This window comes from Ochotona curzoniae, unplaced genomic scaffold (assembly GCF_017591425.1).
Source record: "Ochotona curzoniae isolate NIBS_2020 unplaced genomic scaffold, NIBS_Ocur_1.0 contig_2210, whole genome shotgun sequence".
In the NCBI taxonomy this organism is placed as follows: Eukaryota; Metazoa; Chordata; class Mammalia; order Lagomorpha; family Ochotonidae; genus Ochotona; species Ochotona curzoniae.
This window is the reverse complement of record NW_024465369.1, coordinates 28,250,238-28,385,559: the sequence shown is the minus strand read 5'-3', so window position 1 is coordinate 28,385,559 and position 135,322 is coordinate 28,250,238. Positions and strand designations below refer to the sequence as shown.

Sequence of the window (135,322 nt, the reverse complement as noted above, 5' to 3'; positions counted from 1 at the left end):
ATAGAAATCTAACATAAGAACCATGCTAGAAATCTAACATAAGAACCAAGACCTGGAACTTGCTGGAAGGAGTGGCATCTCTACTTCCAGACAAAGGTGGACTCCCAATGAAACTGCTTAGTGCATCCTGACAACAGGATGCTGGACTCTCTGCCATTGTCCATGCCTGCAATGATGCACATATGATTGTGTATGAAGAACTGTACTATAGTAATGATATAGGGGAACTCAGTAAGGAGGAATGGAATTGGGGAGAGGATAAGGGAAATTTATGGAATTGTATCATAAAATGATAATAATAAAAACAGTTTTTAAAAAGTAGTAAATAGGATTTATGAAGGATGGTGAAAGTAATGGAAAATATAGCTCTCCAAAAAGATGAAAATGAAGAATGATATAACTCAAATACAACAGGCTGTCTTACTTGCCATATGTTATGATTTGCTAGAATATATGTAACTAAGTATTCATTGCATGAGATCTGAAAAAAAGGCTAGCTGGAGAATGAAAATGAAGTCAGATTCAAATTGAAGAGTCATGGTAGTAATGTTGGGCTATTAGAATATCAGAGGTGGGGTGTCTTATACACAACAGAAATTTATTTTTTACAGTCCTGAAGGGTGAAATTCTAAGATTAAGGATCCAAAAATATTCAGTATATGCTGAGTGGCTACTTATATTCAGTTATAAATTCAAATTCTTCTTAAATGCTTAATATATTCATCTCCCGCCAATAGCCTCAAGTATCTTAATTTATTCCAATATCAACTTTAAAGACTAAATCCAGTCTCACCTTAAATATCACTAAAAATTCACTAGCAGAGTAAGATATATTTGAGGTGAATTCTCCAGTTGTGAATCTGTGAAATGAAATTGTGTGCTTTCAAAATATAGTAATGGTGACATATATGACAGGCATACTCATTTCACAAGGAAGAAATAGGAAAGCAGGTAGTGAAAGGTCCAAAACAGGGACAAAAATCTAGCAAAGCAAATAATGTTAGACCTTAAGGCTTGAGAATAATGGTCTGGAATCTGATGCTCTGCCTTCTACACCTGGAGGGCAGATCCTGTTTCTCAGACCCACTCATCAGAGTTCCTGGCCACTTGCCTTCAAGTGTGGTGACTTTGCTTGTTGGGAACAAGATAATAGTTCCCCTCTAGAGGCAGTGATGATGATCTTTGAATTGTCTCCAGGGTCATTCTCCATGTTCTTAGTCACACACATTCACAGCCATGGAGTTCTACAGCTCATCCTGTAAAATGCAACAGTCTCACATCTTTCTTTCACTCCTTCCCTTTTCTCCCTCTTCAGCACAAATTAGTAATTCTCCAAGTGGCGTGAATAATGAGAAAAACACCTCCCAACTAGGTTAATTTCCTCATTAAGCAATTGAAAGAGAGAAAGAAAGGGTTAATGCTTTCATGGCTTCTATATGTGCTTGGCAAGATGAGATAAGAGACAAGAAGAAGGCAGTACCAGGCCCGGGCTGTAGGAAGGGGGTCTGGGTTTCGGTTTCTGCTTCCTGACAAGTGAATTCCTTATCCTGAGAAATGGGCCCAGATAATCCTGGGTCGGCTTCAGAACAGGGCCATAAAACTGTAACAGGCCCAGGCTCCAGGAAAGGGGTCTGGGTAGACAATAGAATGGGCCATAAAACTTAAGGCCTGCCACAAAAGTATGTTAAGCTTGTAGTGTGTGCCTATAAAATACCTGTACCCCCGGAATTCAGGGCTTCTCTCCCTGTTGGAGTAGGGGCCCGTACGCGAACGTCAATAAAATCCTCTTGCTTCTTGCAGCCTCTGACCTGGTTCTTGAGCTCTCGGGCGGCGACTCTTGGGGTCCGTAACCGTTAGACTCTCCCAGGGTTTAACATAATCATATGATTGCATTGTTTTCTACACAAACTGGTAATTTTTGAAAACATTGAGCTTTGATTTCTTTCTGTTTAAAAATATGCACATTAACATCATTTCTCTCTGCTCAGACTATATATAAGCATTTGGGAAAATCCAGGGTGCAGTCTATGGACTGACTTCAGCATGTTAACTACCTGCTGAGAAAGAACACTAGAAAAGACCATGCATTTCTCTCTCTCCATCTCTCTCACCTCTTTTACCTTTTTGCATTTCTTATCACTAGAGAAAGAACAAATTTCATGTCTCTTATAAAGTCAATTCTAAGACAATAATCATACCTTCTTTCAAACTTAATCATCCTTCCTTTTCTGATTTACTCCTTTAAATTTTATAATAGCCTACTTCCAACTTACTTCATGGTAACAGGCTTAATGCACCATTAAACACAATGTTCAATTAATGAAGAGTGGCAGCACTGCTGTTTCACAGAAATATAAGGCAGAATTACGAATAATAAAAGCATAAGAAGTCAGCTTCACTCTTACAATTTTCCTTTTTCTGCCTCCTATATATACTGCTGCATCAGAAAAAACACATTGTGTCTGTCTTTTTGGAACTAGTTTCGCTAGGCATAACTATCTCCATTTGCATATATGTTGTTGTAAAGGACAAATTTCATATTTTTAATATATGAGTACTATTCCACTGTGTGTATATATGTGTGTTATGTATATATATGTATATTTTGTGTGTACATATATGTGTGTCTATACATGTGTGTACATGTTATATGTATGTATGTATATGGGTTATATATACACACATATAGGCATATATGTTAACCAGTCATCAGCTGATGGATATCCAGGTTGATTCCATATCTTAGCTATTGTGAATTGAATTGTTATAAATGTAGATGCCTAAGCAACTTTCATATTCATTTCTTAGGAATCTATGTAAAATGGTGATTTTCCCACTCTTCCCTGCAAGGCTGAATGTTATCAAGAAGCTCACATGTCAATCTCTAACTCAACTCTTTTACCCTAAATATAATTACCAGATACTCTGAATCATAAAATTTGGAAATTAAGTACTATATTTTAAAAGCAGTCAAATATTATATAGGAGGCCTTTCCTATATCAACACTGGGGGTGGGGAGAATTAGGCTCTGTTTTAACCTTAACTAATTTAGTCTCATAAATTGTTAATTTTTTAATTTTAAACTTCATTGCTGTGCCCCATTCACTGCACACCATCTTTTATTACACACTGTGACTGTCTATAAAGTTTTTACTACTTACAGATATTAAAATAGGATACAATAACATACAACCTTCATAGATTGCTTCTGTACATTATAAAATCCTTATCATAAAGAACATTGAGATCAACAAGGAGTCATAAAAAGTGTTAAATTTTTTACGTAAAAAGTGACTCTTTGAGTATGGTCCACAGATGGTTAATATAAGCATCACTTTGGACTTGCTAAATATTCACATATTTGCCTCCTCCTGCTGTCACTGATTTAGAATCTGTGCAGGAGGAGCCCTGGTGATAAGTGTTTTAACAAGTACTCTGGGCAGACATTTAGTGCACCTGTTAAGATGCCACTTCGGATGAGCATCTCCCATATGGAAGTGTTCTAACCTTGTCTCCATTTCTGATTCCAGGTTCCTGCTAATGAATGCCCTGGAAGCACCAACTCAAGTTGGTTTCCTGCAAACTACCCAGGAGATCTGAATTGAATTTGGGGGTCCTGGCCTCAGTCTGGCCAAGCCACACAGTTGCAGGCATTTGGAGAGTGAACCAGCAGATAGGAGAATTCTGCTTCTCTAGTTTTGTTTATTTAATTCCCCTCCCTTCCCTAACAAACAAAAATTCTTTTAAAACCCTCAAAGTAATACTGATGCATGTTCTAGTTTAAGAACCACCACCATATATGTCCCCCAGTGGGCAAAAACATGAGCATTCTAAGTAAATGTATACTATATTTTAAGATATCATGGCTTTCACTTTTACTGAAACTCAGTCCCAAACTTCATGTGTTCAAGAAAATTTTCTTTCTTCTTCTTTGTTTCAATGTGATTAAATCAAGGCTAAGCATTACTCCATTAGGTTGGCAGGAAACAATTTCTTAGTACCTACAACACCTGTCTCTGCTAGAACTTGACAGAAAACCAAGAGGCTTAGAAGGTATCATAAAGTGGGAGACATATCTTGTGTTTCCAGTCTATCATAGTCTCTGGTGCCCCCCTGTTGTTTAAGGTGGCTCCTTAAAGTCTGTGTACCCCACTCAGCTCTGCTGGATGTGTCATGTAACTTGTTTTTTTGAGGTTCGGCCTCTTTCTGAAGCACTGCTCCAGATCAGGAGTTGGAACTCAAAAAAAAAAAAATATCATGGGACCTTATTGGGTTTGGTTCATGGCCTAATTTCTAGAGCCCTCTCCTCCTTTTCTTTTGTCCAAGACATTTCTTGAGCTCTTCTAACACTCCAAGGAACTCACATTCATTTTGTCAACAAGCTTAGTGTTTTATAAAATATCTTATAAAGCTTTTTACATGCTCCAATGCACTTTCTGACACAATGAAATTACTCTGTATTTCTGCTGTCCAGTGCAGTACTCACTAGCCAAGTGTGACAACTGAGCCATTAAATACCGCTGCTGCAACTGGCTACTTATTACTTTTATGTAATGTACTTAATTTTGCTCTACATTTAAACAGCCTCATGTGATTAACAAGTTCCTAAAGGCCTTTGCTTCTACCCTGCTTTAAGATACTAATAAGGCAGCTATCAACTTGAAACAAGGAGAATGAAGTAAAGAACAAAACAGAATGCATTAAAGATGTAGGTGCACTCTGGTGATGAGTAAAATGGCCTCTATTGCACTCTTATCCCATTTTTCTATGTCTTCAGAAATTCTAAAACATTTTGGGGAAATGCACATACTGTCACAAATTAAACTTCAGTTATCAACTGACTAATGAACAGAGTTCCCGAAGTGGGAGCCCTATCAGTTTTTATTCAACCAACTTAAACAAATCCAAGGGCCAGAAAGGGAGATTCAGTAGTTCACAAGAAACCAGAAACTGGATATTAAGAGAATGCCTGGGGCCTGGCGTGGTGGCACAGTGGTTAAGGTCCTCGCCTTGCATGCCCGGAATCCCATATGGGCGCCAGTTCTAATCCCAGCAGCCCCGCTTCCCATCCAGCTCCCTGCTTGTGGCCTGGGAAAGCAGTTGAGGACGGCCCAAAGCTTTGGGACCCTGCACCCATATGGGAGACCCAGAAGAAGTTCCTGGATCCTGGCTTCGGATAGGCAGAGCATCGACCGTTGCGCTCACTTGGGGAGTGAATCATTGGACGGAAGATCTTCCTCTCTGTCTCTCCTCTCTGTATATCCGCCTTTCCAATAAAAATAAAAAAATAAATCTTTTTTTTTTAAAAAAAGAGAATGCCTGGGCATTCTGGGATGATAACACGAACACCTCAGGTGTTAGAGTAACAACCTTTGCCTCCATGCACAGCTGTGGGTAGGAAATACTCTTCCTGAGACAGAGTCTGGGCACCACTGAAAGAATGGTGCATATGCATCAGTGTGAAGTGATTCTCTGATGTGCTTCTGGCCTAGTTTCTTACAGCTAAAGGAATCAAACTGGCATAACAGGCTATTTAGGGCACGTAAGTTGGAACAACCAGCTGAGAAAAAGCATGAAAGCTCACAGGACATCGGACGGCAAAATATCACACTTTGATATAAGAAATATTTTGACCTAAAAGCACATGAAAACCAGTAGATCCCAAAAGGGTATTCCAATGTCCTTCCTTTTTAACAACAGATTAAAACCTCTAATGTAAAAGATGTACTCCCAAGTCCTAAAGAAAAGAATCACTCTCCAATGTATAATCATAGCCAATCATATTTTTGCAGATAGATCTTGTTAAAATAATTCTTAGCTGGGCCCAGCATGATGGGATCCCATATGGGCACTGGTTCATGTCCCAGCTGCTCCACTTCCCATCCAGCTCCCTGCTTGTGGCCTGGGTAAGCAATAGAGGACAGCTCAAAGGTTTAAGACCCTGCACCCATGTGGGAGACCCAGAAGAAGCTCCTGGCTCCTTGCTTCAGATCAGCTCACTTCAGCTCTAGCATTTGTGGCCATATGGGGAGTGAACTAGTAGACGGAAGATCTTTCTGTCTCTCCTTCTCACTGTTAATCTGCCTTTCCAATAAAAATAAATAGGCAAAGTAATAATTCGTAGTTAATACTCCATATGAAAGTGCATGCATTGAAGTCCCAGGTCCTCCCCCAATCCCAGAATGCTCTAATGTGCACCATGGAAGACAGTGGGTGATGTCTCAAGTACTTGGTCCTACTATCTCTGTGGAGTGCCTGAAGTGAGTTCTTAGCTCCTATCTTCAGCCTGTCTGGCTCTCCCTGGTTGCTACAGTCCTTGTGGAGTAAATCTGCAGATAGAAGATCTGAATGTATCTGCTTTTCTAATAAAAACAATTAAAATAAATAGCTCTTATCATTCTTCAGCCTCCACATATTTCTTTTCTATAATTGCTTCTCTTTGTCCAACTAGCGTAAAAGCTTAAGTTTTTGCAACTTCGTTAGATTTTCATTTGCATATGAATGCTCCTGATGTAAATGAAATTTATATTAAAACATCCATGTGTTTTTTTCCTGTTACCGTTTTATGCCAGATTATTTCTCAGGCCTCAACAAAGCACTTATGAAGATACTAAGATTCACTTCCCTTATGGTTAATTTGTTATGAAAGTGGCTATATGATTAGCCAATACTGATGGATTCAGGGAAGGGAGAAATTTGGTATTGAGTCTATGGAGTGATTAGGACTGCCAGGAAGCACTGCTTTAAACCATGTTAATAAGATACAACACCGTGAAAGTTAAGGCTTGCTTTTCTCAGAGTGAAAACCAAACTAAGAAAAGATCTGTGGTTACCTCCCATTTGAAAGTAGCAGAGAATAGAGGAATATAAGCAGCATGAATTTGTATAAGATTTTTTAGATATGAACTTGGGGCTATAGGAGGAAAATCTAAAGTCATGAGTTACCTGAGGCAGGGGATCTGGATTAATGATTAAGACTCCACTTGGGACACCTGGAGTCCAGACCTTGCTCCAGCTCCCATTTTTACCTTCACACCATCATGCATTCTGAGAGGCAGTAGGTGATGGTTCAAGTACATGGGTTTCTGAAACCCAAAAGGGAGGGGTGTGCTGACTTCTGTATAGGTATGTGTCATCAGCTTAGCCTAAACTCAGCTGTTGCCGTCATCTGTGGAGTGAATCAGCAGATGGGAGTTATCTGTCTCCTCTCTGTGAATCCCTTAATCTCTCTCCCTCATCCTCTTCCGTTTTCAAATAAAATAAATAAAATTTCTAAAAAGCCTAAACTACATTAGTCTATTTGACTGTCCTACCAGGCAGAAGTGGAGTTACCATTGTTCTTTATTCCTGCTGTATCAACCAGAACCAGATTCTTTAAAGAAGACAGTGTCTTGTCAGCAGAGTTTCTATCCAGCATGGCTCTATAAATATTTAAGTATTTCATTCTAATTCACAAGACAACAATTATAAATCAGGCAAACAGTAAATAAACAGTATTGGTAGAAGTTCTTAGTTATCAGTTACATGAGCTGCTGGAGTACTTTTTTCTTAAAGAAAAACAGAAATATCTGCCTGGGCAAGTATTACACTGTTGGGAGAAAAGCAGTCAGTAGCTGGCAGGCATTTTGGGTCTGGTTAATGCCACATTTGTGTTAACTATACCAGTGTCAGTAAAGTTTCTTTTTCTTTCTTTTCTTTCTTTAGTTTTTTTTCCTTTTTTTTCTTTCTTTCTTTCCTTTTTCTTCCTTCCTTCCTTACTCCCTCCCTCTCTTTTCTTTTCTCTCCTCTCCTTTCCTTTCCTCTCTTTCCTTTCCTTTCTTTCTGATATGTGGGGAAGGCAGGGAAGGTTTTGTCAGGCTGTGTTGCAGCACCCACAAGAATTCTAAAGAACCAAATCTGGGGGCAGAGTCTGTAGAGAACTTGTGGACTCACCTCTGTAGGATTGTAGCACCTGCTGGTTTACCTGGATTGCTGGGGGTGGTGACTGGTCCAACCAGGCTACAGACTACAGGGACCCACCTGACACAGGAGCTAAGGCCAGGAGTAAGCTGGACTGGGCCAGGCTGCAGCACCTATGGCCACTTGTAATGGCTGGAACTGAGGGCAGATCATACCAAGCAGTGGACCGTAGCACCCAATGTTATACATCATACCTGGGGCTGGGAGTTGGTTTGGTAGGTAACTTGGGAAACTCCCCTACTAAGCCTCAGTTCTCACTGGGTAGCACAATTGCTGGGGCTGGAGGTGGCCCAGGCCAGCAAAATCTGCAGCACTCATTAGCATTCGTGTGGTCCAAGTCTGGGGACAGACAAGGCCGTAACACCCATTGGCACACATGACAGCCAGGGCAGGGTGTGGGCCACACTCGGCTGGTCTATGCTGCAACACTTACCAGGCAACAGCTGAGAATGTAGTCAGTCCATGCAAAGCTGGGTCGAAGTACCTGCCAGCACATGCAACATCTGGAGCTGGGAACAAGCCTGGTAGTGGAACTCTAGGGACAAACCTGCTGAGCTGTAGCTGGTGAGCATGAGAGCTGGGGCTGTGACCAGACCCAACTGGGCAAGGTTGCAGCACCCGCTGTCATCTATGTGGGTTGGGTCTGGGGGTTGGCCAAACTAGACTAGGCTCCAGTACCCATTGGTAAACACAAAGACCAGAATGGTGAAGGACAGGTCAGGGTCCTGTCAGGTCAGGCACCTGCTGGGTCACCTGAGAGCCAATTCTTGGGGGTGGACTAGGCTGTAGCACATACCAATGAGAGCCAGAATGGGTATGGGAGTATTGGGCTAGACTGCAGTAACCACGAGTGAGTGCTAGGACTAGGGGTTGGCCATATCAGTCTGGGCAGCAGCAACTGCTGGCACACATGAGATTCATTCGTTGAGAAACTCCTCTGCTAGGCCACAGCTCCTGCTGGTGAGCATGTGAGCTGGGGCAGATCAAACCAAGATGGGCTACAGCAGCTATTGGCATATGTGTATACTGCGTCTGAGGGCAGGGCGAGCTGGTCCAGTCAATAGCACAACTGGCACAAGAGCCAGGACGGGGTGCAGGGTGTACCTGGCTGGACTGCAACACAAACCAGTTCACATGAAGGCTGGTACTGGTGCTGGTGCTAGGAGTGGGCCAGGCTGTTGCACCTGTTAGTGAGAGCTGGACCAGGAGTGAACTTGGCTGAGCTGGCCTGCAGCACCTGTTGCCTAATGCTGAAGCTGGAGGCAGACCATCTCAGACTGGTTTGCAGCACCTACTGGCACATGCAAGACCCAGGGCTGGGAACAGGCCTAGTAGGAGAATCTCCAGGAATCCCCTGATGGGCTGCTGCTTCCACACGGGAGTGTGACAGCTTGGAAAGAGGGTGGGCCAGGCTGGGTTAGGCTGCGGAACCCACTGGCATGTACATGAGCCAGATTGCTTTGGATCAGCAGGGTTAGAATTAAGATGCAAGCCATATAAAGCTTGACTGCAGTACCCTCTAGTAAGCACAAGATCCAGGGCCAGAAGCATGCCTGGTAGGGGAACAGTGAGACTCCCCTGCTAGGCTATACCTACTGCTGGTGAGTGTAAGAACCCAGATTTGGGAGTGGGCCATACTCAACAAAGCTGTGGCACCTGTTGGCATACATGAGAGTTGGGTCTGGGGGTTAGGCAGGCTGAGCTAAGCTGCAGCACCAATGGGTGTGCACAAGAGCTGGATGGGATTAGAGTTGGGTCAGGTTAGACTGCAGCAGAGCTGGCAAGTGCTAAAATGGGCTATGGGCTGCCCTGACTAGGCTGTGGCACCCATTGGGCTGTGGCATGAGCAATGAGCTTGCGGTGGATTGGCTGGGCTGGGCTGTAGCACCTGGCAGTTCACATGAGTTATGCAGCTGGGGTAGAACAGATCAGGCAGCTGCATTCGCCTGTATGTGTGTTGAATGGTGCAGGTGACAGAAAGAACCTGACCTTGCAGCACTGGCTGCTACACACTAGAGTCAATTTCGAGGTCACCCAAGCAAGGTTTCTTGTGGTACTCCCTAACTGGACTGCTGGACTCAGACCCTGATCACAGGGAAAAATCACAGTATGTGCTATCTGACCCTGGAAAGCATGTATCAGGATTGGGTCTCCTCAGTGGCTGATGCTTGTGCAGTGGACAACATGCCCAGAGGGCACATGGTGGGACATGACAGTCAGCTCATCTAGGCCAATAGGGGACATCAACTGTGTCAGAGGATGGAAAGAACAGGTTGTATAATTGTCCTTCTTAGCTTTGCCACATACCCCTGGGTCTGTGAATGCACTAAGATAGACTTGGTCAGCCAACAGACCTTGGAAAGATTTTCTCAACCCTGGTGAGATGAATTTGACAATATCTCAGAACCATCAAACCCACCCGAAGTCACACACTCAAAACACGCTTTCCCACGTTGAAGTCTCTGGGACATCACCAAGTGACTATCCCACCGGGGCTACTGTACTTTGAGGTAAGTAACAGTCCTTTCCCCTTCTTTTCCTGATGCCGGAATTAAGGGGGAAAAAAAAGAAACACTTGTCACATGCACCTTCCCCCATACCTGATTCTCACACCCTAATCAAAGGTTCATAGAGGCATGCAATCCTCTCAATTGTATTAGCACCATTAAAAAGAAAATTTAAAAAAATTTTAAAAACTAGAAATATCATACTGTGGTCTAAAATGAATCACCTGTATAAATTAGGTCAAAGGACATCCTTAGGTTATAACAAGTTAAATGAATTTAACTTCATTAATCTTTAAAGTGGGCAGAGACTATGCCATTTGCAGCTATTACATTTGTCAAATTTATAATTTATGGTACTCTATTTCTTTTATCCTTTGACTATCTACATAACTGGGCTTTCACGGGGAAACAGACCCTTTACTGAAATTCAGCAATTATGCCTTCAACTAACTTCCTCCTAACTGCTCTACAAGGTCCCACCTGAGACTGAATTTTGTTCTGGTCTATGTGGATAGAACTTTAAGACATCTTTTTCATCCTGTACCGACTTTATAGTAATAGTCTTGAGAAGAAAAGAAGAAGAAATAATTTGTCATCTTATGCTTACAACTGACTGGCAGGTTAGATTGTGGAACATAAAGTTGTGGAATCTTGGGCAGATTCTTTCGCAGCTTTGAGCTTCATGCTTCATGCTACTACTTTGTAAACTAGAGAACACACAGTCATCTCCAGAGATCCTTATAGCTTTGAACCTCAGTGGAAGATACCTGTTTTATTTTTAGCCTATTTGCTTTTACTTTTGTCTCCACCAGAACTACTTAGTTTTGCTCAGCATTTTCCTTTCATTTGCATACATGATGAAAAGACTACTGATACAAGTAGATGAGCATAAAATTTGGAGAAAAGGACATCACACAGTGCCCTAAAATTTACTGCTTACTTGTGAGCTCAACCTGATACACTGTGCTGGGAATAAGTGAGTGTGCAATTAACTCTAGGCAATTGTTTCCATGCTTGGCATGCACTTAATATTGCTTTGTGTTTCAGACACTAATCCATTCAATCTTCTAAACAATTTTCTGTATTGCTCTAATTTTACAACTGAAGTACAGGGGGTAAGCAGCCTTTAAAATGAATAGCTAGTAAGCAGTAATATCAAGGTTTGAAGGCAGGTGACTGCCTCCATGGACAAAGCTTTTACCCACTAACTATACCACCTGGCTCTCAAGTGTTCATCATCTAGTAGAGAAGATTCAAGTATACTAAGATTATACCAGAACTATAATAAGAGGAATATGCAAAAGCGGCAAGCCAGCACTGTTTAACAGAAATTATGAATCAGAGAAGCCTACCATGTACCACAACTTCCCAGAGGTTAACGAGGCATTTACTTCTTCTATAGAACTACGAGGTTCAGGGAAATTATTATTCAAGTCACACAAGCAAATGACATCAAACAGAAAAACTCTGAAGAAAAAGTAGACAGAACTGGACAGACCCCAAAGGAGAGTAAGAGAAAGTGCTCCCAGAAGGGGTGGTGGCCCTGCTTCAATGGAAGAGCAGGAGACAAGCCTTGGAAAGACACGCGGCTCAAAGTCCTGCATGCCACAATCAAGGTATGGAGGTAATATCAGGTAGTAAAAAATGTTCAATGTACCAATTGCTCTTTTTTACTTCTTCTTTTTTTTCGGGGTAGGGAGTGGCGCAGGATGAGGGGGGAAAGACAGGGTTTTCCATGACCTGAGATCCAAAAGAAATTGGTAACATGAATGATTCAGGGAACATTACCAGGGACAAAACAAATTCCCCAAAAGTTGTAACCTAAACAACCACTCCTGGAGGGCCTGGCACAGTTGTAGCAGTAAATATTGTAACCCGGCAACAAAATTGAACACCAGAACTTCTACACTAGGCTAAATGAGTAGGGACCCATAGGCAGCCCAAGTTGAGTTGCTGAAGACCTCAGTCAGGTAGGTTGATCTGCTCCTTCTGATCACGATCCCTAGGTGCTTCCAGATATGTCTACCTGGGAAGCCAGAGTTTACGGTTTAGGATAACACCCTTCAGGCATCTGAAGTGTCAGATCAATCCACAGCTTTGCAAACCAGACTAGCTGGTGCTCCACACTGCCTATGACTACATCTACTTAGACTAAGCGTGTTGGAAACAAAAAGTCTCATGAAAAAAATACATGTCGTATTGGGTGTAATGCACTTTCCAGGGAAAGTAACAAAAACTACAGTCTTGGTCTAAAGCCTGGGATGTTAGCTATTTTTTCTTTTCAACAGTGTCATTATATAACCTACCGGCATTGGGAAAAAAATGTTAATGTTCACAAACTCCCTAAGAGACTTAAAATCTGACAAGGGAAACTGCATAACGAGTATGTTAGGTAAACTGAATCCCTGTAAAGGATGCAGTATAAAGTCACTTAAACCTTACACACTATTTACAATATCTTTAAGGAGAAATTAAAAAAAAAACAAAACCTTTAGTCTACTGTATTTAATCTAATTCTCTGAGGAAATTTTTACCTGACAGTCGCCTAAGGGATACAAAAACAAATATTTGCACAAGGATTAATTTTATTCTGTCTAAAATCAGAAGTCAAGTAGTTAACATATAAACAAATGCTGAAAAACAAAAAAAAAAGTTTACCTCCTTTGCCTTTCTCATCACTAGGACTGGTAAGAATGAAGTGATTTAACATGCATTTCAGTAACACAGCATAGCAACAATGCCTGCAAAGAAAAATAGGCCCATGAATCGTAAACCCGTTTCTGCTGAGGACTGGTGATTTAACTGCGCCACCTCGCGGACAAAGCTCACGGCCCGAGAGAGCGCGAGGCTCCTCAGAGCGCCGGGCAGCCGGGCAGCTCCCGCATTGCGGATACCGGCCCCTGTCCACGCGCAGGAAATGGAGTCTGCAGCCAGGGAGAGGCCGACTCGCCCTCCTCCCTCCTGCTCCGCCCCGCTGGCTTTATTCCTGAATCCTGTCTCCTCAGCCCACCCGGTGTTCTCCGAGGTCCCTTTCCGGCTCTGGGTTCCTTCTGGAAGCCTACCAACCATCCGCACCACTTTCTCTAACCTTGACCCTCCCGAGGTCGCCCTCGCAGCACCCTCGCCGAGCCCCCTAACGCGCCTGCTCCGCGCCCGTCGCCTCCCCGGCCTCTAGGGCCCGCCCCCTCTGCCCGCGGCCAATGGGAACGCGGCCCCGCCGCTGCCGGCCCCGCCCTCGCGTCTCGCGGCCGCGGCGGAGTTGGAGCCCGGCGGGCGGCTGGGCCACGCCGAGCGGTCACCCGGGAACCCGTGGCCGCCCCGGAACCCCTCGGCCGCCCCGGAGCCCCTCGGCCGCCCCGGAGCCCCGCGGTCGGGGCCCGGGGGGGCAGCCATGGACTCGCAGGGGCTGAAGGTGAGCGGAGGGGCGGACGGAGGCCACACCGGGGCCTGGGGGTGGCGATGGGCTCGGGGTCGTGGAGGGAGCTCGGCGGGTTTGGCGAGGCCCCGAGCGCCCTGCTGTGCCTGCCCAGCCGGTGGACGTGAGGGGCGCGAAGCCCACCTCCCGGCCCGGGCCTCCGGCACCCCGCGGGCTCACCGGCCGTCCTTGCCCGCGCTTTGTGTTGGCGAGGAGAGCTTGGCCAACGTGTGATCCCGCGTCCGCAGGTGTGATTGTTCTGGTCGGCTGCGGCTCTGGACAGGCCAAAATGCAGAAAACAAACAGCAAAAGAAACGGGAAGCAGAGGATTTGACTGTTGAGGGCGTCGGTCCCTGTGGGTCGGTGTTGCACCCCCTCAGCGAATATGTAGTGAAGAAATGAGGATAGGAAGACGTTAAAGACACAAAACTTGAGACGTTTCCCTTGGAGATAATGACCTTGATTATTTACTTGTTTTAACAGCCCTTTAAGCCAGCATTTGTGGAAGTCTGTATCCACTAAAAGTAGCCAGAGCAGACCAGGACAGTCTGTCTTCACAACTTTGCAGTCTGAGGTTGGAGGAAAACCTGGACGCGATGCATTGTGTTGATTGCCGTGTGTGTGTGTGTGTGTGTGTGTGTGTGTGTGTGTGTGTGTGTGTCGTAAACTCCACAGGGTAACAGGGTCACTGAGAAAAGTCTTGTCCATCTGTAGAACTTATACTGGAGTAAGAGTCAGACAATAACTGGGTAAACAAATGGGTACCCCATGAAATCCTTGTTGAGTCAAGAGAGGACCATTTGACCCTAAGGAAGTTGGCAGTGCTTAAGTGGCTAACAGATTTTCTGGTTTTGTTGTTGTTGTTGTTGTTTTAATACCTGCAAATGTATGTTTCACACTGCCACCTGGATGAATTTTTAAATAAAGCAATAAAGCTTCTCAATGCTTTAAAAAAAAAAAAACACTGTCGTGGGATTCTTATGACCCAGCTTGGAGAATCAAGACCAAGAACTGAATACCAACCCTAAATATAACCTGACCCTACTCCTCTCCAGCCCCATCATCCAGTCACGCCCAACCTAAAAGCTCCAGAAACAATAGCAAACTTCTCTCTACAAAGGATGAGGCACCAGGGTGCTTCAAAAACTTTATGACAAGTGGCTATAATTGGAAACACTATTTCTGAATTGCAAAGTGCTTGCAATAAATACAACATTAATACCCCATCCCACTTCCTTCCCTCCAGCCCCCAGAAGCTTTTTGTAGGTACCTTGTGGTACATGTTATAGGTTTTGTGAACAATCAGGTCTGTTTCTCCTTCGCTCTGTTACTGTGGCCTGTCAATACATCCAGCAGCACAGCTGGGACAGCAGAGGCCTGTGGGATCCAGGAAAGAGGAGGCAGAGGGCCTCTCACCCAGGGTGCGCTCTTCCCCCAGTGAGTCCTGGGATGTGCTTTCATGCTTCCCTGATGTATGGCAAACATCTGTGCTTGGTTAGCCAATTATCCTAAATCAAAGCAGTGCTCCTTATCAATATCTGACACCAGTGGTGCTGTGGTCCAGGTGCCTTGTTAGCTCTTCTGGAACTCCCCGCTTACACACATGTGACAAGAGTTGTATATCAAACCTGATCATTGTAACTGATATCTGAGCTCAACTATGTTTCACGTGTTGCTTTGCTGAAATGTATATAAACTGAAACCCTGAAAACAAACTTGGTTAGTTGCCCAAGAGAGCTCTGTACCCCGTTTCTTTTTTGTTGCATCTCCTCCCCAGGAACCTGCAAGGCAAACCTGCAGTGGCCTCGAAGCAACCATACGGTGCATAAGTGAATGGGCGTGGTGACTGACTTTCCTGCAGCTTTCAGCTATAAAGAACTAGTTTTATTCTTGCTTTTTTCCCACTATTAGAAAATATAAAAGCCATGCTTAGCTCACAGACCATGTGGAAGCAGGCAGTAAGCTCTCCATGGTCTGCGGGATACATTTTGCTTGTTTTTTAGTCCTCCTGGCGGCCCCTGTTGCCCATGTACTCTTGCTGTTTGATACCTGTGTGTTACTGCAGCTCCTCTGCCTAGCCATACCTACACCTCCCTCAAGAATCCAGTGAAGGGGAGTTGAGGAGTTTGCAGTTCAACAGTCACTCCTGAAGTCTTCCCAGGAATTTTACCGCTAATTTTAATCTTCCTTTCTCACCTCACAGCATTCTCTGTTATGAAAGCTGTTTTAACATTATCCTGTCTTCCCACAACAATGTATAATATAAGTTCATTTCTTAAATTTATGTAAGATGTAGTTCACTTAGACTTCAGATTAAAGTCTCATCTGAAGACTATAAATTTTACCAAGGCAAAGACTGTGTCTTAATTCCTTTTTATGTTCTCTATTTAGCACAGGGCCTGGCACCTGTAGGCAGGCATTTGTTGTACCAGAGGAACTAGTCAGAACCACAGCAGTTAGCAACAAGTATAGAGAGGAGGAAATGGATTAAACACAAAGAACCTAGGGGATCCTGGACAGATGAGGAAGGACCAGTAGGAGGTAAACCACAGTATCAATTTGCAGCTTGGGTGAGCATAATCATTCTTAGTGTGAGCACCAAATGGGCTTCCGAAATTTTTTTTTCCAGAAAAATACCACTGGTAAATTTGCCTTACTTGTGAGATTTTATGACTGAACAAACTGAGGCAGTGTCAGTTGGGTCCAAAGATTTGAAACCAAGAGTTTCACCTTTAAAACCATGTTCTTTTTGCAACACCATGCTGCCTTTCAGGAACATTGTAGATGCTGAGTGATACTAACTGCTGTGCCAATCAAGTTAGATAATAGCAGTATTTCTTAGATGAGACAGACAAACTTTGTGACAGCCTTGTGGGGTTGGTAGAGTTTACTGAAATGTGTGGCCAGGTTCTAAAAGTTGGGAGTGTAGATCACGCTCTCAAGAAAAGTGGCTAAGAAGGAGAGTAACCACAGAGTGATGCAGACTGACACGTGGAGCACTTCCCTGGCGCTCTGCTCGAGAGGACAGGAGCTGACCCTGCAGGAGCGCTAGACTACAGACAGAGCAGTGTGCATGCTCTGCTGTTTGAGTCCTGTCTGGTTGGCGCTTCAGTGCCATAGGTAGGCATGGGCTGCAGGTGTATCAGCTATTTCCCAGTGATGCTGAAATCCTGACATAGCTCTTTGACTAGAGCAACGCCTAAGCTTTAGATAAAGAATAGTCACAGTTACAGAGAATTCATTGTTTCATGGTTAATGAGGGTTTAATTTTCTGTGTGTAAATCAAAATAATACAGTATTTTAAAAAATTCCAGAAGTAGCAATCTCAGATGGGCGCTGTGGCTCAGTTCTTTGAGCTTTCATCCTGTGATACTGGTGTCCCCCACGGACCTTGCTTGGATTCCCGACTGCTCCGCTTGCAACCCAGCTAGCTCCGTGCTAAAGTGCCTGGGAAACCAGAGGAAGAAGGCACAAATGCTTGTGTCCTGCACCCACCACGGGAGAGACCCAGATGGGGTTTCAGGTTTCTGATTTTCTTGTAGCCATTTAGGGAGTAAACCAGTAGATGGAAGATCTCCTTCTCTCTCTTTCCCAATGTCTGTGCCTCTACATTTCACAAAAATACCTTTTTTATGTGAAATTACATTTGATCACAGACTTTTTAAAAATCTATGCTGATGGTAGTCTCTTTTTCTCTGCTCTTTGTTTTCCTGTTTTCTAAAATCTTTAGGAAAATGTGGGCAAGGGGAAAAAGGAAAAAGCAGTTTAAGGTTAGTATTGTTATAATTTTAGGAATGAAGCTTGAAATTATTAGGAAAGATTAAATTGTTTCATTCAGTATATGTGTGTGTTTTTTTTTTAAATATTCTGCAGTTCTTTAAGGATCTTAGAAGAAAATGTTTTAGGCTTTTCCAAATTGTTATCTCCCTTTTGAAGTATTTTCAAGCTTCAGAATATCTTACTGTATCATCATTGTTTCCTTTTAGGCTTTGATTAATTACTATTGTCAAGAGAGATATTTCCATCATGTGGTACTTTTTGCCAGTGAAGGAATTAAGAGGTATAGCAATGACCCAATCTTCAGATTTTATCATGCTTATGGTATATTAATGGAAGGTATGTACTATTAAATAGATTTCATAGTTTTAAATGCTTGTGTTTTTTTTTTTATCATGAATAAGTGCTCATATCATGATCTTGATTTTACAGGCAAAACTCAAGAAGCTCTTCGAGAATTTGAGACTACTAAAAATAAACAGGATGTATCACTTTGTTCTCATATTGCACTAATATACACTCACAAAATGAGTCCAAATCCAGGTATGTGTTTAAGTACATCATTTAGGACAATAGTTCGTATTCAGATAATTTTTTCTCAAGTCCTTTAGCATTCAGTATGATTCTACTATATTTTGTCTATTGGTACAGTTTATATATGCTTTGTATTTCTGACAAGACTAAAAGTCTTCAAGTACAAGAAACATGTTTTATTTTGTCTTCATGTTTCTTGTATTCTGTGGCACAGGCTTTGGTTGCACATAGGTATTATTTGAGTTAACCTAAAGGTGAATGTGTATTAGTTATACTTGTGCAATGAAAGAACAATGAGAAGACAAGTTTATGTAAATTGCTCTGCAGAAGATGACTTTACAACTTTTTATCTCTAAATTTTAGCTAAATATAAGTATAGTTTTTCTTTTCTATATGTCAGATTTCTTATGGTCTTTATCCCTTACATAAGTGCTGTTCCTTAAAAAAATACTCAGTCGTTCCCCATAATAGATTGGGAAATGTGATCAGATAATAGAAGGAACTATGTGTGTGTTAATGTTGTGCTAATTGTCTTGAAATGTGGCTAGTTTGGGGAACTGAGTTTTTAATTTATTTTTAAAATTCAGAACTGGTGCTTATTAAAAATCCTGTGTGTGGACTAACTGGAATCTATGAATCTACATTTGATTTACAAGATTTATGAAGTCTAACACAAACCAAATATTTCTAAAGACAGTTTAGCATCTTAATTAAGATATGTTATAAATGTAATATACCCACAAGGTTTTAAAGATTTAGTAAGACAATAGAATGCAAACTATCTCATTAGTGTTTATCAATTATTTATTAAGATGATCATTTTAATTATTAAAATTGATTTTGTAAAGTTTGAATTACTTAATTGGCTTGTAATTATTCTGGTTATCCAGTACTGCTAAAGAGACTGAGTAATCTTCCTGCTAATCTTCCAAACTATTATAAGGACTTGGCCTACAATTTAACTTTCATTTAGTGTTGTTTTCCCTTTTCAGATAAAGAAGCTATTCTGGAGTTAGATTCTAAAATGAAGGAGCTCCGTAAAGGATCTGGACAGAAAGCTTTATACTATGCAGGCCTGTTTCTTTGGCACATTGGTCGGCATGACAAGGCGAGAGACTACATTGACAGAATGATCAAAATGTCAAATAGCAGCAAAGAGGTAGCTGCCCTTGTATTTTGGAATAGTATTAAAAGAGACTTTATCATCATATTACTTTGTCATCTATTCTAGTATCACTTTGTAAATACTGGCTTTGTTTTCATGTTTGCTTACATTGTAAGACAAATTTTCTAAGGGTGTTTATTCTGGTTGCCATTAACCCTTGAAAAGATATTTCTTCTGTTTTTTTTCTTTTTCTCTCTTCACCTCTCATTACTTCCCTCCCTCTCTTTTGTTAAGCAGCCAATACAAAACATCATTGTTTATACTGTTATATACTTATACAAAGATTAGGCATATATAAACTTTACTTTTATGAACAAATCACCTATGTTTGAGTACATACTCAGCTTATATTGTGAGAAAAACTACAAACAGTATGATAAAACTGCAAATAGTATGATGCAAATGATTGAATTTTACCAAAAAGAATAGCGAGTATCTGATATCTGAGGCCTCCTTCATGTGAGACAGTCTTTTACATTAAGGAGAGATCACTTCCATGAATTTTAGGCAAATGAGGAAGAATGTCTTGCAGTGTCGTTTGAGCTGAATCCTAACAGATGAGTGTAGTTTCAACAAAGATTATGGAAAATGAAGTAGAAATGAGACAGATTCATCTTGAGTGCAGTGAGATCATTATTTAGTGAGGACACAGGACACAAAATGAAAAAAGTTGGAACAGCAGGTTGTAACAAATTCATGGGGCTTGACCACAGTTTACAGATATTTTTTATCTAATTGAATAGACATGAGAGGCTGATGAACATTTTTCGTCATTGAGTATTTTTGATCATCATTAACTATGATGTCATTAGAGCATAAATTCAAAGATTAATATTAACAATGGCTCCTAGGAATGCTATCCTGGAGAGAAACTAGATTGTGACTGCCCTGCACACACAAAGTGAGAACTTTCTAGCAGAAGGCTTTGAGAACTATGCTAAAATATTGTATAGTACATACATACAACCTTGAGAATTTGAGAAATTTTAAAGCCAAAGAATGTATCAAATGATAATAGGAAAAGGATAATGAAGTATTAAGTGCTGGCAGAACAGAGAGCTGGCATAAATTTCTAGAAGAGATTGTGATGCATCAGGTTCAGTTGCTGCCTTGGATGCCAGCATCCTGCATGGGCTCTAGTTTGAGTTCCAGCTTCTCTGGTTTCTGATAAAGTGCCAGGGAACCAGCAAAAGATGACTGCATCCGTGTGGGAGGCCCTTATGAAGCCGGCCCAGCACCAGCTATGGTGTCATCTGGGGAGTGAGTAACCTGATCAGTGATCTCTTTCTACTGTTTACTGTCTGTCCCTCTTTGTCTATAACTCTGTTTTTCAAATAAGTGAGATAAAACAAATCTTTAAATATATGTATATATTTAAATGAAATCATCACTAAAATACAGCAGATGAAACTGTTCAATAATGACACTGAGACTGCTTCAGTTTTTCATTTTCCCACTATTTGTGTTTCTTTTGATTTGAAATTAGCTGGAGTAGTCAAAAAAGCTTACAGAGGTAGTTGCCAGATTACCAGGATCTTTAAAACATGTGAAAAAGACATTTGTTTTTCCTTCTTAGTTCATTTGGGCTTTTTAGCCAAAAAGAGACAAAAAGTTATAATTTCTATATTGAATACCATACTTATCAATTATTATTAACAATTAACTATCAAACCTCTCACAGAAGAATACTGCTTTTAACATTGGTGAACTATTTGACAAACTTCTGGCTATTGTAACTGAACTGAGAAGTAAGCATAAAGGGTCAATCTCATAATGTAGTTCCCAGCACTATAGGCTGTTAAGGGTTCAAATATTATTTTAGTGAACAAGATTTTACTGTTTAGAACATTGGTCCATAAAGACCTTTTTCTTATTAATGATCAAAAAATGACATGGGGTTGACTTCTCATCAACATACAATTCTTCCAAACCCACTGTCTTAGAAATATGATTGGGGTTACTTATTTTTCAGGGACTAATTTTAAGAGGATGGCTTGATATTACAAGAGGAAAAGAACCTTATACTAAAAAAGCACTAAGATATTTTGAAGAGGGATTGCAAGATGGATACGATATTTTTGCTTTGCTGGGTAAGGTGAGTCGAATTTAGAGTAATGTTTCTAAAATCTCCTCAGTTTTATATTATGCTTGGGAACATCCTGGAAATATTTTATTCCAGAAATGTGATGTTTCTATTTCTTTTTTTTTTCCTATCATTTCTTTTTCTTTTTTCTTTTAATTTTATTATTTCTTTTTTTATTATTATGATTTTAATTTTATTTTTGATGATCTTTACATAGTTGAGAGGATGCATACCCATGTGGATTACACTGATTAGAATGGGAGTCGAGGATTAGGGAAAAGTGAATGAGACCTCTGTTTCCAAATTTTCTTCTTCTTTTTCTTCTTCCTGTATCTGGGAAAGAAGAGAGAATAGGAGAGAAGCCACACCCAGCATTCCAGCTGCCTCAGTACCTGGGGATGGGGAATGGCCACCCACAGTGTCATCCCAGGGTCCCCAATGTGTAGCATGCTCCAAGGGTTCTGCTTAAAAGGTTTCAGTAGTTCTGAAATGCTGTCAATCTTGCCAATCCAAGGATGAGGAAATCCTTCCAAGGTCCATTTGCTGACATAGTCCACTTTAGAATCTCAGTTTGCCCAAATATTTGCTGTCATCGTTTGGCTGGGGTAGTTGTCCAGTTTGTTCTGCCCTCTTTCCTTTGTTATGGTATTAGATGTCCTCTGCAGGCAGGTCCCAATGGACTGCCATATCCTCCATATGCATCTGGGTATGCTGTCCACTGCTCTGTTTAAACCACAGAAGAGGCCCAGTTCTGACACACACGTTAGTTAAAATACAGATTCTCCCAATGGTTGGAGTTCTGGGTCCAGTAATTCAGTTGAGACGATCACCAAAGAAACCTCATCTAAGGTGATCTCAGACCCGACTTGTGTATGCTTGCCAGTGTGGGGTCTGGCTCATTCCATCACCCACATTAGCCTACGCTACACTGATAGTTGCAGTTCTTGGTTCAGTCCTGTCTCCAGCCCCATCTCTTCCTCAAACCAATGGATGCTGTGGCTCAGCCCAACTCTGCCCACCACAGTTGTTCCTCATGTATACCAGCAGGATCTGCAGCCTAGACAGAGTGACTCTCTGTAACCCCCACTAGGTCCCTCTCCAGCCCTGGTTCCTGTGCATGCTGGTGTGTGAAGCATGGTCCATATCCCATTCAGCTCTCGTACACATCAATAGGCGTTAAAGCCTAATTCAACCCAGTTGACCCCACTATCCAGCCCACACTCATGTTGGCAGGTGCCCATCACCTGTCTAGTCAGGCCTGCCCCAGCTCTGTTCCTCATGCTCACCAGTGGGAGTTTCAACCCATCACGAAGTGTCTACTGTTTCCCTACTGGGCCCACTCACAGTCCCAGATCTTGCACTTTTCAAAAAGTTCTGCAATCTAGCTTGACAGGGCTTGCTCCCCAGTCCCAGCCCTTGCCAGTTGATGCTGCAACAAAGCCCAACCAACCTGGCTCTGGCATGCGAATATGGTTATTTAGCCCAGCTTGGCTCTCTGCTTAACTCAGTTCACATGCAGGTCAGCAGGTGTTGTAACCAACCTGCCCAATCTGGTATTGTCCTTAGTTCCAGTTCTCATGCTCACCAGTGGGAGTAGTGGGCAAGCATTGGAGCCCAGGCTACCTTCCTACCATGCTTGCAGCCCTCCCTTCCTGGAGCTCACATGTGCTGGTGGGTGGTTTGGTCCAGTCTGGCATGGTCTGCCTCACCTAAGCATTTGCCAGCAGGTATTGTAGCCTGCCTGGCCCAGTCTGTCCCCATTCCCAGCCTTGATGTGAACTGGCTGGTGCTATGGCTCAACATGGCCTATCCTGCACCCCATCCTGGTTCTCAAATCTGCCAGTGCATGGCATGAGCTAGTTCAGCCTGTGTGTCCCCAGACCTGCCCCTCATGTGTGCTGGCGGGTGTCACAACCTGGCCTGATCTGGGATGCTCCCAGCCTTTATTCTTGTACTCACCTGCAGGAAGTGCTTCCAGACAGAGGAGTTGATGTTTCTGCTTTAAAATGAAACATTATTTTCATTGGTGTTTTTTTTAAAAGACGTTAATTTGATTAAAACTTATTTTGCTTTTTGTAATAAAAGCAGTAAATGCTCTTTAATGAAAAAGTGATGGAACATAAAACTATTACACTCTGTATGAACCTTGAGCTGTAAGATTAGTTTTGATGGAACCTTCTGTTTCCTCCTATTAGGCGCAGTGTCTTGAGATGCGCCAGAATTATTCAGGTGCTCTGGAGACTGTGAACCAGATCATTGTGAACTCTCCAAGCTTCCTTCCCGCTTTCATAAAGAAAATGAAACTACAATTAGCATTGCAGGATTGGGACCTGACAGTTGAAACTGCTCAAAGGTTAAGTAAAAATAATAATATAAATTTAAAAATGGCAGATCACCTTAACCTCATTATTAACTTTGTTAGAAAATTTAAAAAGAATCAACATAAGACTGATTTTTTCCAGTAGCCTATAATTCAGGAAGCAATCTTATATTGCTTTTAAATACTAACTTTACTAGTTCATGTAAGTGTCAGTACCTATTCTGAGACTTTTTTTTAAAGATTTGTTTATTTTTATTTGAAAGGTAGGTTTTACAGAGAGCAGGAGAGACAGAGAGAAGATCTTCCATCCACTGGTTTACTTCCCAAATGGCCACAATGACCAGAGCTGAGCTGATCCTATGCTGGGAGCCAGGAGCTCCTTCCACCCATGTCACTACAGGGCCCAAGGCTTTGGCCATCTTCCACTGCTTTCCCAGGTTATAAACAAGGAGCTGGATGGGAAGTGGAGACATACTGGTGTCCATATGGGATGCTGGTGCTGCAGGTGGAAGATTAACGTGCTCCACTGTCATACCAGCCAAAGACAGATATCCTTATAGGCAAATAACCACCTGCCGTAAAGATGATAGTTTTTTGTTTTTTCCTGAGGTGAGATCATTGGAGATTTTAACCAAACGAATGTCATGGTCTGAAGAAATCTTCTTTTGCTTACTTTTACATGTAGAGAACTGACTGGGGAAGGAGAACCAATGGCAGATACCTAAATGGTTGTGGTAGAAGTACTTTGATAAGTGTGTGGAATGTCTGTATGTTTTGACTAGGAAGGTGGAAGAAAAAAATAGTTTAATTCCAAAGTTTTTGAACAACTCAGTAACAACAATCGTGAAATGTAGCAGTTCTTTTGAGTGGAACAGCAGTAAAACAATGGAAGGAGAGGTCCAGGGAGAAACACAAGAGTTTAGTTCTGGATGCAATAATTTGGAGATGCCCCATAGAAACCCATATACAGATGGATATGTGAGTCAGTAGTTGGGTGACTGATTCTAATTCTGAAGACGAGTATTTTGTAGTCACGCAGAGATGCCATTTAAAACCTTGGAGCTAACTGAGAATTTGTTAAGAGTCACCAATCAAAATTTTTTGAGTAACAGATGAATTCACTTAAGGAGTATTAAAATACCAAGAAGCAGATTTCCTAGACAAAATAAGCTTTAAAACTTATATAAACTGCATAGGAAATCAGCTTTGTCTAAATTGGAATTAAGTTTTCTAATCATCACATCTGGATAAATGATGACTTGCATGCCTGCTCAGCTTTATCTGTATCTGACAAAATATTAATTGCCATCTTTGGGCCCAACATCTTGGCAACATGTTTGTTCATTTCTTCTATCATTTCTGTTCAGATTTTTCATTAACAACTGTTCACTTTTATAGTTTATACATTTGCAGAGGGGAAAAAAAATAGATTATGGCTTCAGCTTCTCCTTCTAGCATCCCAGGATAACTTTTGCGTTGTGAGAATTTCAGGCAAATATAAAAGTGGACAAGATAGAATTATAAAACATCCTTTGCCCATTCCCTGCTTCCGGTTGTCAAGTAGACAAATGTCTATTTGCTTCTTCTCTTTGAATTTTAAGATTCCATCTTTTATCATAGAAATATTAACAAATATTAGGAGATACAGGCAAAGGTAGAACATTTCTTTTTGAAATATAATGGGAATATTATCACATTTAAAAATTTAAGAGTGTTTGCATCCCATATGGGTAATGGTTTGAGTCCTGGCTGCTCCACTTTCAATCATGCTTCTCTAGTGGCCTGGGAAAGCAGTGGAGAATGATACAAGGGTGTTAGACCCCTGTACTCACAAAGTTCCTGACTCTCAGGTTTGGATTAGCCCAGCTCTGACCTGCTGGACTTGGGACTACTGGAGAGTGAACCAGTGGTTGGAAGATCTCTTTCTCCATCTCTAGCTGCAGCTCTGGACTTTCAAGTAAAACAAATAAATCTTTTATTTTTTTTTAAGATTTATTTTTATTACAAAGTCAGATATACAGAGAGGAGGAGAGACAGAGAGGAAGATCTTCTGTCCGATGATTGACTCCCCAAGAGACCGCAACGGCTGGAGCTGAACCAATCCAAAGCCAGGAGCCAGGAACCTCTTCCAGGTATCCCACACTGGTGCAGGGTCCCAAAGCTTTGGGCCGTCCTCGACTGCTTTCCCAGGCCACAGGCAGGGAGCTGGATGGGAAGTGGAGCTGCCGGGATAGAACTGACGCTGGTATGGGATCCTGGTGAGTTCAAGGTGAGGACTTTAGCCTCTAGGCCACTGCGCTAGGCCCTCAAGTAAAACAAATAAATCTTAAGCAAACAAACAAACAAAAGGAATCAGTGTTTGTCCCACTGGTTAAGAAGCTGGTTAAGATACCCACATTCCACATGCAGATCTTTGTGGGTATTGTTGATGGCTCAAGGGATTGGGCTCCCAGCACCAACACGGAAGATATGGGCTCCCACGCATGGCCTGGCTTAGTCCTGGCTATTGTAGACATTTGTGGAATGAACCAGTAATAAAAATGCACACTCACTGCTTGCTCTCTCATACACTCTCTCTTGCTACTTCTCAAATAAATCAAAGCAGTTTTACAAAGCTTAAAGCTAGTTTCTTGATACTGTCAAATAGTTAGTCAGTGGCTAAATTTCTAATCGTTTTTAATGTCCTCTGTTATCTTAAATATTAAGTTAGGATTCAAATAAGATTTGCATCTTATGGCTAGTTTATATTTTTTATGTTGTCTCTTTCCTACCCATATGTCTCATTTTCCTTCTCTTTCTACTTCCATCTTCCTTCCTGCCTCACTTTGTTTTCTATTGTACTCTTTCTTATTCCTCATCTTCTCATTTTTGCATGTTTTTTCATTAAACCAGTATTTTGTCAATAGAGTTTTCATGATTTGTATTTTGTTGATTGCTATGTTGTAGTAGAGCTTGTTTCTGTGTTACATTGTCTTTCTTTTAAATTGACAATCACATCTAGAATCTTGCTTAACTTCATGTGTAGTTTTTTTTTTTTAAATTTTTTGGCCATTGCTTTATTAAGTATTAGAATTTTCTCCCATTACAGAGATATAATATCTGCTTGTCTCTGTTTCTTTGTGTGATATTAACAGAAATCTCTGTTTTCTCTGTGTGATATTAGCAATAGTTCATACTTGATTCCTTGGAGATTATGGTGTGGATATATTTGAATTTTATCACCTTTTTTAAAATTAGAAAGAAAGGTTTATTTTTATTTTATTTGAAAGATAAGATATAGATGGAGATATAAGATATATAGATGGATAAGATATAAGATATAGATGGAGAGAGATCTGCCATCTACTGGTTCTCTGTCTAAATTGCTGTAACAACCAATGCCAGGCCAGATTGAAGCTAAGGAGCCAGGACATCCATCTAGGTCTTCTAGGAGGGTAGTAGCAACTCAGGTACCTGAGATATTACCTGCTAGCTCTTGGAAAACACATTAACAGGAAGATGGTTGAAAGGTAGAATAGTTGAATGCCGGCTCATTGAAATGGGATGTGAGCAGCTGAGTGATAACTGAATCACCATTCTAAGTTCCTCCCACTGTTTTTTCTCATTCTTCCTGTGTTTCTTCACTAAAATATTGTAAAATTACCTACTGATTTCCTAGTGCTATAAATCATAGTAGAAAATTAGGATAAAAAGCTTGGGTCTGGTTTTGGGGGATGTTTCAGACAACCAAAAAGAGTTCCTTAACACCCTCCAGTGGTGTTGATGATGTGTTTCTTTACTTCAAGGATCTAATCAAAACTTCCATTTCAGTCATTACAGTTGCTCAAATTGTCTTGTCTTCAGTCATTAGAATTTCTTTGTGTTAGTTCTGAAATCCTTTTGACATTGTAGTCTTTGATAGTTGTCTTTCTGTTTGTTGTGACAAGCCATACCTAGCTCATTTTGGATTTGTACTGCTCCTAGCAGGTATCAGCCATTTATTCAGGGTGATCTGATCACATGTTGTAAGAAATGATGTTTTGAGGTCATAATGTGATCCCTAGTAACTTTCTGATATTTCTGACTTTCTAGATTTCTTTTTCTAGGCCGTGTGTGTGGTATCTATATAATACATAAAAATATGTGACTATATTTATATTTTGAGTTAATATGTGTATATGTTTATATTTTGAGGGGATTAAAATTAAAAATAGAGTTTAAATTTTTTATTTAAAAGTATTCATTAATAGTGTTTTATATCTGTTTACACAGATCTGCTTATTTATTGTTTTTTAATTATTTTTTTATCTGAGTTATATACTCAGACACACACACGTACATACACAGAAATCTATCACAGTGTCCGGGTCTGGGCCAGGTGTCTGGAGTTTGTTCATGATCTCCGAAGGGGGTGTTGGAGCCGAAACCCTTGGGCCATCCTTTGCTGCCATCCTAGACATATTAGTAGAGAACTGGATGAGAAGAGAATCAGCTGGATCTCAAACTGCTGCTCATATAGAATGCTGGCATTGCCCTCTACACTGTAGCACTGCCCCAGGAGGCTTTGTTTTTGAAGCAGTTTTAGAATCATAGGAAAATCAAGGAAACTGTGCAGAAATTTGTCAGACTCCTCACTGCCATGCATGGTAGCCTCCGCACATTATCAGTATCCTGGACCAGAAGAGTACACTCATTTCACTGTTCTGAGTGAGTGTTGCAAATGGGTCAGAAGCCTTCCTCCACACAGTTATTGAAGAACATAAGCTATTTTCATCTTGCAGTTTTGCTATCTCCTAAAACCTCAGATCTTCGATATTTAGCTACAGAAGGGGAAAAAATTTATGGAAGAGTGATTCCACTCTTCTTAAAAGCCTCAGGATGGGCATATATCACTTTATCTCACATTGGCTATATCTAACAGCAGAGCTGACTGTGAAACATGGGTTAGTTGTGTGAGAAGGAAATAAGGGGAGAATGGATTTGATGAGGCAGTTTCTGACTTTGATGAAGCATTTCTGACCTTATATACAAAATTGTGATAGATAATGGAAGTGCAAATTTGCTCTTAAAAATTATACTGATTTTTGGCCTTGCCCAGTGGACTAATGGCTAAAGTCCTTGTCTTGAACATGTCAGGATCCCATATGGGCGCTGGTTTTAATCCCGGCAGCCCATTTCCCATCCAGTTCCCTGCTTGTGGCCTGGGAAAGCAGTCAAGGACAGCCCAGAGCCTTGGGACCCTGAACCCACTAGGGAGTCCTGGAAGAAGCCCGTGGCTCCTGGCTTTGGATTGGTGCAGCTCGGGCTGTTGCAGTCACCTGGGGAGTGAATCAGTGGGTGGAAGATCATCTTCTCTGTCTCTCCTCCTGTGTGTACATCTGACTTTCTAATAAAAATAAATAAGTCTTTAAAAAAATATACTAATTTCCACTACCACCAATCATCTATTGAATTCATGATCATTTCTTGTTATTTTCCATACGCTTTTTTATTTTGTAAGCAATTAGAAAATAACTTTATTTTTTTATAAAAACTTGGTTTCAGCTGCAACAAAGAGATTTTTTGGGGAAAAGTTTTTATTCAAAACTGAGCATTATCATATCAACTATTGGTATGAACCATGTATCTTTCCACTCTTTCTGCCTTTTTTTCTTTTTTTACTTTTTTTAAAGTTTTTTTTTTTTGAAAGGCAATTTACAGAAATGTAGAAAGGGACAGGGATAGATCTTCCGTCTGCTGTTTTTCACTCCCCAAATGGCCGCAATGGCCAGAGCTGGGCCAGTCAAAAGCCAAGAGCGTAGAGTTTCTTCTGGGTTTCCCTCATGGGGGCAGGGTCCTAAGGACTTGGGCCATCTTCCACTGCTTTCTGAGGCACAGTAACAGGGAGGTGGATCAAAAGAGGTATGAGTGGACTAGGACCAGTGTCCATACAGGATGCTGGTGTCATAGGCAGAGGCTTAGCCTGTTATGCCATGATGCTGACACCCATTTAGTGATTCTTATACTAAATCAGGACTGTCATACATTTTAAATGGATTTTTACATTTTTATTTATTTATTTTGATTGACAGAGATAGGTGGACACAAAAGTCAAGCTCCCATGCTCTGGTTCATTATCCACCATGCTGAATTCCCGAGCTAAAAACTCCATCCAGCTCTCATATAAGTAGCAGAAGTGCAATCACCTGAACCATCACTGCTGCCTCCTCAGTCTGTATTAGCACGAAGCTGGAGTCAGGATTCAGAGCCACTTGTCTAATGCAGGCACACTGAAATGAGACACAACTAAATCAGCATCTTTACCACTTGGCCAAAAGTCCATCCCATTAAAAAAGAATTCTGATTCCATAAATTCTTAAGCAAAACAATCAGGAAATTGAGTCTAACCAGTTTTCATATCTCCCTTTTGATCAGTGGTAGCTGAGGTATCTTCTCAGTTTTGCTTTCTTGATTTGCCTGATGTAATGCCTTTTAGTTGCATTCCTTCTTACCATTCAGGAGTATCTGTAAAGGCATGTGGTTTGTCGTATTCTCTGGAAAAAAAAAATTCCCATTGCAACCTGTGACTGGAGAGTTCACCAAAACACAAGAATCTGATGAAGTTGTAAATAGTGCTTTCCTGAAATCTAGAAAGTCACTTTAAAGTAGTTTCCAAAACGTGGAACCCCCATTCTAAGTTCTAAGGTCTTCCAAACAGCCAGAGTGGAGGCTAGCCCTTGAAACAACCAAGTAGTTGTATTTTGACTGGAAGAAGATAATTTTGAAAGATTTTTCTGGGGTCATTTGCAAACTTGAATGCATAGAGATTTCTTGTAAATTGAAAAAGTACAATACTTTGGAAGAGTTCCTAGAAGTTAAGAACATGTTTAAAAAATTTTAAGTGCCAAAAAAACCCACAACAAACAACAACAACAAAAAACAAAATATGAGAAATATCTGAGTACTTACTTTCCAGTTTTCCCGAATGCATCCCGAGCTGATAAGCATCTTAGAACTGACCAAGCGCTGTCAAGGAGCTTCCCTGGCAAATGCAGCTCAGATGTACTCAAGATTTCTGGGAGAAAAAGGAGTCTTAGGAAAAACTGCCCTGTGTGGTAAAGAGCACCCTGTCACCAGGAGGATGGAATTGCAGCACAAACAGAATATTGAGAAATTTGGAAGAAGTGAACAGTATTCTAGGAAACTATGGCTTGCTCAAGAGGATGCAATTCCATGGAAGCTCAAGAAGCCGCCCAGCAGTGACAGTCACGAGCTGTACTAGAATTTGTATCCAGTGGAGTTGTAATATTTGCTCCTGGGGCAGTACGTTTTTTTAAAGATTTATTTTTATTGTTTTTTTTTTCATTGGAAAGGCAGATATACAGAGAGGAGAGACAGAGAGGAAGTTCTTCTGTCCAATGATTCACTCCCCAAGTGAGCGCAACGGCCAATGCTATGCCGATCCGACCACGCGGGTGCAGGGTCCCAAAGCTTTGGGCGGTCCTCAACTGCTTTCCCGGGCCACAGGCAGGGAGCTGGAAGGGAAGTGGGGCTGCTGGGATAGAACCGGCACCCATATGGGATCCCAGGCGTGCAAGGCGAGGACTTAACCACTTGTGCCACCGCGCCGGGCCCGGCAGTACGTTTTTATTCATAGTAGAAGCTGTCTGCTGCTTCAACATTCCCTCCTGCAGAGCTTAAAGGGACATCCTAAGAGCCAGGCTAATGAGCTGCAGAAACAGTACAAGGGAGTGCTGGATCTCTGGTTCAGGAGTTTGCTTTCTGAAGGGTGTGCTGTTCACAAGAATCTACTTCTGAACAGCATAATATGAGTATGACAGGAAGCCTGACTTCCGGTTCTAATGGACAGGGCTGTAGTCCCACTGGGCAAAGAAGTCTCTAAATGGGCTACAAGAGCAGCGGTTACAGGCTCCAGGGACAGATGCATCAGAGTGTGTTCAGGTTAGCTCTGCCCCTCCCAGTATTAAAAGGTAATGTGAAGAAACAGGATGGAGTGATTAGCTCCTGAGACTTGAGCAGTGGAGGTGAAAGTGGTTATATCTGAGGGCCTTGTCTGTAACTCCTTTTTCTCAGGGGATACCTCTGACTTTGACCTCACCTGACCCCTGCTCACACCCTAAAGGACTGGAAAGAGAAGCTCCGAGCAAGGATGCTGGCCATCACTGCCAGAGGGAATTCACCCTGCGCATTTTGGTTTCCTTCGTTTTTTTTTTTTTTTTCTCCCTTCCCTCTTTTTCTCAATCCAAAGTAAGATAGGTTTTGGAAGAAAGAAACTTGGAATAGAACTGTCTGTGTCAGGTCTATAAACCTGGGCAGAGGAGGCCTCCTTGACATTATTATTCAGTATTGCCCTCTCCCACCTCTCTTTGCTACCACCAACACCTCACACCCGCCCCCCCACCCCGCAGATACCTTGCGATTTAGGGAATAGACAAATAGACAGGATACTTCTGATGTAAGATGCATTGTTCTGGGCCCGGCGCGGTGGCGCAGTGGTTAAGGCCCTCACCTTGCACGCCCAGGATCCCATATGGGCACCGGTTCTAATCCCGGCAGCCCCGCTTCCCATCCAGCTCCCTGCCTGTGGCCCGGGAAAGCAGTTGAGGACGGCCCAAAGCTTTGGGACACTGCACCCACTTGGGAGACCCGGAAGAGGCTCCTGGCTTCGGATCAGCATAGTATCGGCCGTTGCGCTCACTTGGGGAGTGAATCATCGGATGGAAGATCTTCCTCTCTGTCTCTCCTCTCTGTATATCCACCTTTCCAATAAAAATAAAAATAAATCTTAAAAAACACTATGCATCGTTCTCTCTTGCTCTCTTTTTCTTACCAACATTAATAAGCTTGTGATAATTTCATTCTGGAACTGTTGCACTGGATCCAGGGGGCAGTGTTTGATAGGCAGTAGGATAGGTGCGTTATGGAAGCCATCAGGTTCTGATATCTCTTCCCCACTCCCAGAATGGGAGCTGCCAGTTCCCACACCTGGGGAGTGCACGGAGCCATGTAGGCAGCAGCAGGGTGTTATGTGTATTTGCTAACTCTGTGAATGTAAATTTAGTTCTAGAAAAAGAGCTCTTCCTATTTCAAAGAAATAAAAATTAAAAATACTGATTTCATTTGAATGAGCTTCTCTGTATAATCATGGCCTTGAGGCTGATCACTGCCTCTCTGTGTGGTGGTGCCACTTGTTCTACATCCTTCCTACTGCTCTGGGTACAAGTGAATCTGTCTTCAGGTTTCAGTACAAACAGATTTACTGGAAAATATACACACCGTTAAATTATTGTTTTGCTGATCTGTCTGAATTCACCAGGGCCGTATTGCTTTGCTTACTGTTTACTTTTTTTTTGTTTACTGTTAACTTTTTTATAGAAGTATTTAAGCTTACTACCCATTCCACATTTTCTTGTTTTCTTGTTTTTGTTCACATGAGTATTTGCCTCACAGAAGCAGTTGTGTTTTTTGTCTGTGAACACCATTGTTTTGAGTGTTTATTTTGTTCCTAGGCATTTCAGTGGAATATTGCTTATGAACACATTTTTATATTGCTGGCATTCCTGTAATAAGACAGCTTGATCCCAGAGAATTACTCTTTTAATATACTATTTTATGTTAGTTAATTATATGTAGAAGTGACACAAGATGTAATGAGACTGCCACAATCTATTAATATCTGTTTAAAAATGAAATTGCTACACTGTGTTTCAGCAGGCTAATGCCACCATTTGTGGTACAGCCGTCCAAATAGGAGTGTCAGTTCAAGTCCTGGCTACTCTGCTTCAGCTCTCACTTCCAGGCAATGCTCCTGAGGTGGCAGTGGAAGATGGTCCCTCCCACCCGTGTGGAAGATCAGGATGGTGTTTCTGGCTCCTGGCTTTAGCCTGGCCCAGACCTGGCTGTTGCAACCATTTGGGGAGTGAATCAGTAGGAAGAAGATCTTTCTCTCCTCTCTCATTTTTTGTATTTCTCTCTCTTTATGGCTCTGCCCTTTATATGAGTAAAGCCTTAGAAAATTAAATTCCTGGGACTTTATAAATTTAAATAAAAAGGTTTTCAGTTTTTATAATGCAAGTGTCATTTTTACTAATTAAAATTACTTAGTTGAACAGTAGAATAGTTGGACTAGAAAACCAACTTTTCAAGTTTTTGGAGAAAATATGTAAATCTATTTCTACATTAAACTGAAATGTTTTCCTACAGGCTACTGGTCCAAGATAATCAAAATGTGGATGCATTAAGAATGCTGGCTCTTTACTATTTGTGTAGGGAAGGGGATATAGAAAAGGTAAGTTGTATTCTTTAGGTTGCCTCTACAGCTGGTACTCAAGTGTGTGCATTCTTACAGTCATGCAGTAGAGCTTTGGAGTTCTCTTGCAGCATATATGTCAAGAGTAGTTTTTACTTGACTAAAGAGACTACATCTTAACAAACTTTGTACCTAGTAAGGCATCATTAAAATCACCCTTGAAAATCTCTGAACTCATGGATGATAATATGTGTAGTTTCCTGTATAAAGCTTGTGCAGTAGTACATAAGATTAATGTAACCTGTGGTACTGTGCATGGAAAATTTTATAGGTAAAATACCACTCATGCTGTTTTTACAATGTGATTGAATTTGTGTAAAATATATGAACCTAGAGTAAAAATACCATTGAGCTTTATAATAAGGTACATCTATTTCAGTGGTAGTGAAAAATCTTAGCTATATACAAGATTATGAGTGCCAGAATTTAACCTGTAACAAATAGCATTGTAACAAGTAGCTGATTTACATTTTGCTTAGTGTTTAAATTTTTGTGATAGTGTCTAATAAGAACTTAAGCAAATATTAAAAGAATCCCAGTTGGGACAAATTCTCAGTATATTTTTCATATATTTAATTACTTACACTAAGCAACAAAATGATTTTTTGATTAATTTCAAATGTAAATCAATCTATATAGTCAGTTCAGTGGCTAATATCATATAATATCTGTATGTTTCTATTAATATCACTTGGAAGGAGTCTTCCAAATAAGTAAATGACATATACATCCATATGAATATTGTAGGTATTTTTGTTCTAAAAGATTTTTATTCAATAACATGCATGAAACATTCTGAAATGTAGAATATTTTTAGTTTTTGAACTTCTTAAAGGAACTTCTAATATCGCTTACAAAGTAAGATTCCACTTCCTGAGGAACAATTTGTCTTTTAAATATTAACATACTTTATTGACATTTATGTGTGTATTATGCTCTTTTTGAGGGTATGAATTAAAATTACTTCTGGTTACTTTGTTTTAGGCTGCCAGCAAACTGGAAAGCTTAGGAAATGCACTGGAGTCCATGGAACCACAGAATGCGCAACTTTTTTATAGAATTACCATAGCCTTCAGCAGAACCGTAAGTCAGCTTACTCTGAACCAGAGGTAACACCTAGAGTAGGGAATTTGTAATAAGGCAGAAGTTTGAGGCATTGAACAGCATAAGCCTAGAGTGAAAATGTGATATGCATCTACATACGCGGTACAGTACTAAGAAAGGCATTTCAGAGGTGATATGGCTTATAGCTGTCAGCTGACATTGGGGAGACTTCAAGGAGGAAGTGGCATCTGTTAAACTTTCAAGGGTAAGAAGATGTTTGCAAGGAAAAAGAAATAGAAAACAATGTATTTTAATTAGAGCATGGGATTTATGCCTGAAATTGTTCTTTGCTTTTGTTTTAAGAAACCATTTCCCCCCAAAAAACAAACTTTAAAGTAAGTAATAAAGGGCCTGGCGTGATGGAATAGTGGTTAAAGTCCTCACCTTGCATGCACTGGGATCCCAAATGGTCGCCGGTTCTAATTCCGGTGGCCCTGCTTCCCATCCAGCTCCCTGCTTATGTCCTGGGAAAGCAGTTGAGGATGGCCCAATGCCTTGGGACCCTGCACCTGTGTGGGAGAGTTGGCTTCGGATTGGCACAGCTCCAGGCGTTGTAGTCACTTGGGGAGTGAACCATTGGACAGAAGATCTTCCTCTCTGTCTCTCCTCTCTGTATATCCACCTTTCCAATAAAAATGAATAAATCTTTTTTCTTAGAAAGTAAGTAATAGAATACTTGGGTGAGGGAAATGGTTAATATCAAACTTTTACTGTAAGCTTCCAGGGATGGAATAGAAAAATACAACAGAATTTCTGAAAAGGCTGGTGGTGGATAAAGCCAATGACTGCAGCACCAGCATTCTATGTGGGAACTGGTTCTAGTCCTGGCCTCTCTACTTCCCATTGAGCTCCCTGCTTATGGCCATGGAAAAAGCAGCAGAATATAGCCCCTGTACTTATGTGGGAGACTTGGGGATGCTCCTGGCTTCAGATCTGCTCAGCTTCAACCATTGCAACCATTTGGGGAGTGTACCAACAGATGGAAGATCTTCTCTGTAAAATTGCCTTCCCTGTAAAAAAAAAATTTAGAACTTAAAGTTAAAACTGATTCAAACATTTAATGAGGTATTTTCCTCTGAAAAGTTGTTCTCTTTAAAAATTAAATATTTATTCTGACAGCATGGCCATTTCTTGAAATTTTTGAAGTTCTTTCTGAGAAGATTTAAAGGATCTTTTAAAATACTCTTATAGGTGACAAAAATCTTAAGGAGGAAAGCAAACCATACCCCTAGTTTTTATAATTGTTTCTAAAGATTTATTGTATTTATTTAAAAGGCAAAGTTGTTCCATCCTCTGGTTTACTCATGAAATGGCTACAATAGCCATATGTGGCCCAGCATAGAAACAAGAGCCAAGAACCTCATCCTAGTCTCCCACATGGGGAGCAGGGTCTCAGGCAGTTGGACCATTTCTGTTGCTTTCTCAGGTACATCACTAGTAGGAAGTTGGATCTGAAGCAGAGTGCCTTGAACTCCAAAAGCGGCGCTCCAATATGGTATGCTGTCATTGCAAGTAGTAGCTTAACCCACAGTACCAATACACTAACCCCAGCCAATGTTTTTGAAATTAAAATATATGTGTATGGGCCCAGCGCAGTAGTCTAGTGGCTAAAGTCCTCGCCTTGCATGCACCGAGAACCCATATGGGTGCCGGTTCTAGTCCTGGCGGCCCCACTTCGCATCCAGCTCCCTGCTTGTGGCCAGGGAAAGCAGTAGAAGACGATTCAAAGCCTTGAGACCCTGCATCCGTGTGGGTCATTGTAATTGCTTGGGCAGTGAATCATTGGACAGAGAATCTTCCTCGCTGTGTCTCCTCCTCTCTGTATGTCTGACTTTCCAATAAAAATAAATCTTTAAAAATATATATATATGTATGGATATAATCATGATTTTCTTGTCTAATGTATAAAACAGTTAAGACCTGAGCCAGGCAACTTAAGCCCCACTGGATCTCCCAACCCCAAGGTTCATGATACCAACACCCACCTAGAAAGTGGGCCACAGGATCTGGGCCCATCAACCCAAAATCTACCAGTTCCTCCCTCTCTGGGTCGCAGGAACCCAGCACCCACCACACAGATGGGCCCTAGGACCTAAACCAGTCACCCAGCCCTGGGATTCATGTACTTGGCCCCTGCTGGTCCCAGGCTGGCATGACCTACCTCACCTCAGTGTCCACAATCTTATCACACAGTGTGGCTTAGTCTAGTCAGCCCCCTGTTCCAGCTCCTGCTGGTGGGTGCTGCAGCTTATCCCAGCCCAGCCTGATTGCTGTCCTGGTCCTAATGTGAACTGGCTAGTGTTGCAGCCCGATCTGGCTCCTCCTGCCCCTGCCCTGGTTCTCAGATCTGCCAATAGGTATTATGTGCTGGCCCAAACAGGTTTGTCCCCAGACCAGAGCCTCATGTGTACCAGCAAGTACTATAACCTGGCATGGTCTGGACTGCTCACCTGCAGGGACTGCATGCCAATGAAGGAGTTTTCCAAGCTTCTCCATTGAGTCTCCTCCCAGTGGCAGTTCTTGTGCACACCAGTGAGTCATTGGCCCAATTTGACTTTGTCCACCACCTGTCCTGACAAAAACAATGGCCTTGTTCAACTGGACATACCCATTCTGGTTCTTGTTGTTGGATGTTGCAGCCCAATGATACTTGATCCACCCCTTGCCCAGACACAACTTTCACACAGTTCAGCGAGAGTCAAGATCTGGCTTGGCTTGTTCTATACCCAAACTGGCTCTCAAGAGTAGTGGGTGCCAGATTTGTGAGCCCCAGGGGAGAGGAACCCAGTGATGCTTGGAATACCTAGCTCGGTTACTTGGATTCTCCTGCAACAACATGCCCTACTTATTGAAAAAGGTGGAGCAGTGGACACAGACCCTGTTGTAAAACGAGAATATGACAGCACATTTGATGCTATAGCAGAAGAAGGAGAACAGAACAAATTGGACAACAAATTGGACAATACCCCAAATGAATGATGACAGCAAAAAATCTCAGTAATGGAGCCAATGGACAATGGGAGGGTGACATCATTCTTGGATCAGTGCGGCAACATTTCAGAGAACTGTCCAAACCACTTGGACAGAACCTTAGGAATATGTACACATTGAGATTCTGGATTGATATATATATTCCTGGGTACTGGGATGTGGGGAAAGTCATGAGTTATTTCCCCCTTTGTCTCTCCCCTTCCTCCAGGAGCAAGAAGTAGCAGCAAATTTGGAAGTAATGAGTTCACCCAATTTTCCGTAAACCTTGATCCTTCCCACTCTAATCAACTATGCAATCATTTTTTAAAAAATAGTCAAGAAACAGTTTTAAAAAGGAGTACATAGAATACATTTGTGTAACATCTTTCGAAAAAGTCTAGTTTTCAAGACACTTGTTTGATAAAAGCACTGCGTTTTAGGCTGCGTTAATTGGGATACATGATAAATTCTAATAGATGAGTTGTCCAGTTAACATTCTACTTTTCTTTGATTATTTCATAATTGTATTCCTTATTTTTATTTCATTCTTCTGAAATATACAATATATTTAAGAAAAAGTAGAAGTGTTTGCCCTCTACTTTAATCCTTTTTTCCTTTTAGTGTGGACGTAGTCAACCCATGCTTCAGAAAATTCAGACATTATTAGAAAAGGCTTTTAGTTTAAGCCCTCAACAATCAAAGTTTGCTACAGAACTTGGATATCAGATGATTTTACAAGGCAAAGTTAAAGAGGCATCGAAGTGGTATAAGACAGCCATTACACTGGATGAGACTAGCGTCCCTGCGCTGACTGGTAGGCCAACTGCTTTTTCAAATGCCCCTAATACACATTCAAGTCATAATTACTTAAGTGCCTGCCATTAAAGAAGACAAATGTGTTTCATGGTGTTGAAAACTTCAGTCACTCTTCACCATGCACAACAGGAAAGAGACTTACCTTTAAGACATTCTGTTACATACATCACATCTTGAGGTAATACAATAGCTTTTATAAATTTCAAATTCTAGAGCAGTTTCTATATGGTTCCAAGGCAATCTGTTTTATTTTCTTTCGTTTGGTCTTTGTTCTTTTTTATATATTATTTTCAATTCTGAAACTTTAAAGTTTCATAATGGGGAAAATGTCTTACTGATGTGATTTGTGTTAGTTTGTAGTGCATATGACCAAATTCCTGTAAGCTTTAACTGTTTTTGTCCTATTTGATTTTAGGATGTATCCGATGTCAATTAATAGAAGGAGAATTAGAAGATGCAGATCAGCAGCTAGAATTCTTGAATGAAATTCAGCAGTCCATTGAAAAATCTGCGGTATAGTATTTTATTTTTTATCTGGTTGTAGATACCAGGTATTATAAAATATGACTGTTTGAATTGATTCTCTTACTTTGTAATGATACTGAAAGACAAATGTATGCCAGTTTTAATGTGTGGACTGCATTATAAATTAACCTCCATACAAAATTAGACTTTACACATATTCTGTACAGACCTGTGCAGCCTAATATTTAAGTTTGTATGAACAGTTGCAGGAAATAGCATTTGAAATGTATTTGAGGTCTAAATAGAAATACATGGCATCAAATTGAATGGAAAAAATTTAACAAAACGGTTTATTTTCCAGGAGTTAACCTATTTGCATGCAGTTCTTGCTATGAAGAAAAATAAACAACAAGAAGAAGTTACGAATTTGTTAAATGATGTCTTGGACACTCATTTGTCACATTTAGAAGATTTACCTCTTGGCATACAGTATTTTGAGAAGCTAAATCCTGATTTCTTACTAGAAATTATTACAGAATATCTAAGTTTCTGTCCAATGCAGGTAAGCAGTTATAGGACTTGTTTTCAAGGAGACAGTTATTTAAGTTTTAGCAGAAAGTGCTGTTACATGTTAAACTGCATTGACATCTTAAAATAGTATTTTTAAATCTCTATTTGCTAAAATGGTTTTTAATCAGAATACCATATAGATTGCTGTTATAATGCAACCATTGGATTACAAAGATTTATAAATATTAAAATCTTTAATTCAGAATGGCTGTTACTATTAATTTTTGAATCCACTGAAACTTCATCACAAAGTATCCATCCAGTCTTTGAACATAGTCAGAAATTAAGTTATTATATATAACTATAATTATTGGGTTGGATTTTGGATTCCTATGTGAAGTCAAGTATTGTGTTGGAAAAAAAAAAGGTTCTTTTCCCATCTTGCTGGTACTCCTCCTACTTCCTGGAATGATACCATGTTCAGTGTCTTGGTCAAAACAAGGAACATTTCACATTTCTAAAACAGATACTCAGATTTTGAAAATTAATTTTTGTATTTTCCTAATTCCAAGTTTTTAACCATGAATTTGAAAGGTGGAATGATAGAAAAAAAAATAGGGAGAAATATTGATCTTACTTCCCATTACTGGTTCACTCCCCGAGTGTCTACAACAACCAAGGCTTGGCCAGACCAAGGCAGAGAACCAGGAATTCTGTCTTGGTCTTTCCACAGGGGTGGTAGAGGCCCAGATCCTTGGGCCACGTTCCTCTGCTTTCTGAGGCACATCAGAAGAGGACTGAATTGGAATCAGGGTACTAGAACATCAACCAGCTGATAGGCTGATATGGGATGCTGGCATTGCAAGCAGTGACTTGACTCACTGTGCCGCAGGGCTCACCCAGTTAGCTCACTTTTCAAAACAGAGGAGTCAAGAGGAACGCAGTGAGACCATTCATCACCAAAACCAAAGTTCTTGGCATTCTTCTGATCAACGGCCTCAGTGACTGTTAACAGGGAAGTGACCTCTCAGAAAACTCAATGCTTTTTATTATCAGGTGTTTTTCCAGGCTTTCATGACTTTTTAAACTCCTCCAAGAATCATACCTGGGAATGATCTCAGTCTCCCAGTCATGATCTATTTTCATTTATTTGGAAGCTAGCATGCATTTTTTCAATATTCAATAGTAGAGAGCTGTTAGGTTTTTATTATTTTATTAGGGGAACATAGGTTTTTAAAGTATCCTGCACTTTGCTACAAGCTGGGAAAATAACTTGTGGAAAGTAAACAGCAACCCTTGCCTCAAGGCACATATTCTGGCACGAGGAAACAGATGAAGTAATTGGATTAATTATGCCATACTTACAAAGAAGGGAAAATAATGAGCAAGAAGAGGCAGGTAATTTTAGATATAGTGGTCAGAATGGCCCTTATTAAAAGTGTAACATCTGAAGGAAGACTTGAAGGGGATATCTGAAAATAGCATGTTTCAACTTCTGCACATTTGGGGCATGAAGAAGGGAATGTGGCCCAGACAGAGGTAGAGGGAGGAGCATAGTCAGAGAAGACCAGACCCAACAGGGCCATGGCCATTGTTATTAACCTCTGGCTTTACAGTTGAGTATCCAGCCTGATCCAGCATTTCAAAGAGTTTCTCTGGCAGCTGGGCTGAAAATAAGTTTTAGGTGGACTGAAAAAATAGTGTATTAAGTGGTAGGTGAGTCTCTAGTTCAGCTAGACACCATATTTTTTCCTAAAATGATTAGAAGCTACCCAGCATTTCCACTGCTGTTTTCATGAGGAAGTACCAGAAGGGCAGAGTTGTCTCACAGCTTCATTGGCCCTTTTAGATAGAGGTCTGTTTTGAATATTAATCCAGAGAGTGTTGTATACTTCTGTTTTTTTTTCTGGGATTGCAGCTGAAATTGCATTCAAAATCATGGCTGGTCTCAAGAATTCTCAGAGGACAGCTAAGAACAATCTCAGTGCATCACTTGTACTTTTCATGGTTTTTCCTTTATGTGGAAAAAGAATTTCTTGTGACACTATGCAAAGAAACAAACTCTGATTTTTTAAAATCACATTAAAACTCTCAGTTCTATAAAAGAAACAATACTTACCATGACAAAGAGATATTATATAATGCTAAATTTAATTATATGGATTTTAAGTGCCATAAGGATTGAATAAAGCTGAAATATTCTAAGAAATGATAGTCATGTTTTGAATGCCTTTTGGGAAACACATTTTTTTGGTTGTTTGTCTCAAAATGGAAAGATGTTGCACTTTTTTTTAACATTGATAATGGCTCATTACAGAAGTGATTTTTCTCCCATGTGGGAGACCTGGAGGAAGTTCCTGGCTCCTGGCTTCAGATCGGCACAGCATCGGCCGTTGTGCTCACTTGGGGAGTGAATCATCGGACGGAAGATCTTCCTCTCTGTCTCTCCTCCTCTCTGTATATCTGACTTTCCAATAAATAAATAAATCTTTAAAAAAAAAAAAAGAATCTATATGTGCTGGCAGACAGTGTGGTGCATAAGGTTAAGACCCTGCCTTGGACTCCTGCACCTCACCTTGGAATGCCAGTCCAAGGCCTGGCCTCCCCTGTTCTGATCCACCTTACTGCTCTGTTCCTAGGAAATAGTGGATGATGTCCCAGTAATTGAATTTCTACCGACCATGTAGGAGATTCAAATGGAATTCCAAATTCCCAGCCTCAGTCTGACCCGGCCCTGGCTTTTGCTGGCATTTTGAGACTGAACCAACAATCAGATTAAAGCAGATAGAAAATCAGTCTCTCTCAATCTTTCTCCTCCTCTTCCCCCTCTCTCATCACTGTGTGTTTTCAAGTAAATTTTAAAAATAAAAGAAGATATAATAACATTTAAAAATAATCTATGTGTCAGGTAAAATTGGGGGAAGGGGATAAAGAAGATAATTTTTCATATAAATAATACAATGTCCATAAGGCTAAGCAAGAAGAACAAACATGTGGTATTTAAATCCTAATATCTATTTCTAAACAGAGATTAGAGAACCTTTGGAGAAAAAAGTTGGTTAGGTAAAAAGTAATTATAAAGATAAGAAAAATTGAAAAGCTGAGCAATATTCTAGTACTGCTTTAATTAGATAGAGAAACCTTTCAGGGTATATGACAGGCCAGACATAAAAGGGGGAGAATAAAACTAAGAGACGTTTCATGTAGTACATGTTTGTGTTCTACCTTCCGATTTCTACCAGAAAACCTAACATCTTTAAACCTGACTATAGGTACTCTGGGGGGTAGTGAAAATAACCGAATTCAGTAAATCACAAGGGAAGCCTAGAACTGGAACACTCATTACTTTGTCAGTTCTAGCAAGAAATTCCACTTCCCAGTTCCTTCAGATACATTACTTTGATGACGCTTCCAAAGAGCAAAGCTCCTTTCATCATCAAGCCAGTAATTGTGCAACAATTTCATTATGATGCTGCTAAAAAAAATGTACACGTTCTGTCTGTACATAACAGGGAAATAACGTAATATTGGCCCAGCCATAGTAAAAGCATTGCGAAATAAATATGATAGGGAAAAATTCAGAAAAAAATTAGTTAATTTTGATAGTCACAGTAAAATTAACAGTTATTAATTTTTACCCAAATACCGTGTTCAACGTGTAAAACGATCTGCTGATTTGTTTTCTCCAGCCTGCAAGCCCTGGGCAGCCTGTGTCTCCACTTCTCAGACGTTGTACCTCAATCCTGGAAACTATTGTAAGAACTGTTCCAGGTCTTCTGCAGGCTGTCTTCCTAATAGCGAAAGTAAAGTACTTTTCAGGTACAGTATCCCTTAGAAGCGTAAAATCACCTTTTTATTCTGATGCTGGTTAAAAACAGGTGTTAAACAAGTAGTTTGAGCCTTTGGGAATTAAGATGCCTTGCTGACTATTTTGTCTGTCATGGAAGCAGGTAAAATTGAGGAACATAACTGAACAAAACGTAATTTATAATCTCTTCTTCCCCTACTCTCCAACACGCTTGAATGGGAGCTGGTCTACCATTCTGTATTTCAGACCAGTCTGTCTGAAATATGACAGTGTCTTGTTTGCCTCATCTTAGGTGATATTGAAGCAGCTTACAGTAACCTGCAGCATTGCCTGGAACACAGTCCCTCTTACGCAGATGCTCATCTCCTGATGGCACAGGTTTATTTGTCTCAAGAAAAGTTCAAGTTGTGTTCTCAGTCTCTTGAACTTTGTCTGAGCTATGATTTCAAGGTAAGTGTTCCAGACTCAAATGTAGAAGACTTAATACCCTCCTTCTTGAATCTTTAATGAATGTTGAAATATTTGGCTGTTTTGTATTCTATAGCTTGTGCCATATTTCGTGTGTGTGTGTGTGTGTGTGTGTGTGTGTGTGTGTGTGTGTTAGTGACAAAAGAACTGAAACTAATGTTTGATCTTTCTGCTTTCTAAGAACTTTGGCTTTATTTTCCATGAAACTCCATATTGTAATAATCTGTTCTATGCGACAATGAATGTAAAAATAATTGCTCATATTTTCTCTTTTGCTATAGAAGAAAGTTGTGATCACCACTGTGTCATCCAAGAGCATTCCTGTTAGCAATAACTGATTTCCCTGATCTAAGTAGCTCTTATCAGTAATCAGAAGGTCAAAAAGGGAACAGAAATAGGTCTCAAGTGCATATCACAAATGCGTTCTCCCTAGTCCTGTTATGTTGTATTTGATGGATGGCAAATTGTAGTTAATATTGTAAACTTTTCACAAAAATACTATTTTGTATTTTTTTTAAGGTGAGAGAATACCCTTTATATCATTTGATAAAAGCTCAATCACAAAAGAAAATGGGAGAAATAGCAGAAGCAATTAAAACTCTGCATATGGCAATGAGTTTACCAGGAATGAGAAGAACCGGTACTTCCTCAGAATCAAAATACAGGAAAACTGAAGTTGATACAAGCCATCGTTTATCAGTTTTCCTTGAACTGGTAGAGGTTCATCGCTTAAATGGAGAGCAGGTAGGTCAAGCTTTAATTTATTGTTCAGACCTAAACCTTGTTTCACTAGGATGAGTGGTAAAGTTTAGAAAAAAACTATTGTTATTATTATTCTGCACCAGAACACGTTCTTTCTACAACCTCCCGAAAGTTAAGCAAAATTAACTTCTAGAGGGCTTTATAGGTCAGTATGCTTATGCTGACTATCAGAAACTGCAGTGGTATGATTTATAATTGTATTGACCACTGGGAGAGGTCATTATGTAACACAGTTTTAATGAATCCCAAACAGGATTTACTCACACAGACACATAAGGTGTACACTACTGTAATAAAATGAAAGTATCAACTTTAAATTTCCATAATTAAAAGAACAAAAGAAATACTGAATATGACTTTGTGAAGATTAACTAAGTATTCAATATCCAATATTGAATATTCAATAGCATACAGATACCTTAAAATAATCATATATATAGATAGATTTATATACAGATAGATAGAATGTAATTCTGAGAGAATTAAAATCTTATATGAAACAAAGAATATCATTTACATAAGTTTTATTTGGGGACACAGAAGTTGCTAATTAGTTATTTTCAAATTATAGTGGAAATTAAGAAGGCTGTGTTTCTAGACACTATTCCAAACACAAAGAATTTCTATGTTCTTTAATAAGTTAAAATACATTTGGCAAGCAGGACCTTTTCAAGCATATTTAGCTAATTCTAAGTATTTTTATTTCACATTTAAACATTTCTAAGAATGTCATGGCATCTACAAAGCTGAGATGAGTGTTAAAATCGGTGACACTTTTGACTTACTAAAGAACTCATTTGAAAAAGGTAAATTATTCACCTGCGTAACAACAAAAAATGTTGTTCCAGAAGGATTAAAATAGTCTGCTGCCTAGGAGAAAGCCGTTGTGAACAGTAGGTGAGCATGGATTCAGGAACCCAGCCTTCCTAAGGAGGCAGCAATGAACACAGAAGTTAGGCTACCTGAGTTTGAATTGTGAATTAGCTTTTTACCTCTCACATCGCCATTTCTCTGTGAAAGGTGGGGATAAAGATAGTAACTGTCTGAGAGTAGGTTTGTGTAAATTAAATGATCAGAATCTAATTCTGGGTTTACATAGGTTCTCATTGAATTGTAAAATGACTTTGCTTAGCAACTAGTGTTGGTTTAGATGTCAAAACATTTGTCTAGCTAGAAAATATCTATGGTCACATTTCATTTTATTCTCTGAATTTAACTTTCAGATTTTGTGCCTTTCAGAAACTTCAGTACTTTTTGTCATGAATATCATACCTATATCAGTATTCACTATTCATTCTGTCTTACTAGAAAATTTCTCTTTCTAGTGTAATTTGACAAATATCTTGAAAGACTTTTAATTTCATCCTGACAGCATGAGGCAGCAAAAGTTTTGCAAGATGCCATCCATGAGTTTTCTGGAACATCTGAAGAATTACGTGTTACAATTGCCAATGCAGACCTGGCTCTGGCTCAGGGAGATGTTGAGCGGGCTCTAACCATGCTTCGAAATGTTACGGTAGAACAGCCTTATTTTATAGAGGTCAAAGAAAAAATGGCAGATATTTATCTGAAGCACAGAAAAGAGAAGATGTTGTATATCACATGTTACAGGTAAACAGTTATTTGAGTTCACTAGATCTGACACATCTACCTCCTGAAATTAATTTATAATTTACCTGTAGTCTTCCTTTCTACCATTTACAGATACTTTATAATTATAGATTCTTTCACAACTGAGGTTTTGTTACCTTCTGTCACCAACCACAGTCAGTATAACGAAGTAATCTGCTGCCCAAAAATGTCAGTATGGCTATTTTGAACTATGGATTCTTTAGTTTCTCAGCTCTTCTCAAAAAATGCTATTTCTAGTCCCAGATTCTTCCTGTTTGAAAAACTGCATAGATTCTAATAACTTATGAACATTATGTCATGTGACACCAGTCAGGCACATATAGTACTCAGTGTAGCAGTTGTCACAAAAGAAAGTTATGGCTTTGGGCCCGGCGCGGTGGCGCAAGTGGTTAAAGGTCCTCGCCTTGCACGCCCGGGATCCCATATGGACGCCGGTTCTAATCCCGGCAGCCCCGCTTCCCTTCCAGCTCCCTGCCTGTGGCCTGGGAAAGCAGTCGAGGACGGCCCAAAGCTTTGGGAACCTGCACCCGCGTGGGAGACCTGGAAGAGGCTCCTGGCTTCGGATTGGCATAGTATCGACCCGTTGCGCTCACTTGGGGAGTGAACCATCAGATGGAAGATCTTCCTCTCTGTCTCTCCTCTCTGTATATCCGCCTTTCCAATGAAAAAAAATAATAAAAATAAATCTTTAAAAAAAAGAAAGTTATGGCTTTGTATACAACATACCAAGGTATGGATTACAGAATTTGCTTGGTGAAAGGACAGGAAATTAAAAATTTTAAAGTTTTGTTTAGAATTCACATAAATGTACATAAACTCAAGTTGCTGTTCCTCTTAAACAGAAGGGTAAGTATAAAACACACACTGAAGCTAAGAAAAAATTATCTCTTAAGAACATAGTAAAACTGATGCATTAATTTAAGACTGTTTCAGCTATAATATATAAACACCAAAGCTTTAAAAACTATTCATATTTTTTGTGTGTGTGTGGGCTGAGAGATTGAGAGAAACTAAGGAGCACTCTATGCGGTTTTTTAATTTTATTTTTAAGATTTATTTATTTTTATTGGAAAGTCAGACATACAGAGAGGAGAGACAGGAAGATCTTCTGTCCACTGATTCACTCCCCAAGTGGCTGCAATGGCCAGAACTGAGCCAATCTGAAGCCAGGAGGCAGGAGCTTCTTCTGGGTCTCCCACTCAGGTGCAGGGTCCCAAGGCTTTGGGCCGTCCTTGATTGCCTTCCCAGGCCACAAGCAGGGGGCTGGATGGAAAGCAGGGCCACCGGGACACAAACTGGCTTCCACATAGGATCTTGGCTCCATATGAGATCCCAGTGCGTGTAAGGCAAGAACTTTAGCCACTAGGCTACCACACCAGGCTCACACTCTGTATTTTGATAGCTGAATTGGAGTTCCTAAGTCATATATTTTATGATCAGCAATATCTTTAATGAAAATAAATTATGTTTAAAATAGGGATGATTGGTTTTAGATGAACAATTATAGTATGAAGCTATAGATTTTTGCTTTATTTCTGGCATTAATTAGAATGCTTGTCCTTTATAAAATTGGGATAAGAATTACCTTTCTCAGAGTTATTGTGCCAATTATATAAATATTGTATGATAGAAACTTAGCACAATAATTTTTGAATAATTTTATGTTTTGACCAAATTAAACCTATATTTTGTGGACAAAAAAGTAAGCAGCAGTAATACAAGTAATGTGATTACTTTATTACTTGTATTTTTAGAAGTAACACTTCAAAATAAAATTGTTCTGTGACTTTCAGAGCTCAGGATGTGTAACAGATCATTTTCAGAATCTTCATTCCCGTATCATTTCATAATAAAGATACCAAAATATGAGTTGAAAATTAAGTTTAATGAAGAGTTACAGTTGCTGTCAATGCTTTGTTACTTACATTTCAAAAGATTTACCTGGAATAAACAATTTGGGTATTGGTATGTGTGGTAGTTTTTTTTAATTACACTGTTGGATATTTAGGAAGTAATTTTAAATTTAATAAATATTAATAAATATTTAATAAATATTATTGTTCGTTGTATTAGTTTAGAAAATGTATTGATTAAATATTAGTGTTTTAATAGTTATTAAATAACCAGTAAATAATTAATGTATTAAACTAGTTAACCATAAATAATTAATGTATTAAACTAGTTACTAAATAATTAGTAAACAATTCATGCATTAATCACATACACTAAGTTGGTCTGTGTTGCAGGGAAATTGCTGAAAGGATGCCCAGCTCTCGATCTTTTCTTCTCCTTGGTGACGCATACATGAATATTCAAGAGGTAAACTTAAATTTGCTTTTGAAACACTCTAATGATCAATATAACTTTCTTTTAAAAGGACTTTCTTTTATATGTATAAAAAATTTTTTCGTTATTACATTTAACTTGGCAAAATTCAAGTATCACAATAAAAGAACGCTTCTATTGTAATTTTTTTAATTTTAATTTTTTTTCAAGTTGAAATCCAGTAATTGAGCACCCTCATTATTGGAAACAGATATCATTGCCAGAAATGTGTCTTAATGTGAAGAGGAGGGCAACAGTTTAAGATAGTGTTCTTTACAAGGAAACAATCCTCCAGCTCTCTGTAACTTGTGATTCTGCCAGAAATGAAAAATAGGATGTCATCTCTTAATTCTCATGATGTTGCTTATGTGGATTAGAGTGATTAGCGTGGATAAGATTACATTTGATCTTAGCTAAAATGCCAAGAAGTGAACACATTGGTAAGATTATACCACTAAGTTGTACTTACCCTACTCATCACATTTTTGGAATTGCTAAAGTTCCTGGAATTTAATATATATTTAGTCTTGGAAAATATTTCAAATGTTAGAGCACAGTTACAGAAATGGTGCCATTTAGTAGGATCTCCTTAAGCTGTTTTAATTGCTTTTCTGTGTGTCTTATAATATTAGCCTGAAGAAGCCATAATTGCATATGAGCAAGCATTGAATCAGAACCCAAAAGATGGAACACTGGCAAGCAAAATTGGTAAAGCCCTTGTCAAAACTCACAATTACTCAAAGGCAAGTACTTTATAGTGTGAAATGCACCTTCTGGATGAAACTTAACCTGTTTTAGAGAATTCTTCAAAAAGTACCATTTACATCTTTGATAGTTGCAAATTCCAGATTTGTATCATGAACTGAGATTTACATTGAAGACTTTTTCAGTGTCTGAAATTCTTTATTGCTCCATCTGTAGAGATTGTTTACAGGCTAAAATTTCCTTCAGGCTTCATGTTACATGCATATCCTTGCAGCCGAACCAGTTGCATGAAGCTGCTCTTCTTACATCTTACATTATATGACAAAGCTTGATAAGTGTACTTTCTGTTGTGAGAATATTAGAAAATTGCATGATTTCAGGGTGGTTTTTTTTTTCTATTAGGAATAACAGGTTTTCCTTTAACTTGTTTTCTTGCCCTATTCCTAAGTCAATGTTAAGTGTATATCATTCAGTAAAATTTATCTAGGATAAAATCAGTAAAACTTTCTTTGACATGCACAACTCTTCAGCCATTTATGATAACAAGTGTTAGTTACTTTAGGTGGCATTGGATTTTCTGGAAAAAAAAAAAGCACTAATCCTTAATAATAGCATAGTTGTGTGCCTAACACTCTTCCTAACTTATTTCCAACTGCATTTATGCTTTCAATCCCTATGCTTTGCTTAAAATACCTGTGATTGAATATCATTCTCACTGCCTTGTTTTCCTAACTGAAATGGATTTTGTTTAGGCAATTACTTACTATGAAGCTGCTCTGAAAAGCGGACAGCAGAATTACCTTTGCTATGATCTTGCTGAGCTCTTATTAAAGTTGAAATGGTATGACAAAGCAGAGAAAGTTCTTCAGCATGCTCTTACTCATGATCCAGGTATGAAAGTCTTTCTGATTTAAAGAAATTATACCTTATAAATCCAGTTTGTTTTATATGTATTATACATAAATATGTATTTTTGTTTGCAGTATTTCCTACATGTATTTGGTTACATGGAAAAACATTTAAATATTTTATTATTTTCCTAAATAGTGTTTAACATGGGAATTATTTTCTTCTTTGACATGAATTGAATCTGAAGACCGATTTTTAAGCTGATTTTAAATTTTCATATGAATGCAGAAATGTGCCAGAGAAGGTGATAACTTTAAATTGGGGAGGTGGAGATGTCAATGATGAGGAAAATGAATTGAATGTCCATTGGATCATTATACTTTATTTTTTAATTCTTATTTTCTGTTTTACAATTTTGCAGACATAGGACCTCCTCTCTTCCCACCCCCATCCCATTCTCTCCCCTCTATTATCCCCTTTGTTTTGTAGTAAAATACTCTGTCAGATGTAGTCATGACTCCAGCTTTCTGCTCTTTATGTGGGTCATGACACTGTTAGTATAGGCAATGGCAGAAATTGTAATATTTGTTGTCTACATATATTTAGAAGTTTCATTGAAAGCCTGCTTTTATTCAGTACTAGAGATGTATTCTGTTGATTTTGTTTGATTCCTGGTACTCTGATCTCCGATATACCTTCGTTTGTGAGATTACAATTGTATTTTTATTTACCTTTAATTTCTGTTATTTTTCTATGGAGATTGTCTTAGAGCAAACATGTTATATTTGTCACTTTGGGATTGGCTCATTTCACTGAGTGCAATGGTTCCAACTGAGACCATTTGGTTGCGCAATGGTCTCCAATTGAGACCAAATGGTAAAATTTGATTCTTTTTAATAGCTGAGTAGTATTCCATAAAATCATTGTACCATAGTATCTTTATCTAGTCCTTCAGTGGCATCTAGCTTGTTTCCATGTTTTTGCAGTTGTTGATTGTGCTGCAGTGAATACAGGGGTGGAGGTTGCTTTCTCATGTATATGTATCAGTCCTTTTGTTTATACTCCCAGGAGGGGGATTGCTGGTTCATATGGTAAGTGAATTTTCAGTTGCCTGAGTATTCTCCATACTAGCTGCACCAGCCTGCATTTCCAGCACTATTGTAGGCCATTCTCACCGTGGTTAAGTGAAACTTCAGTGTGGTTTTTATTTGAATTTCCATCATTGCTAAGAAGCTTGAGCATTTTTTCATGTCAGTCATTTGGATTAGTTCCTTTGAAAAATGCTCATTTTCTTTGCCTATTTCTTAACTGGCTTGTTTTGTTTTCTTGTTATTGTTTCTCTGGAATTCTTTGTTTATTCTGGACATTAGCCATCTGTTATGGGGTGTGCAAAGATTTTCTCTCACTTTGTTGGTTGCTTCTTTACTTTGTTGATTATTTCCTTTATTGTGGAGAAGCTATAGTTTGATATAGTCCCATTTGTTTATTTTGGTCTTGACCACCTGTGCTTTTGGTGATTTTTTCTATGCAATCTTTGCATATGCCTATATTTTATAGAATAATTCCTATCCTATGTTTTCTTCTAATAATTTAATGGTTTCTGAGTGTAGGTTTAGATACTTTATTTAGATTTGGTCTTTATGTATGATGAAAGGTGAGGGTCTTGTTTCTCACTTCTGCAGGCTGCTATCCACTTGTTCCAGTAACATTTGTTGAAGAGACCAACTTTTTCCCCTGGGTTGTTTTCTGTTCTCTTGTCAAAGATCAATTAGCTGTACATGTGTGAGCCCTCTTCTGGTGTTTTTATTCTGCTCCATTTATCTCCCTCTCTGTTTCTTTACCAGTGCCAGGTTGTTTTGATCACCTCTGCCCTGTAATATGTCCTAAAGTGTGGAATTGTAATCCTTCCAGCTAGATTCTTATTCTTCAAGATAGTTTTGGCTGTTCGTGGTGTTTTGCATTTACAGATGAATATTTGTATCATTTTTTCTCACTCTTGTGAAGGATGTTTTGGGGTTTTGATTGGGACGCATTGAATCTCCTCATTGCTTTCAGTAATATGGATGTTTTGATGATGATGTTGATCCAGAAATATGATATAATACTTCATCGTTTAAATTCTTTTTCTATTTCTCTATTTCTATTTACTATTATAGAGGTCTTCCACATCTATAGTTAGATTATTCCAAGGTATTTAAGAGTCTTCTCTGTTATTGTAAAAGGGACCATACTGACTAATACTTTTTCAGCCCTGGAGTTTGTGTATACTGGAACCATTGATTTGTGTTCATTTATTTTGTACCCTGCCACCTTACCAAACTCTCTTATAAGTTCTACCCATCTCTTTATTGAGTTTTTTTATTTCTTTTATGTATAGAATCATGTTGCTTGCAAACAGAGACAGTTTGACTTCCTCTTATCCAGTTTTAATTTCTTTTCTTTGCCTGAAGCTCTAGAGAGCACTTCCAGTACTGTGGAGAGTAACAGTGGTGATAACAGACATCCTTGTCTGTTTCCAGGTCTTAGTGGGAAAGCATCCAATATTCCCCTATTCAGTATGATGCTGGCATTGGGTTTTTCATAAATTGCTTAGACTATGTTGTAGAATACAACCTTGCTTAGGGTTTTTAGCCTGAAGTGGTGTCTGTCTGCATCTATTGAGACAATCATATCATGTTTGTTCTTCAGTTTCTTGATGTGGTGAATCACATTTATACGTTCGAGTGTGTTAAACCACCCGTGCATGGCAGGGGTAAATCCCACCTTGTCTAGATGAATGCTCTGTCTGATGTAGTATGCATTCTACTGGCTAGTATTTTGTTAAAGATTTTAGCATCTGTTTTTTTCAGAGGTATCAGTCTGTAGTTTTCTTTTTCTTTTGTGTCTCTGGTTTCAGTATTAAGGTGATGTTGGCCTCATAGAAAGAGTTTGGAAGGACTGCCTCCCTTCCTATTGTTTTGAATAGTTTATGAAGAATTTGGGTCAGTTTTACTTGGAATGCTTTGTGGAATTCAGCAGTGAAACCATCTGGGCCTAGGCTTTTCTTTTTGGGAAGGGATTTAATTACTGATTCCATCTCTGCCTAGGTTATAGGTTTATTTAGATTCTTTGTTGTCTCATGACTCAGTTTTGGTAGATGATATGTGTCCAGGATTCTGTCTATTTCTTGAAAGCCTTCTGACTTACTGGCAGATAGTTGCCTGTAGAAAAATCTGATTATTCTCTGTATGGCCATGGTAGCTATTATTATGTTGCCTTTTTGTCTTTGATTCTAATAATTGTTGTCTTCTCCCACTTTTTATTTTATCAGTTGGGTGAATGAGATGTGTAGTCTCTATTTTCTTGAAGAGCCAACAATTTGTTTTATTGATTTTGTGTGTTTTTCTTTTGGTCTTTTTTTGGTTTGTTTCCTCTCATTTTGATTATTTTTTTCTGTTGGTCTTGAGATTATTTTGCTGCTGTTTTTCTGGCTCCTTTGGGTATGTGCTTTTCTTGTTTGCTAATATAGGCACTAATTGTGATAAATTTGCCTCTTAACACTGCCTTGAGAGCATCCCACAGGTGTGTTGTATTTGAGTCTTCATTGGTTTCAAGAAATTTTTAAATTTCTTGTCTAATCCATTGTTTGTTCAGTACCATGTTGTTCAGCTTCCAAGAATTTACAAATTTTCTGGGGTAGTTTAACTTACTGATACCTAGTTTGGATTCCATCATGATCTGACAATATGCATGATAGCTTTCAAACAAATTTTATCCTTATGTTGTATCTGTTGCTTCCAAATTTGTGAGTAGAGAGGCTTCAGCTTCAGTCTGTAAACAGTGTCGCCCTGGTTGTGTCCTTTAGCCCTGAGCATTCCTAGGTCATGGCTGGGCTTTCTTTTGCATAGTCTCTCTCTCACTGTTTTTTTCTGTGGCATCTGGGGTCAGAGGGGTTACTGTAGCACAGGGCCACACAGTTGCACATCTGTTTGGACAGTGTCCCACCCACTGCTCGTGAGGCTGTGAAGTGGAACAGACTAGTAGGTCTTCACTCTCTTCTGCTGGTTTACTGCTGTTTTCTGTGGCTTCTGGGGTGAGGAAGGTTTCTATAGTGCAGGGTGTTTTGCTGCTGTTTTCTGTGGAGTCTGGAGTCAGAAAGAGGCACTGCCCAAGGGGCACTCAGCATGTGGTCTTGTGTTTCTGATTCTCCCTGCCCACAGTCTGTGGAACTTTGAAATGAAGCAGGTGGTTTTATTGCCAGCACCTCTGTCAAGACTGCTTCAAATGTTAGCTCACTGTTTGGCTAAGTTTCCTGATTTCTGGGGCTGCTCAAGCAACCACCTGCCACTAATGTTCATGTACCTTTGTGTCTTTACCTTGCTTACCTGTTTGGCTCTTGACCCTCCAGGTGTTGCCGACTGAGCCTCCGGGTCTTATCTGTAGCCAAGGGAATGCATCTGGGCTTTCATTGTTGTTTACTCTGGGGTTCATGCAGCTGATTGAGATCTAGTTTCTGACCCACAGTGATCTAGCATCTCCCTCTTGGCTGGTTCTGGTATCTCTCCAGAGGGTTTGGAGTGAACTCTGATTTCCTTCCCTGAGTCCCTCACTTGACTGGTTCACTCCCCAGAGATTCACTCCACCGTAAATGGCTCGCTTCCCAGTGGCATGACTGCCCCAATCTAGGGGCATCCAATTGGGAACTTCAATTTGTCTCCCTTTGCTGGTGTTTTATCCTATAGCTTTTTACCTCATACTGTCCCTTTGGGGAGACTGCCACTGGGAGTCTGCCTGCTCCTGTTACTTTTGTGTTGGCTTTGAATTTACTAGGCTTTTGTTTGTGGGTAGGGGTGCCTTTCCTTAGCTCGCCTTGTGCGCACCTTCCTCTTAGGGTGTTGGCTATAACCTCAGTCATTTTCATCAGATTTTTTTTTTTTGGTCTGTTCAGTTCTGCTTCTCTCTGGTGGCCTCCAGGAAACTTTGCTCACCCTGTCTGGTGATTTTCCTTTTCCGGCTCTGTGCTCCACCTATTTTCTCACAGCTCTATCTGCACTCTTGGCTACATGTTCCTACCCTGATCGGCCATCTTTGCACTGCCCATATTGTTCTTTTTAAAGTAGTTTGTGATTTAATGCATGTTCTGCTTGCATATATATAAACACAATAACTGTACCTTTCAGAAATTGACTGTTCTATTTTCCATTTTGTTTCACACCCATCATGCACCATCATGCAGATATAGTTTTATTTCAATGCATTCTTATTATTCTGCATAATGGCATCGTAACATTCAACAACTCACAAAATTGCTTAATTTTCCCTGAACTATTGAGATTTTAATTTATTTCTCATAGTTTTTTTTTCTTAAGATTTATTTATTTATTTGAAAGGAAGAATTGCAGAAAAGAGACAAGAAAGATCTTCCATGCACTGGCTCATTCTCCAAATGGCCATGACAGCCAGGGTTGGGCCAGGACAAAGCCCTAAGTCTTTTCATCTGAGTCTCCCATATGGGCAGTCAAGGCCCAAGCATTTGGGCCATCTTTGGCTGTCTTCCCAGGTTCATTAGCAATGAGCTGGATCGGATGCGGTATAGCTATGTCTCAAACTGTTGCTCATATGGGGTGCCTTCCTTTTTACAGCACCCTAGCCAGCTCCACTGCAGGATTGGCCCCTCATTGCCAGAATCTTAAAATTACTGAGATAAATCAGAGCTGCAGCCACTCGTATTCTCCATAAAAAGCTACATTTATCAACTTGGGTGTTGTCCTAATTCGTCTAGCCACCAGGGCCCTTTGTGTCTCTCTTGTACACAAAATTATAATCAGCCCTCCTTTCTTAATCTGTGGATTCAATCAACCATGGATTAAAAAATATTCAGAAAAAAAATCTATGCTGAACAGGTTCACAGTTTTTTGGTTTTTTTTTTTTAAAGATTTATTTATTTTTATTGGAAAGTCAAATATACAGAGAGGAGGAGAGACAGAGAGGAAGATCTTCCATCCAATGATTCACTCCCCGAGTGGGCACAACAGCAGGTACTGCACTGATCCAAAGCCAGGATCCAGGAACTTCTTCCAGGTATCCCACATGGGTGCAGGATCCCAAAGCTTTGGGCCATCCTCCACTGCTTTCCCAGGCCACAAGCAGGGAGCTGGATGGGAAGTGGAGCTACCGGGATTAGAACCGGTGCCCATATGGGATCCCAGGTGCATTCAAGGAGAGGACTTTAGCCTCTAGGCCCCATCGCCGGGCCCAGGTTCAGAGTTTTTAAAGTCACTATTTCCCAAATAATAACATGCTAAAATTATTTACACTGCACCTACATTTTATTTGGCATTTTAAATAATTTGGAAATGATTTTAAATATACAAAAGGACTTGTTTTCACTGTCAGCTAACACTGTGCCATTTTATGGAGGGAATCTAAGAATGTTTCTTTGGAAACTTAGAGATGACTGTATGCACCACTTTTCCCATCTAAATACATTGTACCTGTAATTTTGCCATATGCACGTTACCTCTGATAATTTCTTTCTGTACTGGAAAATATTGCTCTTTATTTTTGGCAAATGTAGTATATTCTGCTGTGTGTTTAATGTCGTATTTGATGAGTCCCCTATTGATGGATGCTTAGATTGGAGAAAACTTAGAAATAATATTAAGACAAAAATCATTGTTATATAAAACTTCCTAAGAAGTTACTTCCTAAGATTGACTTTGGCCTTTAATAATCTTTCCTGGAAAAGCTCCTTCATATTTTATTTGAAAGAGTTGAGAGAGAGAGACAGAGAGAGCATTCACTGATTCATCCCCCACATGACCACTGGGGCTGGGCCAGACAAAAGCCAAGCCCTAAGAGCCAGGAGCTGCATCCTTGTCTGCCATATGGATGCAGGGCCCTATGTCTGAGCCATCCCTCTGCTACTTTTCCCTGTGCAGTAGCAGAGGGCTGCGTAAGAAGTGGAGTAGTCAAGACTAGAACAATTGCTCATATAGGATGCCTGCACTACAGGCGGTGGCTTAACCACAGCACTGACCCCAGTTTCCCTACTTTTTTTTTTTTTTAATTTGTGCATTTTATTACAAAGTCAGATATACAGACAGGAGGAAGATCTTCTGTCTGATGATTCACTGCCCAAGTGACCACAATGGACAGAGCTGAGCCGATTTGAAGCCAGGGGCCGGGAATTTTCTCTGGATCTCACACATGGTTGCAGGGTCCCAAGGCTTTGGGCCATCCTCGGCTGCTGTCCCAGTCCACAAGCATGGAGCTGGATGGGAAGTAGGACTGTCAGGATTAGAACTGGTGCCCATATGGGATCTTGGCACTTTCAAGGCAAGGACTTTAGCCGCTAGTTTCCCTAATCTGATGTTACAAAAACGCCTTCTTGTATTTGGCTTTTTTTTTCTTTTTAAAAACAACGAATTTTCATTTAAAGAAATTCTACTTTTATTATAAACTCTTTCAGTTATGTGACTCTGGTTATGGGAATCCTTGTTGTGCTCCACGGAGATTTCTCTCTCTCTCTCTCTTTTTTTTTTTTGCTAATACCATGTGATCTAAAATCAGATTTTTGCCTTCAAACTTGATTTTTAAGTTTATATTTTATCAAGTATGTTTATCTAATACAGCATTTAAATTCTTAACCTAGCAAGTTTTTATCTTTTTATAGACTTGGACAAAGTTTATACACTTAAGAATGAAAATTGAAATTCATATTCTATATTTAGGTTGTTACCTATACAATTCTTTAACCTTACTTCTGTTTCCATCCTAATTTTTAAAAGTTTGATCATCAGTTAACTGAAAATTTTTGAACTTTACTATTTCTCAAGATCATTTTATCTAAAGACCAGTTTTAAGAGTTATAGAAAAATTAAGTACTTGTTTAAAATGAATTTTTTCTATTATCTTCTACTCTTTTATAGTAAATGAACTATCAGCCCTCATGGAAGATGGACGTTCTCAAGTTCTTCTAGCAAAAATTTACAGTAAAATGGAAAGACCTGATGATGCATTCACTTCACTGCAGCAGGTAAACATGTGCTTGTAGTTGTCCAACTTTATACTTGCAGAACTCTGTTTCAAAGAGCATCAACCCTGTGATTATAAAGTAAATTCAAAGTATGTTATCATTTAAAAAAAGGGAAGAAGGAAGGGAGGGAAAGTATCATTATAATCTTAGAATTATATCTGTGATGTACATGTACTCTGTTCTATGTCAATAAAAAAATGTCTACTTCAGTATCAATACCAAATAAAGGAATTGAAAAAAAAAAGCTAACAAAATGGATGTTAAGTCTTTTCACTAAGAAAACAATGTCATATAGATAGTTCATGTGAATTAACTAGATTTTGCTTTCAGCAGTGTATATATACTTTGGACATCCTAAATATGCACTGTTTTATTTGTCAATGAAACATTTAAATCAAAAAGAAGAAAAAAATTTTTTTGGTTCAGACTTTGTTAGATCAAGGACCAATAATGCTAGAATAATTCTTCCATGAAATTAGAGTGTGCATTGTCTAATGTCCTTTTTTGAAAATTTGTTTATATTCTTATCTTTTGCTAGGCTCGAGAATTACAGGCTCGGGTACTAAAACGTGTTCAGATGGAACAGCCAGATGCAGTTCCCGCACAGAAGCAGTTAGCTGCTGAAATTTGTGCCGAGATTGCAAAACATTCTGTTGCTCAGCATGACTATGAAAAAGCAATTAAATTTTATAGAGAGGCTCTGGTTCATTGTGAGACGGACAATAAGGTCAGTACTTTGATGAAACTTTAAGCACCTTTCATTCCTGATGCTGCTTAACTCTCAAATATGAAGTTCTTACTGGCTTATTTATGAAGATTTGAAAAGCATCATAGCAGAAGCACATTAAAAATTAATATTGTTTCTAAAGATTGCTCAAAATATTTATATGATGCCTTAACTTCAGAACATTCGCATCTAAAAACAATAATGGAAATAAACAGGATAAGGCAAACCTACAATATATTTCTTTTTAATACTCTCCAATATTTTAATATTTTCAAACAGTTTCTCAGGATGGTCTGGATCCTAATGATTTAATTCACTTTGCTAATAGCTTTTATACACGTCTGTGTTTCAGTTGTATTTGGTGCTGAGGAAGAAGTGTCTGTACTGATCCTGCAATCTCACATAGCAAAGATGATTTTTGTGTAACATCCTCATGTTCACAGCTGGTTGTATGAACCAAAATGCCATTGTTTTGTCAAGGTTTGAGAAATCCTGGGTAGAAAAACAATTTTTTCTTAAAAACCTTTCTGGTCAATGGCTAATAGTTAAGTGATGCAGAATAAAAGACAGCCATAGTCTAGAATTATGGACAAAAACTGAACCTAATTTTAATATAACTCTCAGATATAGGGCGAAGCTGCCTGTATATAACCAAAAGGATACTTTTACAGTAATGGCTAAAATAGTCAAAATTATCATTATAAATCTGCAGCATACCTTAGAAATTATCTATATGAGCCCTTTTTTAAGAGAAAAGGAATTTGGTATGAACCCATCATTGAAAAATGGAACAGAATCCAATCTCCTGCTTTTAAGACCTAAGACCTGTGTTCTTTTCATAAGGCTTTGCATGTCTGCCTTTTAATTGTGTTTCCACCTGCTTTCTTGTTTCTTTTACCAATGAAAGTGAAAACTGACTGGCAAGCACAGAGTATTCCTTATCTGTTGTGTTTGGAATTTTTATTGTTATAACTTTTGGCCAACTAAAGTTCATTTTATGTTCATATGTTTTTTCATATGGTCTTAGTTTCCAACTAATCCTAACTTTTCCTGTATAGATTATGTTGGAATTAGCCCGATTGTACCTGCTGCAGGATGACCCTGAAGCCTGCCTGAGGCACTGTGCTCTACTTCTCCAGAGTGACCAGGATAATGAAGCAGCCACCATGGTTAGTCCGAGAGCCTCAGCACTTACACAGAGGCAGTTGTGTTTAATACTCCAGCCAAGATCCAACCTTTACACCACATGGCTAACACTAGATAAGCATGATTCATGTTGACTGTTGGAAGAAATCAGAAATTACTCACATTAGCACATTTAACAACAACAGCAAAAAGACCAAGGATCATTTGCATTTTATTTACAGGAATAAGTATATAGCATAAAATAAGGTCAGGCAGTTACTTGCCATGCACCTAGCTAATTTTTCATTATACCCAAGGAAATTCTTGGTCAGGCAGAGTTCATGTGACCAAGCTATAACTTAGTAAATATTATGTTTTAAAAACTTACTTATACATGCTGAACTAACTTAAGAGTTCCAGTGGAACTTCTGGAGCTAGAGAAAATTAAAACTAAGAATTCTTCTGTAACAGACTATTTTTAGTAGAATATTTTCCTTTTTTTTCCTCATCTTTACTTGGCTTGAAGTGTTTGTTGGCTTTTCAAACAGCTGCCTGGCTGACATTTCTTTAGGTTTTGTTAGTTTTATTCAAAGTTGTTTCAACTAAAGAAAAATGTAAGAAGCCATGATTTAAAATGCATAATTTAAGAACCAGTAGGTTTTCCTTGCTTTAAATGCCTTTGAAAAATCTGACTTAAAATTTGTATTGTTTTTAGTGTTCTCATTATTATTATAACCAAATCCAGTGAGACATCTTTTGTATAGTGTCATGGAGAGTGTTGAACTTTCTACTGCAAACATATTTTTTGCTAAAAATATAGTTTCAAGAGCAAACTTCCTCACATTCTTGATTATCTTCTTTACACTGATCTCTAAGCCATTCTGCTCAAGGTGCTTGAACTTGAAATGGCTCCTTTTTACAAATGTCTGTCATTTGTATTTTCATATATGACACTTCATTAGAAGAATATGCTTTGTGAAATATTTGGCAATGTTTTTAGAGCCAACTTTTATCTTCATAGATGATGGCTGATCTCATGTTCAGAAAACAAGACTATGAACAAGCAGCATTTCACTTACAACAGCTTTTAGAACGCAAACCAGGTAAATACACAGCGATCATATACAGTTAATGCAATCATCTCCCTTAAGCCTCCTTTTTGTTTTCTTTCTTTTCTTTTTTGTTTTTGGAAAAACCTCTGCCATGGCTGAATCTGACTCTGTTTTTTCCCACATCAACTTCAGTAACTTGAATGGCTATAAAGAAAACACAGCACTGTTGACTCTTTATGTTATAACAACCCTTCAGTTGGTTCCTAGGACTACTAAATCTACTCTATGTCTCTCATATCGCTACACCAGTTACTTTTACACATTCTGCTTCCTCTTCACGCCCTGACATGATTTCCACCTTGCTTGTCCTCAGCTGACATCCTTGCCTTCTAAATGTCACTGAGAAAATGTGAATTCAGTGACATTAGAAAATGTGTTCTCCATCCTTTATCTCCAAATCTTGCTCTGTTGGTTTTTTTTAGTTTCTTCCCATCCATGGCTAGCTTTTCTTTGCCCTAAATACAACCTCTCAGCTCCTCAAGAACTGTTCTCCTGCAGTTCTCTGTCTCCTGCATTATCAAGTTTATTTTTCTAATCAGTGTACAGCCATGCTATGACATATCCCTACTTTCAATAAACTCATTAAATAAAAGCCAGCTCTTAACTTTCATCCCTCTCTGATGACTGCTGTCTGCCTGTGTATTCCTTTACAGCAAGTTTCTTCTAAAAGGATATGAAATGTGATGTTTTCACTTTGGTTCCTGTCTTTCTACTAGACTCCACCAAGTAACTTAGACAGTGTGGCTAGTGACTTCCATGCTTCTGTGTCCAACACTGTATTCTCAGTTGTTACTTACTTCAGGTTTCCTCATGCATGATTCAGCTTATCACGCCTCCATCTTGAAAAACTTTGTCCTTTGGGACTCAGTTGACATGTCCCAATAGAATGTTTCATTTTTTTCCTTCTCTGTAACTTTATGCCATTTCTCAGCTCAGGCATAGCGTCACTGTTCTTCACAGCCACAGAATCACAAATTCCACAGCCACTTGTGTTTTGTCTTCTCTTACACATCACACTCAGGCTATCAGCAAATCTTTGTGAGCTCCACTGTCACTATCACTGCCTCCTCATCTAAGCTTTCAGTACCATTAACATAGATGTTTTAGGACTCATAATTCACCAGAGTCTTTGCTGCTCAATAATTTAGCTTAGAAATCGTTTCAGAGGGGCCAAGATGGTGACCTGTCAGGTTAATCTTCCTCCTGTGGCATCAGCATCCCATATGATTGTGGCCGAGGAAAGCAGCAGAGAGTGGCTCAATTCCTTGGAACCCTGCACCCAATGGGAAAACTAGAAGAAATTGCTGGCTGTTGGCTTCGGATCAGCCTAACTCAACTTTTCAGCCATTTGGGAACTGAACCACTTGGATTGAAGATCTCTCTCGCTCTCTCTCTCTTTCTCTGTCTCTCTTGCTCTGTAAATTTGCCTTCCAAATGAAAATTAATACATTTTTTACAAAGATGCTTTCAGATGAGATTAGCCAAGTCCCTGCTCCATCTCACACACATACACAAAATCCTAACAAAAGGATTTGACCATTATGTTCCCTAATACAACAAAAGCAAAGTGGACTATGCAGTATATTGCATGAAGGCTCCAAAGGATTTGTATCCTCTGTCTTTGTTCTGCCATCAGCACTCTAACTTCAGTTCTGAACAAATCATGCTCCCAAGTGACCACTGGAGTTCTAGGTATTGATATTTCAGAGCCTCACTAGTGACTGTGCTTGTAGTATTGAGCTAAGAAGGGCACATGTCCCCAGTGAATCATATTCCTGTCCTTTAAAATCTCTCTTGTAGAGTCACCTTTATAGCTGCAAAAGAGAGGTGGAACACAATATCTTGTACCATATCACATGCTAAGCCACGGATTTATGATGTCAGAATTAACCTAAAAACATGCATCTACCTTATGTGTTGTCATCATCATCATCGTCATCATCATCATTATCACTGGATATTCTCAATAGCACATCTTAAACCTTGGCTTAAAGCTCTGTGTTAGCTTACTCCGGAAATATATTGTCCAGTTAGATTTAGCTTAGATAAAGATCTAATTGCTGCTGTCTTGGCTGATTATATCTTTTTGCTCTTGAACTATCCAAATCAATGGGATAGTTTTCCCCCTAACTTCACCTTGTTAAATACTCCCAGCACTCCTGTCTTTTTGAAAGCTATCACATTGAGTCTGTCTTCTCCTAACCCACTGTTATAATTAGAACATTTACTCCTCTAACCTGAACTAGTGCAGTTGCCGAGCTAATCTTCAGCCTCTAAGCTCTTCCTGCTCCCAGCTGTCATAGGGTCATATCAGTTCTAATAAATCAAAAGCTATTCCTTTGTTCTAAATTTGGGATGGCACTTTGGAGTAAAGTTTAACATTATATAATTATTTTAATAATGATATAACCCCAAATTTTCCTTCCATTCGTATTTCTTACCCATCTTCATTCATCTTATTATCTAATAACATCAAAGTTCACACCACCCCTACGTCCTCCCTACTTTCCCTGCTCTCCTCTTCCTGCTCCAGATGCCTTTGTCCATTGAGATTGCTCAGTAATAGACTTCTACCTGAAATCTCTCAAGTCCCTCAGCCAAAATTAGAGATTCTGTACTGTAATTCTATATCACTGCCTTCATGTCTTAACACATCCTACTATTTGTTATCTTCTTACCATCTGTCAATAATTATGGACAAGCTAAATTTCTCAAAGCATGATACATTTTAGTTTATGACTGGATTTCTTACGTGAAGGAATATTTTTATAGAGAAATTCATGAAGAGCTAAAAGATAAGTAAATGGTATTTGATCCTTCAATAGTTAATTAAAACTCAAATAATACAATTCAGTTATTGTAGGAGAAAATTATTGCAGAACCCATCCTCTGAGTGTTGACTTTAGATAGTAGTAGCTTACATCACAATATGTTAGCAATATTGCAGCAAACATATTGGCCAAGGGCAGTGTTGTGGTGCCGCCAGTTATGCTACCACTTGGACACAAGCATCCCATGTCAGAGTGCTGGTTGAGTCTGGACGCTGTGTCTGATCTTCCATCTTGCTAATGCACTTCAGAAGGTGATGGCCCAAGGGCTTGAGATCCCGCCATGCACATGGGAGAAAAGGATGGAGTTCCTGGCTCATGGCTTTATCCTAGGATAGACCTGACTGTTGCAGCCATTTGGGGGTGGGCTGTGTATGTGTGAGCTCTGCCTGTCAAAGGAAAAACAAAATATTTCAAAATATTGGCCAGAAATGTTAATTATTAGTTCCTGCTTCATCATTACAATATCTGTGACTATTATGAGGCAGTCATCCTATTTCCTTTTAATACTTTTAGATATTAATAATGACTTTTAGGCTTTTACTTGATTTCCCTATCAAATTTCAGTCAATTATAATCCTATTTTTCTTTGATTATTTGCAAGAACTGTATTTGTAGCTAGTGTACAAGCCTAATATCTAAATCTTATTTTTCTTAAACTGTATTTTTGTTGTACTCTGTTTTAGCAATCCCAAAAAACAAGAACAAAATCTTTAGATTCAAGATTATGTGTCGGAAAGAGCAAATGATAATATTATCAACCTGGATTATTTTGGCCTTGTGTGATAAAGTAGATGAAAATCTTTCAGAGGTCTCTTTATAAAATAATTTTTTAAAAGATTGATTTCTTTTTATTGGAAAATCAGATACACAGAGAGGAGGAGAGACAGACAGGAAGATCTTCCGACCGATGATTCACTCCCCAAGTGACTGTGACAGCCAGAGCTGATCCAATCCAAAGCCAAGAACCAGGAACCTCTTCCAGGTCTCCCACGCAGGTGCAGGGTCCCAAGGCTTTGGACCGTCCTTGACTACTTTTCCAGGCCACAGGCAGGGAGCTGGATGGGAAGCGGGGCTGTTGGGATTAGAACCGGTGCATGCAAGGCTAGGACTTTAGCTGCTAGGCTACTGCTCTGGGCCCAACATAATTTTTATGGTGAAACATAATATAAAACATATCCTTTATTCATTTTTAAGTGTGTGTTTCAGTGGTATCAAGTATTCCCTCACTTATCCTGTGTAGTCAGAACAGTCTTCCTGAATTTCTGTAATTGGATTATAGATTATGAAGATAGATACTGTTTGTAGAAGGTTTTGATTCCAGGAGTATTTGGAACCAAGTTGTAAACATTGTATTTCTACATTCACCCATTCAAGCTTTCTCACCCTGTGAGTAGCCCTTCCTAACCTTATCATTTCACAGAACAGCCATGTGATTTGTTAGGGACCGTTATAACCTCCAAAGAACTCCTTTTCTTATATTTAAATTGTACTTCATTTGAAATATATCATACTTTAACGATGTAGGAATATAACCATCAAAATGAAAAGTCATCTTTATTGTCCATAATTGAAATATTATTTATTTCTAGATAATTACATGACATTATCTCGTTTGATTTATATTCTAAGAAGATGTGGAAAACTTGAGGATGTTCCACGATTTTTCTTAATGGCTGAGAAACACAACTCCAGAGCGAAATTGGAGCCAGGATATCAATACTGTAAAGGATTGTATCTTTGGTAAATCCATTGACCAAGTAAATCTTACATAATAGTTTTGTCTTATTGTAGGTGAAGTGAAATAAATTTTTCTTTATAGTAAAAAATGTATTTTAAATGTCAATAATTTTATGAACTAGAGTATAACATACTACAAGTTTTGTGGTCAGCGATTGAAATAATTTTTTTAATGTTTAACAAGGTATACAGGAGAACCAAATGATGCCCTTCGCAATTTTAATAAAGCTCGTAAAGATAGTGACTGGGGCCAAAATGCCCTTTATAATATGGTAGAAATCTGCTTGAATCCAGATAACGAAACTATTGGAGGTGAAGTATTTGAGAACTTGGATGAAAATTTGGGGTGAGTAGTGTTTGACATATAGCTTGATACTTGTTTGGGGAAAATAGGCTGGGATACTTTATAAAAGAAACTAAATAATTAGATAACATAATGAAAATTAAGGTGAGTAAGTCATACCTAATAGAACTGTTCTCTACAACTGGCATCAAATGCTTTTAGGATGTTTCTTAAATCAAAATGGACACATTATGAAGACATTCCCTTAATGTAGAAGGGAAAATAAGATAATGTAGAAAATAAGATAAATGGTAGAATTTGACAGCTGTGCCAAAAATCATCCACACAGTAATAGTAACCACTAAATGGTGATTACATACCAAATTCTGTGCTCAATAGGGAGCATATATATTATAAAAATGAATGATCTGATTTATTCCTTGCAACAGTTACATGGAATAGGCTTGACTTGTATATTGTGATCATAATGATAGACTACATTCCAGCTGGTCTCAAAATTCCCACTCTAGTGCCTGGGGCTTGCTGCTGTGAAATGGTTACCTGTCAAACTGTGTGTGCCTTCTCTCAAAATTGGGCAAAGCACGATTGGGAAATGCAAATGGAATAAAGAGAATGTAGGAGGAATGTGAAATTTACATAGGAGGCAAGAAAACTATTGCATCTTCAGCCCCTCAAATAATAAATGAGTTGGAGTATTAGAGAAGTTCACAGAAGTCGTAGCAGTGCATGGTGTCAGGAGAGGAGGCATGGAGGAACACGAGGAAGCGTTAGGTTGCTGAGACCTCCAGAGACAATGTCGAAAGCGAAATTTACATGGAACATTTTAAAGCAAAGGAGAAACTTTTGTATTTTTCATTTGTTTTAGAAGATTTGAGATAAAATACTGTGCAGAACAGTAAGCCTTCCAAATGGAGATTTTGAACAAGCATTTGAAAATATAAAATGATGCACACCCTGGGCAGCAGCAGTGACGCTTCAAATGCTGGAGCCCTTGCCACTCAGCTTAGCTTTTGTTCCTGTTCTGGGTTCAGCCTGGCTCAGTCCCAGCTGTAGTTGTTACTTAGGCAGTGAACCAGTGGATGAAGGATCACTTTCTCTCCCTCTTCCTCTCTCTCTCTTAAAAATTGGAATCTAGAAAGGAAGTCACAACTGGCAAGACGGATTTTGGTAGGTAACTCCCAAGCAAACAGAATTCCAAGAACAACCTCTTCACGAGCAGCGTATGGAAGTCTGAGAACTCAGTTGGGGCTTGCCGACATTGATGGGATTTGAGAGGAGTAAAGGAGACTGGCAAAGGGTAACTGCTGTTGTGGAAAGAGAACAAAGCTGCTCAGTGTTATAGAAGCTTGAGACCAGTTTTGAAGACAATAACCAGATGTGTGTGAGGTTCGAATAAGAACAAAAGACTCAATATCTATGAAAACAACCAACAGCTTTAGAGATTAGACTGTGGGAATTTGGTTGCCTTTATTGACTTCTATCTATATATGCCTATCTGTGTATGAAAAAAACTTGCCAGTACACATTAAAATTTAGTTATACTTGAAATGTAGAACATTTTGACACATGATTTCTTTTATGAAAGACTTATGAGCAACATGGTGAGAAAATAGTATATATTTTGTTGAAAGTCAAGAGTTTCAGAGAGAGGAAGAAAAATTTTCCATTCACCTGTTCACTCCCCAGATGGTTGCAGTGGCAAGGGCTGGGCCAGGCAGAAGCCAGGGGCAAAGAGCTTCATCCAAGACTTCCATATGAATGACAGTGTCCCAAACATTTGGGCCATCCTTCTCTGCTTTTCCCAGGCTATTAGAAAGACGCTGAATCAAAAATAGAGAAACCAGGATATGAACTAGTGCCCATATGAAATGCCAGTGTCACATTTAAAGGCTTTATTCACTATGGCACAACAATAATAAGTTACTTTATCTTTTGGAGCCTCAGTTTGCCAAGTTGAAAAATGGATTCAACCATATGTTGAATGAGGCAATCAGGTACTTGGCCCCTTTCCATTCTTTCCTTTGCTTTCACTTTCAAAATAGATACAGCATTTGAAAATTTAATAGTTCTACTCTATTTCTAGCTTTATATTAGCTGAAATGAACCTACATATCAAATAATGAAGTTATCTTCATTGATTTCTGTCTTTATCCTAGAATGAGATATGGTTTAATAATACTTTTGAGGGCTATGTTAATTTTGCTTAAAAAATACCATGTAACTATATTATTTTGTATTATAAAACTACAAGTGTTGTTTGTGATTACTTTTAAATGAGTAATAAAATGTGAAACTAGCGTAACCAGAACTTCTAATCTCAATGAATTTTGTCTCATGAATAATAAACATAAATGATTTATTTTTAATTGCATACAGTAATTCAACTGAAAAGCAAGAATGTATGCAGTTAGCAGTGAGAACAGCAGAAAAACTCCTTAAAGAACTAAAACCTCAAACAATTCAGGGGCATGTACAACTTCACATAATGGAAAATTACTGCCTGATGGCTACCAAACAGAAAGCCAATGTTGAACAAGCACTGAATGCCTTCACTGAAATAGCAACATCTGAGGTTAGTCATTTCTTTTTTCAACTTGGTATGCTATATTTATGCAAATATATTATCATTAATTTTTTAATTTTCTGAAGATCTGTTTTAAATTATTGACAGTAAAATTGTATGAGCTCCATATATAGCTCCATATATTAGTATATAAAATACACATGCACATACGTTAGCCCTGATTTTTATAATGTACTTTTTTAAAAAATATATTTTATTTTTATTGGAAAGTCAGATATACAGAGAGGAGGAGAGATAGAGAGAAAGATCTTCCGTCTGTTGATTCACTCCTCAAGCAGCCACAACGGCCAGAGCTGAGCCAATCTGAAGCCAAGAGCCAAAACCAGGAACCTCTTCCGAATCTCCCTTATGGGTGCAGGACCCCAAGGCTTTGAGCCATACTCAGTTGCTTTCCCAGGCCACAAGCAGGGAGCTGAATGGGAAATGGAGGAGCCAGAATATGAACCAGCACCCATATGGGATCCTGGTGCATGCCAGGGGAGGATTTTAGTTGCTAGGTACCACTGCTGGCCCTGTGAAGCTACTTTTGTTTCCAGAATAGACACATTTAATTTTTTTATATGTTTCTTTTGTATTTATCTCTATTGGAATGCTGAATTTTACAGAGATGGAATTACATAAAAGGTTATAAATTCACAAGGGAGCAACTTATTTTTCCTCTGGAGAATTTTTGTGGTGTAAATGTAGCCTAGGTTTACTTGCCAAGTGAGAGTCATACCTGGCTACCTTGATATCTTACCTTATCAACTTGTAAACTTGGAATTTTTCTAATGTAGAGCTGAGATCAATACTGACAATTGGTATTTTATCAATGCAAATTATGTTGATGTTCTTTGGCAACATTGAGATAACCTCCTGCGATTTATTATGATTTAGTAGTATTTCCACAAGACGCAAGACATGCCTCTTTTCTCACTTTACTCAAACTCAGTCCTTTCTCACTCTATAGGTGTTCTGAGTTTCCTTCCCCTTACCCATTAAATCACTTGATATAAAGGAAGGCAATGTAGATGTCTACTCCATCAGCAGATAGTAACAGCTCTAAGCATGATCCTCAGGCTTTAGGTTTGCTCTGCCACTCAGCAATTCTATAGACCACTGTCTGTTTAAGTTCATAAGTTTGTATCTCTCAGAAAGTTTACAGTATTTTTTGGCATTTTCTTGTTCTGAGGTCTCACTGGCAGGAATAAGCTATGGAAAAATCTTAACTGGGTCCCTCTCTGCCGTTCTCCCTCTTCCTAATTGAAGGGTCAGGAGACCTACAGCTCTTCCTGTTGGTTGGATGTCATTAACATGGTTAGCACCTTAATTGCCTCTAAGTCTCCCTTCAAACAGTGAGGTTGTGTCAGCAGCAGTTACTCTTTGGACAGAGCACTTTGGGAGATGTTGGAGTAATACTCTCAAAGTCTCTGTGCTATTCAAGGGTTTTGTGAAGTGGCTGGAGACAGCCACTGAGTTAAAGAACAACAGAAAATCTGGGAGGACATGATGAAGTAGTTTCAAGTAAGGTTGCTGAATGGTATGTGGAAGAGTTCTACCATATTAACAGTGAGTTTATTTTCAATGAACTTGTTATTCTTAATGTGCTGGTTAAAAGAAAAAGAAGTAAAAGCAGTGAATGGCATTGCAGCTATTTCCTTCCAAGAAGGACTGCCAGATGAGACTGTTTTTTTTCGAGCCCTTAGTCAATTGTCCATCTCTGTTCCCAAGTTATTTTAACTTCCAGCAATGATCAGTGTTGTACATTGAACATCTTACTGTGCTCTTCTACTTTTGCAATTTTCCTTAAGAGTTACTCAAATTTTATCTCTTACCCTACAACTTTGTTATAGACATGGTGTTGCAATTTCCAAGTTGCCATTCCCTTTAATTGTATTTGAAACTGAGAAGTCCCTTTTTTTTTTAATAAAAGCACCATAATTCCTTTGTTGAAATTTAAGAAATACCATATTTTAAATCGTGGCATACAGTTTATTGTTCATGTAAGTTAGTTTTCTGAATGGATTGCTGCTGGCCTCCGTATCAATCTTAAGAACTAGTTGGTTCTGGGCCCGGCGCGGTGGCACAAGTGGTTGAGGTCCTCGCCTTGCACGCCCGGGATCCCATATGGGCGCCGGTTCTATCCCGGCTGCCCCGCTTCCCATCCGGCTCCCTGCCTGTGGCCTGGGAAAGCAGTTGAGGACGGCCCAAATCTTTGGGACCCTGCACCCGCGTGGGAGACCTGGAAGAGGCTCCTGGCTTCGGATCGGCATAGCACCGGCCGTTGTGCTCACTTGGGGAGTGAATCATGGGACGGAAGATCTTCCTCTCTGTCTCTCCTCTCTGTATATCTGCCTTTCCAATAAAAAAAATAATAAAAATAAATCTTTAAAAAAAAAAAGAACTAGTTGGTTCCAGAGTGATATTTTCTGACTTTGAATTCTATTTAAAAGAATACTGTCCCTATCAGATCCCATAAAGAAGCTGAAGACTCTAAATCTAAAAGTATAAAGAATGAGTTCATTTCCTATAATTCCTAGGTAATTAGCTGCATGCATATCTTATTTATAACATTAATACTAAATTCCTTTTCGCAGTATGGACATTTTGATGATAGTTACTCTACCAATCCACGAATGTAGCAGATTTTTTTTCATATTTTAGTATAATATCTCCCTAATGCTTTATGATTTTCATCATAGAGATCATCCTCAGTTAAAATTATCCCAAGATATTTAAAACTTTTTGCAGCTATTGTGAATGGGATGAACTTACATGTTCTTTCTAGGCCGTGTAACTTTGTGTGTACAAAGACTATTGATTGTTGTGTATTGCTTTTACAGCCTGCAACTTAACAAAACTTTTATATGAGTTCCATCAGTCTCTTAGTGGAGTCTTGGTTCCTGTCATCTGCTAACAGAAATAGCTTGACTTCATTATTTCCAATTTGTATCCCTTTGATTTTATTTTCTTGACTGTGGGCTCTGACTAAAACTTTCATGATTATATTGAACAGCAGTGGTGAGAGTAGGCATTCTTGTCTGCTTCTGGATCTTAGGGAAGTGCTTCCGGCTTTTCCCCATGCAATGTGATGCTGGCTGTAGGTTTCTCATATGTTGTCTTGATTGTGTTGAGGAATGTTCCACTTGTATCCATTTACTTAAGCTTTTTATTATGAAAGGATATTGTATTTTCTCAAATATTTTCTCTGTATCTGTTGAGATAATTATGTGGCCTTTATTCTTTAGTTTGTTAATGTGATATATCTCTTGATTGATTTGTGTATGTTCAACCATCCCTGCATACCAAGAGTAAATCCCTCTTGGTCCAGGTGAATAATCTTTTTGATGTGTTGTTGGATTCAGTTACCTAATATTATCCTGAGTATTTTTGCTTCTATGTTGCTCAGAGATCTTGTTCTATCATTTTCTTTCTTGCATCTTCTTCTTGTATTGGATTTAAGGTGATGCTGGCCTGATAGAAGGGGCTTTGGAAAGATTACCTTCCTATCCATTGTTCTCAATAGCTTGACAAGAATTGGAATTCATTCTTTGGACATGTGGTAGAATTCAGCACTGAAACCATAAGGTCCTGGATTTTTCTTTATTGTGAGGGTCTTTATTACTGATTCAGTATAAGTCTTATTTGTTGGTCTGTTTAGGCTTTCTTTGTCATCATGATTCAGTTTAGTTAGATTGTGTGCATCCAGAAATCTATCAATTTCTTCTAGATTTTTTATTTTCTTGACAGAGGTTCTTTGTATACTGTGGTATCAAATGTCATATTTCCCCCATTTATGCCTAGTCTATTGATTTAAGCCAGTCGTGTTTCAATTTTGTTTATTAAAAGAATAACAACAGCTATTAAGGCCTGGTGCCTGTGTAGTAGGCTAAGCCTGCTCCTGCAGTGCCAGCACCTCATATAGACTCATATGTCCTGCCTGCTCTGCTTCTGCTCTAGCTCCCTGCTGTGTTTGGGAAAGCAGCGGAGGATGGTTCAAGTCCTTCAGAATCTGCACCCACATCAGAAGCCCAGAAGAAGCTCCTGGTTTTTGGTCAGCACAGGTGCAGTGTTTGTAGCCATTTGCAGAGTGAAGCAGCAGATAGAATTTCCTCCCCCTCTCTCCTTCTCTTTGTAATTCTACTTTTCAAATAAAAGTAAAGTAAGTCTTAAAAAACAACAAGCAAAAACAAAAACAAAACCAGTTCTTCAATTCGCCGATCTTACAAAACCCCAAACAGCAAGGTGTTGAAATTGTGTTTGTGGCATCTGCATATTTGCTGAATTGCTCTGGGTTCAGTGCCTGGCTAGGTTTTCATGACAACTTAGTTACTTGATACAAAAAATGATGACCATGGCAGTGATCTAGGTGGAATTAGAAAAATTGTTATCCTCACACCAATTCCATCACATAGCATTTGCTGCTTTGTGTTTTCCTTTCAGCAGAGTACCTTTATTTTGCTTGTTGTAGTGGTCTAAAACTTTGTTTTATTACAGAAGGATCATATCCCAGCACTCCTGGGGATGGCAACAGCTTACATGATCTTGAAACAGACACCAAAAGCCAGGAACCAGCTGAAACGGATTGCAAAAATGAACTGGAACCCCATTGATGCTGAGGAGTTTGAGAAGAGTTGGCTACTGCTTGCTGATATTTATATTCAGTCAGCGAAGTATGACATGGGAGAAGAATTATTAAAACGATGTCTGCGTCATAATAAAGTAGGTGGCTGAAGGGTCAGCATCTCTGTTAACCTTTCTTGCAATAGCACAATTCTAATAAACTTTAAAGATAGCTATCTCCAAGTATTCCAGTGTGCATTTTGAAAATGAAATGTTTATACATACCACAATCAGGAAATAAGTATTAATAAGAAACCATTTGCCTTTGAAAATAAGGGAAAAGGAGATTTATGCAGTTTCGGTTTCTGCTATAGTGATACCCTGCTTACAGGAAATGCTTTGGAATGTCAGACGTTTGCCTGTGATTATCCAGCTCATCCCAGAACTAATGAAAATTACAGATTAGTTGCTGACGCCTGTCCTTCCTATTAAGAAATCCTCATAATGAATTTACTACAGCTGCATGTCATTTCCAAATTATTAGAATGCATTGTGCATAATAGATTTTGTGGGGTAAAGTCTTCAGCTTTTAATGTGATTTGTTTAATAAAAGTTCATGAATTATACATGCAAATGTAAATCTTTTAAGTCCTTTGAATTTAAGCTTCTACTAATATTTCAGTGTTTAACGGGAAAAAGAATGTTTTATTAACAGATTTGTGAAAATTAAAATATATATACTATTATTTGAAAAAAATCACTAAGCTGGGCATGGCACATAGCCTAACAGATAAAGTCCTAACAGATAAAGTCCTTGCCTTGCATGCACTGGGATCCCATATGGGCACCTGTTCATATCTCTGCGGCCCCACTTTCCATCCTGCTCCCTAAAGCAATAGAGGATGACCCAAAGCCTTGGGACCTGCACCTACATGGGATACCTGAAAGAAGCTCCTGGCTCCTGGCTCCAGATCAGCTCAGCTCCGGTCATTGCGACCACTTGTGGAGTGAATCAGCGGACAGATGATCTTTGTCTCTCCTCCTCTCTGTATATCTATCTGGCTTTCTAATAAAAATAAATACATCTTTAAGATCACTAAACTTAGGAGTTGAACTAATATATGCTATATATGCTTCACAAATCCATACTAATTACTAAAAAATACGTTTTAAAAGATATTTTATTTATTTGAAAGAACCATATATATAGAGAGAGATCCTCCATCTGCTGGTTCATTCCCCAGATGGTCACAACAATGAGGACTGAGCTAAGCCAAAATCAGGAGCCAGAAGCTTCTTCTAGGTCTCCATCTTGGGTGCAGGGGCCCAGATACTTGAGCCATCCTGCACTGCTTTTCCTAGGTACTTAAACAGGGAGCTGAATTGGAAATGGAGAAGCAGGTCTGTAGCTGGTACCCTGTATGGGATGCTGGTATTGATTGCAACTTTACCAGTATGAAGCAAGGCCAACCCCTTACTTCAGGATCCATCCTAATCATACTAAATCTGTTTTCTCTTTGATCAAATAGAATACAAAATGGATAGTTTGATTTTTAAAGAAAATTTAAAATTATCTAGTTTGTCAAGGTAAATTTCTTAGGAATTTAGAAACACAAGGCACCAACCATTTATCAGTTTATTAGACAATAATAAATTGTAAAAGATTAATTCTAAGTTAAATTAATCTTGAAAAGCATTCATCAGTAAACTTTGAAAATCTCAACTGCTAACCTGTTGACTCTTAAATGCCTAGTCTAGGATTAAGAAGTATATGGAACAGAGGTGAGAAGGTATTGATCATGTAATAATTGTTGAAGATAAGTTCTGTATTTGTATTACTAAAATACTATACCTCTATATGTATAAAATACACATGCCTTTGCGTGTATTTCTGATTCTGTAAAAAAAAATGGCGATTCTGTAGGTTTGGGGAAGGAGCTTGGAATGGTATCAGGATTATTTACATTGGATAGTATCAAAATTTATTAAGTTTTATGAATTATCAGATTACATACTCAAAGTTTAAAATATTGTGTTTTTGCATTATTTAATGTAATTGACCTCTATAATCAGAAACATCCCATGGAGTTTGGGGTGTGACTTAGTCTATTGATCATCTTTCATTTTTCTTTAGTCCTGCTGCAAGGCTTATGAATATATGGGATACATCATGGAAAAAGAGCAAGCATATACAGATGCTGCATTCAACTACGAGATGGCATGGAAGCACAGTAGTCAGACAAATCCAGCAGTAGGTAAGTCTAGAAAATTGGACCTTGTATTTTTCACAAGAAGCCTGTGTTTTATTCATACGCTTCATTGAAATGCAGTTGATCAATTTTTCAGAACAAAATATATGTTAACAACCGATTTTCATATTCAGCCTTTCTGAAAGCACTTTCATATTCACAATAAATTATAAGCCACCAATACCTATGAATAATGTCTTGAGGTGCAAACTTATCTTCCATCACCATAGAAGCTATCTAGTCTATTTCTGCCACTTTGTTCCTATTCACTCTGTTTTAACTGAACCCTGCTCATTGTTAATTCAGCCTGTGATGGCATCCATCGTCAGCGGCCATGGCACAGTGTCGACCCAGAACAGTCATCTTCACACTAACAGCCATCAACCGAGGTCCCCGCCCCTTGTATATTTCTGAGCTGCTTTATTTTACTGGTTTTATACAAGGTACAGGAACTTACCATTGTTACAATATTTCTTATTCTCAGATATTATACAAGAGTACTTCAAGAAGTTTGTGGAATTATGAGTTAAAAGAAGTTTATTTGGTATAAGAAAAAATCAAAATCCATGTACAGTTCTGTAATACCCATTTTTTGTGAGCTTTTTGAAGACTCCTGATTTTTCTCCTGTAATTTGAAAGGCAGAGTTACAGAGAGAAGGAGACAGGGAGAGAAGAGGAGAAAGAAAGAATATCTTTCATCTACTGATTCACTCCCCAAGAGGACAAGATAGCCAGAGCTGGGGAAAGCTGGAGCTGTGTGATCCGAGAGTTTCTTCAGGCCTCACATGGGAATCAGGGCCCCAAGCACTCAGGCCATCTTTTGCTGCTTTTCCCAGGCCACTGTGAGATGCCAGCATCGTAGACAGCAGCTTAAAGCATTTCCCCACCAGCCACCCCCATTCTTATCTATCTTTCAAAATAAAGTTAGCTTATAAAGTAAAAACTTCTTAAATAACCATAAAGTAATGTTGACAGTTTATTCCACAGAAACAATGGATATAAAAATAATTTATAATTTCTGTTCCTTAGAAAACTTCAGCAACTAGGTTTCAGCTCAATGGCTGTTTCCTTGTGTCATCATCATTCTTTATGGATGATTTAATTGGCTACTCCAACTTCACTTTAGTAAGCACTTCTTAAGATTGACATTGTAGGGCCCAGCGTGATGGCACAGTGGTTAAGGTCCTCACCTTGCATGCCCGGGATCCCATATGGGTGCTGGTTCTAATCCTGGCAGCCCTGCTTCCCATCCAGCTCCCTGCTTGTGGCTTTGGAAAACAGTCCAGGACAGCCCAAATCTTTGGGACCCTGCACCCGCATGGGAGACCTGGAAGAGGCTCCTGGCTTCGGATGGCATAGCATTGGCCGTTGCGCTCACTTGGGGAGTGAATCATGGGACGGAAGATCTTCCTCTCTGTCTCCTCTCTGTATATCCGCCTTTCCAATAAAAATAAAATAAATCTTTAAAAAAAAAAAAGATTGACATTGCATCCAGTGCTCCCAATCTGACTAGCCAAATTAACAAAACATTTCACTTTCTCAGTTTTCAAGAAACCATTAAAATCATGCCCATGCTCTTTCTGTAGATTTCAGACTTGAATATTGCCGCTAGAAAGCTACCAGGATGGATTGAATAATTTACATGACCATGTAATCTTGTCAGCTTCTCCATGTTATTATATATAATGATGTATACTTTAAATATATATAAAACAAGACCTTAAAAAAAAGATAGGAGGAATCAGGAACTGTGAGCCAATGAGACAACAGAGATCAAAGCATTGTTGCTTCTCCTTTCACACCATTCTCAGGTTACATGACAGCCATTGTACCATTTACGCTGTCTTTTCTCTCTTTTGGAAAAGAGAGAATACAGCCTATAGTTGAGTTTTATTAAGTCTGACAGCTGTAATTCAGTTGCCATGTTCAAGTTCCATGCCCTTTCTTGCCCCTTATTTCCACCCTAAATTTCTTTGTGCTGATCATCTATCAAGATTCTTCTAAATCTATAGCTTTGTGATTCTAATGTAGTGTTAGTTTACACAGAAAAATATTTCTAACATTGTTTGGTGCATTTGTTTTGGAAAGCATGTTATAAGTACAAATGGGGATATTTAAAAAGTAGAATTGAAAGGTGCTTATTTGAATGGAAAAAACTATGGAATCTTTATTAATAGCACTAATAATAATGGCAATAGCAGTAGTATGGATGCAAGCATTGTGTCACAGAGAGTTCAGCCACAGCCTGTGACTCTGACATCCCATTTCTGAGCACCAGTTCATCATGGTGCTGCACTTCAGATCCAACTCCCTGCTAGTGCTCCCAGGAAGGCCAGCCGAAAATAGCATACATCATAGGGCCTCTACTGTCAGCATGGGAGAACCAGATGAAATTTTAGGCTCTTGGCTTTGCTTGACCCAGCCATAGATATTACGGAACCAGCTGACTGAAGATTCTCTTAATATTTCCCTCTCTCTCTATTACTCTACCTTAGACGTAAAATAAAATACATCTTTTTTTTTAATTTATTTATTTTTATTGGAAAGGCAGATATACAAACAGGATAAGAGACGGAGAGGAAGATCTTCCGTCCGGTGGTTCACTCCCCAAGTGACCGCAATGGCTGGAGCCAAGCCAATCTGAAGCCAGGAGCCTGGAGCTCTTCCGGGTTTCCCATGCAGGTGCAGGGTCCCAAGGCTTTGGGCCATCCTCGACTGCTTTCCCAGGCCACAGGCAGGGAGCTCGATGGGAAACAGGGCTGCCGGGATTAGAACCAGTACCCATATGCAATCCTGGCGCATGCAAGGCAAGGACTTTAACCACTACACTATTGCGCCGAGCCAAAAATACATCTTTTTAAAGCAATTTTTATAGTATGAACTCTATCCAGAGTTTTTCATGCCTATGCCTTTTTGTTGAACATTTTTAAAACCCTTATATTCCACTTGACAATCTGAAATTTTACCAGATGTTTTGGTACAGTGAGTTAAATTGCCACTTGGAATACCCACATCCTGGCTTGAATCTTGATTTACATCATTCTTTCATTCTTTCACAGTATTTATCTCAGTTCTAATATTATTCATTTACCCATGCAGTTACCTGAGTAATGAACTTTCTGTCCTAAGTGAATATAGACCTCATTACCAAAGGAATCAGGTACCTTGATGTGTTAAGGCAAATAAAACTTTACTAAGTGAATAGTTGTTAAATAACCTGGAATAAATAAGATTTCTGTAGTAGGGAACAGAAAGCACCCTCATGGGGTGGCAGTCTTCTAAGCTAACAGGAAGTTCACTGGAGCCTTTGTCCTCACCAGTCTTTTCTTTGCACTCTTCTTCAATGACACTCTGCTTGCTGTAGTCACACCGCTCTCCTCTGTGACAGTTTTGTCACCAACTTCTGTAATGAACTTTCTAGTGACTGACTAAATAATAATAAGGAATTCTAGCAGTAGACTCTATGAAAAATACTCATATTTTTTTGTTCTTAACAGGATACAAACTGGCATTTAATTACTTAAAAGCAAAAAGATACGTGGATGCAATTGACATATGTCATCAGGTAAACATTCAAGTTTAGATTTCTTAAAATTCTTCATCTGTATAATTTTGTGCTATTAGATAATCTTAAAATCTACATTTTGAGTAGTTAAGTTACATGAAGTATATCTGGAGAGATTATCATGTTCAAAACTGAGAAAATAATAGCTTATACAATCAAATGCATTTTTTAAAAATTTGGAATCAAAAGTAAGATATTCGTGACTTTACAAAGAGGCTAGTGGACAAATGTTAAAACTTAATTTTTTTTAGAAGATTTATTTTATTTTTATTGGAAAGGAAAATATACAGAGAGGAGGAGAGACAGAGAGGAAGATCTGTCCAATGGCTTACTCTGCAAGTGACCGCAACGGCCAGAGCTGAGCCAATCTGAAGCCGGGAGTTTCCTCTGGGTCTCCCATGTGGGTGCAGGTCCCAACACCTTGAGCGATACTCGACTGCTTTCCCAGGCCACAAGCAGGGCGCCAGATGGGAATCATGCCTGCCGGGGTTAGAACCTGCTCCCACATGGGATCCTGGTACATTCAAGGTGAGGACCTCAGCCAATAGGCTATCATGCTGGGCCCAAAACTTAATTTTTAAATTAGAAGATATTTGGGTGTAGTACATTCTCCAGATCATTATTCCAAACATAAACTTTTGTGAATGTGTCATCAATGAACTTTGATTTATAAATAGAGAAAAAAATGTGTTTTTCTGAAAATTAGAAGTTATTCAGTTACAAATGACAAATACTTTAATTTTTGAATTTCTAGGATTTCCTTAAATGCATTGTCTCATTGATGCTCTGTATCAACCATTACATTAAACACTGTGAGGAGTTCCAAGAAAAGCTCCCTAAAAAGAATTCTGTGATGTCCCTCATCCCAGATGTTTGTCAGTATCATTATAGCAGATAGTTGGCCTCAGTGGTAGCAGCTGAGGAATGAGTCTCTGCACATTACAATTGTGGTTTTACATTAATTTAAGGCTGTACATTAGAATCATTTGTGAATTTTTTTAAAGTAAATATCTATTTAGATCAGTGAATGTGGAAATTCTTGTTTTGAAATTTCTCCAGGCATAACTATCCTAATTTTAAAATTCGCTTTATAAGGATTTACCAATATCAGGAAGAAATAGGTTCATGAAATATCATTGACATATAATTTTTCCTTCAATTCTTTGTTAAGGAAACTACTATATTTGTTGTATTTTCCACACGTGGTAATCATATTCCACTGCTGTCATTTAGGAATGTAAATGAGTCGTGTCACCTTGCAAACATGCTGTTGGCGCTGTAGCATTGCTGTGGTGGCATTTTAGCCACAGTGCTTGTTACTACTAGTTTTTGAGGCACCCTAGTTCTTGATCATTAATTTCAGGTTCCTTTTGGGATTCTTTGTTTTTCTGCAGGTTCTTGAAGCACATCCAACTTATCCAAAAATCAGAAAGGATATCCTCGATAAGGCACGCATGTCTTTAAGACCTTGAACATGAGAATTTTAACTTTTGTTGATTACCAACTTTGAGTTCTTCAGTTCAGTTCAGTTCTTCAGTTTTGAGCCAGCATTTTGTGATGGAAACATTGTTTCTTCAGCAGAGGCTGCTGCTGCATATAAAAAAAGCCTATGTCAAACCTGTGCTTCCTGATGTAGAAGCTGAATGAGAGCTGGACCATCTGACTCTCCTGACTGAATGTAGGTTTGGTAGCTCTGTGGTAAAGACTGTAAGCCATTCCTACAAAGAATATTTTGTTAACATCTGGATAATTAAGCGTTCTATACATTTTCTAAGCAAAGTTTATTGCTTATTATAGGGAAAATAATAGAATGCATTGTTCTTAGGTTTTTTTTTTTTTGGTTATATTCTGTTTCAAAAATCCAAGTATGCCTCCTTGTAAATTTATGAAAAAGACAATATATATTTTAAATATATATTTTAATAAAGATCTTATGACTGTATTTTTATGTTCTTTTTAGAACTAACAAGGCTCACAAGTTTTGCAAGATCAGGTTTCTCACGAAGTCTTCAATGTTACGGAGCAGTATTGCAGAAAATGTGACTTTCTTAGGCAAAGCTTTTCTGGAAAAATATAAAGAGTGTCAGTTTCCCTTTCCTTTGTTGAGATCATTCTTGTGCTTGTCAATGTCAGTGTGATTTGACAAATGAGCTCATAAAGTTCACCATGTGAAAACCACTTGTTAAGCCAACTGTGCCTAACAGCACCCTGGCAGAGCAGTTCTTTCAAATTATATTTAACCGGTTCTTAAAGAACTCAGCTTTTATTGTTATTTTAAGTTCCTTATCTACATATTTCTCATTTGTTTGAAAAGCACAATCTTCGATTTTCCTGCATTTGCGGTGAATACAGGATGTTTTTATAGATTTCTTGCTGTTTTTATTTCCACATCCTTTACCTGGGGGCGGCATTTAGCATCACAGACAGGATGCCACCTGCTCCATCCTCATCCTATCTCAGAGGGCCTGGGTTTGAGTCCAGCTCTGCTTCCAGTTCCAGCTCCCTATTAACGCACTAGTGAGTCAGTGGCTCTGGTAGCTGGATCCCTGACACCTCCATGGAAGGTCAGGGTTGAGTTTCCAGCCTTTAGCTCTGCCTGACCCAGCACAAGCTGTTTCTAGCATTTGGGATAACAGCAGATGTCTCCATCTCTCTTTTTCTTCATCTTTCAAATACAGAATAATTTTAAAATAATAATAATAATCCTGTTTCTTTTGAGTTACATTCTTTTGTGACTGATCATTTTTCCAAGTTTTCAGAGCACTTTCTAATTTTGTATTTAAAATTTGAATCACTCCACATTTTCACCTACTTTTTGATTTCATAAAAACATTTAATAATAAAAAGCATAAATGAAGTATTGCTTGTTAGAACATTTTTACATGTATTACTGTTTTTGCTCTTCACTGTGCTATAGTATAGGCATTATTTCTTTTTCAGAACTGAAATTGTGAAAAAATTATTTCTTTATCATCAGTTCAGGGGGGTGGGGTTGGGGAAATCTTGCAGCACGAATGGGCATTGTTGAGGACATGACCATAGACTGTACCCCCAAATCCTTGTGTTGATATCCTAATCCCACAAGTGGTACAAGTGGTAGTATTCAGGAGTGGAGCGTCCGGGGGGAAGTGGTAAGGATGGGGTTCTGATGAATGTGGTAAGTACCTTTAGAGAAAAAAATGGAAAGATCTGAGAGTGTTCTCTGGCTCTCTTTGCCAACATCTGAAGCTATAACAAGAAGTCAAACTCAGAAAGCTACACTTTTGGGCAGGCGTTGTCGTTAGCACCCCAGATTAAACCATCACTTGAGATGCCTGCATCCCTTATCAGAATGCCAATTCAAGTCCTAGTTACTCTGTAGCTACATTCAGCTTTCTGGCAACGCTCCTTGAAGATAGCATTGGAAATACAAATGGCCCATGTGCTTGGATTCCTATCCCTTCATGAGAGACCCAAATGGAATTTCTGGCTGCTGGCTTCGACCTGACCCAATCCTGGATTTTGAGGAAATTGGGGAATATACCAGTGGATGCGCACTCTCTCTCTTGCAGCTTATCTGTATCACTCAGATAAATGAGCAAATAAATCTTTTATTTAAAAGTCAATCATCTGAGGCTGGCACAGTGGCTTACAGATTAATTTGCCAGTAAAGTCCCTGATGTTCCACTTCTGATCCAGTTCCCTGCCTACATCTTGGGAAAGCAGTAGATGATAAGTCAGGTCCTTAGGCTCCTGTACCCACATGGATGCCAAGAAGTTCAAGGCTCCCAGCTTCAGATTGGCTAAACCATTGGCCACTGCAGCCATTTGGAGAGTGATCAGCAGGTGGAGAATTCTCATTCATTCTCTCTCTCTCTCTCTCCTTTTCTCTATAAATCTGCCTCAAACAAAATGAATAAATCTTAGGGGGGAAAAAGCCATCTGTTAACCTAGACACAGGCCTTCACCAGGACCTTGTCATGCTTGAACCAAGAATTAAGACTTCAGCCTCCAGGTCCTTGAAAAGTAAATCATGTTGATCCAACTGGTTTGTGATACTTGTTATGGCAGTGGTAGCTAACTGAGGCAGAAACTGTAAGATACAGAATGATTTTGTAATCAGTGAACATGGATGATAGGATACCTCAGTCATGAAAATTGGATAAAGTAAACCATCTGTTCTCCCAGCAAGACATTTGCAAACTAACGTTCTTATCTGTAAAATCAGGACTTTGTTTTTGTTCCCAAAATGGGCTTTTTAAATTTTTTTAAACTTGTGCCATTTGTTACATACTATTCCAGGGGCTTTCCTCACTTTATAACTTCCTGATTCTCAACTTCTTACAAATAATATTCTGGGACCGAAATGGTTTGTCCCGGGTCATGGGAAATATACCAGAATCTAATTTCATCCTGTCCCACCCATCTTCGAAGCCATTATCTATTTACTATTTGAACTGCCTTTCATATTTAAGAGACTATCTAGAAGAAAACGTTTTGTCTACATCTGTCTACCTAATGAAACTAAATATTGTCTCAGATATAGCTAAGGAGGAACAAGATGAGCAAAGTAGACTGAGCAAATTTTTAAAAAGATTTTTTTATTTTTATTGGAAAGATAACACAGAAGGAGAGACAGAGAGGAAGATCTTCCATTCGATGGTTCACTTCCCAAGCTGCCAGAATGGCTGGAGTTGAGACAATCTGAAGCCAGGAGCCTGGAGCTCTTCCAGGTCTCCCACAAGGGTACAGGGTCCCAAGGCCTTGGGCCGTCCTAGACTGCTTTCCCAGGCTAAAAGCAGGGAGCTGGATGGGAAGTGGGGCCACAAGGACATGATCCTAGTGCCCATATGGGATCCTGGTGTGTGCAAGGCAAGGACTTTAACCACTAGGCTACTGTGCTGGGACCAGAATGAACAATTCTTTTTTTTTTTTTAAAGATTTATTTTATTTTTATTGGAAAGGCAGATATACAGAAAGGAGAGACAGAGAGGAAGATCTTCCGTCCAATGATTCACTCCCCAAATGAGCGCAATGGTCGATACTATGCCAATCCAAAGGGTCTCCCGCGTGGGTGCAGGGTCCCAAAGTCTTGGGCCGTCCTCAACTGCTTTCCCAGGCCACAAGCAGGGAGCTGGATGGGAAGAGGGGCCGCCAGGATTAGAACCGGTGCCCATATGGGATCCCAGGGCGTGCAAGGCGAGGACCTTAACCACTGCACCACTGCGCCGGGCCCAGAACGAACAATTCTTACAGGTACATTATTAAGAAGTGGATTAAGGGTGAAGTGGATAATAACCTGCCTCAGGGTGGAAGGACTAGATGAGGGAACATATATATATGCCTTTTAATGAGTGACTCAGGCTGTTAATAAATAGTAGCTCTACTTGGTTATAATACTCCACTGGAAATGGAGAACCAAAGCAAAAAGGATGAGAAAATTACCATAGAAGGCTCAACCATTCAAGACTCAGGATTCTCTTTGATTCTGTTCCTTCCTTCTTTCTCCCCACCACCCATTATTCTAGACTCTTGACATGCAGCATCTCATTTCATGTACTTCAAGGACACTTTCGCCCTACCCTCTTCCATATGAAATTTGCTCCTGTTCTCTGCCCTGCCTCCAGGCTCCAGGTTGTCCTCTTCAGGCTTACTTTAGGTGTGAATTTATCATCGAGTCCATGTCAAGTCCTGCAATCCTGTGATTCTATATTATACCATCATTTTTAAACTCTGAAACAAGACCCCCTGATTTTTCAGTTTTAAAAAAGTGCCAACCAAGTTTTTTGTGTATTTTTAGCATCTACCCTACCCTAAAACATCTAATATATAGGATGTGGCCATATTCATATTTTTCCAATAATACAGTGCTATGCTGTCCTTAAACATTTTTTAAATATTTGTTTACACTTTTTAAAAAGTTATTTATTTGTAGAGAAAGAGATCTTCCACCTGATAATCACTCCCCAAATACCTAAAGCAACAAAGGGTTGGGTCAACCTGATCTGAGGAACTAAGATTTCACTTAGGTCACCCAGATAAATCCATCATCTGTTGTTTTCCAGGTGCATATCAGGAACTCAAGGAGAACTTAAGCTTGGGATATATCAAAAGTGGCAGCTTAGAACTCTACACCAAGATGCCTGTCTCCCAGGTTTTTAAATTGATGTTTCTCTGAAAAGCAAAGAAGCAGGGGGAGAGAGAGAGATGAAGAGAAAGAGAACTTCATTTCACTGGTTTACTTCCCAAATGTATGCAATAGCCAAAGCTAGGCCATAACAACAAGGAGCCAGGAATTCCATCCAGGTTTCCTATAAGGGTGGCAGGAATCCCAGTTCCTGCATTATCTTTTGTTTCTCAGAGTGTGCATTAGAAAGAAACTCAGGAGCAGGCAGAACTTTATCCCAGCACTTACCTGGGCATCCCAAGCGGCAACCCACTGTGCCACAATGGCCATCCCTTCAAGATTTTTAACTGTTAACTCTCACAAAGTAAGTTAAAAAGCATAAAATTGTTCAGACAATATGTTAATCTGTTTTTTAAAATGTTAGATGCATGTGTATTACACAGGGAATACTCAATGAAACCAACTCGATTATTAACATGACTGTATCTGAAAAAATGAAGTGCCAGAGAATTTCTATTTCTATGTTACTGTAGAAGTTCATTGCAATGACTATATATATCGTAGACTAAAAGTAAATTTTTTTGGACAACCAGCCTCAAATTTGCTTTTTATTATCCTTTTAAGCTATTTTACTGAGCAGAGATAAGTGGGAGGAAACCTAAATAAAAGCTGACATTCTTTCAACACTCCACTTTTAATTTTTCACACAAACTGTAATATAATTTACTTCAGTTGCCAGGGAGAAAAATTCAGGAAGTGGAAGATGGAAAAAGACTGCCAGAAAACAGTAACGAGTCTGAGGGCAGTGGCGGTGACAGAAGAAGAGGAGTTCCCAAGGAAATTTACAAAGGCACTCTTGCCAAAAGGGTCAAGTATACAATCCTGCAGCTACAGAAAGAAATGAGGGCAGAACAGTTTCTCCGTACTTTTAGCCCATTAACCGAGTTTTAGTAACAGTCATTGCAAATGTAAGAAATTTAAAGTCAGTGGGAATCACTGACAAGCTACAGCAGTAGACTGTTCTGTTGTGTCACACATGTACTGCTGGAGGGATCCAGCAGAGGGGGCACTCGATGAAGCTAAAAACCTCCGAATTTCCCACCCTCAACTGCAGCTCCTAGTAGCAAAAGGACTCTGTTTTCTCATTTGAGCAAAGCTGTCTCATGTATTGGGAGTAGCCCTGTGAATGGAACTACAGATAGTACAGGAAAAAAAAATGTGTTTATTAAATGCTGAGGTGAGGGAGTGAAGACTGCAGCGCTGTAGAAGACTTGATTAGTTTTAAGAGAGGAGCTACTTGAACATCTTAAAATGCTCATGTGAAAAAAAAATAAATGTTGAACTGTATGGGAGAGAAGAGTAAGTCTGAGTAGGAAACGAGTAGAGGTAAGGGCAAATGTATGTGTATGATTTTAGCTAAAAAGAAGAAAGAAACAAAATAACTGCAGAGAAAGGTGCTGCATATAAAGCTGGCCTCGGGAGTCCTTATGCTAATTGGCTCCAACAGTTTTATAAGAAATAAAATAGACTTTGACCTAAGGGCACTACTGTTGCTTCACATGCATGGAATTTAGGCCTCTGTTTTCCTTGGACTCTGAGATATTTTTCATTTGTTTCCAGGTTCCGGTTGTGGTTGCTGGAAGTCAGCCTGCCAGATTAGAAGAGGGTTACTGTAACATAATAAATCATCGCAAAGAGCAAAAGACGCACCTACCTTCTAATGCTCTCCCTTAGACCCAGATGTTTTCTAGAAAAAAAAAAATGCCTCCCTGTACAATCTGCCTCACAGTGCACATCAATGAATCTGGTGTGGTGCCCATAAAAGCAATTTGATCCCATAAATGAGGAAAGCTGAGTAATAAGCAGGTTCTAAATGTCATCCTTTCCAAGTAGCATAACCTTAGAATCAATGGCAATCTTTAAATTAGGCTGTTTTCAAGTAGTATGCATGTTATTTTTATCTTTCTTCAAACAAATCATTTGGGCACTGTAAAAGAAAACTTTCTTTTTTAAAAATATAGGAATATTTTAAGAAAGTAATTACTATTTCTGTTTCCGCTAAAGGCAGCCTAGTTTTATTTTTAACAGGTAAAATGATGTAAGAGCTTTAAGAAACACTTGAGGCATGCAGAACAGAGCTGTGAAATACTTGGTCGTATCCTCACTTATAATTGAGCAGAGTTAGTTAGAGAAGGGTCTTCGTAGCTAGAGATTAAACTGAAAGCACATGAGGCCTACAACTCCTAAGGCAGTGCACTAAAGTGCAAAAAATGCTGCTTTTGTAAATTTTGTTACATATTCGAAGTTGCTTCAGTCAATAAAAGAAAAATCTCTCCTGACACAGTTTCTTGAAAATCTTCCAGCCTAATTTTTCATGTAGACCGAAGTCACAGATTGCAGGGGGTATCACCTCATACAGAGTGTAGGTGGAAAGTTCAGGATACTGAGAAAACCCAGCAGCAAAGTAACAATGAGTGAATGCATAGCACCTGAAGAGGCAAGGGATCGAAATGGAGCAAACCAGGTGTTACCTGGATCTTGATACCACTTCTCTGGGTCGGCCAGATAAACCTGCCTCTTTAAAGTGTGTTGTACTGTATTGGGGGTTGTTTTGTATATTTCTTAAGATGTCAAATAAAAATGATCCCAGTTTCAGTTAAAGTCATTTTGTCATCATGAAAGGAGAACATTATCTAAAAATTGTTTAAACTTTTAATTTCGAGAGGTGACACTGGCATGGTGGCATTGTGGCATGGCATTGCCACGTGCAATGCTGGAATCATTCCAAATGTACAAGAAGTTGGATGAAAAAAATGCAAACAGCAGCTACATTCCAGGATATGTATTTACCCACTACATACATATTTTATAGAATGCATAATAGTAAAACCATGCTGATGTTTTGCCCTTTTTGCTTTATTAGCAGTGCCTTCTGTGTGTACTTACAAACTTCTATATATAAACTGACCCACACATATGTACACATGTAAAATGCTTTTCTGAGAGTAAGCTGCATACATTAATGCTTCAGTGATGCATATTTACAAAGAATAGGGATACCTCATGTGTAATCAAAGTGAAGCTTCAGTAAATTTAGCATGGACACAATCATCAACACTATTGATCCAATAACCCTTTCCCTTCAGTCAGGACCTGACTACCCTACCCAGCCCCACCCCAGGGATCAGGTCAGGCATTTATTCTTGAGTCTCCAGTATCTTTATTCAGGGCATTCTCCCAGCCTTTTTCTAACAGAGACTTTTGGACCTTCTCTCTTCCTTCCTTTTTTTTTTAAGAACACAGTTCCTTATTTTGAATTTTTCTGATCTTTCCTTGAGATTCACTGTGAATTAAGCATTCCTGGCCCTACTGTTCTATAAATGATGTTGTCTCCTCAGGGTATGACATCTGGAAGCCCGTATGTCCATCTGCTCTTATTGGTGAATTGATTTTGATTACTTGGTCAAATTTCTCCACTATGTAGCTATTATTTTCCCCTTGTGATTAAACAATCTGTAAGAAGACAATTTCAGATCACACACATATCCTGATGCTCCTCAAAAATGTCACACTAGGTTTATCAAGATTCTTGCCTGATCCTGTCACTAATACGGCAGTTATAAGGGACACTATTCTCACATCAGTATTTCCTCCCAAGTACCCAACATTCGGAACCCAGCATTGTATTTTGAGCAAGTGCCTGTCCTTTGCTTATTTTTACTTTACCTTCTAAATTTATTCTTATTTAATATAATGTATATTGCTAAAATGCTATCTTTCAAAAATGCATAATTTATTAATGACCTTGATAATTCAGGTGCAAAAATAGCTTCTGATTTGGCCAGTAGGCTCCCCTTCAAGCTGGCTCCTGTGACCCCCAATTATTTTCACTTTCTAGCATATCAAAATGTTCCAGGCTCAGCTCCTAATTATCCTGCGACTACCGGAGAATCTGTAATTCGTCCCAACAACTCTGGTTTCCATTACTGGGGCCGCCATCGTGGTATAGCAGGTAAAGCTGCTGCATACAGCACTGGCATGCCAGATGGGCACAGGTACAAGTACTACCACTCCACTTCCAATCCAACTCCCAGCCAGTATGCCCGGAAAGAAGCAGCAGAGGATGGCCCAAGGACTTGGGTTTATGTACCCCCATGGGAGACCTAGAAGAAAATCCAGGCTCCCTGGCTTCAACCTGGCCCAGTGCTGGTCACTGGTGGGGCAAACCAACAGGTGAAGATCTCTCTGCCGCTCTCCTCCCCTGCCCCCCGTCTGTCTCTCCCTCACACTATAGATTTTCCTTCAAACAAAATAAATAAATCTTTTTTAAAAAGGGTTGGGGTGGGCAGAAAGACATCTGCTCATTATTATTAGGATGTATAACTGCTTTCAGGCCCTTTCACAGACAGAAAACACATGTGTGTATGTGGACACATACACATGTGTATGTTTTCATACACACATTTGTACATGTACAGGCACATGCACACATATTTTTGAATCGTAAAGTTTCATCAATTCCTGCAATTCCAACACATCACCAAGAACTCCTCCTTGACTTCCCCAGTTCTGTTTGACATTTCTTGCACAGTGCAACTTTGAATCCCAACAACCTCAACATATTTGCTCATTTCTTGACTCTTGTAATCCAGCTGTTTCCTGAAGTGCTTTACCTAAGCACCCATAATAAAAAACAAATCCTACTAAAAGAAAATTCAGTGTGTGTTTGCTGTCTCCAACCTCCCACAACACTACCCACCTCGGTCGATCTGTAATGTTGATAAAGTTAACAACCTATCTTGAAATGTCACTATTACCATTTCTCAGTCTTGTGAGGTATGTTAAAAATCAAACTCAATAATTGATTGCTGATAAGAGTGTATGTTCTGCTTCATAGACTAGCTTTGTAATTTCCTTCCAATATTCATCTGCTTGAAAAATAAATGCCATCCCTTTCCACACCCACCAGTGTGAGATTAATGAGGTAGTGACAGGAAAGAGAGGAGGGGTTGCAGATTAAACAAACTGTCATGTGGCGAGGATTGAGATCTGAGGATTTTTTTAATGCATTTAATAGAACTGCAAGATTATAAGCTGATTCATTTACATTTTGACCTTCTGTGTTTTCAGACCCTTTGCTGTAACTACTTACAGAACAGTTGCAAACATCTCAAAAAGAATTGTGAGGGAAATTTTCCTCCTGTTTTTTTCTGGTTTATACTCACTAACCCTATGTGTTTCCCTCCACCTATCCTTTCCAACTGCTGCGTTTTTGTTGTTGAATGAATCCTGGTCTTGGCTTGAAAAAAGTTAGATTTATTTCCCTATGCTTTTGTTTTGCACTTACATTTTGTATCTGTTTTCTTGAGTCCAGTAGCCTCATAGAATGGTTTTGAATAGCAGCACTGCAGAGATGATGGGGAGGTCAGCTATGTTAATTTCAAAGCTCCCCAGTCTTCGGTGTAAGGTTGCCTAGCAACCCATCTCAGGCTCCTTTGTAGATGAGGAAAGGAAAGCAATTCTTCTACACTCTCAAGCCGAGATGGTTTTATAAAGTGAAAAACCTTTCGCAAGTGTCCAACACAAGCCCTGTTTCTCTTCTTTGGCCCACTCTGTGCACTTCACACATGATGAGAGAAATATTCAGCCTTTGATGACTTTGATCTGATACGGAGGCAAAACAGGACTAAACATGATATCATCAAACACTAGAAATGACCTGTATCCTTATATAAAACGGAGAAACACTAATTAAACCGCTCATCTTCCCCTTCTCTTTTGTGAAAGCATACTGTCCCCTCAAGTTCTAAAAGCCAGTTATGTTAAATGGAACTGCAACTGCCTGCTGAGCATCAGTTACCATAGCGACACGAGCCAGGAGAGCTGTTTTTCTCCTTAGGCACAGGATGGCTGAAATGTGTTCAACCAGGGGACTCAAGCAGCATGCTGACTAGAAATCAGTTATCCGGGAAGAACCTGCTCAATTCATTCTGCTCCATATGAAGTTGAAAAATTAAACAACCCCTCTGCTATTTCCTCAAAACTGTTACCATTTTAAAAATGAACCTCAGCAGTGAGAGAAGTGACCTACCTTATGTAGATACTAGAAAGGAAGCCAGTGATACCTAACAGGTAAGAGCCCTGTGAACAGATGACAGAGGAGTACTACAGAAGTCATGCTGCCCTTTTAGACATCTCTGAAAACACTAAGAGAAGGAAAGAGCTAGGAGTTGGTGCTGTCAAAATATGGAAGTATGATTTTAAGGACCACTTACAATGCTCTCACTCTATTCAGGGAGCTTCAAAATGTTTGTACAAAATTTACATTACCTATAAATGTAGACATACATTTACAGACAAGCCAGAGAGGCAGCATAGCCTAGTGAGCTTTGAAGTCAATGAACATGGGTTTGATTTCTCTGCCTATTATTGTCCATATGGTTCAGGACAAATACTCAATGTTTTCTAAGTCTCAGTTTCCTAATGTGTAAAATGGGACTAAAGGGGGGGCTTGTCGACAGTGTGAAATGGCAAAGTTTATTTTGAAGCAGTTTGCCATGAGTTGAATGCATCCTACAAACACTCATGTTGAAAGCTTCACCCTCCCAGCTGGTGATAAGCTGATGAAATAACTGAGAATTGAATGTAGAGGAAGGTGGTTATGTATTGGGTGCGACGGCTTAATATAGCTTTTATAGGACCTCCATTTTTTCCTTTGAAAGTAGGCTTTGAAAAAAAGAAAAAGGAGACAACATGATGGCTTAACTGGCTAATCCTCCATTTTCAAGTGCTGGCATCCCATATGAGAACCAGTTCATGTCCGAGCTGCTCCACTTCCCATCCAGCTCCCTGTTTGTGGCCTGGGAAAGCAGTGGAGGGTGGACCAAAGCCATGGGACCCTGCACCTTCATGGGAGACCTGGAAGAAGCTCTTGGCTTTGGATTGCCTCAGCTTCAGCCACTGAGACCACTTAGGGAGTGAACCAGCAGATGGAAGATCTTTCTCTGTCTTTCCTACCTATAAATCTGCATTTTCAATAGAAATAAGTAAATAACAAGAGAGAAAACAATGTGCCTAGTTCCTGAATCAATCTGGCTTCTTGTCTCAGTGTTAATACTCCTCTCATAGATATTCCAACCACGATGCCATCTCTCATTTAGTGATGGAGTCAAGACAGTCCTCGGGAGAGATCAAAACGATGGCCTGGAACTTAAACCCCCAAAACCATGAGCCATGTAAACTTGTTGTTTTTATTTTTTTTAAGATGTATTTTATTTATTTGAAAGGCATAAAGAGAGAAACAGTCTTAAGACTTAATATTACCTTCCATCTGCTGGTTCACTTCCCAAATGGCTGGCCCAACCAACTGGTGTTGGGCCAAGCCCAAGCCAGGAGCTTCTTCCATATTTCCCACATGAGTGCAGAGACCCAAGGACTTGGCCTTCTACCACTGCTTTTCAAGACACATTAGCAGGGAGCTGAATCAGAAGTGGATGCCAGCATTGCAACAGACTGCTCAATTCTTTAAACCACATCACCAACCACAAACCTGTCTTCTTTATAAGTACTCAGCTTCAAGCATTTTATGATACAAGGGAATACAAGCAAATACACATTTGATTCAAATATTTAATAAATGGTATTATGAATTTCACTAAATCAACTACCCAATTACTCAATGAGTAATTTATGCTTGTCACTGGAGGGATTTTGTGATCCATCCAAAAACAGGGCAGCTAAGTGTAGGGCCCTTGTCTGCTGGTTATACACCCTTCTGAGACTTCCAGTTGTGTGTTATTCTCACCAGTGTCTGGTGTATGCTAAATTGGTACTCCTTATAGGTCTGTATCCAAGGCAGGGTCCCAGGAAAAACTCACTGATTCTTTATGGTCACATTTGGCCTTTCCAACCAAAAGAGTGTTACCAGAACCCTCAATCATCATATTCATCAGACTTGACATCAATCTCTATGGAGGGAGTTGAAATAAATTCATATCTCAGAGGAACAGCCCAACTGTTGTCAGCAGTGCTGTAACATGAAACATATATGAACTCCTAAAACATGTTCTCTTGGCACTCTTTCCTGCAAATATTCTATTTGCTAGTGATTCAATAATAACTCATTGATATAATTCCTGAAAAGTCTATACCTCTTTACATTTCAGATCACTAAATCTAACCTCTTCAATTGAGGGTAAAAAATGAAGCTCAGGAACCAAGATTAATGTGCCCAGTTCATTTGCGTGTACGAACTTGTCTATATATATGTACATACACATAGGTGATATCATATAATTATGCAATTAGACCCCCTGCAACCACACACAAAAATACACACATATAAATGCACAAATGTAAAAAGAGAATCAGGGCTGGGTGATGGCTCAAGTACCTAATCCTGCACCTACAGCTCTCGCATCCTATATGGGCACCAATTTGCTTCCTGGCTGTTCCACTTCCAATCCAGCCCTGTTTATAGCCTGTGAAGGCCAGTAGAGGATGGCCCAAGTCCTTTAGATCTGCACCAATGTCAAAGACCTGCACGAAACTGTTGGCTTCTAGCTCAGCTCCAGCCATTGTGTCCATCTGGGGAGTGACCCAGCAGATGGGAGATCTTCATCTCTCTTTCTCTCTGTAAGTCTGCTTTTCCAATAAAAATAAATGCATATACTTTAAAGATGACTGAGAATCAGTTCCACAGATACTTGATTTTGTCTTAAAGACTCCTCCAAGCTCTTGTCATAATTTGTAAATAACAGAAACTTGCTTGGGGTGGTCAATTAAACATAATTTTTTAAGACTGTAATGGAGCCTACTACTCAGCACTGCAGCTCAACCATGGGAAGGAGCTGAAATCAGAGACTAGAACTTGGGCAGGACCCTCTGCCTTTCCTCTGTGCTTTTCTGCACATTATTCACTCAACTACCCATTCATTCATAATATTCAAATTGTGCAACTCACATTGAGGGAAGGCCTCTCTTACGGATTGAGCAGGACTTGGCTTCGCAAACTCATGCAGGTGCTTAAACTTTGAAGATTTACGTTAAGGGTTGATAAATTAAGGGTGGAGATTTAATGTAATTATGGTGTCTGAGAGGTGGGTCTCAAGGGAGAGTTGTGTCTATGCTAAAGCGAGCCCACTTTCTCTACTTCCTGGCTCACCATGTGATTATTGCACACCTGTTCTGCCATGGCCAGGCTATACCAGGCACCAGACTAGTTGGACAGCCTGGTCTTGGTCTATAAAACCCAGACCACAAGCTGAAATAAGCATTTCATCCCTGAAAGAATGCCTCTCAGGTATATTAATGAAACTAATTTTTTAAATGAACAAATACAATCCTCTCTACACTTTGCAATGTGCCAGGTAGAGACAGACTCTCAGACCAGCCAAGTTTGCACCTCTCCAGTTCCCTCAGATATTTTACTGCTCCTGGCTTGTGAGTTTAGCTATATATAAAGCCTAAAATTCAGTCCCCTTTGTCCTAATCCCCTCTACTCTAGGCACATCAAAAATGGAACATGTTTATACAAGGATATCTCTATGGATCAAAATGTTGCTGGACAAACAATTCCAAATGAATTACCCCCAAAAGGCTTTCTGATCATTTGCACCACTCCCTCCATAATGTTTAACCCAACATTTTTTAAAAGGTCATGGTTGGGGGTGGGAAGAGGGTTTACTCAGATACTACCACAGATGGCCCACCACATTTTAAAAGCACAGGGACAGGCATTTCACCTATCACTGGAGATGCAGTTCGGATGCCCACATCTTCTTTTTTTTTTTTTTTAAGATTTATTTTTATTTTTATTGGAAAGGCGGATATACAGAGAGAGGAGAGACAGAGAGGAAGATCTTCCGTCCCATGATTCACTCCCCAAGTGAGTGTAACGGTCGATGCTATGCCATCCGAAGCCAGGAGCCTCTTCTGGGTCTCCCCGCGCGGGTGCAGGGTCCCAAAGCTTTGGGCCGTCCTGCTTTCCCAGGCCACAGGCAGGGAGCTGGATGGGAAGCGGGGCCGCTGGGATTAGAACCGGCGCCCATATGGGATCCCGGGCGTGCAAGGCAAGGACCTTAACCACTGCGCCACTGCGCCACCGCGCCAGGCCCCCACATCTTCTATCAGAGTGCCTGGGTTCAATATGTGGCTCCACTATTAATTCAAGATTCTTTTTAAGGAGCACCAAGGAAGGCAGCAGACTGGATCGAGTTCCTGCAGTTCAGCTTTAGCTTGGCCTGGTCTGACCCACCGTGCGTATTTGGGAGCAAACCAAGGGATGAGAACTCTTTCCTGATTCTCCCTACCTCTCCCTTTCTGTTTGTTGATTCACTCCCCAAGTGGCTGCAATTGCCAGAGCTAAACCAATCCAAAGCCAGGAGACAGGAGCCTCCTCCTGGTCTCCCGTGCAGGTGCAGGGTCCCAAGGTCCTAGACCGTACTCTACTGCTTTCCCAGGTCAAAACAGAGAGCTGAATAGCAAGTGGAGCTGCCAGGACATGAACTGGTGCCTATATGAGACCCAAGCACATCCAAGACAAGGATTTTAGCCATTAGGCTATTGTACTGGGCCCTAAATAAATACTTTTAAAAATAAAATTGTGAAACTTAAAAAACATTTTAAAGTGGAGTCTTTATCTTCTGTTCCAGTTCATGTGAAAGGTGAAGAGATGCTAGGAAGATAATTTCCCAGGAGTCCTGGTTATGCCAAGTTAGTAAAATGCTAAGGACACTGTCCATGACTTCTTGGGCTCAAAAATGTCCTAAAGCATTGATAGGCAAGAGTAAATGATACTGGAACCAAGCAAAATTTGATTTTGGACAGATGCCACTGCTCCTGTGGCATCAGCAAACAATATTTTACCTGACAAGAAGACCCATTGGGAGGCATAGGTGAGTGTCATAGTGAGTGCCCAGAAACAGGAGATAGCCATATCAAAAAAGGCTAGGATTCTCCCCAGCAGTGACTGCCTGAGATCTATGGCAATAGAGCACTATATTGCTGATTTTCACTTGGATGCAAGAATATAACTTCCAGGCTGCTCAAGGTCCCATCCACTCAGCAATAACCATATCACCTCATTGACCTCTCTCCTTCACCCAACTACTCCTATCCACAGGATACTTTGCTGTTTTATCTTCTCTCCCAACCTCAGAGGAGAATCCCTTCCTTGCCTGGAGATAAGCCATGCTTTCCTAATTCTGTTCAATATATTCTATCAGTGCTTCCCAAATTTCATTATGGCTTCTAGCCACGGCATTTTGTCCTCATCCTTATAACTAATGTTTTTTTTTAAAAAAAAAAAATCTAGCATTCAGTTCTTGCATAATAAACCTTGAGGGCCCATTAGACCAAAATGTCTAATCAACAAGAGAACCTCCTCCCAGAAAAAAATGTCTATTTTTGCTCAAATGCAAGAAGAGCTTAAATTCTAAGCATTTCCAGTGCCACAAAGACAAAGACAAACAGAACAGCTGGCTCCATATTAAAGTAATGGGAACGTTCGTCTCCTGCCACAATTCAAAAAATATTACTGAAGATTCAGAAAAGTAAAAGCTGTGCTCATATAACGAATTCCTGAATCATGCCGGCCTTCCTGTAACAATTGTTTCTCTCCTGCTTTTGCATAGACGGCCCCACCCACCCTAGACTTCCATCTGTCAACAGGGGAACATGACCATCTGGAGTCAGTACTGATCATCAATCTTGCCACACATCCAACTTTAAAAAAAATCGTTTGTAACAAATATAACACAACTGAGAAGTCTTTGTTCAGTTCTGGTGGTGATTCTGCCTGATTACTGCTAGGGTTCCATGAGGTTGTGGACTGGCATGACTGGCATACTGCCCTAACCACCTGTGCTAGCCTGCTATTGCAGCAAACTGCCAAACCTTAGCGGATGCAAAGAGCATACATTTATCTCCATACATTTCTGCAGGTCAGAAGTCCAAAATAGGTCTTCTAACACTAACATCAAAGATGCCACACAGCTTTGGAGGCTCTGGGAGAATTTCATTCTTAACTTTTTTAGCTTGCAGGACCTGTCTGCATCCTCAGCTCAGAGTTGCATCATTGGCACCTGTTTCTCATATCACACCTGCTTCTCTAACTACCCTGATTCCTTCTTTCTTTACTAAGGCTTTTTTCATCACTGTGTATCACCTAGATAGTGGAGGATACTTCCAAGCCCTTTACCATATCTGCAAAACATCTTGCCATCTAAGTCAATACATTTATAATTATAGGGATTAAGGTGTGGACAGAGTCGGGGGTCACACAATCCAAAACAACCAAAGGTCTATTTTCTGGAAATCCTAGAACCAGCTTTCAATACACAATTAAGAATTTCAATCACGACAGGGCACTGAATTCTTAGCATCTAGGTTTTATCTTTGATGTACTTGACAGTAGTCCCTTATTCTGGTCCTGTTCTATAGGCTGACATGATGCAGAATCTTGGCTTTAAATTAACATAAAACGAAACCACATTCAGCACATCTAAGAGTTTGGGCAAGTCACTCAGACTCAGCCTCAGTTTCCACTTCTCTTCTATAGGAGAGAGACTCAGACTGAGGCTTGCCTTTGGGGACCTCCTGCAAATAACAATGACAAGGAAGTAGGAGAACAAGAACTGGATATCAGTGAGGTCACAAGAGAAACTCCAGCTGATGCCGCAGGGACTCTGCACACCCCTCCAGCACTGCCATCCTAAGTCAAAAGAGTCAGGCACTTGGTTCCCTTTGAATCAGCCAATCAGGGGTGAAAATAGGGCAAGATGAGAGAAGCCTTTGCCACAAAGGCAACATTTAATGTCCAACAAAACTTAATAACTAAGTCAAGCAATATTTTAGTGCATTAGTGTTAAAAGCCTACAGCAATGCAAAATCCACAAAAAACAAACCGATATTTTATGTTTTAATGCACTTAAAATTTTTTATTTGTGAGAAAGAGAGACACACAATGAAGCCTCTCATCCACTGGTTGACTCCCCAAATGCCCAAACCAAGAAATGAGAACTGAACACAGGTCTCCCATGTGGGTGGCAGGAATGCAATTACCTGAACCGAACCATCATTGCTAGACATCCTGGTCTGCATTAGTAGAAACCTGCCATCAGCTAAAGACAAGAATTGAGCCCAGAATCTCCAATGTGGGAGACGAGTTTCTTGACCACCAGGCTGAACAGTCCCCAAATTAAAAATTTTAAACAAAGAAGAGACTAGTGGAAATGTCATGTCAAGCCAAATTGGAGTCTCTGGAAAAGGAAAAATCAGGCATACATGTTAAGTCAAGGTAGAATTTCACAACCAAATCTGATTTATTAGAAATGAATTCAGGGCCCCACGCGATAGTATAGCTGCTAAGGTCCTTGCACTGAATGTTCTGGGATCCCATGTGGGCACTAGTTCTAATCCCAGCAGCCCCCCTTCCCAATCAGCTCCTTGCTTGTGGTCTGGGAAAGCAGTCGAGGATGGCCCGAAGCCTTGGGACCCTGCACCCACATGGGAGACCCAGAAGAAGCTCTGGCCCCTGGCTTCAGATTGGCTCAGCTCCAGCTGTTGCAGCCTCTTGGGGAGTGAGTCATCAGACAGAAGATCTTCCTCTGTCTTTCCTCCTCTCTGTATATCTGCCTTTCCAGTAAAAATGAATGAATGAATGAATGAATGAGAGAGAGAGAGAAAGAAAGAAAGAAAGAAAGAAAGAAAGAAAGAAAGAAAGAAAGAAAGAAAGAAAGAAAGAAAGAAAGAAAGAAAGAAAGAAATTCAAAGAGGTGGCTCTCCTCTGCCCAGGCATAGATGGAGTCAACATGCAGCAGAGACACAGTCCTGCAACATTTTTTTTTAGTTTGGGGTCTTGGGTATTGCTAGAGGTGGGGGAACTCCAAGAAAATGGAAAAGTGGGTGGAGACCAGACTAGTTGTTTGTATACATTTCAACTTTGGTATGTCTTGGTTATTGAGTTGCTGACATCCCTTTAAGGTTATACATCCAGCAAGTTTCTCACATGCCTCACCCTTGTCCTGCCCTGCACTGTATACAAAGACAAAGTGGCGGGGGAAGGGGGCAGCAGGTATTGCTCCTGTCTCCCACAGAATGGGAATATAATCTGAGGCCAAAGGCTATTACCAGAGAAGGGTATAGCTGTAATTCATAGCTTGAATTTCTTTTTTTAAAAATATCTTTTTTATTTATTGGAAAGTCAGATATACAGAGAGGAGGAGAGACAGAGAGGAAGATCTTCTGTCCAATGATTCACTCCCCAAGTGAGCGCAACGGCCGATGCTATGCCAATCCGAAGCCAGGATTCAACAACTTCTTCCAGGTCTCCCACACAGGTGCAGGGTCCCAAAGCTTTGGGCCATCCTCAACTGCTTTCCCAGGCCACAGGCAGGGAGCTGGAAGGGAAGTGGAGCTGCTGGGATTAGAACCAGCGCCCATGTGGGATTCCAGGCATGTTCAAGATGAGGACTTTAGCTGCTAGGCCATGCCGCCAGGCCCTCATAGCTTAAATTTCAGCTATCTGGCTAATACGGTCTTGCTGATCAGTAGAAGCATGTGGCCTGCCTTGGCAACCACTGCAGGGTGATGAAGTCTACCTATCAGATTATTTGTCATATAATCACGGGGGTGCTTAAAGACTTGTTTGACTACCACACCTTATTGTTTCAGGACTGATGAAAGAAGTCACAGCCCAGTCTCTGCCTAAGCGCTTCCTTCTAGCTCCCTGACAGCCAAACATCTAAGCAAAGAGTGCAGATAGTTCACTTGGACCTCAGGCTGCCATTAATGTTACTATCAACATATCACTTTGATCCATGATTCCTTAGCTTTGGTTAAAACTGCTGAGCAAATGAGCCAAAGTGACACTTCACTGTATTGCATGGCCTGACTAGACCCTCAGCCTGAGTCAACATTCTTATGAGGGTGGTCATAACAAAGTAGGTGGCCAGGCATATATCTTGTATTGCTGTTAAGAAAAAAAAAAAAATCAAAGTGAAAGCTCTACCAAATACAGGTTAGTGAATGCCCTTAGTACATCTGGCATGTACACCATCTAATCCTGATAGACAGAAAAAAGTACACACTTGTGTATATCCAAAAATGAGTGATTCTTAAAGGAAAGGGTGTTTATAACTCCAGGGAAAATTTGCTATTTTCAAAACAGGAAGATGTCTACAATCGCTGGCTCATCACATTAGACTTTCTAAGAAAAGTGGTTAACTATCCAGCCTCTTTATATCTTCCCAATGGGAGGAGACGCTTGCATTTTGCCTGATCTGTGAAACGTCTCATGACTGCTGCCATGAATCTTTGTTACAGGTGGGAGAACAAACTTTCCATTAAGTGTATTCAGATATTAAAGGAGCAGGACAACTGTGATAAGGTGAAACTGTTGGCACTAGTGCACATGGAACAAAGCAGTGGCAAAACATTAACTGGCATATACAATGGCATTTAAAATGTTTATTTATTTTGATGATGTTTATAGAGTTGATCAAGATGGGAAGGTTAGAGAGTTAGGGAAAAGTGGGTGTGATCATTGTTTCCAAATTTTTTATTTCTTCTTTCTGTTTCTGGGAAAAGTGGGGAGATGAGGAGAGAAGCTATACCCAGTCTCCCAACTATCCCAGTACCCAGGGATGGGGAACGACCATCTGATAAGAATCCAGGTGGTATATTCCTTCAGTAAGCCTTCTACACACCAGAAAATGAAACTGGCTGACACTTAACATTTTGTTTCTTGTCTTCGTAGTACTTCTCTATTTTTTTTTTCTTCTTTGAAACTACATAATTCTCACTAATGTTGGTTTCACAATTTTAGTCTCTTCTGCAATAAGACAGTGACATGATTTATGTATTCTCTGATAGTTTTTCAATGCTGTAGTCACTTTTTCATTTATGATCTGAAAGGCCTTTTATGTATGTGAATCTCATTGATATTGATTGTACAGTATCTCCATTGTTGCTCAGTTCTTCAGTCTTCAAGGTCTCAGCTGCCAACACTCTGGTCATGAGTTTCAGGGATGACGACACACAGAGCCTTGGGATTTGCAGCTGGTCATCTGATCCAACGTGCTGTCAGACGGTTGCACATAGATGGTCTGAGCGAGAATACTCTACAGAGTCACTCTCTGGGAATGAAGAGATGTGTTTTTCACTTACCCATCAAGAAACCATCAATGGTACATAGTCCAGCATTCTATTGTGTTTCACTGTATCTTTTGAATAAGTGACTTAAAAAAATAAATTTAAATAAATTCAGATAAACAACTAGAAAAAAAAAAAAAGCATCTCCTGGAGCTGGCACAGTGGCCCTGCAGCATCAGCATCCCATATTGGCACTGATTAATATCCCAGATGCTCCACTTCTGAATCAGCACTCTGATTATGCCCTGAAAAAACAGCAGAGAATGATCCAAGTTCTTAGGGCCCCTCCACCTTTGTGATAGACTCAGAAGAAGCTCCTGGCTCCCAGTTTTGGATTAGGTCAGCTGCAGCAATTGCAGCCATGTGGAGAGTGAACCAAAGAATGGAAGACATTTTCTCTCTTTCTCTCTCTCTCTCACCTTTATCTCTAAAATATGCCTTTCAAATTAAAAAAAAATTTTTTTTAAAGGAACCTCCTACTATAAACAAAGAGTAAGAAAATACCAACATTTGAAGAATGAAGATGGCTGAATAGGGTAAGGACACATTTAAATAGACAGAGAAACATTAGTCAGTATGAAGCAGAGGGGGCACATTCCAGGAAATAGGAGACAATGGGATGACAGCAGCGGGCACCTGGAGAGTGAAAAGACACAGGAAAACAGCAGACACAATGGTATGGTGTGGCAGCGAGCAGTGATCTGAACTGCATCAGTAGCCAGAACTTCACCAGCAACAAGGTGGGAAGGGATGTTCACCAGGAGCTCAGGAGGGGAACCAGACAAAGAACTGCCCATCCTGCTGCTCTCTGATTTGACTAGGAGCAGAGACAGGGCAGCAGGGCCTGGATGGGCGGTGTGGAAACAGGGTGGATTTCACAGCCAAATCTGCCTTCTAGAGTCGAAACAGGTGCCATTTTGTTTAAGGAGGCAAAGGGTATGGACAGTACTGTGCATGCACAGAGATGGGAGTGACCTCATTTCTGGCTCAGTGAACTGCAACAATGTGGCATCCTACAAGTTCCACCAAAGATAGGTCCAGGTATCTCAGACCTGACAGCCAGCAAATCAAGAACTTTTGTTGTGGCATATCAGGTGCCATTCTTTACAGTGTGGAAAAACGTCACAACTGCAGTGACAACAGTGAGCTGTGCATGTGCTAAGGTGGGAGTGAGCTCACTGAGCTCAGTGCATTGCACTGGTCTCACAGGAAAATAATATGGACTCTGACATCATATGCATCAAAATAGGACCGTGTGGCCCTCAGACCTAAAAGCTGACAGGTTCCAGCAAGATAACCACCAACAACCTAGCTATATAGGACACCTGATGTTTCCTTAATCCTGAGAACTGCTCTAACAGGAAGTGGGAGAAAGTTTGTACAGACATTGGTGCAGCTTTAGCATGGTATCACTGGAGGTGGAGAGTGGTGAGCAAGGAGCTGGGGCTATGGAGACCATGATGGAAATCTACCATAAGAACCCAAACCTAGAACTTGCTGGAGGAAGTAACACAGGTGACTTCATAGAGCTGTGTGCCAACTGCAATAAGTAAAATGGAATTGTAGATCTGTGGGTGACACAGCTAAAAAAAACCTGCCCCAAGGAGATGGAGGTACAATGAATATTACTGAAGACTCCCCTGCAATAGAGAAAAACCCTTTGCCAACCTCAGAGTTCACTGAGGAAGACATCGAGAAAATGGGGGATACAGAATTGAAAACACTTATTCATTTTATCAACAATGAGAAACACATAAAGCAGGCATTCAGAAATTCGAGGAATATGTCACACTGGAAATGAATCAAATGAAAGTCGGTATATCAGAAATGAAGAATACAGTGGAGCAAATTAAAAGTACAGTGGAGAGTCTCCAAAATAGAATGAAGCAAGCAGAAGAAAGAATCTCAGAATTGGAAGATATTTCCTGTCACCAGGGGAAAACAAACAAAAAGCTGGAAGCAGAGCTGGATCAGGCCAAAAAAGGTATTCAAGATTAAAACACAGTATTAAATGGCCAAATATAAGAATTTACATTAGGGGGTCCGGCGCGGTGGCACAAATGGTTAAGGTCCTCGCCTTGCACGCCCGGGATCCCATATGGGCGCCGGTTCTAATCCCGGCAGCCCCGCTTCCCATCCAGCTCCCTGCCTGTGGCCTGGGAAAGCAGTCGAGGACGGCCCAAAGCTTTCGGACCCTGCACCCGCGTGGGAGACCTGGAAGAGGCTCCTGGCTTCGGATTGGCATAGCATCGGCCGTTGCGCTCACCTGGGGAGTGAATCATTGGACGGAAGATCTTCCTCTCTGTCTCTCCTCTCTGTATATCTGCCTTTCCAATAAAAAAATAATAAAAATAAATCTTTAAAAAGAAAAAAAAAAAGAATTATGGAAGTCCCAGAAGGTGCAGAAAGAGAAACTGGTTTTACAAATATATTTAATGAAATAATAGGGGGAAAAGTTCCCTAATCTAGAGAAAGAATTGGGAAACAATATCCAGGAGGGGCAAAGAACTCCCAACAGGGATGACCAAAAGCGATCTTCACCACAACACATGATAACCAAGCTTTCTCCGATCAGACATAAGTATCGGGGTCCTCCTGTCCTGCGGAAGAAATCACCCGACACTTGAGAGAGTCTCCAAGGCACTTTATTCCGATCTTCCGTTGTGACCGTTATGACCGTTAATTCTGTTACGCTCCAGCCCCTCCCCTGCCAAGCCCCCGCTTAACTGTCAAACCTGTCCAATCAGCTTAAAGATACCCAAGGCACACCAATCAGGGCAAAGGGCCAATCACAGGGCAGGAAATGGTCAGTGCCCCCAACACATAAGGAAAAGATCCTTAAATGTGCATGTGAGAAAATCAATTGACCAATAAAGGAATGTCAAACTCATAGGAGACCTCTCACAGGAAACTCTACAGACCAAGAGAGAATGGAATGACATATTCCAGATTCTAAAAGCAAAATACTATTGCCCCAGGATAACATACCCAGCAAAACTTTGCTTTGTCTTTGAAAATGAAATAAAATTCTTCCACAGTAAAGAACTGGTTCTTTATTTTCAGTAATTTTTCTCATTGAAAAATGTTGCCTGAGTGATTATTTGACACAGCAGGTAAGCTGTAGCGTGAGATACCTGCATCTCATAACAGAGTATTTGACTGAGTCCCAGCTACTCCACCTCCATCCAGTTTCCTGCTAATGTATGTCCTGGGAACAGCACGCGATGGTTCAAGTACCTGGATACTTTCCACCTATGTGGAAACCCACTTGGAATTCGAGGTTCCTGCATTCACCTGTCACAGCACTGGTCACGGGCAATTATTGAGTGATCCAGCAAATGGAAGATCTCTCTGCCTGCCTGCCTTTCAAATTAAACAAAATTTTTTACAAATTTGTTTCATATGATTTTTAAAAATTTCAATTTTCACTTGGTGGTGCTTTGTATCTGAATGTTACTGCTCAAAAATATACTAAATCCTATGTCATCTTTTAAGGGATGTATGTTTTAAAGGCATGAACTTGTGATAGGGTCTTATTTGTCACCTGAGAGCATAATGAGCATGTGGGATTTACAGAAACATTTTCTAAATATAATGTCAGGGTTCATTGTATGTTACTATCTGTTTAACAATGTTAAAGAAATATGCACAAGAATTAGAAGGTAACCTAGCATTCTTTCATTTCTCTCAGGAAGAGCCTATGAAGGCCTGAATAAGGATTTCTCTGAATACAGGCTTAAGATGTTGCTTTGTGAGTCCAACACTCTCTTTTACATCATAAGAGTCTAGCATTTTATAATTCAAAGACCAGTTTTTTAGGCCTTTTTTGTCCCTGTTTATCTTTTGACTGTAATCTTAGAGAATACTTTCGAGTTATTCATGGAAGCCTTCTATTGTTTTCAAGCTGCTCTGTTGATTTTTTTTTATTGTATCAGTACTGTATTGCTTGGTGCAGAACTCAAACTATCAAAATCTCCAACACTTGCACTTCTGCAAGGAGGGATGGAAGAGGGAAGAAGTAGCAAACAAAAAGAGTATGAATAACAAGTGCCAAATCAAAAAGAAATACATGCCAACTTCTATACAGTATAGTGAGTCGCTATAATTCATAATGACCTGTTAAGTATTTTCTGAAAAAACAGAAGAGACAAATACAAGGCTCCAATCAGATACAATAACAAAGAGGGGCAATATTAATTACTCTGATTTGTCAGTACATATTGTACAAGTGTTGCAGTGTCACACTATGCCCCAGTTATGACTGTTATTAGTCAAAACTTGTAAGAGTTTTTAAAAGCAAATTAAAATTTTTGAAAACACAATAGAATGGTGGATGATGCTTAAGGAAGACTCGAAACTGAAAGAATGAAAACTAGTCTATAAATTCCTTTATTCTTGATCCAATGCAACTAACACAGGTAGTCAGGTTTATCTGTTATCATAGTGATCTTAGTGGTCAACCCATTGCTATTTTTATCTTAATTATGAGAACAATGTCTATTACTCCAAATTCTTTTAAATGAAGAGAAATGGCATTCTACTATTTATAGAGTGCTGATTATAAATAGGAAACTGTATTTCATGCTTGAAGAGCTTACGTTTAAAGATAACTGGTTAGGTTCCGTTAGTTATGCTAATAACTCAGTGTCAAAGACTTCCAATGAAAAGGGTGGTTACTATAATTTTGTCACAACACCACAGCTCAGGGCAAGCATAATACCCTCCATGAGGTTTACTATATATTTGGTGAGCAACATTTTAACGAGAAAAGAGGGTGGGAAATTTTCATACCACTTCAAATGATGTAATGTGTGTACCTTCTAATGCTAAATTTTACTGTTGCTGTGACTACAGACAAATGTGGTTCAGATTTTGTTAGTGTCTAAAAATTTTGGTTTTAGAAGAACTGTAAAATGAAGTATGTGACAACATGGCCCTATGTGACACATCTGACATTTTGATTTAAAATAATTTGTGGAGCAGGAAGTGTTTGGTACAGCAGTTAAAACACAGCTTGGGATGGTCACATCCCATATCATAGTGCCTGGATTCAAACTTTAGCTCCACTTTTCCTTTCAACCTCCTGGGATGCAACAGGTGTTGACCCAAATCCTTGGGTCCCTGCCACAATGACAGACCTGTACCAAGTTCTGAGATCGTGGTTTCAGCCTGGCCAGATCTGGCCACTGTGGGGAACAAACAAGCTGACAGTTTCATTTTTCTATCTCCCTGCCTTTTAAATGAAATAACAAAATGTTTGTGTTATAAAGTATGGTGGTGACTTTGAACAGGAAATTATTTTCACTCTCCATAACATGACCTTTTAGAATGTTTATTAGGTGTGTGAGACGGATACACACTCACAATGAATAAGGAGAAAGTAACTTATTTCCATGGGTTGTCCTCAACTTCATAGTTTCTTTTTCCAACAAGAAGAAATTCTAATTGGGGAAGGTTGGGGAAGATAGGAGAATGGCCAAGGAAAGGCTAAAAGAATCATGGTTGAAAAAATAAGAGAAGGAATGGAAAACACCAAAGGTGGGCAGATTGGATTTTTAAACAGAGATGCAGAAGTTTAGAGCTGTGTGTACAGAAACAATATAATCTACAAGAGACAAACAGAATTTTCTTGGGGAGAAGATAATTTGTGCTTTTGAAACTGATGAGTAATGTTTCAAATCACACTCCAGTGACCCTCACGGACTTTACCAGGATGCTGCTCACTAAAAATATTCCTGGGTCCATTCCTAAAGGCAGGGAATTAACCATCATTCACTATAAACTAGAATAATTTTTTGAAAGGGAGTATCTAAAAAGAAGTAATCCTCAAGAGATCAGTTTCATATAAAACACCTCATTGTTCAAAAAGACTACAGATAAACCAAATAATTTCCTATGTAATATAGCTTTTCTTTCATCTTTATCTATCTGATAACTTGCCAAAATAGGCAAAAGTCATTTTCAGTCAAATGAAAACATTTATTATGGGACACACTTCCTGAACTTTATAGTAAATGGTGGAAGTTATACTTCGTGTGAGGAATTGTCTCCAATCTGTTTCATTTGCATTCATTCATCCAGTTATAATTTATAAATTCCAAAATAAGTTGCAAATTATTGAACTAAAACTATGTTGTGTTTTTGGAACTGATCAACTGAGGGTTTTGGAGTCTCAAAAATGTGAAAGACTGGTGACTGTTTGAAGAAAGAATATATCAACTATTCTTAATCATTTCTTCCCTTTGGCATCAGATTGAGCAGAATTCAGAGAGGACTAGTTCTGTTCGTATGCTCCGCCGGGCCAAGTTACATGTCTGCTGAACCTGAGTGTGCACAACCTGCAGCCAGTGGTTGGAGAGAGCATTAGAGGGAACAGTGGGAGCTGTGCTCAAAGACTCTTTGGTCTGTTTGTACATGAAGCAATCAGCTATCACAAGATTGCATCAGTGTACTGATTTTCCAAGCAACTTCTCTTCCAGTAAAGCAACACTAATGCACATGCTTGAAAATCTCAGCAAAATGTCCAACATTGTGTTTTCTCCATGAAAAATACCTAAGAAATTGACCTTAGGAAAAAAAATCCCCTTGGTTCTTTCAGCACTAAAAGTGAGCTTTTCTGATGTGGCTCCTTTCCTAATAAGCGGTTGGGCATCTATATTGGTTTAATTCAAAATCTACACTGAACAGCAAGACCTCTTTAGAATTTCAAGCCACATTATTAGCTTTTGTCAGGGGGAGGGAGAGAGATGGCCTAAGATGCTAAATGAGTTCATCACATTTTTAACTGACAGTTATTGTCCTCTAGTCAAGATTCTTCTCTTCTTTTTCTTCACATTCTGCAAAGTTTTTTTATTATTATTATTATTTAAAAGGCAGATTTACAGAAAGAAGAAATGACAGAGACTTTGCATTCACTAGTTTATTCCCCAAATGGCTGCATTGGCTATAGCTGAGCCAATTAAAAGCCGGGAGCCAGAAGCTTCTTGTGGGTCTCCTATGCGGGTGCAGGGGCCCAAGGACCTGAACCATTTTCTGCTGCTTTGCCTGGCCACAAAAAGAGAGCTGGGTAAGAAATGGAGCATCCGAGACTTGAACTGGCACCTGTATTGGATGCAGGTACTTGAAGGTGGAGGATTAGCCTGTTGAGCTACTATGCCAACCCCTTCACTTTTTTTTTAAATTCATTCCTGATTTCATATCCATTCTGCATCCCCTTACTCTTAATATGCAGACATCCTAATATATTGAATATATATAATATATGAAAATAGCCTTGAAAAATACATGAACTTAGTATGTGCATGCATCTTTAATCTATGTGAATGGCATTGTGTACCATATTCCATTCTCTGTGATAGCTTTAACTCATTCAACACTTACGATGTACTTAAGATGGCACTATATCAAGGCATTTCACAAAGTTTATGGAAAATAGAGTTGAGATAAGTTGACATTGCTGCAAAGATTTTTTTTAAATACTTGTATATGAGGTAACCTGAAAAGTTTATGAACGTACATAGCATGAATAGACCGTGAGTAACAGTTCTACCATATATTTACTAGATATTTGGTGTTCTATGCAATGTTCTTTCACATTTTGTTTCATTCTTTAGCAGATAACACTGTTTTTTTTTTAAGATTTATTTTATTTTTATTGGAAAGGCGGATACACAGAGAGGAGAAACTGAGGGGAAGATCTTCCATTCGATGATTCACTCCCCAGGCGGCTGCAATGGCTGGAGCTGAGCCAATCTGAAGCCAGGAGCCTCTTCTGGGTCTCTCATGCAGGTGCAGGGTCCCAAAGCTTTGGGCCGTCCTCAACTGTTTTCCCAGGCCACAAGCAGGGAGCTGGATGGGAAGTGGAGCTGCCGGGATTAGAACTGGTGCCCATATGGGATCCCGGTGCGTTCAAGGCGAGGATTTTAACCATTGTGCCATCGCGCCAGGCCGATCCACTGCTTTTGAGTATAAAATGATTAAGATACATTGAGAGGGTTGCTTACCTTTGTTCTAAAAATATGCATAATGTTGGAAATTATATTATTTGAAGAAATGTGCAAGTATTGAGTATTAATGAGTATGAGTTTGAATCAGTTTCACAAGCAAATTGCTAAGTTATTTAGAGCAAATTTATTTCTATGGTCTTTGGTTATGTATATGTATGCATGTATATGGGGGGGTAGGGAAATTGGGAAAATCAACAGTTGTAGCTTGTTTATACCTTAGAATTAATGAGTTATCAGGATCATTATGTTCTGAAGTATAATAGGTATCAGACATTTGTTATTTCTCTAAAATCTAGTAAGATAAATTCTTTCAGTGTTTCTATGCTGATTTCCAAATCACCAAATTTGGGACAGATATTGAAGTTCAACCAGTTAAACTAATGTTTGGGACACCTGCAACCCATGTCTAGTACCTGGAGTTGAGTTCTGCCTCTCCTTCCAATTCCAGCTTCCTGTAAATGTTCCTGCAAGTCAACAGAAGATGGTCCAAATACTCTGATCCCTAACCTCTTTATGAGACTCGGATGCAGCCATACCTTCAGCCTAGTCCAGCCCACACAGTTGCAGGTATTTGTGTAGAAGGTTTTTCTCTCCTTCTCTCTCATTCATATAAATCAATAAATTGATAAACAAATTTTTTTCCTGACAAAAACACCATATTAAATTTATTATGCTTTACCTGAGATTGGCTTCCCTTTCTTCTATTTTCCTTTCTTCACTGACGTTGACACAACAGGAAAAAAAAAAAAGGGCCCATGAACAAACTCAATGAAAATTACAGAGCTGTATCATCAAATAAATCTATTAGCAATGATCATGGCATGGGGGATTAAGCTGCCATCTACAATGCCTGAATTCCATAGGGACAGAAGTTTGAGCTCGAGTTACTCACTTCCGATTGTGACTAGGAAAACAGCAAAAAATGGCCCAAGTGTTTGGGACCCTGCACCTACATGGGAGCCCTTATGAGACTCCTGGCTCCTGGTTTCAGCATGGCCCGACCCAGGCCTTTGCAACCATTGGGAAGATCTTAGGGAAAACTGGAGTGAGCCTGATGTTCTGTCCATTCACTTCCTCAGAAAGCAGAAGAACCCAACTGGGGTCCCTAATTAGTTACATGAAAGAAAATTATGTATAACCACATATGACATGTAACAAATACTTCTCTGTTGATGGAAATGTATTGATAATGAGCTCAGAGAAATGATTAACTTTAATCATTGTAACCATCAATATCATAGTGGCCAATTTTTGTAAATAATTTACAATGCTCCATACTTTGTTAAGCATTTTCCTGAGTTATCTAATGAAATCTCACAATATCAAGTTACTACCTACTATTTTATATGCATTTTAAATGCATTCTCCTTTAGTTTACAAATAATTTCATTATAGTTAATTAGTAAAAATGTTTAAATCACTTCAGAAAAGATGGTGAAAATGAGACTGATTAATACATATTTGCCTGGAATGATACCTAGGAGATAATTAATGCTGGAAAAATGAAACAAAATATAGCAAAAAATGCTGTTACCAGAAACAATGCAGAAAAAAGGAACTTCTGCATAATAAAATGTACATATATACCATTATATACACAAAAGTACATGTCTACAAACAAGGATTTTTAATTAAATTGCTAATTTGTTGTGTTATGGCTCATTCTAAAGAATGGGATGAAAAGGATAAAGAATAAGATTGTCTTTGATCCTTTACTTAGGGTTTTAAAATTCGAATCTATTTTTATGATGAGCACATTGATTTTTTCTAATAGGAAACTTTTTAAGATAAAACAAATAAAAGATGTCATTTGGTCAAGTTCTAAGCATTTTCTTTATTAGTATCGCATTGTATATTTCCTCTAATCTTTAAAGCATTGATGTTATGACAAGCCTATAAACATTCATAACCGACTAAAGCTTAGTAAACCTAACAAAAGATGAAGATGTCTGCATTTATCTTTTGACCACAATAGACTAATTCAAGTAGAGTACGCTGGCAGTTAGATAGTTCCTTAAAATAATTCGATGATTATGATGGTAATTATGAACATTCACACAATAATTTTTTTCAAATTTACAAATCAAAGGAATGTTAATTTATGGTCTTAATTTGATATTTATATGAATCTTTTAAGGAGAAGTTTTATTTTACTAATAATAGCGGTCATATCCTCATTCCCATGTTTCAGGCACTAAACAAAGTACTCAACACGAGTGACTGGCTCCCAGGCACCCTGGGTCTGAGTACCTGCTCTGTTGCCAGTGCTTGAGTCCCTGCCATCCACATATGTCTAGTGTCACATAGCCAAAATAATGCAATGAGGTCTGTTCTGAAGCTCATGCTCTTAAAAAAAACTGAGAGTGGGAACTACAGAGAAAAGGGCAGAAGAGAAACGCAGAGAGAATCTGCCATCTGCTGATTGACTGACTCCCTAGTCATTCCATTGGCTAGGACATTCCAACTTGGTATCCAAGAGTCTCTTCCAGGTCTTCCAGGTGAGTAACAGGGGCTCAGGCATTGGGTTATATTCTGCCCCTTTTCCCTGGTCATTAGTAGGAGCATGATCTAAAACGGAGCAGCCAAGACTGGAACCAATGCCTGTTATCAGAAGCCAGCACTGCAGGCAGTGGCTTTATTAGCAATGTTATAACACCTCCCTGAAGCACATGGTCTTTGCACTATGGTCACTGTCTCTTGTACTCTTAGTTAATTTATGTCTTAAAGCTGTTAGAATTCAATGAATAAGATGCAAAAGACTTCTTTAACCAAAATGCCTGCTAACAAAGTGCTGCATTAGCTGATTTGCTTCCTAGAAACAAGACTTGTCTATTCTGCCAAGTTATACTTTAAAAACTGGAACTCCTAGGATAAATTATATTCTCATATAATAGCAGTAAATGTGGCATTCAGTAAAAAATAATGATAAAATTCTTGGATAGAGATCACATCCCCTAGAACTGTCTAGTTTGGCTTGCACCTTAATATTAGAAACTGTGGCATATCAGAGTGCATTAAATCAAGTAAAGTCACTAATTTAATGATGATTGCAACAGCAAGATAATGTTGTTATGTAATCAATTGGATGTTAAAGTTTATGGCTTTGAGTGTTTTATACTATAATTGAAATGAAGATTTGTGTATGGTTACAACAATATCACTTACAATGAACCAAGTCAAATTGAGATTTGGTATACGTAAGTATAAAATACATACAAGATGATGAGCAAAATTAAGAGTACAAAATGGGTTATGAATGTTTTATTTTGATTGTGTGCTGAAATGCTGTTTTAGATACATTGGATTAAAGAAAATATATCATTAATCTTATTTTTATCTATTTCTGTTCACTTATTTAATTTAGCCACTAAAAATAAAAAATCATATGCAACTTTCTTTTGAGACTCAGTTTACATTTGCTTTGGACAATGATGAATTACTCAAGGAAAAGCACTGGAGAAAGCTAGCACAGAGGGTCACCACCATTGTCCAGGAAGAAAGAGAAGTCCTGCTGTATCTTGGGTCTCAGTCACTAGAGAGAGGCACCTTGACTATGGGTGCCTTTAAATAAAGTATTTTCTAAACATTTAGTTCAAGCTCTCAGAATAATCATCCTATTCCCAATTAAAGGACTCTACCCTGAGGGGGGAAGGGCTTCTGCTGACTCATTTGGTTTCCTAGCACTTCCAAGAGAAGAAGAGTGTCTAGGGGAAGAGACACATCCCACTGGAAGTAAATGCATTGATCTTGAATCAATTGTGATGCTTTTAGCTGGAAATAACAGAAAAAGTGTTCTGGGCAATAAGTAAACATTGTCTCAGCACTAAATCCAGAAATAACACTGGTTTCTTCTCTATTTCTTTATATATTTCTCAGACTGCTTTCCTGGGTATGCTAGATTTTGTTTTGTTCAAATCATATTTACTAACACAGTGAATGAGTGCTTTAATCTTGTGTGATTCTGTTTGGTTATTATGACATTCTGTAGCATTAGGGCTTCAGAAAATATCCTAACAACAATTTTTGCTAGCTTTTGAAAGTGAGTACATTTATTGGGCACCTGTAATATTGCAGACATAACACAGATCTTGTCTTTACAGAAATTGCTCTTTCTCTCTTAGTAAATTAAGTAGCCGAATATATACAAATCCCATCCTCCAGTTTATCAAAGTGGTAGAGCTCTTTGATACATATAAAAAACACCATGCCATAAGTGCACATTTAAATGCTCACATCTCTGAAACTCTGTAGTGTTTTTGGATGGAAAAAGTAGCTTTATGAAAAGAAATTTATGTCAACTTCTTTTTCTGTTTTTCAGTGGTTTGGATCCCTCAATGATTAACGTTTGTGGAATCCTGAGATCGCCATTGTGGCATTGTGAGTTGAGACCACCTGCACCTGTGACATCTCTTTTGGGTACTGCTTGCTTCAGTTGTTAATGTCCCTGGGAAAGCCTCAGAGGATGGCTCAGGTGCTTTGGCCTCTGCCACCCATGTAGAAGAACCTGAAAAAAATTCTGACTGGCTTCAGTTCAGCTCAGTTCTAGCCATTACAGCCATTTGGAGAGTGAAGCAGCAGAAAGGGTATCTCCATATAACTTCCTCTTTCTTGCTCTGTAACTCTGCCTTTCAAATAAATTAAAACAAATCTTCAAAAAGAAGCAGTGGCAGCAGCAGCAGGAGCAAGCAATCAAAGGGGCTTGCATTTTCCCTGAAATTCGTCTTTTTGTCTAGCAGAAGCACTTACGGGAGCCTTTTCAGGCATGATGCCAGGGAGAAAGCCACTAGCTTCTATCACTATGACACCATTTCTCAAAACACATCATCACATAGACCATGAGTGGGAATCAATCTCTTCTTTTAATCGACAAGGATTTTGTCTGACTCCCTCAGCTGACACTTTAGATTTCTTGATAACTGAATCGGAAAGTCATTGATCTCAGCTTCCGGCTTACCAATTTTCGCTACGTTAACTCACAGGCAATGATGTGGATGCTGTGTAAGTTATATCTTGAATCCTTTGTGAAGCAGGTTTTGTTTCATCTTCATGTTTATTTGAAAACTGAAGAAACGGAAGCTTGGAGCATTTCAGACCTCCTGACCTCACAATTCTTTACTGCTTTTGGGAAACTGACAGTGATCCTTGATCCTGATGACTTCTTCATGAGCTCCAAGTTACCCAGGAATTCAAGTTTTACACAACAAAACTTTCATGGGTTTATCAAAACATTCAGCTGGAGGGAAGGACAGAAACTTCCAGAAACAGCAGGAAGAAACAAAAATGTAGCTCCAATTCCATTTTAATGTCCCAGTTTCTGAGAGTCAGGCACTGCATTGTCAATGATAGGTTCCTACTCATTTCTTGCTTCAATGTTGAACAAGAAGTGCTGGCAGAGCAGCACCACTACGAAATCAGTCTGAATTGCTGAGAGAATGAAAGAATAAATGAGCCAGATTTTATCTTCCTGGAGACTGTTATAAAGTTCTCTCTTTAAAGTTCAGTTGCATTTCAGACTAATCTCAGAAAGAATAAGTAGCTTGTTGAGTTGCAAATATTTCACATAGTGGGTTTTATTCTACAGCCTTATTACATTTCATTATCACTTCTCCATGGCAGATAATATTAGTGTTAGAGTAGGAGAATGCAAAGTATCTTTAGTGCTCCTTAATTATCCACATACTTTCAATTAAAAACGAGATGCCTGTAAGTATTGAGAATGATGAACCTACTCTGCGCTGGGAGGTAAGTCATGTCCTTCAAGCGGCAACAGTTGAGCAGGCTCTTCACAGGTGAGAAGCGTTCTCATCATTAGGTGAAGTATCCCTAGGAGCTACTGAATCTTGAGTGGCATATCAAAGACCTTAACCTCAAAGTCGAACTTAGTGTTGTTATGGGAAGCAGATCCTTCATCATTATGAGAGTCTTGGGAGGCCATGAGATCACCTCTCCATTTCCTGGTACTATAGGACACTCAACAGATAGCTCTTACTTAGAGACAGATAACTGTTCCCAAAGAGGCTCTAAGTTTTTATGTTAAGTTTATAACATATAAATACAATGTTTATAACAGTGAATTGATGCCATATACATATAGTGTATGTAATATATGTATTATGCCTTTTATATTGATAGGAAAGACTACAAAGGACAATAAAGTTGCTAAATAAACTCATGCAATGACTCTAGGGCTCTAACAGGCAATTTGGAATATCAAAGAAAACTTTCACACACTGTAAGCAGAGTTGATGCGAAGATTTTACTTCTTATCCATTTCTTTGGCTACTGAGGAATATCAACTTGCTATATTATCATCATGGAAAGCCCTTGGGGAAAACATTTCAGTACTCTCATACTTTGTGAGTTTCATTTGCTGGTTTGAATTGTATGCAGTAAAATTTAATTGTTGAGACATCCATTATTAGAATGTACTTCACAATCAATTTTAGAGTCAGATACACAGTCATGTTTTATTATTTTTTATTTCTTTATTTGTAAGTTAATGTTGGCTTGAGGATGTGTGAGAAAGCGATCTGGTTCACTCCCTGGATGGCTTAACAGCCAGGACTAAGCCATGCTGAAGCCAGGAGCCAGGCGGTTCATTCAGGCCTAAACAGTTTGGTATTTTTCTGTTTCTATTCCTATACCATCAGCAGGGAACTGATCAGAAATGGAGTATCATGGACATGAATTGGTTCCCATATTAGATATAAGTATAGCAGGCTGCAGCTTTACCCTTGATGCCATACCACTGGCACTAACACACTTGTTGACTTTGTAAGCTTCAAATTTTAGAGCCTTATTCTCATTTAAAATGCATTATATCTATGTGCAGCATTTAACATTAAGCAATTTTGTGTGTTATTTCACAAAATTCAGATTAATCTAAATAACAGGTAGCAATGATAATATTGATGAGCATAGCAGGTGCTAATCAAGCTCTAATCCTTTTCAGTCACTCTTTTGGCATTAACATCCCTTAAACTCCTAATGATGTAATAGTACATGGTGAAATGGTAACATAATTTTTGAACATTTATCTCTTTTAGCTAGATAAGTCCAAATTTGCATAGTCCCAAATTTGGGACTTTCCTTCAATACAAGCTGTGTATATATGATGGCATTTCACAATGTTTGTGAAAAACATGGAATCAAAATATAATGTAGGCCAAGTTCGAGGCCTGGGAAAGCAGTTGAGGACAGCCCAAAGCCTTAGGACCCTGCACCTGTCGGGGAGACCCTGAAGAAGCTCCTGGCTCCTGGATTTAAATCATTTCAGCTCTGGCTGTTAAGCTACCAGCAGACAGAAGATCTTTGTTTATATCTCTCCCTTTCTGTGTAAATCTTCCTTTTCATAAAAAAATATATTTTTTAAAAGATTTATTTATTTATTGGAAAGTCAGATATACAGAGAGGAGGAGAGACAGAGAGGAACATCTTCCGTCCATTGATTGACTCCCCAAGTGAGTGCAACAGCTGATGCTATGCCGATCCGAAGCCAGGAGCCAGGAACCTCTTCCAGGTATCCCACATGGGTGCAGAGTTCCAAAGCTTTGGGCCGTCCTCGACTGCTGTCCCAGGCCATAGGCAGGGAGCTGGATGGGAAGTGGAGCTGCTGGGACTAGAACCAGCGCCCATATGGAATCCCGGGGCGCATTCAAGGCGAGGACTTTAGCTGCTAGGCCAAGCCGCCGCCCCCCCCCAAAAAATAATTTTTAAAAAGATAATGCATGTTTTCCTGAACTTTTTGTAAACCTCTTGTATTGTATCTATTTCTTCAGCAGTCACTGAGGCTCGTATGATCTGTTCTGGGTACCCTTCTAGTCTGTTTTTATTTTTTCAAAATGTTTTTACTTTTATTTGACAAAAAAAAAAAAAAGAGTAGGAGGATGAGAAGCAGGAGGAGGAGAAGAAGAAGAGAGGACATTGCTATCTGCTAGTTTTATCCCAAATGCCCTCAGATGACCCATGTCTCCAAGACTCAAGTACTTGAGTAGGGTGCACATAAACAGGAAACTAGACTCAGAAGCTGAGCCAGTACTTGAACCCAGGCCTCCTGACATGGAATGTTGCCATCTCAATTGGTTTATTAATATCTGGATCAAATGTTTGCCCAGTGGTTCCTTTTTAAACTCTGTTAGTTGAACAGAATCAAATGACAGGTATTCCACAGCCAGAATGTCCTATACCCTAATGCTGTAGAGGAGGTGCCACTTTAGAGTCTTTAGTTTAGCTCTCATCTCTTCATATCAAATGTTGCACACTCAATGTGTGTGACTACTATGTCTCAAATATAGTTAGTGGATCATGAATAATTAATATCATATGATCTTTCATTCCTGTCTATATCCACACACATACTTTTATTTACATTGAACATATCTATATGTTACCAATTTGTCTATGGTTAGTGCATATTTTGATTTCCATCCATCTCATTTTAATTTGCAGTTGAATTAGCTATTTTCAACTAACATAGAAAACACACTGCAAGTTATGTAATTTTATCATCTACTAACTTGAACTATTACCTTGTCTTCGGAGAGAACTACATTCTTACATTCTTGACAGGGTATTCTTTGATACCTTCATAGCCTGAAGATTAAGTGTTTCTAATGTAAAGGAAAAACAATCTGTTCCTTTGCGTAGTGAGGTGACTTACAAAGGCTAAGTTAAGCAGCACCTATGTAATTTAGCTTGTCTGTTTTTCAGTTCTCTACTATCATAAATGTAGGATATTGCCTCAGATATGTATGAATATTCCTTCTGAAATCTCATGGGAGCACAAGAGCACATTCAAAGTTTGATGGTTTACCAAACCATACAGAGTATATTCCATGTCTAACATCAGGTGACAGAAAATAAACATGTATATTACACATTCACTAGACACAGTATAGAATTGAAAACAAAATGGAGTAAACATGGCTCACTGCTACTAAGAAACTGTGTGAGTTTGCAGGTCAAATGGTTATGTCACCCTTAGTACCAATGGGTCCCAATTCTCATGAACAAGGTCCAAGTATGTTTATCTGACAGGTGGCTTCAAGTGATTAAGTGGGTGGTTACCTTAACTGCAGGACCATAGAAGAGCTACGCATGGGCTGTCCCGCCGAGACAAGCATGAAAAGTGTGGTGTTTCTCCCCTCACCTTGCAGGCTATTGTGGATTGCCCCTTTTCAAGCTATTGTTGGTTGCCCCTATGAAAACTCTGTGAATGTGCTGTTCAGGGCCACACTCCAGTAAGGAGTGTTGGTCCCAGCTGGCCAGGCAGCCAGTTGGTTGGTCAGTCAGTTGCTTTGCCTCTCATTTATAATATAACTTCGTTGTGATTGTCACTGGTGAATGTAACATTTTGTTTTAGTGGCTGAGTGGATGCAACAAGAGGATGATATGCTAGCTTCTGCGTAATGATCTCAAACTTGCAATGCAGTAGACCTGTTTGTGTCTGTTCATAAATAGCAACACATTGACCTACTTCATAGGGTGACCCATCGTTTTGGTCTGTCCAAGATTTTTCTGGTATTGCAGTGAAATTCCCATTGCCTGGGAATCTATTTACTTCCTGGACAACAGGGATGGTTTTTCACTGGGCTCACAAATCTCTTTAACCTTCAGTGTCCTTGAATGTAGAGAGGGTGCATAGACATATGCTTCCTAATGCTATCATGAAGTTTGGAAGAAGTAATGGGAGTTGAATGCTAAACCTGAGTTCCTTCACTGTGAAAGCTGTTCTTACCATGTTTCTAGCCTTTAAAAATATGTATTTATTTATTTGAAAGGCAGAGTTACAGAGAGACAAATGGGAGAGGTCTTCTATCCACTGGTTTACTCCCCAAATGGTCACAATGACTTGGCCTTTTCCAGGCTGAAGCCAGACACCTGGAGTTTCTTCTTGGTTTTCCACTTTGGTTCAGGGGCCCAAGCACTCAGGGCATCTTTTGCTGCTTTCCAAGGTGCGTTATCAGGGAATTGGATTGGAAGTGGTACAGCTGGAAAGTGAACCGGCATCCATAAGGGATGCTGTCTCTGCCACAATACCAACTTCTCTGGCCTATAAATCTTTTTTTTTTCTGGCCTATAAATCTAATTTTGAATTTTATTATCTCTGAAATTGTATTCACTTTGATTTATTGTACCTTATTTTATTTTTCATGGAAAAACAGACCACCAGAGAATGCATGTGGGTCCTCCTAGAGTTGGTGGCTTTGCTGTTTGCATGTATGGCACATAATTATACTGAATTTACAGGCACTCAATAATCATTGTGATGACTATTCCAGTGATTCCCAAAGTACACTTCTTGAGCCAACAGTGTCATCTTCACCTGGGACTTTGAGTGAAATGTAAACTATTAGCATCATTCCAAATTAACTGAGCAAAAAGCTGTATATCAAAAGTCTAAGTCTCACACAGTCATCTGGGTAATTCTGATGCATAGCTCAGTTTCAAAGCCACTGCTCTATTCCAAAGTTAATTCTGGTCTAAAACTAGACTGCACCTGGGCCCATTTCCCAAGAGAGAGCCCATTGAAACCAGAGACTATAATATCGTTGACATAGTACAAGATTTTAAGGATATAAATCTTCCTGGATGAGTAATAAAGGATAGATTTTTTCTCCTTTGTATGCCCTTACACAGAGGAATTTACTGCTGGAACTTAAGGCCCAACCTATACACAGTACTGACATTAGTTGCAGTGGCTATCTTCCAAGCCACACATCCTAGCTTTCTCAGAGTTCACTATGTTGATGGGAATATACAGGTTCTGTAAAAAAGGTTAGCACAAGATTTATTCAGGGCACCAGATGTATGATCTATTCTTGGGAGTCACAAGCACAGTAACTTTTAATGAGTCTTAGGAAGTGTTCCAAAATAGTCCCATTGTAGCCAAACTTTATGTTTGCCATGACAGTAAATTTTAATTTATCATTGCATCACACAGTCAACATACATTGGCATATTCGAAAAAAAGATGGCTTTAGGGAGGCAAAGGAAATTTCCCACTGCTTTTAAGACATGCTAAGTTACAAACATCATCAGAGATATATATGCTGAAAAAAAGAATACTGATTAATTTTAAGAAAGACCTGTCTGTGAATAGGTAAGGATTGTATACATAAGCAACAAAGGATTACACATGGTTGCTGCAAATTGCTAAGATGAAATCTGTGTGCATGGCCTGAGTTAAACTGACCGGGTAGGTAAGATTAATAGCTCTGTCTGGACACACCTCAGACAGGTCTCATGAGGTGTTTCTCCTGAATGCTTTGCAGGTTTCCTGGAGGCAGTTTGTTCTCAATTGTAAGATAATAAAATTATCACATAGAGAAGAATTAGGTATAGTGGTTAAGATGACATTTAGGATACCTGCATCCTATATAGAAGTGACTGGGCCAAAACTCAGCTCTATAGTTCTAGGTTGTGACACCAGCTTCCTGCTAATGCAGACTGTTGAAGGCAGTGATGATGGCTCAAGTAAATGAGTTTCCGACCCTCATGCAGAAGATCTCGACTCAGTTCCTGGCTCCAGTTCATTCACATTGGTTACAGACATGTAGGGAGCAAACTGGTGGTTGGCATAGGAGCTCGCTCATTTTCTCTCTCCCTTTGTATTTTTGTCCCCCTATCTCACTGCCTCTCAAATAATTTTAAAAAGTAGTAATAGGTTAAATTTCTCTGACAAGCCTAATATTCATCTTAGAGTTTCAAAACATTGCAACTGAATGCAGAGTGAAGATTTCAATGACAGCAGCAGCCGAATCTGACAGGTCTGTTTGGAATGAATAGCTGATGACATAGCTTACAACTGTTTAAATTTTTCAACTTGAATGCTTAGTGATATTCTCCCATGTGAGCTCTCCTTGACTCTGCTCTGCTTTTATTCTTCGCTGTAGCAAAGACCTCTTGTAGGAAAGCCCACTCTCACCTTCAGGGACATTATTAAAGTTAGCTGAGAAGCGTAAACAATAGTTACTAATGTGCATTAAATACCTTGCAGGTTCAGGTCTCTGTCAAGATGCCTAAATTCCAAATTCACTCCTCACAATGTAGTGTGTGTGCCATAGTTTAACCAAATATACTCTTTGCAGTTATGCTGCACTTTATTTAACCCTGTTATCTGCTTCTAAAAGTCAAACCATAACAACTGCAGGTATCCCCTTTGAAAGCCTTGCATTGGTTTTTCAGAAAGTTTCTCTGGCACTTTCATCTTGCTTTCTTAGGCCTTAATTTGAATCTTGCAAAGCAATTTTTTTCCTGAAAGTCTGTTCTGGCAAAGGGACGGATTTATATGAATAAGATATTGGTGAGATACAAAGGAAAGAAGAATGTTACCTATCCAGGTAACAATTACACTGTTTGTGTCCTATGTGGTTTATTGTTATGCATTATCTTGGTGCTTAGGAAACAAGTGATTATTATGCTTAAAAGGGCATCTTTTATACCCCGCCACAAGCTGTGATTTTACCACCTATTTGAACTGCAGAGAAAGAAAAAACACTTTTAAATGTCTATAGAGAATGAAACAAGGATGCCATCTGGCAAACTTTAAAGGAATGAAGATGGGGAAGCTGTTTCTGGACAAGGAACAGAAATCAACCAGTCACAGCATGTGAAACCAGGTGAGCCTTTCTTTGCTGAGTACAAGCCTGCTCTCCTTATCATTTATCTGGTCATTATCTATTTCATAACTGAATGGAGTAATGCAACAAGAGTCACTTGTGATTATTATAACTTCTCATGGTTGGAGGATTGACCAAACTTCAGCAAAACAGTTTTCACTGGGATGCCTCATGGGACAGGTGGTGACTGCAGCAGTCAGTTCTTCTTGAGCAATCCTGCTATCATGTGGTTTCACTAGGGTGGTACCTTCAGATGTTGTATTTTCCACATGCTAGCTTAGGCACCCAAAAGCACCTGGAGAGCTTTCCACCACATTTTAGTTGCTCACTGTTAAATATGAACCACAGCTTAGGAACGCCAGACATTTGAGAAATTGCTTTATACAAAAGTTGAAGAGTAAGACAGACAAAAGAAAGTAGTACAATATCATGTTAAGGTTTACTCTTTCATGATACTATATTAAGCTCCTGGTATGTATTAATTTCATTAGTACTTTCTCAACAACCTTACACAATAGAAAAAACAGAAGAACAGAAATCCAATAACTTACGCAACGACAACTAGAATAGTAAATGGCGGCGCTGTTACCCAAACTGGCTGCTAAAGCTAAACTCCTGCCCATTACTGCAAACACCAGAAATCATACATGGAGAAACAAGAAAAGTATCTGAAAGTAGTATTCTCAAGGACAAAAGCAGATTTTACAGCCATGAAAAAGAATATGATGCTCTCTACAAGGTGCATTTTGTAAAAAGAACTCTCTCATACCACATATATTAATCTGCATATATTCACACACATAAATACATACATATTCATACCAGCAAAAACAGAACTTGAGATAAATTTTAGAAACTAGAGTAAAAGCAAAGATATTAAAATAACATCAAAAGATAAGCAGAGACTTCTATCTAATTGATAAGTTGGATCAAATGAAAGATATAACAGGAAAAATATCAGAGAAATTATACAATAAAAATATTTGAAGCTGAAAAACACATCTTCAGATTTATAAGGCTGATCAAGCAAAATGAAACACCCACATCAAGCCTGATTATCAGAAAGTCAGGGAAGAAAAAGAAGACCTGAAAACCAGCTTATCTCATAAAGATCAGATTTTACTGAAATCAGAGGCTTACCTTGAGAATTCTATAGCAAAATCATTTCCAATCTTGAATACTGTGCTTTGCCAAACCACAATCAATGGCAAGGTTAAAATAGAGGTTGGTTTGTTTTTGGTTTTACATGCAATACCCAAACATACTTAAGTCTCAAGTTTACCTCTCAAGAAGCCACTGAACCACTGGCTTCTTCAAAACAAAGAAGTAAATAAAACTAGGAAAGCATGAAATACATACAACAAAAGATTGATTACAAATGAGAAGGGACCTGCACTGTGGTACAAGTGGCTAAGCTGCCACCTGCTATGCTGGCATTCCATAGGGGAACCAACTCAAGTTGTGCTGTTCCATTTCTGATCTAGTGCTTTGCTAGTGGACCTGGGAAAGCAGTGGAAGATGGCCCAAATACTTTGCCCTCTGCACCCACATGGGAGATCCAGAAGAAACTCCTGACGCCTGGTTTTGGCCTGACACAACCCAGCCCGTTATGGCTATTTGGGAAGTGCACTATTGTATAGAAGATCTCTTGCTGCCTATGCCTCCCTGCCTTCCTTTATAACTCTACCTTTTACATTAATTAATTTAAAAAAATGCCAAAGCAAACAAACAAGGAGGGATGCAAATACTCAGGGTAAGAGCCAAGAAAACAATTCAGACAGGCCAGTAATAGCTGCTGGTTCACTTGGTGAATTTTATTTTACTGATAGCTTACAACTGTTTTAGAAAATATGTGTGCACAAAAGATTGATAACAGTGTTACAAGTTAGATGAGCTAAGGGGCAGTTACATCAGGTCCCTGTCAGAATGAGAAATGGGGCAGAATCTCTTGAGGAATGGATCAAGTGTTTGCTTCTTCCCAAAAGCTTCCTTTAGCAATATTTAGTCTTGCACGAGTGGGCTAGACAGGAATACAAAATCCAATTCTCTGACTGGTTCTATCCTTGTCTCTGTTTATTTTTCTAACCCTCTGATTGGTTGTTAGCTATTGCTCTACTCTTCTTCTAAATGGAGGTAGACACTTCAGTGCATCAAAATAGCCAGTATGTGCAGGTTTCCCAGCCAGCTCCTCTCTTGGAGCCCCAATCCTGACTGCTGAGGCAGGAGATTCCTTTTTTTCTTTTTCTTTTTAAAAATCTTCCTTTGCTCGCTCTACCTGCCTGTGTGGAAATGCTTCAATATGAGACAAGAACTGAGATTGCCCTTATCGATCCACAAAGAATGGGAAATTAGGGAAACACAATGGTGCACAGTTCTTTTTAAAATCCAGGAGAAAAAAAAAACACAAAAAAACAATGTATAATGAAGAGACACAGGTCACAAAATGTGCAAACATACACTGGTTCACTTGTAATTGATATGTATAGTTAGAGCAATGTAAATATTAAATACTAAAATTTGGCTATACAATGAAAAGATAGAAAAATGGGTGGGTTTGGGTAGTCTATTGTTGGAAGCATGCATCAGACCCCTTAATTTTCATCTTTTTCATTGTAAAGAATCCATTCAATAATGATATCTAAAAAGTCATTCAAGAGCAAGCAAGCAGTTTTAGAAACAAAGATACATGTATACAAATCAAATGTTGAAAATCCTGCATTTGAAGGTCAGCATTGAAGTAGGCAGCTATTTTCCTTGAAAGACTTAAGATGCTCTTGCTTTGCAAACATGTATTTATTTGATAAAATTCAAAGTTAAATAGACTTGAAATCCCATTAAAGAAGTAACCTTAGAATTTCTTAACCAGTATCCAAGATTGTCAATTAACTGCAAGAGCTATTGTCCTATTTGGTACTACTGTGGCTTTACCAGAAAGCATCCTTTTAGAGATCAGACCTGCAAATGCAGAGTGAGCCAAATCTGATGTGTGGGCCCCACCTGGAAGTTCTCCATGAATGGGCAATGCTGGACTGGAGTAGGAGCCTACAAGGGCGTGGACACCTTGTAGGGAAGACTGCGCCACAGAATCATAAGTATACATTGTTCTACCTCCCAGCTTTGGGCAAGGTTATGTCTCACAAAACCAAAGATCCCTCTGATTTTAGTCATTTAATGCTCCTAGGTTTAAACAGAGAGAGAGAGAGCTATAAGAATTGTCTTGGTTCACTTTGGAAAGATTTTAAAACATTAACAACTTCTATTTCTTTTTTCTTTTTTAAAGATTAGTTTTATCTATTTGAGAGGCAGATACTGAGAGAGAAAAAGAGAGAGACAGACAGTAGGAGAGAGACAGAAAGAAAGAGAAAGAGAAAGAGATGTTTCATTTGCTGGTTCACTCACCAAATGGCTACAATGGCTGAGGCTCCAGGCCAAAGCCAGGAGCCAGGAGCTACATCCAATTCCCCATGGGGGTGCAGAAGACCCAGAACAAGGGCCATCTCTGCTGCTTTACTAGGCACATCAGCAGGGAGCTGGATTGCAGGTAGAGCTAGGACTCAAATTCTTCCCATCTTAGAACAAAATTTGCTGAGTTAGCAGGACCCTGTAAACTAAAAGTGAGTCTTAAAAGTTTCTTAAGTAAAACAGAGAGCTGTGCAAAAGTTGTGACTTCCTCACAAAACAGTGCTGCTCCTAAGTAGAAGATAGCACAGCCTGACTAGGAAAACAGACTCCAGAGAAACTGAAGCACCTCGAATACTAAGATTTTATTGATCTACAAGCTTCAAAGTCCTTGACATGGAGTTGAAACAGATCTTCTCAGAACCTTTAGAGTGCCCAGTGTTAATTTCTAGCTTTAGCAAATGTCTTTTCCTGGCAGAAAATCTGTGTTATCTTTGTAAAACCCTTTACTTTTATTCTTAGATTCATCATGATTGCTCTTATTATCAGTGAGGACAAGTAGCTTGGTGTAGGTTCAATTTAAGGTCTGTGGAAATTAGTTTGATTTCCCTCCAGAATAAGCCAATGGAAATAACTGGTTTCATTCATTTATTAGTCAGGATAAACAAAGCCAGTTTTATTCTGGGAAGAATGCTTATCTGTGTGATGGACCTGTACCGAGGCAGGGGGGAAGGCAAGAATCTGAAGAGTTGGCTTCTTTCTCCAAGAATAAACTACGAGTAAAGAGAAATGCTATTCAAATCAGTTCCATTTAAAAGCTATAGGCTATCTGGTGTTTTTGACCTTTGAATATAGGAGAATTAAAGCAACTTCAGTGTGTTCTGTAAGGATAATTCTTTATCATTTGTACCCAGCATGAAGATACGCAGGAATAAATGGGACTGGTCATTAGGGCACTGATCCCTTTTCTGAAAAAATTCCTCTTTTTTCCCCCAGAATGTATGAAATGTGTCTTAAGACTAAATTAATGCTGTTTCTGTTTTTATAGATTTTTAAAGTAATTTTGTATTTTTTTCAGCCAATTAGAATGCCCTTGTAAATAAAGTCAGGGCTTGAAAAGATTAATCTAGGCATGAATGTGAAGATTGCATATTATTTAGTCCCTACTTGGTCGTAATGAAATTGACCCAAAATGGCTTATTTCTATTAGTTATTTTCTCTTTAATTATTTGAAATAAAAATATATTCTTATAATAAAAATTTCAGAATAAGGAGGATATAAAATGAAAAATGGGCCTTCTGCCAAGTCCAGCTTGCCTTCCAGGAACAAAATTTACTACTATTCTCTTGCTTACCTTTTCAGAATTTTTTGGGCATACACAGCACTCATGTGCAATAAATATACAATATATATGCAACATGTAACCACACAGATAAATATTTTTATGCCTCACAAATAAGCATTTTTGTCCTTTATACTCATCCTATAGTTGTATTTCCCTGTTTGTGGTCTTTTTTAATTTAAAAACATATCTTAGTGATAATTCCAAATATACAGTGGTTCATAATTTTAATAATGCTCATATATATATATATATGGATAATCTATAATTTAATCAGTTCTCTATTGAGAAATAGTTGGGTTATTACCTTCATTTTCCCCTCTAAAACTGTTCAATAAACATTGAGATATGTGTGTTGTCACACATATGAAAGTAAAGTAAAATTCTGGAAGTATAATTGCTAGCTCAGTCTCTTCCTCATTTTAACATATCCCGAGTTAGTAGATTCAACAAAACTGTCCTCTTTCCCCTTGAACTGTTCTACAACGAAAACTGAAAATCCAAGTAGTCCACTGTAAAGAATAAGGTTAATGATATTCACTTATTTGAGGTCAATAAAAATAGATTAAAAAATTCAACATATAGATGCAATCAATCCAGAAAGTAAGGGTTTCCTGCTTATAGTCTATTAGAGATACCCAATCTTCAGTGCTTGAAAGAATTTGCCATCTAGTTGTGATACTGTCAAGAGCATTTTGGTGTTAAAGCAACTCAATTTAATTCTGCAAGTATTTATTGCCCAGCTATGCTTTACAAAATCCAGGGACTAACAAGAAATATATACTGTTAATGTCATCCAAAGGCATGGGAGTGACAGAATTAATTCCAGAAGCAAGGTGCACAATGAAAGAGTCCTAATTATGCCTCTCTATAACTTTAAATAAAGTACTTATCACATTGCTTCTCTTATGACAAAGCTATGTCATGTAAGAAGTGACATAAGGGAAAGCACATTTTGCTAACATATTGTAGGTGTCAAAAAAATTTGGAAGGAATGAAGAAAGAAGGAAGGGCATTAAAAAAACAAAGAAGAAAGGGCACGATATATTAAAAATGGACTAGATAAAGAAAAAGATTTTTTTTTTTAAGATTAAAGACTCGCAACAAGGAGGGGCTTGCTCACTTGGTTGTGTGCCTGCATCACTTTGGCACTCTCAACCCTTGACCTTCCCAGTGCCTGCTTGATCTCTGTCTTCTCATGGACAGACTCTGAGGACAAGTATCCCCTGAGCATGGCCCCTGTGTGCCTGTATTTCTCACCCTTGGGGAAGACAGTGAAGATAACAATGCTAAGATGCTTTGTGTTTCTAATTTGTGTACTATCAGGAGTTCCAGGAGAGGTGAAGCCTAGCAGTAGTGGAATGTGGGTAGAGAAGCCAGGGAAAGGTGAATGTCTGCAGCTTTGTAAGTGTGTCCAGGTTATTCGTTGCATATCTCTTAGGATAACTTATATTGTTGGCGAAGCTGGGACATAGGTCTTCAGCTTAATAGATGGACTTCAGGCTAATAACAATTTGTTCCTTTTGGGGTTTTGATTGACTAAATTGCTGTATGGATTTGTGATTTGCCATTTCTAGTGGGCCTTGTTATCACCAAACTTGGTTAATAAAGCTCCTTAATAAACCTTAGACATGTCTGGTGTGATCTTACTCTCACCCCACAACACACCTATTCTCTACTTATCCCCCAAAAAATATTAAACAAAAATTATAACCCAAAAATAAATCAAACAAAATTCAGTGGAACTCAATTTTTCCACAGATGGTCACTTCTTGGAAAAGATAAAATGTCAAATTCCTGGGGCTGGTCTTGTGACATAATCGGTAAAGCGACTACCTGTGATGCCAGCATCCCATATGGGTACTTGTTTATATTCCAGCTCCTTTACTTCCAATCTAGTTCTTTGCTGATGGCCTGGAATAAGCAGGCAAAGATGACCCAAGTGTTTGTGTTCCTGCCACCAATGTGGCAAACTGGAAGATGCTCCTGGCTCCTGGCTTTAGAGTGGCCCAGCCTTGGCCCTGGCAGTTATCTGGAGAGTGAACCAATGGATAGTCTCTCCCATCCTGTCCATAACTCATTCCTTAAGTTTATTTAAAATGTGAGGAGATCACAGATACATTCAGAGGCATCTTTGAGGGTGGAGTGGTCAGGAGGGGAAAGGAGGGAAAGACGAAAATATTTCTGTCTTCTGTTCTGTGTCAGTGGGAAGAGAGACTACCTCTTCTCATTGCCAGTCTTCACATGATCTTAAAAAGGGTAGTGCTCTCATGAAACTGCCACAGGTTCCCAGTGAGAGGAAGTACATACTGCTGAAGGGGTCATCTGCTTGATAATAGGTGGGTGGGATTTTAAAAAGCAGGGGAAGGTGGCTTCCAGCTTGTGACCCTAAGCTAGCTACCTATCTGTCCCATTTCCCTCCCTGCTCAGATTTCCAACTCTACATCTAAGGTGTGCTGAAAGGTACAGATTCATCACATCCTCTGTAATTACTTCCTGTTGATTCAGGGCATAGGGATTGCCCATCCTGGGTTCAGAACTTGATAACGTGTCTAATGGAACCCTGTCAGGGGCTGGAGAACTTTGATTCAGTGCCAGAGGCTATGTCCTCCACATCTTCACCTTTGCTCTAGGATGTTTTTGGCCTCTTTGCACGAGGAGTCAGCAGTGTAGGTGCTCTCATCATGCAATGTGTGCAGCAAAGCCATATGACTCAAGTCTCTGAGATTGGAGATCCTGATGGGATGAAAAGATCTGGCTGCTTGCCAATGCCAAAAGCCATTCCTGGGCCTACCTCCCCTGTACTCCTCCAAGCCCCAGAGGGTACGGTGGCCTGGTCCAGGGAGCCACAGCATAAAGGCTCCTTAGACTCCTAGCCCAGCCTACCCCCAGCCCTAGTTCTTGCACACATCAATGGTAGCAGCTGCCTGGCTTGAGGAGACATGCAGCACAGGATTCCAAATCACCCTACCTATACTGCCATGACAACCAGCTCTCATATACACTGGAGGGTACAGAGACCTGGCCTGGGGAGGACCCTGGCTGCAGTTCTGCCTATAACCAAAGCCCTCAGTGACCCCAGAAACCCTGGCTGAAGGATCCCAGCAAGTAAATGCCAGAGCTCAGCTTCCCCCCATACCTACCCCAGCCTCTTGCTGATTTAATGTTAAAGAATAAGCAACTGGGCCCGGCACGATAGCGAAGTGATTAACGTCCTCACCTTGAACGCACCTAGATCCCATACAGGCGCCAGTTCTAATCCTGACCATCCAGTTTCCCATCCAGCTCCCTGCTGAGGCGTGGGAAAGCAAAGGCCAAAGCTTTGAGTCCTTGCACCCACGTGGGAGACCCGGAGGAAGCTCCTGGCTCCTATCTTCAGATTGGCTCAGCGCTGGACATTGTGGCTGCTTGGGGAGTGAACCATCAGATGGAAGACCTTCCTCTCTGTCTCTTCTCTTTGTATATCTGGCTTTCCAATAAAAATAAATAAATCTTTTTTTAAAAAAGAAAGAATAAGCAACTATACTGGCACAGTGGTATAAAATAATACAGAGTTAATAGGAATCAGGTTTAGAATGCCAGCCAGCTATTGGCTGATTATTTCCCTGCAGTGTTACAATTTTCTAGGTACAGGCACCCTTGGCAGTTGCCTTCAGCTGGGGAATCTCAAAAACACAAATCTTTAAAATATAGATACCAAATTCCTTTATAGGTATATTTGAGGATGGATATTTAATGCAGGCACTAAAACATTTGGAGGTCTGGTCCCATCTGGGCACAGCTTAAGTCCTTCCTGGCTGCTTCATCTTTGATCCAACTCTCTGCTAATATGTCTGGGTAAGCAGTGGAAGATGGCCCAACTGCTTGGGTCCCCTACACTCACATAGGAGACTGAGATGAAGCTCTGGGGTCCTGACTTTGGCCTGGCTTAACCCTAGCAATTGCAGCTGAGCAGTGAATAGCAGATGAAGGCTGACTGACTCTCTCTCTTTCTTTCTTTCTTCTTTCTTTCTTTCTTTCTCTCTTTCTTTCTTTCTTTCTTTCTTTCTTTCTTTCTCTCTTTCTCTCTTTCTCTCTTTCTCTCTTTCTCTCTCTCTTTCTTTCTTTCTTTCTCTTTCTCTTTCTTTCTTTCCTCTCCCCCCCTCTCTTTTTTTCTCTCTCTCTGTATGTCCTTTTCCATACTTCTTCTTCTCAAACATATTTTTCAAAAATCTTCAAGAACATAAACAATACTGGAGAAACCCACATTCCATCAAATGAGTGCTAAGTTTGAGTCCTGGTTCCTCCACTTCTGATCCAGGTTTCTGCCAGTGTACATCTGGGAGGCAGTAGGTCATAATTCAAGTAATTAGCTCCCTGAAACTGCCATGGGAGACTGAGACTTGGTTAGTTCTGTCTGTTGTTTATATTTGGGAGCAAGATCTCTGTATCTGTGTGTCATTTTGCCTGTCATAAATAAACAGGTAACACCTTAAAAATAAATAAAAATGCTGTGGGAGTTTTATCTGTTGTGTGCTGAACATCTCTTAGAACTTCCTTTTAGAAAATTGTGTATTGCCATTAAGAAAGATGGGTGGTTGTACAAGCATTGCCCTGGTCATGGCAAGAGAGCCTCCCTACTTACACTTTCTCTGGTCCTACACAGCAAACTTGCCCTGGGACCTGCTCTTCCACATGGTTTCCCTTTTCTTATTCAACACGTTGACATTACATTTTTCTTGTGCAGAAATAACCATTTATTCCCCATTACCCAAAGCAACATTGCTTTGAGTATTTCCTGAGGAAAGTAGTTTTAATAAACATAAAGCAGAAGTATGCCTGGAGGTTGTGCATGTACAGGCCTAACCTAGCTCACTCACTGGGGATATCATTTAACACTGCCTATGAAAATACATAGATCTTTAGGGCAAGAGATGAACTTAGTGATACTATTACAGCCCCAAATAGTTGGAATTAGGATACCATCATTATCCTAGAACAAGGGAAAATGAAGGAGGCCAGCATAAATGAGAATGTTGGACATGATGTAGAGATTAAATTACCATTCAGCTTAGCACCATACCCTAGCTCCAGCTTTTGAATACAAATGCTAATACTTCTGTTACTGTTCAGACTGTGGAATCTAGTTTAGGATAGCTAAATTTGTTATTATGCAAAGAAGCAAAGTGGGAATGGAGAGATCAGGGAGGGGGATAATATGAAAAAGGAGATGCTTTCTAAGAAAAAATGTAGCATAGATCTGCATTACCTCTGTGTGCATTGTTGACACTTCCCCTTTTGTTGGTTTTTTACGTAATTTTCCCATTTCCTGTTTCTGATACTAAAAGAAAACATGAAGTTCCTGGAAAGGAACTGGCTCAAAAGGTAGTTTCAGCTATGGCTAATTATTTTCTAAGTACTCACTGTTCGATATTACAGGTCTTAGATTTTGATCATCTCATTAAATCTGGTGTTCCCTGAAGTAAATACTATTGTTAACCTAAGACTATAAACAAGGAAGTGGGAATATGGATTGTTTGGGGAAAAAACTGAGCTGGGCTTAAACATAAGCCTAAAACAAATGAGCAGTGACTGAATAAAAATGGTCTAGGTCAAAACAAAAAAGGCCTAGATTGAAGGACCAGCTTCTAAACAGCCTTACTCTCAGCAATTAAGAAATTATGTTTAGGTAAAGACTCTGTAATCACACAAAACTACACAACAATGTCATTACTGTATGACACATTCCTTGAAGAAAAATGAGCAGAGAATTAAGAGGCTCCCATCAGAGAACTGAACTGAGGAAGCCTAGGTCAAAAATTAGATTGTGGCAGGACGAGACTATGATGAAATATTCTCATATTTGGGAAGTTGACCTATATACAGGATGGTGCACCCAAGAGCCTGACTAGGAAAACAAAACAGAAAATATCAAATGAAAGATGGGAGGGAGATGGTGATTGGCATGATATGAGGTTGTTCAGACTTAAAAAATAATTAGGAAAAAGACAAAAAATAAAAGAGTGAAAACCTAACCCAAAGCTTCTTATAATAAGAGGAAAATTAAAAGGCGCATTTTTCTTTGGTTTTTGGATTGTCTATTTGCTACTGTGTCTGCTGAAACAAAGGGTAATCTGTTCTTGAGAAAAGTAAAATACGCTCTCCTTATTCTGCATATTTGTTTCACCAATTCATGGGATTTCTAGGTTACTTTCATAGATTTGTTCTCTCTTATGCATTTGTTTCTCTCTCTCTCTCTCCCCCTCCCTCTTCCTTTTCTTCCTCTCCCTCTCTCCCTTTTCCTTCTTTACCTACTTTGTTATTTCCCACCTTATCTCTTACTTTCCACTTTTTCCTTTCCCCTCATTCCCTTTCTTCTCCTTTCTTCTTTCCTTCCTTCCTTCCTTTCTTGGAAATTCATGAAGTTGACCTTGACATTAAATCCAATATCTTAGATTGGCACTCTTCAAATTGAGAAAGCATGCGAATCCTTGGGGCTGATGTGCCCAGGTTCAGCAATTAAAAATATAGAACACGTTCAGCTAAATGTGAAAGTAAACAGCGAATGATGAATGATGCTTTTTTTTAGTAAGTATGTTGCAAATGTGGCCTGAGATATACTTACACCAAAAATCATTTATTCTTTGCCTGACATTCAGATTTACTGGATGTCCTTTATTCTATCCAGCAACTATACTTAAAAGTGGAAGGAGCTTGTTGGCATGTAGATAACCAGGTATCATATTTGAATTCTATCAGCTAGCCTGAAATAGGACCATGTGGCCCCCAAGGTGACTCCAGTGCATCCTGCTTACAGAACAGTCAGAGAGATGCTGATCAAGACCGGATAATGCTAAGGCCAACATGACAGCATAGTGGCTAAATCCTTGCCTTGCAACGTGCCAGGGTCCCATATGGGCACTGGTTTGTGTCCTGGCTGCTACACTTCCCATCCAGCTCCTTGCTTGTGATATGGGAAAGCAGAAGAGGATGGCACAAAGCCCTGGGACCATGTACCCACGTGGAAGACCCAGAAGAAGCTCCTGGCTCCTGGCTTCAGATCAGCTCAGATCCAGCTGCTGCAGCCATTTGGGGAGTGAACTAGTGATGGAACATCTTTCTTTTTGTCTCTTCTTCTCTGTGTAAATCTGCCTTGCCAATAAAAAATTAATCTTTAAAAAAGCACATTGGATAATGCTGACTTGGAAACAAAAGGTTTCAGGAGGCTGGAAGGACACCTGAGAGTGGAATGAGGAGCATGCAGGCCTGGTGAGTTGTGTGTGTTAGAGGACCTGACTCATCAATGACAGTAATCGTAGTTTTGAGGGTTGGAACCACAGTGTGGTGTTAAGACATTTATTGAGCCTCACTGCTATGTCATTTAGTCCTCTTTAGTATAATTATTATCTTTAGTAAGTGCTTAGGATTAATTAACTTGTACAAGGTCATATAGGTAGCAATCCCTGGGAGAACTGAAGTTTGATGCAAGATCACTTGTTCCCAAACAACATGCAGTTGGAAGTTTTAGGAATCCTCCCAGTCCAAATATTTCTCTATTCATCCATAGTCTAAATTGCTAAGTTAACTAAAGCTTATCTAGAGATGTGACATCTGTATTATGGAAGGGCTCAAAAATCTTTATGTACCAATACACAAAGACAAACAGCCTGGTAGATTATTGAAAGTCTAAGGAATTGTGTTGCTCAAAACGTTGCACACATCAGGATCCCATACAGGTGTCAGTGAATGTCCCGGGGGCACTGCTTCCCATTCAGCTCCCTGCTTGTGGCATGAGAAATCAATAAAGGACAGCCCAAATCCTTGGGAACCTGCACCCACATGGGAAATGCAGAAGAGGTTCCTGGCTCCTGGCTTTGGATCAGCTCAGCTCAGGCTGTTGTGGCCACTTGGGGAGTGAATCAGTGGACAGAAGACCTTCCTCTCTGTCTCTCTTCTTCTCTGTATATCTGACTTTCTAATAAAAATAAAGAAATATTTTTCTAAAACTTAGAGCTAAAACATTGCTTAAAGGAAGGTTTTTGTTTTGTTTGTTTAGTTTGGTATAGAAGTTAACCTCAGCTATACAAATCATCCTGAAGGGTTGGTATGTCAACGGAAATCCTCCTTTGGAAAACAGAACAACTATTATTTCATTAAGTGGTCCAAAGCAACTGAACAGGGTTCTGAAGAGGAAGTTAGAGGAGACCATTAAATACCAGAAACAGGCTGATGGAAGAATTGGAGACAATTAGATTGGAAAGTAGACAGCTCAACGAAAACATGATTGAGGTTTCTAACATTTGTAGAACTGGTAGAAGGAAAACACGGTGAGTAAGGGTCACATGTTGAATATGGGTCTGGAATATTTTTCACTGTATAAATATGTGACAGATTGCATAAAACCATGGCTGTCCCTCTCAGGGTCACTTTGTTCCCTGTTTTATCCTTTCTTATGGGAGGA

At 39.4% G+C, this 135,322-nt stretch overlaps 1 protein-coding gene across 1 annotated transcript; it reads left to right on the top strand.

The window, feature by feature from the left end:
- The first annotated feature begins 13,810 nt into the window (after positions 1-13,810).
- TTC21B (tetratricopeptide repeat domain 21B) lies at positions 13,811-81,198 on the top strand. Its single transcript, XM_040971661.1, has 29 exons — positions 13,811-13,879; positions 17,869-17,998; positions 18,092-18,202; positions 19,186-19,352; positions 21,331-21,453; positions 23,637-23,794; positions 33,944-34,028; positions 35,034-35,132; positions 38,745-38,937; positions 39,355-39,452; positions 39,766-39,966; positions 43,604-43,733; positions 44,015-44,172; positions 44,710-44,934; positions 46,325-46,563; positions 48,831-48,903; positions 49,542-49,652; positions 50,367-50,505; positions 58,374-58,480; positions 59,019-59,207; positions 60,266-60,376; positions 61,354-61,435; positions 65,865-66,015; positions 66,197-66,358; positions 68,693-68,888; positions 73,377-73,601; positions 75,577-75,697; positions 79,189-79,256; positions 80,651-81,198. The coding sequence occupies exons 1-29, from the start codon at positions 13,859-13,861 to the stop codon at positions 80,726-80,728; spliced, it is 3,951 nt and encodes a 1,316-aa protein (XP_040827595.1). The 5' UTR covers positions 13,811-13,858; the 3' UTR covers positions 80,729-81,198.
- The last annotated feature ends 54,124 nt before the right edge of the window (positions 81,199-135,322 follow it).

What these genes read in the sequence shown, in the direction of transcription:
- TTC21B (XM_040971661.1), top strand. Translation starts at nt 13,859, where the DNA reads ATGGACTCGCAGGGGCTGAAG. An exon ending in TGGACTCGCAGGGGCTGAAG is followed by an intron (nt 13,880 to 17,868) that starts GTGAGCGGAGGG and finishes GTTTCCTTTTAG; the next exon opens with GCTTTGATTAATTACTATTG. An exon ending in TGTAAAGGATTGTATCTTTG is followed by an intron (nt 66,016 to 66,196) that starts GTAAATCCATTG and finishes ATGTTTAACAAG; the next exon opens with GTATACAGGAGAACCAAATG.